General features: G+C 35.2%; 3 protein-coding genes across 6 annotated transcripts; 2 read left to right on the plus strand and 1 right to left on the minus strand.

Annotated features, from left to right (window-relative positions):
* The first annotated feature begins 3,936 nt into the window (after nucleotides 1–3,936).
* LOC149082977 (sprouty-related, EVH1 domain-containing protein 2-like) lies at nucleotides 3,937–73,880 on the plus strand. 4 transcript variants are annotated; one of them, XM_089236020.1, is made up of 6 exons: nucleotides 3,937–4,205; nucleotides 16,876–16,982; nucleotides 54,539–54,725; nucleotides 57,826–57,994; nucleotides 62,970–62,998; nucleotides 66,714–73,880. In XM_089236020.1, exons 1-6 carry the CDS (start codon nucleotides 4,140–4,142, stop codon nucleotides 67,629–67,631), a joined length of 1,476 nt encoding a protein of 491 aa, XP_089092146.1. In that variant the 5' UTR covers nucleotides 3,937–4,139; the 3' UTR covers nucleotides 67,632–73,880. The 4 variants fall into 4 exon arrangements, with proteins under 4 accessions (XP_089092146.1, XP_089092147.1, XP_089092145.1 ...); XM_089236021.1 differs by having other exon boundaries at nucleotides 62,973–62,998; XM_089236019.1 differs by having other exon boundaries at nucleotides 3,938–4,205; nucleotides 62,946–62,998.
* A 4,970-nt stretch (nucleotides 73,881–78,850) lies between these two features.
* PIG-L (phosphatidylinositol glycan anchor biosynthesis class L) lies at nucleotides 78,851–93,640 on the minus strand. Its single transcript, XM_089236023.1, has 7 exons — nucleotides 93,194–93,640; nucleotides 90,805–90,904; nucleotides 89,981–90,071; nucleotides 89,176–89,243; nucleotides 87,869–87,900; nucleotides 83,264–83,394; nucleotides 78,851–82,307 (listed from the first exon to the last, which is right to left on the minus strand). Exons 1-7 carry the CDS (start codon nucleotides 93,456–93,458, stop codon nucleotides 82,203–82,205), a joined length of 792 nt encoding a protein of 263 aa, XP_089092149.1. The 5' UTR covers nucleotides 93,459–93,640; the 3' UTR covers nucleotides 78,851–82,202.
* A 249-nt stretch (nucleotides 93,641–93,889) lies between these two features.
* LOC149082979 (WD repeat-containing protein 27-like) lies at nucleotides 93,890–110,138 on the plus strand. The gene is made up of 20 exons (XM_089236024.1): nucleotides 93,890–93,978; nucleotides 95,809–95,972; nucleotides 96,963–97,086; nucleotides 97,334–97,458; nucleotides 97,640–97,744; nucleotides 98,037–98,088; nucleotides 98,572–98,718; nucleotides 99,285–99,372; nucleotides 99,970–100,070; nucleotides 101,350–101,420; nucleotides 102,539–102,678; nucleotides 103,440–103,525; nucleotides 103,994–104,066; nucleotides 104,782–104,865; nucleotides 105,911–106,017; nucleotides 106,268–106,363; nucleotides 106,574–106,749; nucleotides 107,389–107,525; nucleotides 109,576–109,673; nucleotides 110,052–110,138. The coding sequence occupies exons 2-19, from the start codon at nucleotides 95,823–95,825 to the stop codon at nucleotides 109,622–109,624; spliced, it is 1,911 nt and encodes a 636-aa protein (XP_089092150.1). The 5' UTR covers nucleotides 93,890–93,978; nucleotides 95,809–95,822; the 3' UTR covers nucleotides 109,625–109,673; nucleotides 110,052–110,138.
* The last annotated feature ends 7,739 nt before the right edge of the window (nucleotides 110,139–117,877 follow it).

Consider the following 117,877-nt stretch of genomic DNA (forward strand, 5'->3'; position numbering starts at 1 on the left):
ACATCAGAAAAAATAATCTTAGTAAAAAGAGGGAAACGTGTGGGAGTTTCACCTCAGTAAAAATACTAATTTTGGTAAAAGTAAGCAATATATCTTAATTGCACTTTATTCAGTTACCTGTAGGAGGCCACAAATGAAACCAGATTCATCACGAAATAGTCAATGAAAATCTTTGAAAAGTATAGCTGATCAAATTATATCAATTATGGAGAACTATTCCCAATTACGAAGATTGATGCAATTAATTATAAAATTGTGATTTTTTTTCACCCCTATCATCATTCCCGCGATCATCGTTTTTTACACTTGTTTACTGGCGACGTGCATGAATAGACTATGCACCTGTCCATACATACAGGGTGTCCCGTAAGTGCTAGCACGGCTTTTATCTCATCAATCGTCCGTCGTAGAGGTATGAATCCAATTTAAAAAAAATACTCAACAGGCGTTCAAAAATTACCCTGTACCAGTTTTGAAAGTGGAAATACAGTGTGTAACAAAATAAAATAATCTAAATTTTTATGCGGTCCCCTGTGCTCCAACTTCCAATTATAAAATAGTTGCCCTTTCTCTTTGATGCCAACCAGTGGACTTGGGTAGAAGATGAAAACGCAATCTATTGGTGGTCGCCCCAGGCTCGGAAGGTTAAGAACTTTTCTGATGTTCTTCCCCGAATACGAGCCCGCATACCTTGACGGTAACCTTCATTGTGGAAGACGAGCACCTTACCACTCTGGCACACCCAAGTACACTGGTTGGAAATTTTCGTATGGCGCGTGGGGTGGGGGGGGCGGTCTCCATTTACAGTGCCTGAGTGGGGCTCAGTTTAGATGATCCTGTGGGTGTCTAAGTACACGTCTCTCTCTGCACGCACACACAATTCAAGAATCCTCACTTTTAGTGCATGAACAATTTCCAAAAAAATCTTTTTTTAATTGGATATTTTCGCGTTTAAAAAATTCACAGGATGGTAGTGTTCTAGGAATTCAAATGTTTCTAAGATGTTTTTTCCCCTTTATCTTTGAAAATAGGCGATTTTCAACATATAGAGTGATAAACGGGAACTCCCCCACCCCCCGGTGTTTCTTGTGTTTTTAACGCATGGCAAGAATCATAATACACAGTTATGTTTCTTATTTGATAGGTGGCAGCAGAGGTTCTAGTGAAATGATGTTTCTTACATGTAAAATATAAATACTCTCTCTGAACTGTATATTCTAGTCTCTATTTTCTTAAAAGGCATAGTTTTGCTGGTAAAATTTTGTTTTTACCCATTTCTTTCTTATGAACAAAAGAAACTAAGAATGTTACCATTTTCTCCTGATCAATAAGTTTACAGAACATCGACGGTTAGAGTCTGAGAATGACTTGGAATGCTACCTTGTAGATAGATATTTTTGATGCGCAGAAAAAAATTCCCCCACATTGTAAAAGGTAGCATTTTATTTTGTCATTCAGCACACATATCGAAATTCTGTGCGTAGCGATCCAACTTGCCTGTGCAGGTGAAATAAAAGAGAATGTAGCCCTTATCTTGAAAAACAAAGGATCCCTACTTTCCTGGTACCACTGCAATAAAATATTTTATTCAGCTCAACACAGGATTTTTTCAGCAGGCTGGTGTTTAGTATTTTTTTATATTTTATAGATGACAGCAGGGGTTCGAATGTAACGATATTATTCATTATTTACGTATTCAATATGTGAGAGAAAGCGTTGAAGTAAGGTTGAGAGTTTTGAAGTAGAGTTACACCAGAAATTTATAAAATGGGAAATGAGGACTCATGCGCACGCATCTTTAGCTACGTTCCTTATATTTGTTTACAACAGATGGTGTCACTATACCAACAATGAGCAATAGTTGTTTTCCCATCGAATCTGCTTTTAATATGCATGTTGCATGGAGGGTATTTGTGAATTATCAAGCATTGAGTGCTCTTTCACCCATTTTTTTTTGTTTCCGAAGAAGGAAGAGATTCTCTGATTGTGTAATAAACCACCCCAGGATCGTCTTGACACACGGGCCTACCAGGCATGGTCCGGGTGCGGGGCCTTCTCGAGTGCATATGGGCACAACACGAGCTACGATGCATAGTAGATGCCGCTTGGGTAATGCCTCATTTTTCCTCGCGGAAACTGGCAAAGGCCAAATAATTTTAGGGCCTTCCAATTAGGGCTTTATCCCCCCTCCCTCCCCAAGACGTGGATTGGTTGTTTGTCGCCTGCAGGATGTATAAATTCGACAAATTCTAACCCATTTTGCTTGACTACTCGTTCCTCTAAATTAGCTACCCTGGATTGTGGCCTACTTAGTACCCGCCCCCCCCCCTTCCCACATCGTAAATATGCCTCCGTGTCTTACTCTTTTGGTCGTTCACATGCTTTCACGCCCTCTAGGCCACTGTTTTCGTTCCTCGCTTACCTGCCAATCATTGTTTTGGTCACTCGCATACAAGTGCACTTTCTAGGTCAAAGTTTTTCGCGGAACCTTTGATAGTTATAAAGCTGTTCTGCGGAACCCTTGATGATAATAAGACTGTTCTACTAAACTCATACAAAGTTTTGAATATTTATCCAAAAGAGCGTCCTTGCTGCCAATCATAGCCCCAGAGCAAAATGAAAGAGGGCTTATGCCTCACCGCTTAATTAATATATTTATTATCATAAATCATTGCGCTAGATCTTATCGTGAACGCCCCTATGCAAATGAGCCCCCCCCCCCCGCCGTGCCGTGCCCAGGTGGGATTCGAAGATGACTCTGGGTGTCCCGTAAAGTGAACATAAATTCGGCAATTCAAGAATCCTCACTTCTAGTGGATGAAAAATTTCCGAAACAACATCGTTTTAACAATTAATAATTTCCTACTGAAATGTAAAATGAAATTTATGAGCTTCTGGTTCGAAGGAAAAATATAATACAGTATTACTATTGATAAGTTGGTTAGTCATCCTAGAGAGTGATTTGGATTTCTTTTAAACGACACTATCTCATAAAAATAAAGAACAGCTTGGCGAGTATCAGGAACAAAAGAATGAAAGTTATCATCTTTGAAAGAATTTCTCCAGATTTCGGGATTTTTAAAAGTTTGGTTGCATTTGATCCCGCGGAACCCGAAAAAGCTGTCACGGAACCACACGGTCCCTCGTTATAGCAGTTAGAAACCCATGCTCCATATAATCACAGAGAATTTTGAATTGGTTTATCCCCGTTCTATTTGACGGCCATACCTGACAGCGGAGCAAATCCAGTATTCCACATTATACGATTATTCCATTATCCCTACATTACGTATGTACGAGCTTTCATAAAATAAATGACGAACCAAAAATAGACACGTAATTTGTATACTTTCTGTAATTGAAAGTATATTTTTATCACCAACGGTTGAACAAATAAAGGGTGTATAATAGGATAATAAGGATGTGACTTTACAACTCTCTATTGCTGATAATACGACAATAACAAATTCAATTACAATTTTCTAAGAAATAACATTGAAAAAAAAAAGGATGAATGGACGATATTATACACAAGACAGATGATGCGTAGTACGTAGCAATCACATATCGTCACCGAATACAATAGCCGTGACGAAATATACAACTACATACAAGACTAATTCCGTATGTGAGCTGCCTGGATAAAAATATAAGTATAAAATGCATGAGAGTGTGTTTTTTATGTATAGCTGTACGTACTATCATCCCACGCAATTTCGTTCTGAATGGTGTGTTCTTGGGTCACCCTACCCTTTTCCGTTCATTTCATTCATGGATTTCGTAGTGTGTGGTGGGGGATGAGCCGATCAATGAAATGTAGGCGGGGCCTCGTGGAGATGTCCGCGCTGTCCCACCCGCAACCCACCACAGTGCTATAGCAACGACAGACCGGCACTGCTGCCGATTCATTCACTCATTCATTCGTTCGTGCCCTTCACTTACTCTACACTTACATCAGGCCAACACACAACCATCACCACACGCACACGACCCCCGGCACCACTTCATTCTAACATGCTCGATTCCTTCCCCCCCCCCCATACTCATCCATTACACCATCCCCTACCCCCTTTCGACTGTGAGCAAGCAGAGTAAGTACTGAGTGCAGGACAATGTTGTAAGAGACTTCCATTGACGAAATGGATCCAAAAGTACAATTCGGTGTTCTCTACAAATACGAAAACATCGGATTCCATCGGAACAACGTAAGTCACTTTATATATACAATATATCCCGAGAGTACATCAAAAAATTTTCTAATTTCAAATTTAAACCTAATATATTAATTCTATTAGAAAATTTTGGATCTACGATTAATAGAATTTTTTTCCCCACAAAGAAACCCCAAATCTAATTTATGTAATGTAGTAAAAGTTCAAATCCACAAATGCCTACTTTTTCTTAATTTTTTGTACCCTTAATTTAACCAAATAGGCTACGTCAGTATAAAACCATATTAAACCCAGTAAAATTTAAAATCAGTGGGAAATTATTGAATTCTTCCAACGTAAAATTTTAATTTTATCGAGACAAAGCTTTACTCATATAAATATTTACTTTTCAAATTATAAGAAAGCAATATTATACTCAAAAAAATTAAAAAATTAAACTTTGTGAAAAATAACTTAATTTAAAAATTATTTTTCTATTAGTTCAACAATAAAAATTTGACTTACGACCGCAATTTTTTATGTTACAGAAATGGAAAAATATAGATTTAAAATAAAATATTTTCAAAATAAATTTATCAATTTCATTTCACATTTTTTCCGCTTCAGTTTTGTTATAAGCATAACAAAAATATGTTCTCGGACTAATGATTCATTCTTATATATTAAGAAGACTATTCAAATAAAAATTCAATTGAATTTTTTTATCATATTACATGTTTGTACTCTCCACAAATTTTTTTAATTTCAAACTAAACTGTAATTCCACGGAAATATTTTATATCTACTATTAATACGATTCCTACCATAAAAAAAATCGTAAATTTATTTCATGTAATAAGGCAAAAATTCAAATCCATGAATACCAATTTTTTTTAATATTTTGTACTCTTAATATTTAACCAAATACTTCAGTATAAAACCATTCATGAAAAATAATATAAATTTTAAAAAAAAACGTAGACAAAAAACAATAGAAAAAAACAATGTTCAGAAAATATATATTCTCATAAAAAATTGTTCAAATTGAATTTTTATTTGAAGCCTTATCTTATGATAAATGAATGAATATAGTACGAGAAAAAAAGTTTTGATTATGTTAATAATGAAATAAATGAGCAAAAAATTAACAAAATAATATATTCATAATAAAAATATTTTATTTCAAATTTATATTTTTATCATTAAAAAATTTTGGTCATTAGAAATATTTTCTTCGTTGAATTAATAGTAAAATATTTTTTTCCACTAAGTAGTTTTAATAATTTCTCATATTTTTTTTAATTAATTTTTAATCAGTTAAAAAAATTATCGAATGCTTTCAACGTAAAATTTAATTCTATCAAAACAAATAATTTTTACTTTTATAAATATTTACCTTCAAAATCACAAAAATAAATATTAAACACCAAAAAACCAAAAATATATATATATTATTAAAAGTAATTTTATTTCTTTATTAATTCAACGAAGAAAATATGACTAATGACCATAATTTTTTGTATAGAAATATAAACTAAAAAATATATTTTTTATAAGGAATCTATTATTTTTGTTGAATTTTCTTTTTTTATTTGAAACTATATTGAAATTTTGTTTAAGCACTATAGTCTCATTCTTTTATTTCAAGATGAGGCTTCAAATAAAATTTAATTGAAACATTATTTTATGAGAATGTAATTTTTCGGAGAATAATTGAGTTAATTTCTATTTTTTTTTTGTAAATTTTTTTTTAACTTACACTATTTCATAGTTGTTTTATTGAAGTAAAATCTCAGCAATCATGACTAAATCAATATTATGAGTTTGATAAACTTTGTTATTTTTAAGAGAATTCAGAAAAATCAGTGACGATTTTGTTCTTTTTTTAATTGTGATAATATTCAGATGAGATTAAAATAATGAATTTAATGGAAAATACAAGAACAAAAGTTCACGTGTTAGTCTTCATTTAGGATTTTGCTTCTCTTCGAACGAAACATTTATTATTCTCTCGGAATATTGATAAAAGAGAGTATTTCAATAGCCATGACGTAATCGTTATTCTCTAGCCTGAAAGTCTGTTATTACTGTATTTAGTTTTCGTTACTTCCTGGAAATGGGATAACCAATAAAAAAGCTTGTAGGAAAAAGTAGCAGGAAAAATTACAAAAATAAAAAATGTCTTTCTCTTCCCTCTTATAATCCATTTTTCATTCATATTTCACATCTCTTACGGCGTACACGTGAAATGATGGTAAGTCATGTTGAAGCTCCGCAAATGGCCGTGAGGGGTTTCTCAATTTTGATTCTGTTTCTACGTATGTCATATTTAAGTTGTAGATAAAACTAAAGAATTTGTGATGGCTCTAAAGTAGCATCTATAAAGATATTCAACCACGTGTTGCACATACTTAATGTTTCCAGAAATAAATTTGGCTTTTTTTTCTTAATTCTCATTGAAAGAAAAATGTACTTATCAAAAACTATAGTTTTTTACGTATGTATAAAAAAAATACGGACTAGTGTTATTCATACGGAGTAATGTTAACCGAAAATATAATTTTGAAGAGTAATTTCATTCGTCTCCAAAATTTTAAGGGGTATTTTTTTCATCAGTGACAGATAACTGTATTAAAAAAAATTACCTGAAATTTTTAGTATTTTCACCCCTCAACAAGATTTGGAGGAGTAAAACTGAATTTTGATGTGTGAATTATGCATATAGATGCGTATTCGTGGAATTCTTGTTGTTTCCAATTAAGGAGAATTTGTTCAAAAGGGAGTATTTCCACATTTACTAAATTTAAAGTAAATCCTCTTCAAACTGAGCCAAAACTTCATTAAAAAATATATGATTGAATTATATATATATTGTGTATCGAAATGCTCTTAAAAAGCAAAAATAATAATTAATTAATTTTGATCGATGTTTTTATTACGACCATTTGGGTTACTTTCAAGTCTAAACTTGAAAAAAGATTTAACCATTTAAGACATAAACCATTTATGAAACCATTAAAAAATGAAGGTATACATATGTGTACCTCTGGAGTGAAGAGGGTATTCCACCGGAATGAACTGCTTCACAAAAGTGGAAACAGCCCAACGGGTGACATATACGACAGTAGAAGAATATTTAAATTCTATTGAAGTGGAAATTGAATGAAAAAATAAATTTCTATAAGTGAAATGTGAATTTTTAAAATGTAAAGAAATGTTCCCTTTCAAAATAAGCTCTTCTCATTTGTTTCCAAATTTTTTTATTAAATTTTTTTCTGAATTATTAAATTATTTTTTCTACGTTCTTTTCGATTTTGATAATGTTGATTTCGGTCTGTTCTGTTCTTATTTGAGTTGACTTCGAAGTATAAACTAATAACTCCCGTATATTTATTTGAAAATTGATTCACTTCAAAGCTTATGTTTTTTCATATTTCTGATACAGATAAAAGAGAATTACAAAATAGTTTTTCTCTTAAGTAGACAATATCAAGACACGTGTTGCATACTTTCTGCTTTCAGAAATAAATTTCACGATTTATCTCCATATTCCTATTCAAAAAACATGGTATTTCTCCGAAAATAAGAGCTTTCACATATGTAAAAAGATTATTTTGAATATGTGACACGTTTCTGTTGCTTCCAATTGTTTCCATTTATTTTCTATTGTTTTAAATTTTGATATCGATGTCATAGGATTTTGAAGTGAACTAGAAACTCTCAAATGTATTTGAAAATTGGTAAACTATTCATAATTTATTCGTATTACGTCGTTGTGAATAAAGAAATCATCAATTGTGCGCATGCGTGCGTAGATTTTCCCTTTCTGTTTTTTTTTTTTTTTGGTTTTTTTTATCTTTACATCGGTTCTTCTATGTCTTATTCTGTTGGTTTTTATCCATCATCTATCGTTTAGAAATAAATATGCAACCAATATACAGTATAAGCTCGAGTTCTCTCCCTAAATATTTCAGATTTTGTTATTACTGAATTATAAATGAAAAATATATCAAACATTTAATCAATAAACGTTATTACGTTGCATAATTACTAATTATCATTGAAGTCATGTTCGAAGTTTTCTTGTTATTTAAAAATTTATTTTAAAAAACAAATTATTATTTTTTTCTTCTTTTTTCTTTGTGAAGTTATTTAATAAAGTATTCAGACCGGATTTAAGTAAATTTGAAATGTGATTTTTTTTCTAAATTTTTTACATCGATATATTTATGCATTTTTAAATAACTATGAACCTTAACTCCAAAGTGTGAGAGTGGGGCAGCAGAGTAGAAAAATTTAAAGATAAATCAATCTATGAAAATAGAAAACATTGAATATTTTATTTTAACTTCAATTTCTTAACTGAGCGTTATTTTATCAGTTCTATTAATTTATTATCAAAATTATACATCTTAATACTATGCATATAAAATGCACACCAAACAACTAAATTTATTTTTCGCTTGTAAACCACGAAATGAATAAGCCCAAACGCAGCACAATATTCATCAAAGAATTTAGATTATGCATAAACAAAATATTTTAAAATCTTCATCGATTTATTTTGTGTTTTAACTGAAGAAATTAAATTTATTTGTTTTAATATAACTTGAAACTAAGAAATTTCATTTTATTTGGAAATAATTAAAAATTGTTTTAATAATTTTCTGAAGACTTTTATTTATCATTTTTGAACTCTGATCTCATTGGAAAATAATTGTTGAATTGAAGTTTCAAGTTTGAGGCCTTATAAATTTTATTTATTTAATTTTTTTTCTTGTTAGCACCAACAGCATTTATATAGTAAAAATGATGATTTATTAAAAATATGTTATAAAATTTAGAATTTAGTCGACGATAAACAACGATAAATCTAATAAATTTGCATCTTACTCATGATTTTTCTTTTCATTATTATTCGAGATAATTACATTATCGTTTATAATTATGAGTCACTTTGAAGCGCATGATTATGATTATAGTCATCACTTTCAATATTAACTGTATCTTTTTATTCTAATGTTAGAGATTCTAATAATCACATAATAATATGAAAAGTTTAAATATATGAGAGAAAAATTCAGTTGTAATTACATTTAAATATGAAGAGAATGTGTTGAATTCACATCGACACTTGATACGAAATAATTGAATTTATAATTGGATCCAAAATGATATTATAAATGGAATTAAATTTTTTTTTTAATTAAGTGCCTTCCCGGAAACTTCAGATCCGTAATTGAAATAGCTTCAAAAGTTTTAGATGAACTTCGGAAGCCGATAGATAAGTAATGGTAATGATAAGTGATAAATTGATATAAGATAGTGATAAGTTGGTAAACCCTTCACACAGGCATCATGTTTGTCTTCGATCAACTATAATCAGTTCACCTCCTCAAAAAAAAATGTTTAGACGCAAATTTTGCAAAACATAGACACGGTAAAATCATTTTATATGGAGATATAAAAGCAAGGAAAATTTTACCTATGTTTTGCTCATGGGATTGTCTCAACGAGTAGGGGGGTGGTTCGAGACCAAAATTTTCACTCGTGTGGGACATAGTTTCGGTGCCCTTTCAAATAAGCCACACCAATGGATTTCATCCAGAAAACTCGCAGATGTGTTTACCAGATATAGATAATATGCATAAAAAATAGTTTTCTCTGCGATCCTACCATCCACTACATTCGTAGTTCAAATTTTACAAACTAAACATTGTTAGTTCTGCAATGACTTTTTTCCTTTTTTTCTGATTTGGCACCCTTCCTATAGTGGCGTCCCGTGTGGCAGCATGGGTAGCACAGACCTAGATCCGCCCTTGGTTCAGAGGTCCAAACGTTTTCGGATCCCCCTTTTCCAACATCAGCGAAAAATTCATTTTTGCCGTGAAACAAATAATATTTCGGGGTTAGGGGAAGTTTGAATGGCCTTCACCTTTTTCTTTAAACATCTATTGCACAATTATAGACGTATAGTGATAGACGAGAGAAGTGATCGATCAAAAATCGCTGAGCATGAATTTCGAAAAGCTAGAGACGCTTCGATCAATCAATGATGGATTGTTTCATTGTCCTGCGTGTCATCTAAAGACAGAGGACAAAATGGATGTCTGGGGTAAGGGGGGGGGGAATAAAATTGAATAGGGGGTGGAGTACGACGATGCGGAAGTGACGTCATTGGTCAGATCAGATTTATGAATGGCTCTGAATCCGGCGGAAGTAACGACAGCGCAATCGATTGCCTCTATCTGTATGTGTGTGTGTTTTACCTGGTTACCTCTTTTCCTTTCAACAGATTGTTGTTGATACAACTGACATCAAAATCAGTCTAACCCATTTAGGCACCATAATAAGTAGTTACTTTACTACCTTTTGAATCGCTTTCCGTCTGTATCCATGGGACCGGGATGTTTACCTTCATCTGAATAAATATTCGAACACCATCCATAACGATAACGACATAATTTCAAAGAACTAGCTGTACACAAATACGCTCGTACACAACAAGAACAACCACTAACTCGGAAGCATAGGCGTAAACTTATATTAAGCTCATGGGCTCCCAATCTCTCCCAATGTTTGTCACCATCTATATAGTACAAAATATTGGGTACATGCCCCTCCCCTATCAAAGCTTTCCAATATTTTCAAAAACTTTTATGCCTGTGTTGCTCGAAAATTATTCAAATTTTATAAATTTCACTTTTCTTGGGAATCTCATAAACTAATCAATAACACTAGCTTTGTATGGCGCTCAACTTCTATTTTGATTCATGCATATACAGTAAACACCGCTTATTGAAATCACGAACAATGTTAACATTCGGGCATTATCACTTTTTCACAGAACGGAACCGACCAATATCATAACATGGGAAAAACTTCGTTTATAGTTTTCAGGACTTACGATAACTTCAGCAATTTCTTTTTCGTCGAAATTTTTCTTTTTTGCGAATTCTAAAGGTAAGGTTTAACGGAACTTATTTTTTCCCAGTAAGTAATTGTTATCAAGCTGCAAGGCTATACAGGGTGAAACTAAACTGATTGTTGGAACTGTAAGGGGGAAGTTGTTTAGAACTCGCCAAAACAACTTTCACCATACAATGTGAGGTTGGAAAGCAAGCGGCAAGAGGGCGCTTTGTCTACAGTTGTTGCCTTTCGTCGAACCCGAGAATCATAGTTGTACAGAAAGAACCAAAAGTTCGAAGACGAAAAATTCATAGAAATTGAACAGGTTGTCGTGGGGTTGTGTTTGCGATAAAGTTCATGTGATAAGTTCGGATTTTATTACGCAACAAAAATGTTGCTGGCAGGTAGCACTGGCTCTGTCATCTTCAGGTTAAATTTAAAAATGAAACAATAGTGAATAACTTCTTTCATGTTCACACAATATTTCATAAAATCAAGTTCCCCACCCAAGAAAGTAAAAGCCCACGAATTTATACAGTGTACTTGGCAAACAGGAGACATAGCATTTTACTAGAGAACCATTGATCTTAGAGGTATACTTTCAATTAGAAAAGATTTGCAAATAACGTGTAGTACTCAGATATGTCATTCATGTTTCAAGGGAGGTTGTACAGTTATTGAAAGAAAAAAAAATTAACTTCTCATACTCTCTTCCCGTGTGACCCAAAACCCAATTCGAAAGTTGCTACCCTGTCTCTCCTGATGCCAACAAAAAATAATTCACGTTTCTGAGTGCAACATTCGCTGAGATATTTGAATTCGAAAAATGGAGGAAAGTTGGGAAAAAACAGCTCTGCATGCGGAAAGTTTTGTTTATGAGCAACTGTTTTTAAAAGTACTTCTATCGCTCTTTCGAAGAAATATCCCTTATAGGTGGGAATTCTGAGCTATTTTTTTTATTGTGAATTGAAATCCGAATTCTTGATGAATTTTGCTACAAGCCGTAAGTAAAATCATATCCCGGCTTGACTAACGTCACTGATTCGTTCTTAGACTTACGACGTAAGTAGAAGTACATTTTTCATGTGGTATATTGTAGAAATAATGAAGCATCTAACAAGGAAATGGTCCAAAGGTGTCATCTTCAAAAAATTTAAGTCTATTCATCTTACCCAGAAACTCATAAAAACCAAAAATTAGCGGCGGAATGCAATTATTAAAGCTATCAAAGATTATTTAAAATGGCAACAGTTGGCTACTCATCATCTCTCGCGCTTTTTGGCGATATCTATAAAAAACTTCTTTTCCCTCTTTTCTCCAGCTTTTTCCCCCCTAGAAACTAGTTGTTTCTCTCTTTCTCTGTCGGTGCTGCATCTAATCTTGTGTTGTATGAATGGCGTCGCTTCTAGACTTAAGTGTTACGGTATTTTCAATTTCATTCTTAGCCTCTATTGAAGTTCAAGATATTAATATTTGCAATTTTTTTGTGTGATATTTTTGTGCATATTCAAATGAGTAGAACAAGTGGTATTTTTTTTTCGAAACTTTTGAGGACCAAACCTTTGGGCTCTTTCCTCTCTTGTAAGTTTCAAAATCTCTAATGACCATATTGCATTTAACGAAAAACATCATTATTCTTGACAAAAAATTCCCAATGCTAATGTGAAATATTATCGATTATGCTGATATTTCCAAAAAATTGTCTTTGAATGAGGGTATCCGAAAGTGAAATTTTGCAAATCTGCAGTGGATTAAAATTCATTTCACGAAAAACAAGAAAGGGTAAAACATGGAAAATATGTTATATAAATTTCTGTATCTATAGTCATAACATTAATACAATTTACAATCAACAAAATTACATTAAGCCACAAAAATTATTATTCATGTACGATAAGACTAACGCTTGCACGATTCGAGTTTTAGATTTATTTAGATTACGTTAACCTATTACTTACCATTGTCCCTTTTTTCTGGGAAGTTTGTTTTTATTTCTAATTCAAGCAGTGGAAGTTTTAGTTTTAATTGTACCTAAATTTTGAAGTGACACAGCTATAAACATTACAAACTCAATAAAAATATTCTAAACATTTTAATAAATAATAATTAATTAATAAATAATTAATAATTTTAATTTATTAAAACATTTTTTCTTTCACATTTCATTCATGTTATCACTTTTATGGGGTTTTTTTTTTTTTTTTTGAAGTTGAATAATAGAGGTTTGGCATATATATGATGGGTTAAGATTACGATTTCGAGTAAGCATCGTCGGAGAAATAGGAATGTCCCGTCAAATTATGGCCAAATCGTGACCCTGTTTTTTTATTTATTCTTCTCTGATGCGACTCTCGTGGGTAAACATTTATTTTCTTTGAACGTGATGTAAGAACCTTTCGTGCTTTGCTTAAATTGCTATCTAATTGAAGAGAAAAAGAATCATTTTTAGGACGTTTTAGGACGAGACGACGTAACTGCGGGGTAACTCAAGTCGGGGTTTTTCGGTACTCGTACGATTACTTGTTCAATTTTTATGAATTTTTAAAAAGTCTAGTAATTTTTGATTCAACCTATAAGTATATTTTTCGCTTGATGAGATAAGATAGCTGCCATAACAGTAACAAATATGCAAAAAATACGCAGCGTTAAACAAAAACACAAGAACGTTGTCCAAACAAAGACAACGCTTTCTCGGCCTTTATGAACAACCCAAGGACCAGTTAAAAGTCTGAAACATTTCGATGGACCACCATTTTATAGAATAAGTGGTGTGAACATATGGTCCGTGTTTTACGGGACGTTATTGCATTTTTGATTGGACCGACTTTTTTATCGCCCTCGTCCCGTTTTTCCAACAGAGCTTATTTGAATGTGTTATCTTCACTAAAATTGTAAAAAGATGATTTTTATAACTTATAAACTATGTGTTAGTAATCAAGAATATGACTATAAATATTCATCTTATATTTGATTGGTCATGTTGAACGTCTTTTTCCGGGAACTATTATTGGTGGCTTTTCAGCAATTTTAGCAATAACTGGTGACTTTGCCAACATATGGCAAAATTTTTTGATGACAAGTAGAGGTGTTTCTTGTTTGTTTTTTTTTTAATTCCAGTGATCTCAATGTTCCGTATTTTTCTCAATGAAATGTGACCATCCGGTTGCAAGATGTTTTTGTGAAATAAATTTTGTTTACTGTGATTTTCAATAGCCCTTAATTTCAGAAATTTCAGAAACAATAATAAATTTTATTGGGAATTGATCATATATCACGTATTTGGATCGCTTAAATACGCTCACCCGTTGTTATGAGGGTCCAACTTTTTATTTGAACCTAAAAAAGTTATAACTACTGCAGTATCAGTTTCACAATCAGATAGTTTTCCATTGAATTAGAATCGAATTATCAAGTTCGCCTTCGGACCAGCTGTTTCTATCGCCGCGAACTACAGGTTGAGAAGCGATAACATGTCAGCGTTTCTCAACCTATTGCCCGTGAAGATGGCATAGGTGGTCCGCAGGCAGACTTGATAATTCGATTCTAACTTAATGAAATATTGCCCAATTGTTGTAATTGATATTACTAATATCCATATGGGTTGAAGTAGAAATTGCAACTTCTTACTTAAGTTCATCATACTTTAACAAAGAAAAGCGAGAAATTGTGATCCTAAATATGGAATATCACTGATTGTAGCAAAAGATGTAATTTATGACAAAATTCCTGATTTCTGCGAAAATTGGTGAACGGTGGGGGAAATAAACGACTGCTACAATCGCAGTAAATAAAAATATATTCGACGAAAAACACATTCATATGAATAGAATAGACCATATTTCGTGTTGACCACATCGTGTTGTATGTCTGCCTGCTCTCTGTGGAGAGACTTTTTAAAACTCAAAAACTAAAAAGACTTTTAAAACCTTAACTTTATGGTGGCATTCACGCCATAAAGCTGGAAAACAGCAGACCAACTTCAGCCAACACCATTTATAGCACATGGCCTCCGCGCGAAGCTCGTGACGTCACTGAAGAAGGTCATCTCACCCATAGGCATCGGATATACCACAAAAAAAGAGTAAAGATGGCGCACAACTCGTCCTGCTATACCCAATGGCTATAGGTGAGATTACCTTCTTCACTGACGTCACGAGCTTCACGAAGAGGCCTGCTGCTATAGATGGTGTTGCTTCAGCCGAACATCCTTGTGCGTCAACGGGGTTCGAACCTGAATCCTCGTGATGAGAGTCTAGCACGATATCCACACGACCGAGCAGCTGCCCGGCCTATGTAATAAAAAAAAGTCACTGATAGGTGTGAATGATATATCCGAGAATATGATGGTTGAGTAAGCTAGATCGAAATTTTTTTCAGTTTAAAAAAATGAAAATGCTCATTATTTTCGACAATTGCACTGCTCATTCGCAAATAATAGATATTTCGATAAGCTATGCTTTCTTTTTTTTCATTCTAATTCCAGATCAATCAAAAACTGTATTGTACGAAGCCAAATCTCCTTGCTGTAATCAAATGAGTACAGTGGGTACAGATGGGTTAAGGCAGAGGCGCTGACAGGAAAGAAACAATTGGAGAGGGTTAAAAATTGCTGGTCGTCCCGTATATACGAGACTCTAGAGCAGTGACTCCCAACGTGGGCGTTAGCGACCCCTTGGGGGCGGTGGTAAGTTCTAGGGGGGGGGGCGGTAGAAGCTATGAGCATAACATGGGATCCTATGGATTATATTGCGTTGGGGGGCAATGTGAGAAAAAAAATTCCTGAAGAAGGGGGCGATGGGACAAAAAAGGTTGGGAACAGTGCTCTAGCGCGTACGCAGGAGAGGGAAGGGCGGGGTCAGCCCCCTTTTACAAAAGTCACAAAACTTATTGGGGAGGCTCAAATGACCTCAGGCCCTAGGTTTCGGCTCCTATGGGTTAAGGTAGGGTGGCCAGATGTCCCAGTTTTTCACTTCACGAAAAATTCTCTCGGGGAGCCTATTGGTCCCGGTTTGTCTTTGCGCAATCAAAGATCGAATCCTATATATGTGCATGTCTTTATTAAATAAAACATTCGGAAATTACGACAAATGCATTGCCAGTCGAGACTTATAGAAAACCTAGAGTTGGAGGCTTCAAGAGTCTAGACCTCTAGACTGTCTTCAGTACGTAAATTTAATTACTTTATTTTATTTTTGTTCTCTGAGAGCCAATATAGAGAGCGTTAGCATTTTCAATGAAAGTATAAACCTCAAAAATTCTGCACGAATGTTATAGCTTCATGAAATTATCTTTTGAAATTATAAAAAAAATGTCGCGCAAAAAAAATTATTCCTGTTTGTGCACTAATTAAAAGTTTTGGGTGAACCCCCTCCCCCTTTCCACGGTGTACGCCTTTCCATCCCGTATATACGAGACGTCTGACAGTCATAGCCTTATCCTGATGTTTTACCCATTTTGGCATCGTTGTGTAGAAGCAGTGCGGTAATACTTTCGTAGTACATTATAAGTTTGCAATTTTATATTGCAATGTCCCCCCCTCCCCCCCCCAAAGAAGGGTTTCTAAAATTTCCCGATTTTTATTAATGGATTCCGTGTTTTGTCCCGGTTTTCAATTAGGAATTCTCTTGATTTGTCTCGGTTTCTCTGGTACTTCATCTTGCAACCCTAGATTAAGAGTGTTTCACCCCCCCCCCCCGTCTACTTAAAAAAATAATTCAGTATTTATATAACACTAAATTATTATGTTATATTTTGTGTCGTAATTAATGCTTCTGTCTTTTTTGGTTTTACGCACGCATTCATTCAATTGGTTCAGTTGGTTTATCCGTCGGGTGCTGGAGCCGGATCCGGAAGCGACACTTCAACCAACGGTTGGGTCGAAGAGGAAATGGTGGGAATCATACCTCCGGGTGGTGATCCCAGGTAAGAAATGATTATTTATCTCACACGTGAATGGTAAACACGGTAATCGCTCAATTTTTTTTCTTCTATACTATATTTGAAATGATCAGAATTTTATTTCGCAAATACAGGTATCCCTCGTTTGACGTGATTAGTTAGTTACACAAAATGACCGCGTAAGACGAAATTACGTAGAGCGAGTTGAATTTAACATGGGTAGGATATCGATAGGTGGAGTTTCTTCACAAGGATAAACTCCCAGTGGGTGAATAATATTTTGTGCGTAATTTAACTTAATCATTATACACATAAATCTTGCCAATTTGCTCTTGATGAATGAATTTAATTGAAAAAAATTTACAGGGTGGTCATAAAATAACTTAGCCGATATCCGGGTCCCTAGGGGCCGCAAAAATAAACGAAATTTTAATGAAATTTGAGATAGGTGTTCCAGAATATGCGCTCAAGGATGTGAAAAAGGAAAACCCGATACCCTAGCAATTGCGGTTACGGTCGCAACGAAAAAATTTCGAAAAATTCGAATGGCAACACCCACTTGCAAAATGATCAGCGTATCAAACAAAAAAAAAAAAAAAATAGCATAAAAAATTTTATCCTGAATTAAACCCGACACTATATCATGCCCATGTGCATTTGCTACATTGTCATATGTTTATAATTTATTGAAATACTGTATAACTTTTTGACACCTTGTCATTTTTGACAGGTGTGACTCACTTGTGACAATCATAAAAAAATCCTTGAACAAAAAAAAGTGACAAAATTGATTTAATAAAAAAATGAAGTATTGATCCACAATATTTGATCGGACAAAAAATTGGTGTCATATTACACATAAAATTCAAGATATTATTACGCATATCCTTTTCTTTCTCTGAATTCCTAAGCAGTCATTAGAAATACAAAAAAAAGAGGAAGCAAAAGTCGCCAGCTGAGAAAAATTCGTAGAAATTGATGGCGTCATGGAGGATGTACTGTGTACACACATTTGATTGGTTGAGGGGTATTGGTGCACGATCTTGGCTTCCCTATGGGAAAAATTTCTTTCCTTTACGGAACATTTAAAAAATTTTCTATTCACTTTATTTATAGGCATTCTCAATTTATTTTTCTCAAATACAGTACTAAATATGGATATTTCTACACAATTTAACACGAACATTTAGGATTATATAATTGATCTTTATTTTTTCTTGAATTTTAACTTCAACAACATACAACTTTTTCGAAAATCAGCAAAATTTACCCATATTTTGTGTCATAAAAATTTTCCTAAATAATTTTAATGAAAAATCCTCGTGTTAAAGTTTGTAATACCATAGTATTGAGAGACACGAAGTTTCAAGACATTTGAATGAGTGGTGAACAAAAAAAAAATTCCTCATCTTTTTGTGACAAAAAAACTTGGTTTTGAGAGAAGAACATTTTAGTGAAAAACATTGGCACGTCTTTGGCGCTGCATGCCAGCAGTTTATATTGAAATATTTTTAAAATATTTCTAGTACAAAATAGAGCAAAAACTTGAACACGGGCGCAGAAAATTTTATAGTTCACTCTTTTGCGAAAAAAAAAAAAAAAAACACGAAGCATCCCTAAAAAAAAGTAATCCGATCATCTCGAAATTTCGCGTGCAAATTCCTTTATACTAAGCATATGCAAATAATTAAATTTTCAAGGCCCGTGAATGTTAACTTCGGTCATGGCGTGCGTTTCTACTGTGCAACTAGCATTGCATAAAACAGGTAACAATTGCGGAACGGTTTATCTTGTCAGCGCTGCAGTTCCCTGGAGAAACAACCAATAATGCTGTTACGACGTTGTCGAAGACCTTATAGTCAACCGGACGACTTCAAACGTGGTCGCATAGGCGGGTTGCATGAAGCTGGCTGGTCATACCGAGCAATGGGCCGCCATCTGCACCGTACGGACAAGGCTGCGCAAAGGCTGCTGTGCCGGCAGCAATGGTTGCTGTAAAGAACTCATATCGGTGGAATGAAGGCTCTGAAAGTCCAAAGTGTATGAATGCGAGGCAAGATTGATGATTGTGCTACAGTCTCGAACCGCCCCAAACGCATCATTATCCGCTATCCAACGTGTTACAGCCTCTTCCATACCATCGTTGTACCTTCCCCCATCTCACGGTGCTTGGCTGAAGCGGGATTTAAACTCACAGCGGCCTTTGAGACATCTGCCTTTAACCCCACAACATCGCAGAGTCGTCTAGAGCAGGGCCGTAACTAGAGAGGGGCAGAAGGGACAATTGCCCTGGGCGGCAAAATTTACAGGGCGGCAATTTTACGTGGAGACAAAGAAAACCATAATAAAACTATTGAATTTTAAAGTTGTAGGGGAGACAAAATCATGTTTGCCCCGGGTGGTTTCAGATGTGTATATGCCTTTACAATGGTTTGTCACTTCTTCAATGCTGCCAGTATATATGTATAATAGTTTATGCCTTTATAATGGCTTGCCACATTTTCAATCCTCCCAGTAATGAGGTTTTTTGGATAGACGTCATGAAATCATTATCGGCATCACTTTGAGGGTCAGGCAAAGGATGATCCACATAGAAATCAGTGTTAAAATTGCAGATTTTACTGTAGAAATTTAATGTGGGGTTTTCTGCCACATCTCAATAATTTAAAAAATTGTATTGAATTCCCGATTTTTGAAATACTGAGTTCGCTTAGAGATATACATACGAAGCCGAGAAAAAGAGAGAGAGAGAGAAAACTAAATAAGAAATAATGAGCCGGACCTACTTTTGAGTTTGATATCCATACAATAACATTGATTTCAACCGTTTATTTATATCTTTTGAAGTATGGAAATTAATGTCTCCATATTGTCTTCTAATAATCAATTGCATAAATTCATATAGTTTAGGATGTTTTAAAATTAATTATGGGCCCATAACAAGAAATTCGAAGCTTTAATTAAGCATTTTTTGAAGCAGAAACAGGCGGATGGATAATTTGAAGTTCGGGGGGAAATGAAATACTTAGCGCCCCTTAAAAAAGGAAAAAAGTATAGTGTATTTCAAAAACAATCACCCGATTTGAAATTCGTATATTACGAAAAATATTGAACAAACACACATAGACACTTAAGATTAATTTTATATTACATGGTTAATCATAAAGTTTCTGTACATACCAAGTTGAAGGTGATCAATACATCCACCTGGAGATGCACGGCAAATATATATACGGTAGTCAAATTCGTCCTAAACTTTTGCGAGCATGTTTGCATCCATTGCTTCCACGACTGCTGTTATGCGCATCTTCAGTTCGGCTAATGTAGTTGGAAGGGAAGGTACATAAACGCAGTCTTGTGTAAACCCCACAACAAGAAATCTCACACTGTGAGGTCCGGCGATCTTTGAGGCCAGTGATGTTTAACTGAATCGTCAGGTCCCGTTCGGCCGATCCATCGTTTAGGAATGCGATTGTTCACAAATTTTCGAACGTCCAAACTCCAGTGTGGTGGTGCCTCGTCCTACTGGAAAATGAAGTCATCCGAATCGGTTTCTAACTTTGGGAAAAGCTAATCTTGACAAACACGGAAGTGGCGACCGAAGGACGATCGTTAGCGCTACCTGTCGGCAACTGCGTGTGAAACTCGAGATTTCCCTCTTACTACCTATACAGTATTCCATCAAACTATCAAAACGGATTAAAAGCTGAATATAGTTATGATATTTTTTAAATCGGATGATTATTTTTGAAAACCTCCTGTATATTCATGCCTGCGTTTCTTTAAATCTAGATTTGTTTCTTTCATGAGTAGCTCAAGAAGGCGCCATATTGGTTAACCACGATATGTATGTCCCTCAAATAAAGAGGGGGGGGGGGGGCTCGACGAGAGTCGAGACAACCCTCTCCCTCTCGTGTCGTGGGCGGGGCTCGAAGAGAGCCAAAGATGGGGGGCTTTGGGTGCATTGCACCCCCCATCCCACCCTAGGAGCCAGGGCTGGTGGCCCCTGTCGCCGGAGGGCGAATATAAAGGGGCTACAGGTAACCCCTGTCGCCAAGGGCGAATATTGATATCCCACGTGATATCTCGTCGAGATATCACGTGATCCAAAACGCCTCATTGAAGAAACCCCGGGCAGCGTCGGGTATCATAGCTAGTTTCTTATAAAATGGTCTGGATCTATCTCTAGGACAGGGACTCAACCAATGGTCCATAGACCCCCCTACTGCCTGGTGATCCTTGAAAAGGTTTAGAACTTCTGCTCTACAATTTGACTCTATTTATGTAACCTTGACCCTGTTCAGTTTCAGTCGGGCCTTGTATCAACGTACCCACAAATTATTAATTTTCAAATTGTAACTTAAAACAAAATCAAAAGACTTTTTGAAGACGTCGTATCGGAAAATCACCAGAAAATTCAGTAAAATTCACAAATATGCGGATAAATATCGATGAAATTTTTATACAGAGCTATGGCAATTTTTTTACCTTCTCTTAGCAGGCGTATGTTACGGTGAATGTGATAAACCGAGTGGTTATACATAATTGCCGGTCATCGTGAATAATCACAGACCATTTTGAAAAAAATTTAAATTTTACGAACTTACCACATTCATCGGGGATTACATGCATAATCTCCAGCTCGTATTGGTAAATATTATAAACCGTCAATGAATAAAACTACACACTACTTTGACGTGACGTTGGTGGTGATTGTGTTTAAAAATACTGAAAAATGTGAAGAAAAAAATAGCTAACACATTACATTATTCATAATAATTTATGTCTTTATTTTTATATAATACTTATTTTCATTTTCTTTAATTCTGGCAAAATATGTGTAGTGCACCCATCACGTGCGGGATAAACTGATAAGTTGGTTCAACATGAGTGATATTTCCGCATGAGTTCTTCCATATTTATCAAAGTTACCAACTTCATTCGGGAATTATGCATAATCACTGTTAACCCATTAAAGACAACTTTGATTCTTGGAAAGAAAAAAAAAAACACTAAGTGGAACCACTCCCACCATTGGCGAAAAAAAATTTAAGTGTCGAATGTGGGAAAATTTTCTTTCCAACCGGCGTCAATGGGTTAAAAGTGATAAATGTACGAAAATATTTATCAAACTTACAGAGACGATTGGTGATTGTGTGAGGATAAATAACTTATATGCACATTTAACCGATATTATATACCGATTCCACCACAAGATTGAACGTAATACAAAAAAACCAGTGACGTAAATTGAATGTGACGTAGTGAAGTCTTTCTATGCTTTAAATACTGGCCCCGTCAGTACGCACAGTTTACATGCCACAGAAAGCCTCGTCGCTGCCACTGCTGCTGCGCTGGTGCCACTGTATTCTATCCATCAGACCTGACGAGAATAAATTAATCGATCTCACTCAATATTCGAGTTATAAACAACTATATCTCGGAGAAAACATCAGTCGAAAAACAGATTCATCTTTTTAAATCATTTCTAAGTTAATTTGATAGGATTTCTATCTTGATCATGGCGGAAACTATTGAGATGAAGGCCATCGAACCATCAATTCCTGACTGGTGAGTGTTTCTCAACCCCACTCGAATATTTTTCTATTTTTCCCCCATAAATGTTCCTATCCTCTACGATTTCGAGTGCTTCAGTTTGATTTCATTGGAATTGGATAACATGGCAAAAATGAGTGAAGTTTTCTTGAATTTCGGTTTATGAAATTTGATCTATGCTATCGGTATGAGTTGTCTTTTTTGAATAATAACTAGAAAACGGTTTTTTTTTTTTTTCCATTTATATTTTAGCGGTGATTTTTTTTCTTTTACTGGCCAGTAGGAGAGCAAAATTTACTCAGTATGCTTCCATTTGCGCATTTTAAAGTAGCTTCAAAACATGTGTTAACTCTTTAAGCGGCTTAGCGGAAATCGCAAAACTCCCCTATAAAGTGTCATATCTTTTTTTAATGAAGTAGGCATTCTTTCACTTCTCAGCAGATACAAAGTAAGGGTATGAGGAAAAGTGTTTCGTTGAAAAATCAACTTTACAAAATATCTAGGCTTGTCAATAATGAAATAAGAAGCTTTCAAGCAGGCGAGATATCTCGTCAATGCATCTTAAAAGATTAAATAGTGAAAAACCGGTCAGGAAATTAAGGGGTTTTTTTTTTCCATTTCCAGTTGCTGACAATTTACAGTACTACTTCACCAAACACCAAATCTGGCCATATCGCTGTACTGCAATTTACTGCCATTGATGAATGAGATGGGTTTTAAACGAAGGCGCTGTCTTGTCGGTGGTCGCCTCAAGCTACTGTAGTTAGGGAGAATATCTTTTCTATATCCGTCCTCGGGTTTGAACCTGGGACCCTGACAGCAACGTTCAGGGTGGTAGACGAGCATCTTACCAAAACGCCACTCGAGCGAAGTTCACAGTACTGTCTCAAATGAATTTTTATGTTTTAAAAGTGAAAATTATTACTGAATAAGAGTAAAATCTTGTTGCCGCTGTCAGGGCCGTCTTAAGAGTATCAGGGGGCCCCCGGGCCAAGTGGTTTTTCGGAGGCCCTACCTGGTAAATCCTAGAAAATTTCAACTTGATCTCATTTTTGTGAGGCCCCTCTTCTCTTGAGGCCCCCCCGGGCCGTGCCCGGTTGGGCCCATGCGTTAAGACGGCACTGGCCGCTGTGAGGTCGTGGGGTCATAGTGACGGAGGATCCAGTTTCGAACTCCGTTGGCAGCACAGTAGTGGTCTCCCAATTCAAAAAGGTTCTCCACAGAAAGCAGGCAGACCTTCAACATGTTTCCCACATAACATAAAAATTCAAGCATTTAACTAACTTCAAAATATGGAAAACAGATGGCAGCACCAGCAAGAAGAGAAACGAAACACAACTCTGACAACATAAATACGTCAGAGGCCACGCATACATTCAGAACACCCATTCCGGCATGTTATAATTCATTAGAAATTCCACAGAGAAGTGTGTACGAGGCGCATCTAAGGATAAGCAGCAGTAGTAGTAGAAGCGGAAAGCATTTGACCATTTCCCGGCTGTGCGCAGACACATTCTTTTTTCAAAGCTCAAAATAAATTTCCACAACCAATAGAATTGCCCATTCAGAAGTGAGATAAACTCAAAAACATCAAGCGGTTAATTGTCTGCAATCAAAAATCATAAGCTCCAATGATTAGCCGTTTTCGAAACCAATTAGCAGACTCGGGAATCGTTGAAGCTGAGATTATCTCCTTAATTAATACAAAGCAACCGCTCAGAGAACGCCATTAAACTCGGTGTTCTGGATACTAATCCTACTGAAGGATTTCCCGAGGGTCTTTTCATCGTTAGAGAGCCAAAGTTCTTAGCTACACCTTCATGGCAATATCAAATTGACAGATATTAGGATACTACAATTTATAATGGCACTAATTATTGATACTAGTGATGGTTAAAAAATTCCGTGTGAAATGAAGTCATTTATTGGTGGGTCAGACGCTCCGCGACGTTATCATTCTCATTAGCACATTCCGAACTACATATTTCTTTCCTATTTACAAATTACAGTGGAACCTCCCCGAACAGACACTTCCCGTTCAAGGGTACTTTTCTGATCCCCGGTTAAGTGGAATAGGGATTTAATGTATTTCACTCCCCGTTAGCGGACACTCTCGATAGCGGACAGTAAAATCTGACAAACTAATTTTTTTTCCAAACTTCTAATTTATTAATTTTTGGTCATAAGCCGAAAATTTATCATATTCAACTAATCCCTAGCTCGTATTGGTAAATATGGTGAGTCTTTAACTAATTACTTAATTAACTAAACATGTAACTGTGGTCCAGGATGGGAAATTCGAAGGGTAATGTTGGATTTGTTTATTGATACGTAAAGAAAGCCAACATTACAATTAGATTGGATTTCGGGTTTATTGGCGCAAGGATCCAACATTACAAGGCTGACAATCTTGTTAAGCTAGCATTCACTGCAAAAGTTTTAGAAATTTTTTTTTATAAAACTTGCAAAAAACAACCAATAAGCCTATTGGTTCCTATTGGTATACACTCTCTCGAATATAACCGTCCATACACTTATTGGTTGCATTTTTCAAGTTTTATAAAAGAACTTTTCTAAAACTTTTATAGTGTAATCCCGGCCTAACACAGAGAGAGAAAGCGAGAGAGAAAAACATATACATTTTAACATCAAAATGTATATTAACCAATTGCGATCGAAGTCAAACATGATATAAATATGAAAGTCGTATAAACTAGGTTTCACTGTATATCGTACCTCCCCATATGCAGACATTCCCCGTTAGCGAACCAAATTTATAGTCCCATGGGTGCCCGTTATTGAGAGGTTCTACTGTATATGCAGCCTACAGTCTATATCAGGGATCTGTCACTGGATGATCGTCTACCACCATGAAGAAAAAGTCTCGCCTAAAAACATAAATACGTTAGGGTCAAGCATACACTCAGAGCACACATTCCGATATGTGCCGATTCGTTAGAAATTCCGTAGAAGGATATGTATGAGGTGCATGTTTGGTTAAGTAGTAGTAGTAGTAGTATCACCATGAAGGTAGTAAATTGCTGTACGACGACATAACCGGAGTTGGTGTGCGGTACAGTACATAATAGTAGCTGGTGTGGGACTTTCAGTTTCTCTCTCCTTCACTTGTTTGAACCCACGCCTCTACGCTATCCACAGGGGCGGGTCTTGGGCCGTGACCCGTGCCGTGCTGCCGCATAGGGTACTATTCTAGAAAGAGTGCCAAATCCGAGTTGAAAAAAAAAAAGCTTTGTTGACCAGAAAACGTGGTCAGGGGGCACCAAAAATAGGTCCCGCATGGGTAAAGATATTTCCTCGAGCCACTACCGCCTATAGAAGGACCCTCCGGGGCTTGAACTGAAACTAGAAAAAAGAACTATTGAAGAAAGAACGAAAAAGACAATGTAGTGCAGGCAAGATCACGCTTTTCGTTGAATTCGCAGGCTTTCTAGTCTTCATATTCAAAACGGCACTCATTGAGTTCCAAAACACGTATCAGTGGTTTTTTATATTATTTGCCTTCTTTCTTAACCATTCCTCATTCGATCATTATACAGAGTTATTCAAAAGTCACGCAACTCAACATGAAATATTTTATTTTAAAACAACATTTAAAGATACAAAACAACATTTGCATTAAAATGTCACTAGATAATATTCGAAATGTAACTTTCTTTTATGACTACAAGAGCGAATTCTTATACCAGGTTTGTGGCCACTTTCCTGCGTCAGAGCATCCTTTTCAGTCTCCGATTGAATCGTCTTTTAAAATTTGAGCACTGAAATTTCCGGTGCACCAGAGATTCTGGTGTTTTGTCTATATTTACAACCCAGGTAATGTCATTAGAAATTCAAACTGGTGGGCCACTTTGAAAAAAATTCATCCAACAGTCATAATGATCGACAAAAAAGCAGCAGAGCATTGCCCACGAGTGAACATTTTTCTCTTTACTGGTGGGCCAAAAACCCCGCCAATTAACACGTTAAGAAATTGACACATCCTGTTAGGTTAAATCGTTTCATTTTTAAAACGCACAGAATCAATTTCCTCAATGCCATTTTCATTGATGAACGATCTTAGCAATTGGCAATATCTTGAATATTTAATTTAATCAAAAAAGTTTTCAATTTCTGAATAACACAAGCAAGATAAGTGTTCGACTTCAATTTCTTAAGGGATCTGCGAGTAGTCCCGTATGACAAATCCATCGGTAACACCAGCTTTTTTTTGCACTCTTTGAAGACGATTTCAAATTTTGTTCTTCCCTTCGCGCATTTTTTGCTGGTCTCATAGAGACGGACGCTAATTTTTCCTCCTGCCCCCAACGTTCTTTCGTCCACTGGAAGCGATAAACAAAGCGCACGAAGAGTTGTCTACTTTACCGCGCACCAACTCCGGTCATATATCGCCATACGGCAATTTCCAACCAATGTAGTTGAGGGGGAAATGAGTGCGTCATCTATCGGTGGTTGCCACAGGATCGGTAGGTAAAGAACCTGACTCGGATGTTCTTCGGCCGGACATAACGGAAGACAAGCATCTTCCCACTGTGGCACTCGGACGCTACACGCAGTTGTCTGTTTTCGCAAGACTGATCCCATTTCACAGAAAAGAGGACTGTCCAATAGAAACTGTTTTTTACTGTGACAGCAGTGGACGACCAACTAAATCCGAATCAAATGGGATCATACTCGTCGTGCCTTATCTTCGTAGGTGCAGTACGGTTGTGTAGTTTATTGCGCCTCCGTTTTTCCCCCCTTTCCCCCTCCCCGCGTGAACATGAAAGCTGAAATTTGATAATTACAGTTCATGGGTTGCGATGGTAAATGATAATCGATTGTAAATATATTATTATTCATTTATTCACAACACGAACACCTTCTCCGAGTTAGCGTCAGAGTATGGACTTAATAAATCCCTATCCTCTGGATGCATTTCTATAAAAATTTTAGGTTTTCAATAATTTCTCAAGATTATTAATGAACACGCTCGTCTGCACAGATTGCAGTCAATACGAATTCAGTAGCCTGTAAAGGCCACTTTCAGTGGACGGTGTCAAACGCACCCTAGTCGTCTGACTCTATGTCGGCTGTTGTCGTTCACGTGGCTTGCCGCGTATTGTCGCTTTCAGTGGACGACTGGCCTAAAGTTTCCTGAAACGGGATAGTAATCGGAATTTGTGATCTTGTTGAGGGAAGAAATATTAGAAAGTTCATTAATTCACTTTCATTTGGAGTCATTATTGAACACCTAAGTAATGACTACTAACAAATGAAAAAGTTTGAAAATATTGCTCGATCATAAACATTCTTTACTCCTGGGAGAAAACCATCTTGACCACACATCAGACTTAGAGCTACCGAGAGTATCAATGTGTATGGGGCAATGAAAAAAAAAATTTTTTTGGACAGTGAAATGCAGTTTTTCGTAAAGTAGGTGATATCGCCCCCTCCCGGTGCGATATTGTCTCCGAGTGAAATAGATAGGATCCTATGGGTTGACTTGAGTTAGGGGCAATGAGAGAACGAATTGAAGAATGGGGCAATAGAACAAGAAGTTTGGGAAAATTTACTACAGTGTTACCGTTCATCAAAAAAAAAATCGCATTTACAATCCTCAGAATTTTTAAAAATAAATATTTCATAAAGGGTTGCATGACTTTTGGATCACCTTGTAGTATCAAGAAGTTGCGAATGCGAACCAGTCCCCCATTTGATAAAATCTCTCCACAGAGAGCAGACAGACCTTCAACATGATACTCGCATAACAAAAATTCAATCATTTTCTATTTTCACTTCCAGCTATGGATGACAGATGGCAGCACTAACAAAAACACTAAAATATTATCACAAAAAATGAGTAACTTTGCCTGGTTTTAATTTATACAAAAATTGCCACGTTTTTAAGACAAATAAATTCAATTGGTCGAATGGTCAAATGATCTCTGCAACGTTTCAGGAATGCAATCTTGTTAAGAATCCGGAGTTTCTTGATACGGAGGGCACAAAAATGGTTGATCGAGTTCATATTGGCGAAGTCCCAGGAATCAACGGACGTAGTATGAAAAGAAAGCACACGTTGGGCTAAAATATTATCACAAAAAATGAGTAACTTTGCCTGGTTTTAATTTATACAAAAATTGCCACGTTTTTAAGACAAATAAATTCAATTGGTCGAATGGTCAAGACCATTCGACCAATTGAATTTATTTGTCTTAAAAACGTGGCAATTTTTGTATAAAAAAAAACACTAAACAAGCCCAACTCTTACAACTGCTCTATACACACACACACAACACGCTCCTACATATACCGATTTGTTAAAAAGCTCGCTGAGGCATGTGTACGAGGTGCATGTACAATTAAAAAGAAGTATTTTCGCGGTATAGGGAACGTTATATTCTGAATATTGTAACATAATCTTTCCGAATCACCTGTTAGCGAACGGGACGAGTGTCTACTGCAGATAAATTACAAACTTGTAGAAGTTTTTCCTCGGATAGATGACGCTTTTCTTCGTCGTCATTCCGTTCGATGTATGGACGAATTCCACCAACACAAGAGTTACCTATTGCTAGGATTGAAATAGAACTACAGTCGAAGCCGCTTATTAGAATCGTGGATTATGTCATCATTCGGATATTGTTACCAATTTTGCAAAGAACGGAATGGACTGATATCACAACATGGGAAGAAACTCGTTTATTGTTATCGGAACTTTGGATAATATGTTATCTTTTTCCCCGTCGAAAAATTATTTCCCTGCATTCTGAAAGCTAAGATGAAGCAAAGCAAAACTTATTTTTTCCCTCTGAGTTACCGTTATTAGGCTGCAAAACTATACAGGAGGCTAGAAAGTATTCTCTTCCTCCCCTCCCCCTTTGACAAACATTTTCATACTTTCATACTCACTCCGTAGTATTTTGCTGTGGCCCACGTACGAGTGAAGCACCTACAGTGAAGGCAAATATATAACGAAAAAAACCCTATCCTCTTCAGTTCTTGATCAGTTTCTTCCGGTTGACCACATTTAAAAGTTTCTTTTTCCGAGATACTTTCTCAAAGGATTGTCCATTGGAATTGTACATTGGAAAGAATATCGCAATTCTCGTGGTATACATTAGGCCATTGGTTCTCAACCAGTAAAAAATTATAAATAGTTTTAAATAATAAAAATAAAACAATAACTTTGAGGTATAAATAAAAAGCATAGGCCTGCGGTTCTCCGCCATAGAAATTATGAACCAGAAATGGTTCCGCGAGTCAAAACAAGTTGAGAACCGCTGCCTTAAACAGTTCCATTGTAATGCTTCTTAATGGCAGAATAACAAAAATGCAGGGAAAGAAGAACAGTTGTTCTGTTACATGTCATCAGTATGTGTTGCAGCTGCTGTGCGGTCGTGTGGGCATCAGGCAAGACTCGGATCCACGTTCGAACCCTCGTTGGCGACACAATGGTGGTCGGATGAAATTGGTTTTATGCAGTTTTCTAACTCCGACTCGGGCAAAGGGGTTTTTCTGAGCCCCCCCCCCTACTTTACCCCCTAAATGCCTAAAATAGGTATTGAAAAAAGGCATTCATAATTAAAGAAAAAAGGAAAAGGAACTAAAAGCTATGATATATTAATGGGTCTGAAAACTGGCTAAAAATTGATTGCACTCACTCAGGGCAGTCTTAAGAGCATCCCGGGCCAAGTGATTTTTCTGAGGCCCTACCCGGCAAATTGTCAAAAAATTCAATTACTTCTCATTTTTCTGAGGCCCCCTATATGGGTGGGCCCATGCGTTATGACGGCACTGCACTCACTGAACCTATTGTTTTAATGATAGATTATAATTAGCGTGGAAATAGAAAAAAGTATAGAGAAAGTGTATTTAGAAAATATATAGGAAAATAGTACAAATAGAAAGTCCATGCCAATGAAAATGGCACAGGAAATTTACAATTCGTAGTAGTTAGTTATAATCAAGAGCCGGAAGATAATACAAACAATACAGTTGATCTGGCTTATAACGTTTTTCAAAAAACCATCATGAAAAACATTGTAAGAGAAGAAACGTTTTAAACGAGAAATTTCAATGAGTATTGGTAAAATCTGGGACCACGAAAATAAGTCGTACTAAGCAGGAAAGCATACAGTGGGAACGTTATAAGCGGAATACACTGTATACAATGGCGTCAAAAGAAAAGCGGTGAGAAGTCTTTTTGGAAAATCATCCAACTAGTAATCAGTGCTTCTCGTCATTCCGAAAATATCAGCGTTAAGATTGGGAATATACAGTATCAGTGTTATCTGAAAATATAATTTTAAATAGTAATTTCACTCCCCTCTTCAAAATTTTAAGGAGTGTTTTTGTTAAACAAGGGGTATTTTTTTTTTTTCAGTGAACTCTATTAAAAAAATGTACCTAAAATATGAAAGGACGTTTTCACTCCTCAACGAAATTTTCAGGAGTGAAATTGAATTTAGATGAGTGAATCACGGATGAGTTTTGGCGACCACTGTACAGTATATTATATGTATGGAAAATTTTTGTATTGAAAGAGGGAGAAAAAAAACACATAATAGGCATATAAAAAAATGCCAGTCAAAATTTTACATGCCCTGGACATGTCCAGCCCTGTTTCCTACATTCAAATCATACTAAACACTAGAAATACATTACAATGGCATCAAGATTTTAACGTTATTTTAATAGTTCTGACTCATGAAAACAAAAGGAACGTAGTATTAACCGATTTTTCACAATATCGGATTATTTTATAAATGGGTAAAACTTATCAAAATGATCAAATATTCTGTAAATTATTGAGAAATTGATTTCTCAGATAAAAAAAAAAGCGATAAAATATGTGAAAAAAATATGGCCAAAATTTATGCATGTGAAATTAGAAAGTGATGTTTGAAGTCAAGGATAGATGACGCTGAAAAACGAAACTGATTTATTTAGGTACGCATGAAATCGAAACTTAAACTGATTCGAAAAGAAACAAAATTTGTTTATTGACCAAAATAAAAGTAAAAATTATATTAACCGATATTTGACTACATTAAATATCTCTATAATGAGTTTAACTTTAATAAATTTTATCACAGTAATAACTTGAAACGTAATTTTTTTTTCTGAGAAAAGAAATAAATGTATCATCAATTCAGAAATTAATGTTTTATGTCAGCAGCAGAGGACGCTAGTAAAAACAATTTTTTCTGGCTGATGAATCAATACATTTTGATCTTTCGATTTCTTAACCAAATAAACAACTAAGTTCTACAGAACATGGTCTCGAAAATTCTCGAATAAACATAAAACATATCGAAATAGGAATTTATACGGCAAGAAAAATTCAAAATTTGCATTTTTACAAAAAAAAGTTTGAAAATAGGCAAAAAAGGCATTTTACCTAAAATTTTGGACTCTAGTCATTAGCGTTGGGACTCGTCGTATCTAAACAATGAGATCCCCTTTATTTGTCTAAGCCAAGGAGAGATGTTCACATATGCTCATAAACATAATAATTATCACTACTTAACCATACAAACACCTCGTACACATTCCCTACATGCGGAATTTTTAACGAATCGGTACATGCCGGAATGTTTGTTCAGGGTTTAAGTATGGCCCTAATATATTTATGTTGCCAGATTTACGCATGTTTCATGTTTTGATGGTGCTGTCATCTGTCTACCATATCATATTTTGAACGGAAAATCCCTCAGGCACAATGACTGCCATACTTAATGCGTTTACCACTTTTTCTTTTATTCCTGGTAGTTGGTTGAAAAGGTGACAATCAGATATTTGCACGTTAGGATTTTATATACCTCCTGCGAATATATGATTCTTCTTTTTCCTCAAAATATTTATGCATGTGCTGATTATACGCAGAAAATTACGGTACATATTTCACACCTTGTTAAGCTAGTTCCCGCCATGATTTCGCTATGGTACCGTGCCACACGTCTGGTATCCACACATAAAGACATCAGACATCAGTGGGTATATCACTGGATTAATTTAACACTAAATGGAGGTATTGTGGGGTTACGGCCAACTTTTCAGAAATACGGCCAGTTTTGTCAGATAGCTGATTCATTCACGTGATGGTCGATTCAATACGTAAATAGATATGAATATTTTTATACAATTCATTCATTTTTTTATCTTTTTTTCTATCTGAGACACTCCTACCGTAGGAGAGTATGAGCTGCCACGTGAAAAATGCACAAGCTACCAGAGTTGGAGGCACGTGCCTACCTGCGAATATTACTATGACTGTCACTGGCGATTTCACGAGCACGCATCGATATTACAGATTCGCGTGACAATGGCCGACGACAACAACAAAAAACTCTATATATTACGGCCATACACACAGATATATTAAGGGTGGTGTGCATTTGTGCATGCGTGTGTGTGTCTTCGCACATCTGTTCTCGACTTGTTCCCCACGCAATTTCGGGGAATAGTAACCTTGATCCCACACACGTTAAATCCGTGACATCTTGCGTAGGTAGTAGAAGCCGTCTGTGTATATGTGTGTGTGTGTAGGAAAGGTAATGATGACGATGACGTACCCATTCGACCAAATCTGATTGGTTGGAAATCATTTTTTAAAGCAATGAAGTGATGACTTCTGTTGGCGCAGGATATTCCTGGAACTTAATCTGAAGGTTCTGTCACTTCCAGATTGCCCTAAAAATAAATCCGAGTATGCACCTACTTATGAGGACGTGTCGCGTGGGAGAGTTAACTGTCGGTGGTAATTGCGGACCTGCCCTGTTTATGTACGGTATCATGCTTTCACGTGACGAACACGTCACTTGCATTATTGAAAATCTCGTTCTATTAAGTGCTCTCATAGTCACGTGAATTTTCTCGGCGACTAGATCTGTCTGAGTAATGAGATTTATTGCCAGCTACGAATATAAAAGACCATTCAAGAGATTCGTTCGTAGTTGCAAAATATTTCATGTGCTCTCAATGCATGGCTGTCTATGCACATGCCACAGAATTCATGGACACCCTTCATCAAGATATGAATTAAAATGGCACCGACAGACGTGTATGGGTAAATAGGGATGATAATATTTTATTGAGACGAAAGATAGACAACAACAGCCAATTTGAGCATAAAAGTTCAAATGATCTGCCGTCACTTCGATTAATGCAAAATATCGCCAATTTAGGATAAATTAAATTAAACCTTCTACTCGGTGCTAATTGAAAACCAATAGCGATCATTGGAAAAGTTGGTTGAATATTTAGTTTTTTAAATCTTGTAGTAGGCAAGTAGGCTACTGGGTTGGTCCACGACAGGGGTGCACAACATCCGGCCCGCGGAAGTTATAAAAGTATCAATACTCACTACAAGATAAATAACTATTCAGACCATATTTTAATTATAGGAAAAGGGATATTATTGTCAAAGGCTAGTAAAGTTGCCAACTATCGCTAAAATTGCTAAAAAATCGCTAGTCGCTGAAAATGATGGGTAAGCAAGTCAAAAAGTAATTTACTAAAATAAAAATATATATTTGACAAAATATGTGAGGTGAATATAACTAAACAATTATATTTATAATATAATTATATTTATTTATTTATTTATCTAGACAAGACAAAATCAAAACATACAAGACAGAAAGACAAAAAGAAAACGACAAAACAAACACTATTTGACCCAAAGGGATATAATCCTTACAAGAGTCATAAACAGTAACACGAATGGGACAATCTTCTCGGCAACCTTGAAAGTGTACAAAAACAACAATAGTCAATAATATTACACAATATTCAATATCAAAATTAACTTTTTTTTATAGAATATTACTTAAATGTTTAAATGTTACCCCTCTAATTACAGTGATTAGTTAATTACCAAATAAAATGAACTGTTCAATATTCGTTATTTCAAATACGCAATTTATTATAGCTCTTTTAAACGTATTAAGTGAAAGCTGTTGTCTATTAATGCCATTAAACTCACTGCATAACCTTAGAGCAAGAAAGCATAAAGATTTTTTATAAATTGTTTTTCTTGGTAATGGTATACGGTATAGATTTTCAGTTCGCATAGTACTTCTTTGTGTAATTGCTCTGTTGTGATACCAGTTAGGATTTTTATACTCCAACAGCAATACTTTGTATAGATAAAGTTGACGTACATTAAAATGAATTAGTGATACATCGCATTGCGAGAAATTATTGTTAATGTGTAGAATATCTCATCGAAAAAAATCATATAAATGGCTTAAAGATGGAATAGAATTTTTGTATGTTCCTCCCCCAGACAGTTAATCCATATAGTATATGTGGGAATACCCATGCATAGAACACTTCTCTCAAACTGTTGTAGGAAATAACGGATTTTAGTTTAAACATCAAACTCATAATTGCTCTTAGTTTATTGACAATTAAAGTGTGTGATCGTTCCATTTCAAGTTGGACGAGATAACTCTAATCTAAGATATTTATAATTTATTACTCTTTCTATATAAGCACAATTACAAATAGTATAACGATGAAAATCATGAAACATTCGTGAAATTTAATTTCAGTTGTCTGTGTATTTAGATTCATTAAAAATAAAAATGCATCCATTTGGTTTTACTACTTGCGTTAAGCTGTAGTCGAAGGCTCTTAATTCTTTTATTTATGGTGTAAATGTCATTTTCTAAATTTTTTATCAAATCTTCAGTTGTGTCAGCAGTACAAATTAAGACACTATCATCTGCGAATGACACCAAATGACCAGAAATACAGTCGAATCCCGTTTTAACGAATATCGTTATAGCGAAAATCTCTCTCTCTAATCGCGTTTACATATGAACAATGCAAAAACCTGAAATTTCCTTATAACGCAATTTCGCTACAACGAAAAGGTTTCTCCAGTCTTCTGGAGTTCGTTATAACGGAACTCGAATACATTAACATTATGTATTTCATTTATATAAATTAAAAAAAATATTGGTCCCAAAACCGAAATATATAATCAATTATATATAAAACTGTAATTATATATATATAGCTATAAAATATTATTAAATATTATTTTATATATTATTAAATATTATTTTATATATTATTAAATATTATTTTATATATTATTAAATATTATTTTATATATTATTAAATATTATTTTATATATTATTAAATTACATTATTAAAATATTATTTTAAATCACACTTATATATTTTATATCGACTTTTTTTCAATAGATGGCGCTTTTAAATCATAATTGTGTTCTCGTGGATTTTCGTGTTGCGCTGTTTTAGAATAATCTTAAAATAAGAAATTATGACTTTTTTAGAAATAAAATTGAGAACACACACACAAAATTTTCACAATCATAGTCCAAACACTTTCTTTCGTTATCATAAAAAAGTAAGGGAACAGAGGGATTTCACACGATATAGCCAGGATTTTTCACTTTGCAGATCAATGTGGTGGTTGCTTTTCACTGCGGGAATTTTTTTTTATTTTTTAACCTCACGGAGTTAAGTCTTGACTTGAATTGTTGTGTGAGTTTTTAGTTAGAAATATGGGGTGAATATTAACTTTTTAGAGGCAGCAATTAAAGATGAACTTTCGGGGTGGGGGTTTAAGATGCCTTCCGGGAGATAGTACCTTCGAGCAGAGCCACAACTAGGTGCTTGGTCTCCTACTACTTCACCAAACACCAACACTGGCCATATCGCTATAGTGCAATTTACTGGCATTAGTGAGATGGGTTGGAAGTGAAGGCGCTGTCTATCGGTGGTCGCCTCGAGTTCGTGCTTGGTCTCCTGAGGGCAAGTGCACATTTTGGCACCCCCACCCGTCCAGCGCCCATGGCACGAGACCCGCCTGCTCCCCCCTCTAGTTGCGGCCCTGCCTTCGGGGAAAAGTGTGATTTAGGCTATTACATAAAATTTAGCAATGAAATTCCAGAAAAATATTGTATGTGGAGATCACAATATAAGTTGAGAAAATTTAAATGAAGTGAATTATTTCTTCACAAAAAAAAAGATAATAAATTTAAAAAATGAAAATTGCAAAAATTTATTTTTTGTAGCCATGGGTGGAGATACGGGGGGGGGGGGGGGTGGAAGGCATTGCCCCCCCCCCCAGCGTCAAAGGGGAGTCGACTGATCTAATGTATATATGTATACATGAACTGACATCATCATCATCTTGCCCCCCCCCTCAGACTTCCAAATCTATACAATACAATACAATATAATACAAATACAACGCGACAACAGGCAAAATGCCCAACGAGGTGGCTGAGAAAAAGATGCCCAACCGCCTATGTTTGTAGTTCCCCCCCCCCCCCTAGTCCGCTCAGTTCTCTGAGGCAGTGCCCCAGTTGCCCCAGCCTAGTTACGGACCTGTAGTAAATATCCTATGGCATAGAAACTAGACGACTTCAAAAAAAGTTGCATTAAGAATGAATTATTTCTCCCATATTAATTCTGAGTTTTTGTTGGAACTGGAATTACACCTTTTTCAATTATTTTAATTATATTCCAGACGAATATCGTTCTGAAATTTCGTTCATATATACCCTATATCAGTACTCTCGCACCATTTCCAGTGAAAATTTAGTCACACGTGCACAGGGCCGCAACTAGGGGGGGGGGGAACTGGCGGGTCTCGTGCCTAGGGCGCTGGACCAGAGGGGGCGCAAATTTTATTCTAAAACCTCTTCTTCAAAATTACGAGGGGTGCCAAAATGCGCATTTGCCCCGGGTGATGAGGCATCTAGTTGTGGCCCTGCTCGTGCATTTAGGGAACGGGCAAAAAACTGAATAAGAAAAAAGTGTTTTCGATCAACCCTGTATCAGGTAAAGCTGCAAATGAGTTTCAACTTTAAAAAAATATTGTTCTAACTTTTTGAAATATTTCTGTGTATTTTCGTGAGAACAGCATGCATAGGCCTAGTCATGAAAAAACATGAATGTTTTCTATAAAAATTTCAATTTTCATCGCATGTTTTTTGCTTATAACAGCGTTTCTCAACCTATGGTCCGCAGGCAGACTTGATAAAATTATTCATTCATTGTAATTGATATTAGTAGTATCCATATGGGTTCAAATAAAATTATGCCTTCATACCTAGGTTCACCATACATCATCGAGGAGAATGCAGGAAATGGTGATTCCTAAATACGGGATAACACTAAATTTTGTGAAAAATCGCAATTTTTTATTGTTCCAAATGCAATTTACTAACTACTACTGAAATTGCTGAAAGGTGTGGGAATAAAGGGCGACTATAAATTACAGTAAACAGAAATGTGTTTCACAGAAAAGAATATTCAAATGATCCGATTGCCATATTTCATCGAGAAAAATACGCTAAACTGGGATCTCAAATAACAATCCTTAAAATACGGGACATCGTCAATTATCATCAAAAAAATTGTCAGAAGTAGGCACAATCACCAATCTCGTAATTAAAATTTCAAAAAATTGTTGACAAAACGTTAAATCGTTGGAAAAACGAGACAAATGTATAAAAAACTCTAAACAACGAACATTACTGTAATGCCCCGTATTACGGGACACAAATGGTCCGTCACATTGTCAAAGGCATTTTACTGGTCCATGTTTTCAGAAATGTTGAGAAACACCGGCTTATTAAACGTTGTCGTTATTGTCGTCGACTAACAATGAACGATATCTCTGAGATGGGAAGCGGGGTGTGTCCGGTCTTCAAAGGTCAAAAGCTTATTAAACGTTTTCAATCAATTTTTAGAAAATTTACAGAAAAAATTACGCTATACATGAGACATATTGTGTAGAAATTAAAAATGTGACTAATTATTATTCAATGATATATGATTATTTTCAGTGACTGATTAGTGTTTGTGCATGCATAAAAAATATAAATTGTATTTTTCACAATTCAATTTATTCACCCATAGGTGGCGATAGACTTGAAAGTCTGGGAGGGGGCACGATGATTGCTGGGGGAGCCATGATGATGATGCCAATTCATGTATACGCAAATACATTAGATCAGTCGGCTTTACCTTTGATGATGCCCCTCCCCCGTATCTCCGCCCATGAATTCACCTTATTCAACTAAATATCATGAAAATTGACAAAGATATACGCAATATTGTGAGCTGTAATTTCGGAACTTGCTGAAAGTAACTGAATAATAAGGAATATTTCACAAATCGGTGTACGATTTGCTGTTATTTCATTTTTTACTTCAGTTTGTTTATTTCAACATCATACACGCGAGTTATGCTAAAACACTTCTCTTACATGGCATCAGACGTATAATGCTGTGGGTTTATTCTCGAAATAATCAAACAATAGACAATAATCGAAACCACTTTGTGGGAAAATCCATTATTATTCAGTTACTTTCAGCAAGTTTCGAAATTACAGCTCACAATCTCTCGTATATCTTTCTGAATTTTCATGACATTCAGTTAGAATTTTCATATCAGGTGCATTATATATCTCGAAATTGAATTGTGAAAAAATAAGGTTTATATTCTTTTTGTGCATGAACAATTAATAATCATTTACTAATTATACAATCGTACAATTAATTGAACAATTAATAATCATATAATACTCATATCTCATTGAATAATAATCTGTTATACTTTAAATTTCTATGCACTACGCCTCATGTATAGTGTCATTTCTTCTGTAAATTTTGTAAAAATTAATACGAAATTCCGCATGTTCTAAGCAGTGCCGTCTTAAGGCATGGGCCCACCCGGGCACGGCCCGGGGGCCTCAAGAGAAAAAGGGCCTCAAAAATGAGATCTGGTTGAGATTTTGGAGAATTTTCCTGGTAGGGCCTCAGAAAAATCATTTGGCCCGGGGGCCCATGATACTCTTAAGACGGCCCTGGTTCTAAGCATAAAGCATGCGATGAAAATTGGAATTTTTAGTTATATTATACGTGCTGTTCTTACGAAAATGTACTCAAGTATTGCACAAAGTTAATGAAATATTTTTTCAAAGTTGCAAGTTATTTGCAGATTTTCCTAATACATCGTTAATCAAATTTGAGAAAATGTCCAAACTCAGAAAATGCCAAAATAGCACAGATTTTTCGATTTATAGTGTATGTTGTTCGATAAGCTCATTGAAATGATAAAATTTGAGAAACGCCCTTTGGGGGTTACTTTTCTTACCCTTACGTGGTGGTAAAAGGGCGACAATATAAGCATAGAAAAAATATAGCTACCGCAGGGAGTCCCACATCATGGGGTTAGCGCACCAGTCTCTCGGCAACTATAAAAAAAAAGGCAAAATGTCGAACGCTGCTGTTCGGAATCGGCAATAAATTGGTTTAATTCATGTGCACAGGGTCGGACATTTTTCAGTGTAAGCAAATAATACCTGGGGGTAAAAAGGCGCCCCTCTCCTCCAGTTGACGCCTTCTGCGGTTAACTGAAGGGGGACGGCGTAGTTCGCAGGATTCTAGATCCGGCCCTGCGTGTGCAGAAAATAACCGTGTGGTGTAACAAAATATGACCAAATGACCACTTTGGCGTTTGTTTTGAATAAAAAAAACCCGTTCCCATAAATATCAGATTTCAAAAAAGGGGTGGGAGAACTGACCATTTCTTTTCTTCCGAAAAAAGATTTTATTCATTGAAAAAAAAAGAAAAAAAAACTGTGGCACTTTCTCTTTCCCGCACCCAAAAAGAAAAAGCTGGTTCCACTAGCAATCTACTGATTCATAAATAACATGGCCGTACGCCATCTGTCGGTCCGAACCGGTGCCATAATCCACATCATGAAGACATCGTGTGTAAAATGCGCCCTCTCGCACTTAAAATATTATGTATGGTGTCCATGTGTGCGTGCGTACGCGCGTGTGTTTACGCGCGCAGAAAAAAACAACTGGTTCCCCTACAAAACCAGTTTATACAAAGGTGAACCAGGTGGAAGTAGACGACTCTGCTGGATGATGAAGTGTAATAATAACGCTGGGTTTATATATTACGTAGGAGGAGGGGAGAGATGCCATCATACATCGGATATGAATGGATGCATTTGGCAGGGACGAGGCGAGGGGAAAAGATCGTTTTTCCATTATCTCCGTTTTTTCTTGCTGAATGCATGATTTTTGACACAGCTCCAAATGCTGCTATGTTGCGCAATTTATACGATGTACGTTAGTAAAAAGATTTATTTCATTAACTGTTTTCCTATCCAATAGCGTGGCGCATCCAGTACAGTGGCATATTTACAGTGGGTGGGGGGGGGGGCTACGCGCATGACCCCCACTAGGGCTGATAGGACTCCAGCCAGGGATAAATCTCATTTTTTTCTTTGCCACTATAAATTCTCTATAGAAGGGCCCGTGAAAGATCTCAGCCTAGGGGGACCGGTTGCAAGATGTAGGAGCCATGGCTAAGCGGAATGTAGCACAAGGCGGAAAGTTTGAAAGGGTGGCAAATTTAAGAAACACACTAGTAGTCAGGGACACCAAATTAGAACTGGAGAAAAGCGGCAAAGTCATATATCCGCCTCTGATCCTATATTGGAATCTATCCGAGCCGGGATCACTGTGGGTGCTCGAACAGTATCTTGTGGCACTTGCCCTAACAACTCCAGATTTAGTGTGACGGCTTTTTTGTCAGCCTAATGCATCAAGGAAATAGATGCCGAGGTGGACGAGGAAAAAAAAGTCATGTGGTCTCCGCTGGGAATCGGACCTAGGTCTTACAAACCGGGCAAGTGCACAACCATATAAACCATACATGCTCAATCCATGAACCACTGGCCGCATGTGGCTCTCGGAGTATTCCGAACTGGCCCGCAACCTCAAACTTGTGAAAATGAACTAAGTGGGCCATTTCCAGATCACACAAGTGGTACCACGGCATATTTACAGATCACTTTTGGGACCTGGGGCTCTGTTCCAGATCACTAAAGGGGCCTGTGACACATCCTCACTTCATTAAAGTGGTTCGCGGTATATTTCCCGATCACTTAAGTGACTCATGACACAGTTTCTGATCACTTATGTGGCTCGCGGGACATTTAGAAATCACTTATGTGGCTCGCGGGACATTTGGAGATCACTCAAGTGACTTGGAGCACATTTACTGATCACTTAAGTGACGTGGGGCGCTGTTAAGTGACTCGTGGCATATTCTAGATTAATTCAAGTGGCCGTGCACAGTTCTAGATCACTTAAGAAGCCTGCGGCACATTTGCAGATCCCTTAAGTAGTCCGCGGCAAGTTTTCAAACTCGCATCCTTCAAAAGGTTGAGCCTCCTCGATATACACCAGTATTTTCCAAAGTGGGCGATGGAATGCTCCGGGGGGGGGGGGAGCGATATAAGCTACGTGTATAACATAGGATCCTATGGGTTTGCTTGAGTCGATGAGAAAAAAAACACGAAGGGGGGCGATTGCACAAAAAGTTTGGGAAATTATGATATACACCATTTTTTTGGGGACACGACCCTACCTTTCTTATTTCACGCACTGTGCAGTGAAGGCCACCGTCTCCAATACATCAAGGAAATTTCTTTGATGTATTGGACTGAGAGCAGAAGCCGTTCCCCCCTCCCCACATCTGTCTACAATTCCACCTGGAGGTCATTTGCTGAAGTTAAGGGAGGCTCTACATCAGCACCTCACGCCACAGTGCTTGAAATAAGGAAGGCCAGGATCATGTCTCCAGTGGTGTATATGGTAGCGCACTTGCCCGGTTTGCAAGAGGACCAGTTGACTTCTCTTTCCGAGCCAACACCACCTATAGAACAAGGCCTCCGCACAAAACTTATGACGTTAATGAAGAAGGCCATTTTTCCTTTTGCCATTGGATATACTGCAAAAAAAGGTAAAGACATCGCATGCGTCGGCCTACTATATCCAATGGCAATAGATGAAATGCCCTTCTTCAGTGACGTCACAAGCTTCGTGCTGAGGCCTTGTTCTATAGGTATAGGTGGTGTTAGTTGACCTCGAGGCATAATATACAGGAAACGTCCGTTTCTTTAACCTCAGAATTAATTCAGAAATTTCGTTCATGCCTATAATCAAATCCTTTCAGCGATTTTTATTGTTTTTGATTATTTTTGCCAGTTTGTGAAATTTCACCATTTTATTTCAATGAGAAATGATTTTGAGAACTATCATCACAATGGCGTTTTTCTTCTTTTTATCGTCGATGTTTTCAAATTTTTCGCCAGATAAAATATTTGTTTCTGTATTTTAAAATAACTTGACAATTTTATTTTTTTGCATAATGTCGAAATCAGGGGAGCCAGAAGTTTTTGGAAATTGTGGGTGATCGTCTTGATCTTTACTTAGGAAATTTTGATTTCTGAATCAATTCAATCACACGCATGAAGAGGCGTGTGATTCACGCATCCTAATTCAATTTTACTCCTCCAAATTTCATTGAGAAGTGAAAATACTCCTTTAAATTTAAGGGATTTTTTTTAATAGAGTAATTTCTTACTGATAAAAAAAATACTCCTTAAAATTTTGGCGAGGAGTCAAATTGCTCTTCAAAATTCTTTTTTTGTATAACACTGTTAAGACCCATGCCATAAATTACCGTGGGTACCTATGCACCCACAGCACACCCGGCTGAGACGCCACTGGTTGTAATGCAAGGTGGTCCAGAAGTCCTGACATGATTTGAAAAAATGTTTAAAAAAAACTATTAAAGATAAAGACAAACGTCTTGAACTATGTAAAAGGGAAGGTTTCAAAGTTTTTTCTCTACTACAATATTTTTGAATGCTCATCTTAGTGGCACGGAGGACGTCAAGCCCATTGGCGTACGCAAAATGGGGGGGACGTTCAAATCTCCTGCCCCCTCAAGCCGAGATTACAGTGTTATTTTGCAGGAAACCCCCTAAATCCCCCCTTCAGAAGGAAAACATTTTCGATTATTTGTAGCATGGGTGTTACAAAGAATGGGAGTAAGAATGAAAGTAAAATGAATAAAAGTAAACAAAAAACTTTGAGACCTTCTCTTTTAAATTCTTTAAGCTGTTTGGCTTTATCTTGACCAGCTTTTTTCTTAATATTTTTTCAAAAACAGTTCAGGACTTCTGAACCACCTAAAATTTTATGCAAGTACAGATATGAAAAAAAAAATCCACAAATTCAATTAAAAGTTTAGTGGCAACAGTCCAACAGAAATAAAATCAATGAATTATTAAATAGGAAATTCTTTTACTTCCATTCTTTGTAACATCCATGTACCAAATAACAAGAAATACTATATATCAATGGCTCTAAAAATTTTGTCACCAGGGGATTCCTTGCTTAGTACATGGTTCATATGCGGCTCCCCATAATAGTTGAGTGGATATTTCGCTTATAAAAAAAACACTTCGAAGCATAGATAGACCCACACATGAATATCTTCAGCTCGCCGCGAAGCCCTTAACAAGGTTTGGTGACGCCCCTAGGAGCCCCGGGCACTGCTATCAGAGGCGTTGACATTGGAGGGGCTGAAAGTGGCTGGTCATCCCGTATTACTGGACTTCAGCGGGAACGTAGGAGGGGCAAGGTGCATTGCATAGTATACCCATTAATTATTGGAGGGCCCCAGCCCTCTCGCAAAATTTATTGGGGGGGGGGCCCAAATGGCCTCAGCCCCTAGGTTCCGGCGCTCATGGCTTGACATCCTCCACGTCACTAAAGGTGTGCAGTGTAGAAATTTTGTAGTAAATGGAAAAAACTTCGAAACCTTTTCTTTCAAATATTTCACGCCGTTTGTCGCTACGTTCAACAGTTTTTTTTAAACAATTTCTTTTTTTTTTAAATCATGTTAGGACATCTGGACCCCCCCCCCCCATATAATACGGATCGATTTCGGGGATAACAATCTAATTTGTAAATAAAAAACGTCGAAAATTTCAGTATCATTTAGAGAAAACGATTTCCTTTTCGGCCTTGAAACGTTTGTGATGAAACACTTCGAGAAATGACAAGATCAACGTCAACGATATATGCCAAGATACTTGAGATAACTCAGCAGAAGCAAGCTCTAACATTTTCATTGATAGGTTGAAAAAAAAAACTAGTGTTGGGAAACTAGAGTGATAGCATTCATTCATGAAAAAACTGAGAAGTGAGGAGGAGGAGGAAAGGGAAGAGAGAATGAGGCTTAAAACCGCCAAAGCTTCTCTTGGTGTTGAGAGTTTTTAGTTATACCATGTAAATGCATAGCGACTTTAAATTTTGCTTTCGATGGTTTTCGCTAATTTGTCAAATTTTACTATTTAAATGAGAAACTAATTTTGAACAATCATCAATGACTTTCTCTTTTCATCGCCAATATTCTTGCCAGATTTTTTTTTTCACCAGCTCAAATATTTCTTTTCGTATTTTCAATATGACTTAATAGGCACAGACATGATTTCTGTATTTTACAGACATATTTTTGGCATAATGTTGAAACATAATACCGATCAATTTCGGCCAAAATAAGAGCAATTTCTAAATAGAAAACATTGAAAATTTCAGTATCACATTTAGAAAAATAGAATTATTTTTCTTCTTTGAAACGTTTGCGACGAAACACTTCGAAAACTGGCAAGATCAACGTCAATATATGGTATATGTCAAGATCAGAGCTGCCCTTTAGGGGGAAGGGGGGTGTGCGGCAGATGCAGTCGCCCGCACTTATTATAACAATAATTTCTTTTATAAATTCTGAATTTTCATCAACTCTGGGATTCTGCATTTTCTTTTACAAAAAAATTATTCCGGAATTGTTTCTTTCAGAAATTTTGAATTTCCACCAATTCTGAAATTATTTTTTGCTTTTTTAATAAATATTAGAATTTTTATCCATCCTGGAATTCTGAACTTTCACCATTTTTAGAATTGTGAATTTTCATCAGTTCTGGAATTCTGAATTATTTAAATTGTTCAAATTATTTCTTTTTCTTTTATTCTGAATTTTAATCGAGTCTGAAATTATTCATTTCATTTATTCTGAAAATTTTCATTAATTTTGAAATTATTTCTTTCATTTATTCTGAATTTTCATCAGTTCTGGAAGTCTGAATTATTTAAAGTGTTCAAATTATTTTTTTTTCATTTATTCTGAATTTTCATCAGTTCTGGAAGTCTGAATTATTTAAAGTGTTCAAATTATTTTTTTTTTCATTTATTCTGAATTTTCATCAGTTCTGGAAGTCTGAATTATTTAAAGTGTTCAAATTATTTTTTTTTCATTTATTCTGAATTTTCATCAGTTCTGGAAGTCTGAATTATTTAAATTGTTCAAATTATTTCTTTCATTTATTTTGAATTTTCATAAGTTATGGAATTCTGAATTATTTAAATTGTTCAAATTATTTCTTTCATTTATTCTGAATTTTCATAGATTCTGAAATTATTTCTTTCATTTATTCTGAATTTTTGTCTTTGCTAGAATTATTCTTTCATTTGTTCTTTATTTTTCTGAATTTTTGATTCTCCTCCCCACAGAACACAATCGATCCCGCTTATAACTTTCCCACTTATAGCGCTTTCCAGCTAAATACGACTCATTTTCGTGGTTGCAACTGTATAATTCTTATAAACATTTCCCGTTTTTAAATCTTTCTCCCGCTCACAACATATTCCCCATGATAGTTTTATGAAAAACGTTATAAGCACACAGGATCCACCGTGAAAAAGGACGGCTCTAGCCCCCCGCTATTAATGTCTCACCGGGAGGGCCCTGCGTCTGGTAAGGGCTGCCCCGGTCAAGATGTACAACTCAGTAAAAGCAGGCTCGAACATTTCCATTGAAAAATTCAGTAGAAAACCAGTATGTTGGGAAACTAATAAACATTCATTCATGGAAAAAACCGAGAAAGGGAGGGGAAATATATATCAGGCTTTAAAACCTGCGAAGCTTTTCTTGGTGTTAAGAGTTTTTGGTTACACATTTTTCGAGACGAATTAAAAGTAATTGAACAAAAATAGACGGCGTAAAAAACTCTCTGACGTGGAAAAAAAAAAAAAAAAAAACTGACAGCAGGTTCTCAAACCATCATAGAGAGATACACACTTACACATACACACTCACGGCTTCTTCTCAAAGAACGTAAAAATGAGGTCTAAAAAAAGCTGTGAGAAGAAGAAATAACCTTGTGTCAGAGTAAAAAAAAAAAAAAAAGTAATAATAATAATAAAATAAAATAAAATAAAAAAATCGCGGTCTCATTCATGCTTTTTTAGCCCTGTAGAGAGAGCGTGCGGTAATTATCATAAAAAAACCTTCCGCGATTAATGTGATAGGTAATCGATATATATAAAATAAAGAAAACAACTAATATATGTAATTTTTATCGTTTTTGTAATTCATTATATCAAAATAAGATATTTTTGTATTTTGTAAACGTAAAGGAACTCGCGGATAGCTCGATGTTTCCGCGCACTATATCTTTGCGCGGATGGTTTCCAGCAGAGGAGGGTAGCGAGCCGGTCCATTTCCTGTGTTGCCGTCCGAAAATTTTCATGGTTGACTGCTGTTTTGATTGTGCTTCGGAAAGTTATGATAGGAAAATTTTGGATCTCGTTTGGTGTTCGGTTTAATATTGTTTCGACGTATTAAGATGTTCTCGAATGTTCTAGAAAATGATGGACGGTAGCACAGAAGAGTAAGTTCATTTTGTTGTAATATCGATTTTTATTTTATACACGGTGTGTGCGGGGTGTTTCTTTTTTTTTTTTTTTTCTACTACTTCGTTAAATGTTGGAAGAGAGGAAAAACGTTTCTCATTGAATCGCTTTTTTTCCGGATAGGCTTAAGTGTGTGTGTGAAAACGGATGCGTGTTGTTATTTTGTGATTTTTTTAAACGGGGAAGAATTAAAGTGTGGCTTTCATCCTGATTATATAATGTGTTTTGAGGAAAAAATAATAATAAATTTATAATTCTTTTCCCGATAGTGGATTTTATTCTGTGGCATCGAAGGTCGTCATGTTATTGAGGTCAACTTAGGTGTTTTTTTTTTTTTTTTTGTCAATGGACGAAGGCTTATGAATGAACCTAGTCCTTGGTTTTCACGCACTGTTAATATACTGTGCTCGGATAATCAAATATTTAATTTGATTTTATTTTAGAATTTATTTTTAGATACTTATTGAGAATTGTGTATTGAGAAACATTTTACCTGTGGCTCTTAAAATATTGGAAATTTTATGTTTTGCTAAATTATGTGGAATTTGAGTATGGTGTGTGTGTGTGGCCGAGATTACACTATTTTACAAGATTTGAAGAGGGGGGGGGGGAAATCAATCAATAAGCCTGTTGGTTACATTCGCTCGAATGTTTTGAATGTTTTCCGATATGCTCGTTGATTGCGTTTTTAAAGTTTTACAATGTAATGCAAGTCCAAGGAAACGTTTCTGTATTTATGTGAATCGCAGAGATTATAAAAATATTTGTTTGATGAACTGATCTTTGTCGAAAATACAAGTTTTGTTGTGTTTTGCCTGTAGCTGCTGTGGTGGCCGAGTGGTCGTAGTGATGGACTTGTATTGTGAGGATCTGGGTTCAGACCCCATCGCTAAAGTTGGTTTTCTGCGGTTACCAACTTCTAGGCGCGAGTGCGAGCCGATCTCCACGTTAAAAAGTCTCGCCGCAGAGAGCAACAGGTCTACAACGCTACAATTATTCATTCATTATACTTCACTCAATATGAGTTGAGAAAAACTCGTAGTTTAAAAAAAATTGATGGTGGCAGCACTACACATAACAAGCATTACGCAGGTGAAACTTCATGGAAGGTTCACCATACGTACACGCACATTCCAACGTGTACCAATTTGTTAGAAGTTCCGCAGAGGAATATGAACGAGGTGCATGTCTGATTTAGTAGTAGTGTTTTGCCTGTATAATAGCCACTATGCAATTGTGTGGTCATCATGCTGTACTCTCGTAACTCTTCCTGAAGATCCAGGTTTGAACCTTGTTCACAGCACTGGTGGTTGACCGAAGTTGGTTTTTTCGAGGCAAAAATGTAAGCGGGACTCCCATTCAAAAAATTTTCTCTGCAGAGAGCGGGCAAACCTACAACGTTCGCAAGTACCTGGGTTCAAACCCCATAATTGCCACAGTGACCATCGGCTGAAGTTGGTTTTCTGTGGTTCCCAACTTTGAGGTGCAAATGCGGGCTGATCTCTCTGTTAAAAACTCTTGTCACAGAGAGCAACAGGCCTACAATGATACAATTATTAATTCATTACACTTTGCTCATAGTTAGCAAAACTGGTGGCAGATGGTGGCACTACAAGTAACAAGCATTACAAAGAAACAAACTTATGTCAGGTTCACAACATGTACACAAACATTCCAGCATGTACCAATTCATTTGAAGTTCTTCAAAGAATTGTGTATGAAGTGCATGTCTGGTATAGTAATAGTAGACCTACAACGGGATGTAAAAATTTAACTACTTACCATCTTCACTTCAAAATATGAAAGATTGATGGCTGCACCAGTAAGAACACACACAAATACAAAAAGAAAAAAAGTGACTCTCAAAATGTTAATACGTTAAGGGTCACACATACACTCAGGACACACATTTCTGCATGTTTCAGTTCAATCAAAGTTCTGCTGACGAATGTGTATGAAGTACATGTATGGTTAAGGGTTAAGTAGTAGTGTTTTGTTTATGTACGCAATGAACAATCTAGTACAGGGCTGGATAAATCTATTTTTCGACATGTCCAGAACGTTTACATTTAAAATATTTTGACCAGGCATGTTTTTTTTCCTCAAGCACATGCCCGATGCTATCGAATAAAATACTGGGACCATGAAAATAAGTCGTACTAAACAGGGAAATGTTTCAAGGCATTGAAAACTTGATTTGAGCTTTAATTTGAGTGTGATGGAAGGAAAAGTTTCTGCATGTATGTGATATTTAGTAAAATTTCTGGACGTACCCATCCTTCTGGAACATTTTGATAGCTCTCTGAGATGTGAAGTGGGATGTGTCTGGTCCTTCAGTGTTGAATATGCGACAAAACCCTTCTTAGCGGGCAGCTTCCCTCTCTTAGTCAAATAATTTCCCCTTGTACAATAAAAGTATGTATTTCAAACCCCTGATTAATGGTCACCCTTATTTTACAGGCAGATTTTTTTATCCTACTGGTGTCGGCAAAAGAGCGGTTTTACTGTACTTATGTTAATTGTTGTTTTGAAGCTATTTTTGAATTGATCTTCCTCGAAAATGTGTCTTGAATTAAAGGCCCGTTTACATGAGGCAAGTGCTTTAGTTGGTAACTTAATTTTAAGTTGCCAAGTACGATACAATGTATGCAAACAATAAGGGCCGTTTACACGGCTTTAGGTGGCAAGGGCACAAGTGATGTAGTTGGTAAGTGAATACAAATGGTTCTATTTTTTCCGGTTAAGTAGACCTATGCGCATGCTCCAGTGGGCGTGACCTGCCACTCTTGGAGGGGTCTTTTTGTTCTCTCACTGAGGGGTTTATTTTGATCTCAAGCTTGAACCTGTTCATGCTCCGTCGTCTCCTAAAGTTTTGCTAGAATTCCGCTGAAATATTGGATGGTGAGGTGGCCAGAGGACACAACCTTCAAGTTTGTTGAAAAATATCTTCGCCATAAATGTTTATTGAACTATAGAAATGAAAATTACTTTAACAAACAAGCTAAAAATTATTCGATGGTGGAGAAAGCTATGGAATATTCTGACGACGTGATGTCAGGAGTTGAAAATTGAAGATTCAAATATATGTATCAGGTGTGGAGGATTTATATATTAAAAACTGGAGGGGCGGGGGTTTCGAATATTTCTCTCATCCAGAATGAATTTGCTGCCATCTGTTGTAAAAATACATGATCAAATACTGTATTTAACATAAAGATATCATCTCTATAGATTAAATTACAAAATAATAATAATAATTTTGAAAATTTGGAAATAATTTTTATGTTTAATGAATTTTTATTATTTAATTTTTAACCCTTAGAATTTCCTACGAATGCCAAGAATCTTCTCCCGTATTTTCGGCTTACATAATTCATCTCCTCTTTAACTTTGATTAAAATATCATATAATCGATATTTACAACTTAGAGGAGAAATAGAGAAATCTTATATTTCTTCTCGATGATTTACATATGTTGTGTATTCTTTTTTTTCCTCTTGGGTATCTTCATCCATCGTTACGAAAGCTATGAGCTTTAAAAAAAGCACTTCTCTGAATATTTTTAGTGCCTGAATTTCTGGGCTCTAATAATAATCCCTGTACTACGATATTTTTTATTGGGCCGCAGAATGACATTATATCAAGGTTTTACTGTATATACACTGCCTATAAAAAAGACTGGTTGTCTTATTCTAAATATGGATAACTTCGCAATTTATCCCACTATGTAGGCCTATATCATGGTTCTTTTTAGACATGTCAATTGTGTTAGTATTCACAACTCCCAGGAGTTAAACTATTCCATTTATTCACAACCATATTAGAGAATAACTCCCTGTCACACCACAAACTGAAATTGTCCCTTACTGAACTTACGATGCTAGTGTCCCCTTGTCGAAACAGTTGATTGACAATGAATTAATAACTTGTGGTCCATCCTATCCGTTCTGTTAAAAATTTTAAACACTTCAACCATGTCCCCTTACACAGAGTTCTTCAACCTTTTTCAAGTCGCGAACACCAGGGTCACAACTAGATGCTTGGTCAACTGGGGCAAGCACACATTTTGGCATCCCCCTTATAATATTGAAAGAATGGTTAAGGAGTGAAATGTGTGGCGCCCGAGGCACGATACCTTCCTGCTCCTCCCAGTTGCAGCTCTGGGGAGCAAGCACTGCCTGTACCCATCATCAAAAGAAGAGCACCCTTATAACAAGTTTGAAGTACAAATCCATGAAATCAAGATTGGTTTCAATCCTTGAATGCAATTTGTGCAAGGTATTTAATTGCACTTTTGACCAAGTGCTTGCAAGCACAAAATCGGACACAAGTATTGAGAGCACTGGATGCATCAGGGAGCACCATAGTGAGCAACGGGTTGAATATGCCTGCCATAACACCTGCGTTCTTTCAATATAAACATACTCAAGAAATCATATCTTTCTTCATAGCTCATGCCTCGTGTGTGCCAACAACAGCACACATAGCTCTTCTCTGCAACCCCTAATCATGTCCCTCTGCAGGTATGGTCTCCAAAACCTTATAGCTTACTCCAGTGCAGAACAAAACTAAGCCTAAGAAAAGTGAAAGGATCCTTTCGGGAGAATAACTCTGTGGGATTAAAAAAAGGGTAGCACCAGGGAACTGATCGTGTATGATTGATTCGGCAGTCGAGGGGTTAACTAACTTCATATTAATTGAAACAAATCTTGTCAATCATCAAGAATAGGCCTACATATTTTTCACCTGATTTCTCAAATTTAATTCAGCATTAATGTATAAACTTATGAACTACAAGCAAGAGATACAAACAAAAATCTGTACTTATGTAGTATGGAAGGTCGTTGAGCCTGAATTAACTTCGTGGATATTCTTGTAGAGTGTTTTTAGCTTTTATTTATGAAGGTTCCCACCCTTTAAAGTAAATTCCTGTTGGTGACTAAGTATCATGTAGGGTGCAGGTTTCTCAATTCACATTTATTTTGAACAAAAAAATATATGTTTTTTTCTTATAAAATATACAATTTGAATAAAGCATAGCATAGGTTAAATACTGAAAGGAAAACCATGGAATGATTTGACATTCCAAAATTTCTGCAACTGCTTATATATGAGCTTTGATATAAACCATCTGATGTACTCTTTTTACAGCAGATAAGTGTTTAAAAAAGTTTATTACATCATATATGTAATGATGATTTCTGTTATTAAATTATCTAGATAATCACTGAGATACATTGAAATATATTTAATATATTTAATTTGGAAATGCTAGCTTGTACTTGACGCTTAAGAAACTCCTGTAACTTATCCTTAGTCAAACCTAGTTATTCTTACTTCTGCACTATGATATGGTATATTTAATAGCATTTATAATGTGCAATGGTTTTCCAGTTGAAGCTGTATTTAATTTTAAATGTGCAAAAAAAGTGTTTTGGGTATCAAGTCCTATCAGCTCTTCTTTGGTTGAAAATACTCTTTAAAACTCTGTGAATTAATACACACTGAGCTCTAAGAAATTTTTAGATGAAAATAAATGTGTTTAATTAGTATATTATATAACAGATTCTGTGAGAGAATTTTTACATGGAATAAAATTTTAGACAGATCAGAAAATTTAAAGTATATCAAAATAGATTCTCGGTAATTATAATTCCGAATATAAAACCCTTTAACCTACATAAAAGCAAGTGTTTTTTTATTTAGTTAGACTAAGTTTTTTACTGTTTTAACACTGATTTTTAGTTTCTGAAGCAGGGGCAGAGGTAGGGGGGGGGGGTGAGGGGGCATTGCCCCCAGCGTCAAAGGTTGAGTCGACTGTTCTAATGTATATATGTATATAAGAATTGACATCATTGTGCCCCCCCCTCCCCAGCAGTAATGGCCGTGCCCCCCAGACTTCCAAGTCTATCTCCACCTATGTTCTGAAGTCAAACCTAACTCTGTGATACCCCTATCATGCATATTTTGAATAAGCAGCTGTATTCCACTTAGCAAATTGAACACGGGTAATCAGTAGCTTAGATAAAATGAACCACAAAACTATATTTTATATTTTCTAGACTTTTTGTTGAAAAATTCAAAATTGCAAATTATAATTAATATTTTGTTTTAATTATTGTAATAAATTAATGTTTAAAAATAAAACATTGTAATATACAAAAAAGTAAGGTTTTCATCATGTTATATTCCTATTGTGTTCAGAACATTATCAAAAGGCATTCATTTAGGTTTTTGACGGTTTTCGACAGTTTTTGACGCTTGTCATGTCAAAAACCCAATCCTGACTATAACTCTTGCAACTTTTGACTTTGGGAATACCCCCTAAATGTATGTTATGTGCAGTGATCGGATTGCAAACTTTGGTGAATTGAAAGCACATCCACATCATTAACATGACATAATCTGATCTGTTTTTAAACAAGCATTTTTGTATTTCCACCTCACATCCAGAACACATTGGACAGCATATTTAACATTTCTTGTGTAAGTTGTAGTTGTTTGTTTAAATGACTTCATATTTTTGTGATGTGTCCATGAATTATGAAATTGTGACATGCTAATTGCATTATCATTTTACTTTGACTGACTGAAAAGTTGCACGTCTGTCAGGTTTAATGATTCTCGTCAGTCGTCGTTGGTCCCATTCTTGCATGATCTTTTTCCGGCCGCAGCGATGTAGTAGATTTAATTTTTTACCGGATTCACGATACACTCGTGAAATGGTCGTACGTGAAAATCCAAATTTCATCACTACCTCGGAGATGCTATGCCCCATCTCTCGTACGCCGACTATATCACCACGTTCAAACTCACTTAAATCTCGATAACCTGACATTGTAGCAGCAGTAACCGATCTAACAACTATGCCAGACACTTGTTGTGTTATATAGGCGTTGCCGACCGCAGCGCCGTACTCTGATTGGTTCCATATCTCTTTATTTGCATACGCATGCCTGTACTAGTTTTTTTGGCTCTTCAGTTTATCTAATCCAGAGCTGGACAGACACCAGATTGAATGGCAAATAAAAAATCATTTTCAATGTATGATCATTAAATTTAGGTCTGAGGACAGCACTTAATTTGTTCAATTTATATCGGCGTAGCATGTCTATCAATATGGAATGAGGGCCACCAAGTCCCAAAAAAGTAAAAAAAATATTATTTCATACTTTTTTTTAAATTTAAATATGCTTATCGCCTAAATTTTTTTCAGCTTTGCAAAGCCCTGGAATAGATAGACTTGATTAGTCATTAAAGCTTTACCAGTGAAGAATTACTGTAATGTCCCAACCCTGTAACCAAGTGATTGACAAATCTTAATATATATATATATATATATATATATATATATATATATATATATATATATATATATTTTATTTTTTTCTTTTCAATAGTGGTAATTACCTGGTGCGGGTACGTGCCCAGGTAATGACCAGGGATGACTCAACTGGTGGTTGGGTTCCGATGGGCGCCGGTGGATTGAGTCACGTTTCTGTTTGTAAAACTTCATCATCTGTGTCTACCGAAGATGATGGCAAGAGTGAATATGTTATTTATGGCAAGAGGAATGCGGATCAAAGCGTAAGTCAATAATCAGATGTATGGTTTATAAATTTACAATATTTTATCTATTCTTTAAGTTCATTGTCTCAGAATTTCATACAGGAATGCGATATCAGCCTAGAATAGATGGAAAAGTAGATTTCAGCTCTATTTATCATTGAGATGATCATTAGTAACCATATGAATGGGAATGGTTTTTTTCCTTAACCTTTACCACAGTATTATTACTTTTCTCTCCCTTGCTACAGTTTTACAAGTACAAAAATTACAGTAGACTCACTAATCTTACACATTTTAGACCAGGGTGTGCCAGATTACTGAAAATCAATTAGAAAAGCCCAATTTACAGGCCTGGATTTTCTTGTAGGCTAGACAGGCTGTAGAGGGACTCAAAAATGTCAAACTGTTATTTTTTCCACAAATTGTCGAAATTCTGAAATTGCTCAAAGATCAAATTTTAACACTTTGTAGTAGGAAGCTTAGAATTGCATTACATTGCAATACAAGTGGTATGTATGCTAAATTATACAAACTTCTGCTAAAAGACATTCAGGGACGTGTTTTCCTCTTCTCTGCTCAACAAATGCCAGATTACTGGACGGGTAAGACTAGCTCGTGGTTGGATTATTGAGAGTCTACTGTGCATATATATTGTGACGTTTGTTACAACTGGGATAAAAAAAAAAATGAGCATCGCAAGCAAACACAAGAGTTTAGAATTGGAACTTTTAATTTTTAGATTTAATTTACATATAATTAAAATTTTGATTTAGAAATTTTGCAAATTTCGGCAAAAATTGAAATCACTAAGTCTTCGGTTCATCTTTCCGTTAACTGGGAGTCAGTTCATCTTAGCTGGATATAGAAGTCAACTTATCCATTCTTTTATCTCCGTAAGCCTTACATGATGCAGCGAAGCAGCCTTGCAGGAGTTCAGGAACATAGAGGACTACAGAGACATTCTAACTCCTTAGATGAAGTTAACCAGTGAGTGGTGAAGTATGGGTGAATTCAAGTGAATCAGAATTAAAAGTGCAAAGACACTATATCTTTCACATCGTTGCCTTTAAGAGAGAGAACTGAAAAGATTACAATCGTGCCATCGATCACATTGCTAACTTGTATATATTCTGGATTTCTTTCGTTACTGTGGAGTTGTGATGCAGTAGCAGCAGTGGGGATGGCATCACCTCACCACAAACGTCAGTTGAACGTCTCGAGAGCAATGTTTGCTGATTGCACCAGATCGATGTGCACCACAATGTCTGATGATCTTGGGCCGACACCAAATGACCTGATTTGTGATACTTAGGGGGAGAATTATTCAATAAATAACAATTTTTTTTTGAAGTACTTATTTAAATGATGTGGGTCCTCTCCACCCACTGTAAGGGTTCATACCCTTACAATACATAGGAAAAAGTGGCTTGGGTGGAAGAAAGGAAAACCTGCCGCCCTTATCTTTTCTCCATTCATTTATCAAATTTTTAAAATGGTGCAAGGTTTTGAGATTTAATCACTAGTACCTCAACAATCATGCCGTCCAAATTTGTTGCGAAATGCCTCTGTAAAAGGGTTAACACTTTCGGGTCTAAGCCCGAGCCTGACTCGGGATGTCGTTTTCGTTCAAGGGAACTAAGCCAGAGTCAGACTCTGACTCAACTTTCAACTCTAGCAGCTATAAAATGGCTGAATATATACGTTCCCAGTGTTTTTAAACATAATCTATAAATCTTTTAGTTCCAAAAAAATATATGTATATAGATGACAGCAGAGCCAACTGTTGTAGCTTTATGAAATGATGTAGTAGTAAGTATAGTTGAAACACATTTGTCTTCCTAGGTAAGGTAGCCATGTGTGTTGATGGCATGATGATTTTTTTAAATAGAAACTACTTTTAGATATGTGTACAACATTTATATAAGTTTTTATACAGAATTATTTGAAATTTTATGTTAAAAATTGTTTTCTTATGCTGAACTTTTTAAAACTCTAAAACATAATTTTTTAATTATTTCTCATTAAATATTAATCATTAGTACCTTTTAATAATTGCTATATATGAATTGCTATATTTTATGAAATTTTTAGCTAAAAAAACTGTTGAGATGTATATATTCTAATTATTTTTTAAAAAATCATGAAAAGTGCCAAAAACCCTCAGTCCACAGGAACAAACAGTCGAAATAGCTCAGACCCGAAAGTGTTAAGGGGTTTCATTTGTGGTTCCCAAAAATTTTCCTCTTGCCTTTTTGTAATTTATGAGTGTCTTTGTTTAATGCTTATGTAACCATTTGTAGACCACTATTAATAATACTTCTGGTAACTGAAAACCATGACATTAATGTGTATTACAGGGCTGGACAAATCCTAGGTGCCAGGTCGCCAAAGCGACTAGATAATTTGTATTGGCACTTCAATTTAGCAACCACATTTAGAAAATTTTTAGTAAATTTCTAAATTGGAGTCTAACGATGACACAAAATTTTCTGATTTCATTATGCTATTTTTTTAACATGGGAAAAGTAAGAGAAAACATTATTTAGGACCAACAGCTTTTTCTCAACCCAATGTATAAGGAAACATATTTTCTGGATATTATGTGAACTCTGGAAGGAAATATGTTTCCTTGATATATTAGGCTAAGGAAAAGTTGTCTCTCTCTACTGTACCACCTGAGGGCTATTTGCTGAAGTTAAAAGGGGCTACCAATGCCCCTTCTTCAGAGCCTCATGCCACAGTGCATGAAATAAGGAAGGCAAGATCATGTCTCCAGTGATGTAGATGGTTTAATGCTTGCCCAGTTTGCGAGAGGGCCTGGGTTTGAGTCACAGCAGATGACTTTTCTTTCTGAGTTCACCTCTGCATAATATTCAGAAAATATCTGCTTCCTTGATTATTCAGAATCATTTTTCTTGTGGAGAATGCCATACTTTACTCCTAAGAAATTTTGCAGGCACCTAAATATTTTTTTTTATTTGTCAAGCCCTGGTGTATTAGCCAGAGTGGGTAAAGCAATATTCGCCCACTTTGGGGAGTTATGAACATAATTTTTGTGTTAATAATAGTAATGAATAACCATTAGAATTTTTTTCCCCATTCTCTGAATATCTTCCAGGTTGTTTTGAGCTGTGCCATAAAAAAAGACTTTCACTACTACAAAGTGATGCCAACCTTTCATCATTGGAAAACGGGTGATAAAAAGTTTGGTCTGACTTTTCAGACTGCAGCAGATGCCAGAGCTTTCGATAAAGGGGTTAGGATGGCTATTGAAGACCTACTTGACGGTATGTTTGGAAGTCTTTATGTAATTTGCATTGGGAATTTTATTAGGTTAAAGTGTCATGAAAGTTCAAAGGTTTTGTCAGAAACATCTTCCATCAAATTTCCTCCTATGTCCAGAAGCAGAACATGCCAAAAATTGTGAGGTACATCACAGAATAGTGCCTGTACAAATTCTAAGAAAAAACTTGTCTGTGTGAAAAATGCTATCACAGGAATTTTTGCCACAGAAAATTCTCAGTCAGTTGAGAGCAAGTTTCAGAACAGTGACAAAGATCCTGCTTTAAGGCTTTTACAGACTTTGTGTGATAGTTTTTTTTTAATATCTTAGTGTAAAATAAGACACTAATATGAAATAGATAGTTTAAATTTCTGATTTGCCTTATACGCAAGTTTTTTTTTATAATTGATTACCACCGTACATATGAGAATATATTTTATTGTTGCACATTACATTGAATGTTTTGCATGCTAGATTTAATCAACCTCTTTAATTCTAGTTTTTGGTAAAGCCAAAAGCATTTAAGTTCATGTACAGTGAAACCTATTTAAGATAGGCATTGTGTGAGATGGAAACCTGTCTTGAAGGAAATTAAACATAGTGTATGTGGCAGGTGCTTTGATGTGCACCTTTATAAAACAGAAATCTGCCTAAAATAAAATATTATTTCCATCTCTTGACATTCTGTTCTTATAGATTTCACTGTGTGTGTGTGAGAGAGAGAGAGAGAGAGAACACCTTCCAGTTTCTCGCAAACATATTTGAAAGATAAGTGGCAGCACTTTGTGAACACGTGACCCTCAAACAGTCGCATTAAGAAAAAATACAACAGTTTCTCATGCGCACAGGTCCATATATATTTCAACTTCTGAAATTAATTTAAATATTTGTACTGTTTTACACCAATTATATACCAATAAAAATAACTCATTTGCATGCTCACCGGACCAGTTAAGTTAATGTGATGTGACCGAACTCACTTCTGTCATTAATCTGTCAATTGACCTTGTAAATATTCCACTAGGGAACTTCTAACAAATTGATCTGTGCCTGGAAATGTTCTATTTGCCCTAGCATATTTATGAGGTGCCCGAGTGGTGCCGTGGTAAGATTCTCGTCTTCCACTAATGAAGGTTACCATTAAGGTCCATGGGTTCGAATCCAGGCATACAACGTTAGAAGCAAGTTCATTACCTACAGAGACTGGGGTGACCACATATGGATGGAGCCTTCATTTCCCACTCAACTCCTCTGGTTGGAAATTGCGGTATGGTGATATATATAACCGGAGTTGGTGTGCGGTAAAGTAGCATATTTATGAAGTCAGGGTTATGTGTGTTTCATGTTCAAAAAGTGCTGCCATCTGGCTTCTGCAGTGGAAGTGAAAGGCGCAAATGCCTGAATTTTATTGTTAATTTGTCGTGTAATCAAATTTAGTACATGTTTTTTATGGCACAATTTATTCTGTGAATGTGTCCTTTGACAGCCTGTCACAGGCTTTGCTATGCCATTCTTGTAGTCAATTGTGTATTACCTAACGAGGCTCAAATCGAACAAAGGCCCTTAAACTATTGAAGCTTTTCATGAATACACATAATAGTCTATGCATACGATATAATTTTCAATTTAGTCTTTCATTAAAATAATGAAAAAATAACTCAAAAATGTTTCAACTTGTCCCCTCTCCCCCACCCCTCCCAACTTGGTAAGATGACCTTGCCGCAATTAGAAAAAGCAAATTGTTGGCTTTTCCGTTGTGATCCCATGATGCTCTATAGACAAGGTGAATACAAAAACTTCATAAATGCTAGTGCTCATCTAGGAGTCTTTGCTATAAATGTACTACTGTACTTATATTGAGAAAAATAAAAATGTTTCTTTTATCAAATCAAAATGTTGTTTTTTTTTTTTTTTTTTTTTTTTGCTTGTCTTGCAAAGCATTGCTTGTGAATCAAATCAAAAATTTGATCATCTTGCAAATTACTCATAAACCAAAGTTCCACTGTGCATACAGGGTGCTTATGAAGTCTATTTATCTTGGAATAACTCGCAAACAGTTGATCCTAGGAGCGTACTTCTAATTTGGAAAAGTATGCAAATAATGTGTGGACCTCAGATACATCATTCATATTGGAAGGGGTTTTATAGTTATTTAAATAAAAATAACTTTTATTACAGTCGCTGTCTCCTGAGCCCCCAAAAAATTTAATGTTTTTAAGTGTGGTATTTGTGTGTTGAGATATTTGAATTCGGAAATAGCTGTAAATGAAGATAAGAATCACATAAAATGACGGACAAGCTTATTCCTTGTTTCATATCCTGTTCATTCCTACATTTTACATGGAATTTTTTTTTTTTTTTTTTGGGCTCAGGAGAGACATAATACTTCTTTCTAATTGGGTTTTTTAGGACAGGGTAGCTAAATAAAAAGTTTTTACTTTAACCCCTTAATTGTGAAATATGTTTCGGAAGAATGCATGAACAATGGAAGTATTTTCCCCCATTTTGAACAGTGGATTATATAGATAAACTCAATATATTTGGTATTTAAGGTGAATAGAAAAACTAATTTTTCTCATCACGAAAGGAAAGAACCCAGTTCAAGCCACACATGTAATAATTGATAACTATGCATCCCCTTACAATATAAATGACTTATTTCAGGTCTGCATGTTTTTAGATACTTTCTCCAATTGGAAGTATGGTTCGCAAGTTATTCCAGGATAAAGCACTTTTTATTCACCATGCATGTCTAGTATAAAGGTTTATAAAGAGTTACACAGAGTGTGTAGGTACGTTTAAAACTACTTAATGTACATAATGGGATCTATTTTATTAAACTTCCATTATTTTTTTTCCATGCTGCTGTTTATTTTTACACATGGTGAGTTGTATTTCTAGAATTACAGTGTGTTTTTACTCAACTCAAAAAGTTTTCTGTAATGCATCCATACGTAAGCAAGTGCAGTGATACCTCGGGTTTACAAATTTTTTTGGCTAAGGAACATTTTCATTGATATAAATGCATGCACTAACAGTCGCGTCATGAGCTAAATTTTAGCGCCAATAATCATCAGAATTACTACCATTTGAGCCCTATTAACACATGTCCACCTCTGAATGTTTTTCCAGATGTAACTTCAATTCTCTTTCTGAGAGTATTTGATCTGCAAATGGAAAATTCAGCTAGTAGAAAATGAATTAAAAAAAGGAGTCTGTGTGTTTTCATAGCATGTTCTTTCAGTGCAAGACTCTTAGCATCAAACTAAATAGTCTGGACACATACTAAGAGCTTATCTTTTCCATCTGCATGTTTTAGACACAGAAACGGGCTGACCAAATCACAAATGGATGGGAACACTAACGAACTCAGCTGGGTTGTAGCAACAACAGCTTTGGTTGACTAAAATAAAGATATCTTCAGTATCTTGTTTTCCTGTAAATTCCTATTAATTCTATTTTCAAGTTCATTTTAGCCTTCAATCAGTTTGTCTTTTTTCTTGCACTACTTGGTTTTGTAAAAAAAACTTCTCTTCAAATTTTGACGATAAGGGCCACGTCTAGAATGTATTAAAAATTTTCTATAGAAAACTGAGAAATTATGTTTCCGCTAATGAACACATATGTGATTCCAGAACGAAACATCCTTGTTAGCCAAGGTATCACTGCACGAAACTATGTAAATCTGTATGCTGTAGGTAAAGGGCACCATGTCACAAGAAGAAAATTTTACGGGAGAGCCATGAAAGATTTTTTTCAGCATGTCTTTCTATGGAGTTTGTCTTTGAAAGTGAATATCTGTTATTTATTGAAATAGGACGTGGCATCTTAGTAGGACTTAGTAACTTCAAAGTACTGCAAATTCATAGCATTTTCCCCAATATTGACAAAAATGGACATTTTGTTCTTTATCTCCAGCATACAAGTTTTATCTTATTACTTAAAATTTAACAATGAAAAAAAAACGAATAAAATGTCAAATTTTTCTATATATATACTGTTATGCAGCAGGACTTGACAAATCAAAAAAAAATTCAGGAGTCAAGCACATTTTCTTTGGAGAAAATGTCCCAAAAATAATCTACTTTTAGACTTAGTTTAGACCCCCTTCACATGTTAGCAACCATATGTAGAAAGTTTTAGGTACCAATTCCAATTTTTTAGTCACCTTGGTGTGGCGCTGTGAGGTCATTTGGCCATTGTGCTAGAATCATGGGGATCTAGGTTCAAGCTGTGTTGGTAGCACAGTGGTGGTTTTCTAACTTTAAAGTGTGAATTCGACCCAGTCTTTCATTTGGAAAAGTCTCTCTGCAGAGAGCTTACAACATGATACTTTCATAACATGAAAAATCAAGCATTTACCATCTTTGGTTTAAAAATATGCAACACGGATGGCAGAACCATCAAGAACACGAAAGGAGCACAACTCTGACACTATAAATATGTTAAACCCACACAACACGTTCCTATGTGTTTGATTTGCTATAAATTTTGGAGAGGAAATGTGTATGGGGTGCATATGTACAGTCAAATGGTAGTCTCCGTGGTGTATAGGATTTGTCAAGTCCTGCAGTGCAGTAGTAATTGGTGCAAAAACCTGAGCATTTGCGATTGTCAAGAAAATTACCGTTTTTCATTTAAAATCAAGACTAATTTTTTTTTTTAATTTAAAAAAAAATAGCATTTTCATAATTTTGTTTCAAACATCTGATAGAAGACAGAAGGAAGTCATCAATATATATATATATATATATTTATTTATTTATTTATATTTATGAAAAAGGCCCTAATTAATATTGTACGCTTAATTCATGTAACAGTTTCTTCAGTTTTAAAATATTCTGCTGGTTTTGTTTTAGAGAATTTTAATTTTCTGAATTTTTATAGTTGTGCAATATATCAATATTTTTAATATAAGTTATTTTTAATATATCAATTATTTTGTAATTTTATAGGCACTGGTGATTTACCGTGCATAGCAGATCTTGGCGATGATGATGTATTTATGGTAAGCTTGCAACATTATGCTTTTGTGTAACCACATATCTGTTTTACAGTTTATTATTCATTGTTTTTTTTTTATTTTAAAAAATTTCCAATGATAAAGTCACAGCTCTAAAAGTTGGGCTCTTGCGGCTAATTCAAAGTCAATAACTTTTTCTCTGGTATTTTTATTAATCAGTTACAATTAGCTAAATGGACTCTTAACCATCTCAGTCATTGAGAAGATATTTCACTTTCTTTCAAAAGCCCTTAATTTTAGCAATGAAAATCCAGACACTATGTAGAGCTGATTTCTCCATGGAACACATTTTTCTACCCCCCCCCCCCCCTCCCACTTTACAAAAATCTGAAGAAAGCCTGCTTCAAGAAAAAAGAAATGGCATATTACAGGAGGTTTCAGGATTTCTGCTATGCCAGTTAAAGGCTTAATTAACTCTTAGGTCGGGATTACACTATAAATACCGCCGCTGTGGTGGTCGAGTGGTTATAGTGACAGACTTGCGATGCGAGGATCCGGGTTTGAACCCCACAGTGGTGGTCGGCTGAAGTTGGTTTTCTGTGGTTCCCAACTTCAAGGCGCAAATGCAAGCCAATCTCCCCGTTAAAAAGTCTCGCCACAGAGAGCAACAGTCCTACAACGATAAATCATTCAATCATAACACTTCACTCATAGTTAGAAAAAAAAACTGGTGGCAGATGGCAGCACTACACATAACAAGCATTGCAGAGAAACAAAAAACTTCACGTCAGGTTTCACTACGCGTACACACACATTCCCGCATGTACCAATTCGTTGGGGGTTCCGCAGGGGGGGTGGGCGGGGTGCATGTGTGGTGTAGCAGGTAGGTAGGGCCTCCAAAAAATGGCTCAGGGATCCATGATGTTCTTAAGTCAGCCACCTCGTTGGGCAATTTACCTGTTGTGGCGTTGTATTTGTATAAAAGTTTTGGAAAGTTTTTTTTAATAAAACATAACCAATAAGCATATAAGTTACATTTGAGCGAATATAACCTATTGCTTATTGGTTTTTTTTCCCTTCAAGTTTTGTAATCGATCTTCTATCAATCTTCTATAGTATAATCCCTGCCTCATGAGTATTTTTTGTTGAAGTAAAACTTCTATAGCGACATAACAGTGAAAGCGACACAAGAATGAATTTCAGTGTGAGGGAAAAGAAACCATCACAAAAGTAAAACTTTCTTTTTCCTCTAATTGTGTCAGTGGTTCCCAACTGTGCATACCTCCTGGGATACGTGAGAGACTGTTAGGGAGCACACTAAAAGAAAATGGTAATGGTGGCCACCCATCTAAAAAATAATTACAAAACATGTAAAAACATCTAATTTTTAAAATTGTTTTTATAATATTGTCAGTAGTAATATATTGGCGCCCTACAAAAAATTATAACAGAGGGGTTGCATCTACTGAAAGGATCGGCCTTCTCTCCTCCTGCCATGCCCAATGATCTGGATCCTATGATCTGGATTCACAAGCTAATTTTTTTTCAGCGTTTTAGACTTGATTGTTGATGCATGTTAGGCTGTGCATAAAAACAAAGAATTAATTAATTTGTACTGTGTTTAACTTTGTGGGTGTTTGTATTGAAGTGTGTGTGCATGCATGTTATTCCCACAATTTTTTATGTCAACTTTTCTACCAAGCACCTACTTACTCACATGATTTATGCTATAGATAAATGGCTAAAAACTGGATCTGTGCAGAAGTTGACTGAAACACTTAAATGAAGTACTGTGCACCTGTAAACATAAAAACATTTTGAATCTGCCAAAAGTGATCCTGTCAAAGTTACCGAGGCTGCGTACTACATTAGCTATCGTATTGCGAGACAAGGAAAAAATCACACCATTGGTGAAAATTTAATTTCGCTGTGCATCAAAGATGCTTATAAAGGAAAGTGCTCATATAATGAATTTAATACCTCTGTCAAATAATACGGTGCCCTGAAGAATACATGACATGTCAGACGATGTTGAGAGCACAGTCATAAGTCACGTCAAAGGTTGTGTATTTGTTTCTATCCAAGTCAACGAAAGTACTGACATTGCGCAATAGCCTGTGCTACTTATAATTGCTAAATACTTGAAAGAGAATTCAAGGAAAATATTTTTATTCGTCACCTATTGAAAGGGTCGTACGACTGTTAATGGTTTATTTGAAGCAATTGATCATTATTTCGTTGAAAAGGGAATTCAATTGTCAAAATGCATTCCGCTCACTACAGATGGAGGAAAAGCCACGGAAGGTTGCTACTCATGCCTTCCAATGCACATGTTGCAGAAGTTGCCCCCAAAATGAAATTGATTCGCTCGTATATTCTCAGACAGAGCCCTGCATCGAAACATTGGCCTCCAAATTTGTAAAACTCCAAATTTTCTTGCTGAAGCTGCCAGAGTTATCAACTTTAGCAATGTGAATCCTATCAACTACAAATTGTTTAAATTTTCGTATGAAGACATGGACAGCCTACGCTACGCTTTGCGTGTGCACATCAAAGTTGGGTGGTTGTTCCAGGATTAAGTCCTGATGTGGCTGTTCGAACTTTGGCACGAACTTTGACAAAGACAAATTATTATTTTTCCCTACCCCCTGTGATGCTGCACTCTATCCCCGGCCACACAAGAGTATATTTCGTTTATAATAATCACAAATTGTAAAAAATTTGTGAATCCAGTCAAACCATCCATGACAAACCTAGAGGTTGCGATAACATAAACAAGCTAATAATTGCTCTTCCCCACCCCACCACTAGAAAATTGACACTGCCCATCACTTTTATTTCCCCCACTATGATACAAAAATCCCTGCTATGACGTGTGTGGCTTTCTAGGAAGAGAAATTTTTTTTGGAAAAAAATATTTTTGTATTTATACTGAATGTATATATATATATATATATATATATATATATTTTTTTTTTTTTGCGCTCTTCTCATCTAACCTTGCTCAAGAGCTGAATGAATGAAAGCCAGAACTTTGCCACTGGGCTTATCTTATTGTCGAGATCTCTTTCAGCCCAGCTTCGAGGCAAAGTCTGGAACACTTTATTTTGTGTCAAAAAAAACCACAAAATTTTTACAACATATTTGGGTCAACACGATCGGGTACTATCGCGATTAACAAATTCTTTGGTGATTACAGACAAGATGGGGTTGGGAGTTGGAGAAAAGTTTTCGGGTTTCATTAATATGGATGAATGTACACATATTAGGATTGCACAAGAGCTGACTCCGCCCACTGGCAGTTTATAGGAGGGGAGTGGAAAACATGTTTTGCTGTAAAAACAACTTCATGTTTTTAGATGACTAAATATTTCAGGGTGGCTGAAATAAAAAGTCGATTAAGTTTGACGAGATATCTCAGGATTTTGCTGCTGAAAGAGGTTAAGAATCTGAGATATTTCGGGATTGCCATTGTAAGTGAAAAAAAAATTAAACTGGAAAATATTTATTTCTATTCCAAGGGGCAGCAAATAATATATCAGTGGTCCCTTATCCACACCAAGGAATTTTGTTTAAAATGATAACTTTGGAGCGCATAGAGTGAAACACTGTTATATCAAAGAATTTTTTTTTTTTTTTTGTGGATAAGATTTTAAAAAATGAATGACCGAGAAATTAGTAATAAGCATTGAATTGTGGCGTTACCTTATTTGTTGTTGAGCTGATCCATACCTTTTGTATTTTCATCTTTTTTTTGTAGACTCTCGAGCTTCCTGTAGATTCAAGATCATCATCAACATCCAGCACATTTAGCGGCAGTGGAGGGTCCATGAGGCCTGGCATGGCAACTCCTTCAACACACTCAGATCTTGGATCGTCACCATACTCTCACCCTCATGCCAATCACCATCATCTTCATTGCATGAACTTCACTAGGCCATATCGTCTGCCAAGCAGCAATCCTGGTAACAATAGCGGTCATTGCCCTCCTGGCTATTCTGTGCCAAAGAGCAAGAATGAAGATGTCTGGAAGAAAGATTCGTCTGTAGCTCCCAGAGAATGCAGGAGAGACTGCTTTTTAGACATCGATAAGATTGATGTCAGTAGTGAGTTGAACTCATACGTGCAGCTATCGCGAGACAAAGCCAATAACCGATCCGAACACAGCTACTCTTACCCCATGGTAGAGAGCTACAAGCCTGATATGCTCAGCTTAAAGAAACCACCTCAACCGTTTAACACTTTTGGATGTCAGCCAGTTCCGCGTCTCCCCATGAAGGGCAAGAAGAAAAAGAACTGGAGGAGAAGTGGGAGAAGCGCAGTCTCTGCCCCGGCTCGCATGCAGTGTCAGCACTGTCTTGAGACTTTCACTAAAGCCAGTAATCACCGCGGCAGCTGCAAAGATGCACCTGATAAAGTGCTGAACTGCATCAATGTAGCCACCTGCATTTCTTGTGCTCAGTGCATGGAATACCATTGTATGTCGGACAGCGAAGGGGAGTTCAACGAACATCCCTGTTCTTGTGACAACTCCGATCACCACTGCACAAAGAGGTGGTGCGCGCTCGCTTTGTTATCATTGTTTGTGCCATGTCTCTGGTGCTACATACCTTGTCGCGCATGCCACAAATGTGGGGTCGAATGTGGAGTATGTGGTGGCAGGCACGAACCTGCTTGATGTCATTACTTAAAAAAAAGCTTGACTTGAGTATTCATCTTCCATGAAATATATCTGTACGTTTTTTATGTATCTCTGAAGAAGAAAAAAAATATCCGTGCATGAAATGCTTGTTGTGAGAAAATATGTTGTGATAGTCATCTCATGTTGTCTTTTTGGCACCACCTTTCCCTCCCTCTACTCCTCTCCCCATATGATGTAATATGCTTTCAGTATTGTATTGAGTAGCTTACATTTTTTTTACTGGCTTCGGGTGTTTTCAGTGTATTGATTACACTATATATACATATATATATAAATGCCAAAGTCTGTTGACAACTGCTATATGTATTCAAATCAAATTTTTAGGGAGGGAATGCTTTTTCAGTTTTCACGTGGGATTCTGTCGGGATTGTGTGGGGATCATCATATGACACGAACATGATTCAAATTCTCAGAGAGACAATCATTTCTTGATTTTTGTTTCATTTGTGGGATAAAATTGGTTTTTTTTCCAATGTAAAAAGTATCTTATCTTCCCCCTTCCCCTTAAATTATAAATTGATTTTGTTATAATTGGTAAGGTTTTCACTGCTGTTGTTGATTGGAAGAGTGGCTCTCTAGCAAGGATGGCAAAAGACTGTCTTCTGTATGGGTTAGTTTTCTCAGTGGTTCTCCGACACCAGTAGTTGGCATCATCTGGACAGTTCTATGAAAACTGCAGATGACCCCAACTTTACGCACTGGGGTTATCCCAAGCTACCAGGATAACTTTTTCCCTCTTGCTTTTCATCCACCATCATTATCTTTCATGGTGTATAATTTTAGTGAAGTAAAAGCTCCAGCTGTATCACGAAAAACATTAAGACATCCAGGTCATAGCCATCAACGAGACAACTGATCAAATTGCTTGGCATCTCCTGTCCAATCACATTCTTTCATACATAAAACAACACTTGAGAGGACATCAGTGTAAAATTCACAATGGCCAGGACAGGCAGAAAAAGCATAAGTACACAACTGAATAGTGATAATTGGTTAACTGTTGAAAAGTGTCTGACTTGTGGATAGGAACGAATCTTTGAATTTAGTGCCCATTAACACAACTTAGACACTGCTTAATGATGCCAGCTACTGTTGAGAGAACATTTAGAAAATCAATTCATACCAATGACAGCCTCTTGTCCCGGGAATCTCTTTTCCAATTCTGTTATGTTGAATGCTTGTTGACAATAAAACAAAAGTTTGTTATGAATCACACAATTTTTCACTGCATCGTTTCTTGAAGGTCTAGGGATATCAGACCATTGTGGTCAAGCAATTTTTTTTTCCTTTCCATTCATACAAGTAACAGTATCTCCCAATGATGCTGTGGAATTAGGAAATTATTGTCTTCTCTTTATGTGTGAATGGAATGTGGAGGCAAAAAAACTTGATCACACGATGGTCTAATGTCCCTAATAATATGATGTATTGTTCCTTAAAATTTTGTTGTGTTTATTTTGAAGGCTGTCTGCTGTTTAGTGCAGTGGTTCTCAAGTGTTTGGCATTCATGGTTACCTTGCTATAATTATGACTTGACTTCATAGTTATGGTGGCTCCTTTGCCATTATACTATCTTAGTTATTTGGTCATTTAGCTTCCCTTCTTCTGATGATTCATATGCCTGTTGCTCTTTTTCCTTAACAGTCATACATTCATGAGGTTCTCTTTGCAGTTATATTTGTGTGGATATTTGACTAAATAAGTTTAATTCCCACTAATTGCCAGGTAGGCACAAATAAATATTCTTGACTCAGTATGATTCTTATTTAGCAGCGCTTTGAGAACCAGTGGAAAAGGCAGTAAGAAATTTGCTATTAAATGAGGGGTTGAGAATCAAAATGGTCTAAATCACTGGAGTGAAACTTTGCATAACAAAGCGTTCTTTCTCAAAAGCTCCCAAAAAAATCAGTTTTCCTTGAAATATTTTTTTTGCTTATAAAATACGGCAGTCTAAAGCAGAGGGTGCACAGCTTACTCTGTCTGTGGGCCAGATATGCTGTATTTCTCACTCATGGGCCAGACACTTGCATATACAGGGTGCATAGCTGGTTTTTTTTTCACTTAATCCCGTTTATTCCCGACTTTCTTTCGTTTTTCGAATTTGAATGTCTCACTTACAAATAAGTTTTTTTTTTTTTGGCATCAGGAAAGACAGTGTAACAACATTTTAATTGGGTTTTTTTTTGGCACACTGGGACTATAAAAGTTTATTCTTTTATTTTAATAACTTAAAAGCCCTTTGAAACATGAATGATGTATCTGAGTTATACTTATTATTTTGATAGTTTTTCTAATTGGAAGTATGCCTCTAGGATCAGTGGTTCAGCAGTAAAATGTTGCATGTGTTTTTACCTATGTACTCTGTATATATATCCGTGTGACCCTATTTTAGGAGGCATTTGCACGCATATAATTTTGGTTGTCCCAACTTCTTTCATAAAACATCCCATTTCTCCGTTACTTCTTTCATCAAGGCTTACTTGAACTTTTGAAAATTATTTTCATGACTTGTAAATTAAACGCCTTTGAATTTTTTTTTTTTTTTTTTTTTTTTTTTTGCTATAATCAGCAATTTTACTTGTATTTGGTATTTTCCGTTGACAATTTTTTTTTTTTTTTTGGTTTTAATTGGCAACTTTATTTATTATCTTCATGAAGGAAATGTGGTGAGCCTATGTATTTATTGTTTTGCGTACGTTGGTATTTTTCTACCAGAACATTTTTCACGTGCTGGATGGAACCTCTTGGCAAGCCACATTGGGTCTGTGGGAGCAGATGTTGTGCACCACTTGGTCTTTTATAAAGTGTTTTATAAGCGAAAAATCATTTCAAAGGAAAGTTGATTTTTTTTTTAGGGGGTGGGCTTTCAGGAAAGTAATACTTAGTTTTGCGAAGTTGTGCACTCCATTGACACTTTGATTGTCGACCCTCCAAATATAATTCCCTTCTCCCTTTCCCGATTTAAATGTGTGAATAAATATAAGTTGAAGATGTTTCTCCTGCACTGGAATTGAAAGATCCGTGTTTGTATAAGATGACTTGCTGTTCTGGAGATTTTGCTTATTCTGATGAGTGCCTTCGAGAGATTATGTATCGAAATTACATCATTTCAAAAGTGAAAAATTATGGAATGAAATTATTATTGTTGAAGTTTCCTGTTGTTCACGGGTTACCGGGGCTTGACAAATGCCAGGTTTGCTGTGGGAGACTGAAAAATTTACATTTGTCACCTAAGATTTTCTGTTTGTGGTTATTAAATTGGTGTCTGAGGACATGAAATATCTATAAATTGTGTCTAGCAACCTGGTGAAGGGTTGTAAAGTCCGGAAAAAGTGAAAAAAAACATGAGTAATTAATTGAGCAGCTGCCTAATTTGTCTGCCCTGGTGGTTAACCGATGTATTAAGTTTCTTTTAATTCCATAAATTAATCTGATTTTTGATATTTTAACCACGTTTGCTAATCATTTGGATCAATTTTTGTCTTACTTCATACCTATACAGATTTTACTTTCTTCTATCTTATTCTTCAAGAAATGTATACATTGATAAAACGTAATGCAGGCATATAATTTCTCCATATTTTCAGAGGTTTATCAATTCTAATATCAAAATTATGGTGTTTACTGGAAATATGTATGTACTACAGAAGTCTTTGTTCCGAGCAGAATTTGATTTGGTAAAATACTTGGATACAAATATTCAAATGTTTTCTCTAATTTTGACAAAAAAAAATCCAATTGCAAGATATTTTTTTGTATCGATTTTCATCTATTAGATATCGGGAAATTTATAGTAACGAGCGTATTCTCTATCGTATAAACTAGTCACTTTTTTTATCATTTCAATTTTTTTGTATATAAATTTATCGCTTAAAAGTTTGAATAAGCTGACTTTTGTTTGAGTGTCTGTATATGTATGTGGGATGCGCGTGTGTGTGTTACTTTGTAGCGAATCTTTGGGAAGATGTGTTTGATAACTGCTTTGTAATTTTCCATTTGATGTATAGTTGTGTATTTATAGTTGTTTAACCGATCTGAAATAAGAAAAAAAATGATTTCAAACTGGTAAATGTAGGTTTTCCTTTCTGATCCAGAATCAGTATTTTTGAAATCGCTTGCGAAATTTTGTATTTTTTGAAGGTCTATAACCCCGTATTTCTCTGGTTTCAATTGCTATTTTCTTTTTTTTTTCTTTTGTAAATTTTTTTTGGCATTTTGTAGGTTTTCAGATTCCCGCTTTTTTGAAAAAGTTCCCCCATCGTATCTTGCTTCGAGCATATACACCCGTGTTTAAAATTAAGGTTGATGGCTCTAATTAGTCATGGGTAATGATGTTTTCTCAAGACATGGGGTAAGCGTATATCATAAGATAATAGAATATTCCAAAATCTGTAGTACGTCCCAGAACAATCAATGCAACTGCAGAACAATCTGGGTGAATTTTAAGAAATGTGTGTGTAAAAAACACTATTATAGGAATTTTCACCACAAAACATTTTTTCAGTCAGCCAAGGGCTCATAGCCGAACAATGCAAAACATTCTGCTTTGGTGAAATCATCTAGCTCACAGTAGGTGCCATGAGCTGCTGTGGTGGTCGAGTGGTCACAGTGACGGACTCGCATCATGTGAGGATCTGGGTTCGAACCCCACTGGCACTACAGTGCTAATTGGCTGGAGTTGGTTTTCTGTGTTCCCAACTTTGATGCGTGAATGTGAGCCAATCTGCTCATTGAAAAAGTCTGGCCATGAACATCAGACCTACAACTGTCCAAATGTTAGATCGTTATTGTTGTTCATTCACGATTTTAAATGTAGATGGCAGCACTGAAAATTACATAACACTAGATATGCACTCAGCCTGTTAGGTGCGCAAACTTTGTTCCAGACTCGAAGCTGGGCTGAAAGAGATCTCAGCAACTAAGTAAGTCTGATTGCAGCATTCTGCCGTTCATTCATTCGGGAGTTTTTGTGACCCATGTTATGTGTTGCATAATACCAAAAAATAGTTTGCAAATTGCTTGTTCAGGCAAAAAAAATCAGTCCAGGCCATCTTAAGAGCATCATAGGGCCTCAGACCAAATTTTTTTGCGGCCCCTTACTTGGCTAGAAATTCCCACCTGTGAATTTTCATACTTACTCCTGAAAATTATATCCAGATCTCATTGTCACGAGGCCCCTAATGCAGTGCCCAGGTATGCCCCATATGTTAAGCCCTGACTGTATATAACCAGTGGCGTGTTAAAAGCATCTTTTTCCAAAATCCCCTATATCTGGCTAGAAATATCTGCCAACCAGTTTACATACTTTTGCTGAAAGTGTAATTATGATCTCATTATATATTGAGTCATCTGGGTGGGCCCACGAGTAAGGACAGCAATGTATACCATAGATCTTGTTTGAGAAGTCTCTACTTAAAATGTTTTCCCATTTAAGAATCCTATTTTTATTTATTTTTAACTTCACGTCTGCCTGAAAGCGATGATTTTAATGCACAGAGGCTTCTGTCATTTTTTTTTACCTGATGCATCTTTTTCAAACGTTTAATGAATACCAAATACATCACTCTGTTCCTTATATGAATGATCTCTTATAAATGACATCTATTCTGAATTATTGTGAAATATCACTTTAATTTTGGACACCAGTGTATGTCTCGAATTGACCTAAAATAACATTGATTACATGTCTTTTTCTATGCATTGTGGAATGCAAAATATTAAAAATGAAACTTTTTATCAATGTGATGAAATCTGGATACTCATGTTGAATGTGTATCTTGCACATTGCATAAAAATTCAGTTAAAAAGGGGGGGGGTTACTGTTCATTGTTTACTATTCTAGCCGTTTAAAATATGTTGTCATTTTTACCTATCCGCTTCAAGTGCTGATATTTATATATTAAAGGTATTGCATACTGCGTGGCTTCGGAGAAGGTTCTCTGTAATTTGTGTTCGAGCATCAGTTTAAACGAAATGATCATTTATGTCAAAAGCATTTCCTATAAGTTGATGAAAACTAAATGTTTGTTATGTCATTGCAGTAGAGTATCAATGATTCAAGGTGAATGGATGCCAGAAAACAGCTTTAAATTATTTAAAAATGGAATTATCTTAGAAAAAAAAGGGATTGTGTGGTAAGATGTCTGTTTTACTCCAAAGGACCAGAGACCCATTACAAAGCAATAGAAACATAAGGCCAATTTAAAAAAAAAAAAAAAAACTTGGAATGAAGACCCGCGGTCAGTATAACTTCTCATTTTCTTATCCAACTTTAGTGGTTGGCATCATCATTAGAGTTATGTTAATTAATTAAAATATTCATTAGATAGCTCGGTATTCCAAAGCAGAATGTTTTATATTGTTCTTCAATGAGTCCTGAAAATGTTCTGCAGTAAAAATTCCTTTATAGTGTTTTCCAGGATTTGAAAATCTGGAAATGAGAGCCTGAGATCCAGTCAATTATAAAGTACAGCTAGCTGAGCTGAAAAAGTTAATTGTGGGAGGCATGTTAAGGGCATCATGGGCTAAGTGATTTTCTGAGGTCCTATCAGGTAAATTTACATTCTTACTTTCAAAAATTTCAACCAGATCTCAATTTTGTGAGGGCCCCGCCCTCTACTCATGAAGTTTCCAAGTGGGCCATGCGTTAAGACGGCAGTGGGGGTCTTGTTGGCAATCTGTAATAACCTTCAGAAGATGTTCGCCATAGCTGCGGGTGAAATGTTAGAGGTTAAAAGAAGACCATGTCCAAACAGCTTGGTAACCTATTTTTCAACAACCACTAATTGGAGAAGGTAGTAAGCTCTCACACACTAAACATATACATAACTCATATTAACCATTTTCACAAAGTTTGTGATAGAAAAAGGAAAGTTATTCGATAAAATAATTCTTCAGATCTTTGTACTCGATCTTATCTGTTTTGCTCCAATTTTTCCATTTCAATTTATTTGAGAATGGAGCTGTCAAGTCCTTTTCAAACCAACATTACTCAAAGTTCATGAAACAAGTTGCGTTCTGGATAAGGAAACAGGACCCAAATTACCTGGACTCTTCAGACTCGGATTTTTGAGACTCCACTGCAATTGATAAACAACAGAATTCTGATGTAAATAATGCTGTTGAAAATTTTCAAGCTTAGCCAAAGTGCAGCAATATCAACTACAATCAAGAGAAAACCAGGATATCCTGAAAACATTTAAAAGTTTGTCGCATTATGTTGCGAGGGGGAACACAAACATTGTTAATATAAAGTTTGTGTAAGAGTTAATTTTTTTTCCTTCCCTAATATAACTTTGAACCTGTTTTCAAAAAGAATGACCTACTCTTGTTCGGATCAAATATCGCAGCATAAGGTCTCATCGTGATCTGTATTACATTAGTGTGGTTTTTTTTCCCATAATCGAGATATTTATTGTACAACCGTGAAACACAAAAAAAAACCTGTTAATCATTGGCATTTGTTATGCATTGATTCTTGTTACGCAAAAGAGGCATGTAAATATGTACGAGAGTGTATGATGCGCTGACTATTTGCATTTGGTGAACTCGCATTCTCTTCATAATGAGCTTACACGTGACTTCAGTTTCAATTACTGGATTATATAACAAAAATAATAATTCCCATTTCGACTTAGTATTACGTGTTTAACAGAAACTTTTTGTGCTTCGTTTTTTATTCTTTTTTTTTGATGGTGGTTAATGTTCTACATTAGGTTCAGTTTTTATCGAATTTAACAATTTTAAACGTGATGAGCTGCTAGTTTTTATTTCGGGTTCTTTTTTTTTTTTCTCGCCCCTGTAACTATTTGCTCACTAGGGAAATAAATATATTGAAGTTGATAATGCGGAAAAAAATCATTTGAGTGAGAAGATATATTACAGTGTGTAAAAAAGAAAGAAGTAATATTGCAGCAGAAAATTAATACATTGAATTCTGCAATTTATTCTTGTAACTAGATATCTATGTTGTTAAAAAAAGAAATGATGAACCTATCTTTTTCTATTGGAATAGTAAATCAGATAAAATATTGTCTCAAATTCATATACAACAAAAGAAAAAATATTTGGAAACAGCTCATGTGGGAAAATGGATGTAAATAAAAAAAACAATTTTTTTCGAAATAATGCTCGTTTTTATTTGCTGTATAGTGTTTTTTTTTTTTTGGTTGATCAATATGCTAGGGGTCGCCAACATCTGGCTGATGGGCCACAAGGTAAAAGTATGCGCTGCATAATAAATATAGTTCTTACCCTAATGAGATAAATTATGACTTTGCATATTTTAATATTTGTGAATAAACTCTGAAAATATGTGCATGTACCCAGCGGGGTTGAAGCTACGATTGCACGTTTTGCAAAATGCAAAAGAAGTAGTAACCACTTTAGCAAAAATGCATACCGGAGGTACAAAACGAGTAGACCTCCATCAATCATTAGCATTTTGCTAAAGCTTTTTTTTTTCCATTTTTTCTTTTTTGCTAAAGGAATTTTTTTATCTAGCTTAAACCTTGTTACTCAGACTCTAAATGCCCATATTTTGTAAACTTATTCACCATGAAAAAAAAAATCACTTTTCTTAGTTACTTTTGTCCACAACCGATCAATAAACTAGTCAAAATAATTTCATCAGCAAAAATATACTATCTGGAAAATATCACCAGGGTATATTATATTAAATGGAAGAAAAACATCATGGAACTCAGAAAAATCCCTGCTGCCACCTATCAAATGAAAAACACAACTGTTATAATTTTTCTATTGAAATTAGTGACAGGTTTTTCATTGGTGTGCGGAATAAAAATATGTGACTTTACTAAATATTTTACAAGCAATAATATTTATTGAATTATGTTTGCCTCAAAATTTTAACAGTTGCTGCTTCGGCACAGTAAAATAATAAAAATTTGCAAATTCCAAGTCTGTTGGGTTTTCATAATTGTGAAAAAGGAAGATTCGGGAAAACAATTTAATTCTGGTCTGAATCCTTTTTTGATCACAATTACTAAATGTTAAGGAGGCAGCAGGGATTTCAGCTCAATGATGTTTCTTACATTTAATATTACTCAATTATCAGTTGTAGACAAAAGTAACTAAGTAAGGCACTATTTTTTCATGGTGAATAAGTTTATAAAATGTGTTTCAGAGCCGAAGAATGACTGAGTTTAGCTGTTCAGAAAAAAATTCCCCATATTGTATGGGGTAGCATGTTATTTTGCCATTTCCCATATATATATCAAAATTCTGTGCACAGAGAAACAGGTCTGTGCATGTGAAATAAGAGAATGTGGGAAAACCTTTGGAAAAAAGGGATCCTTGTTTACCACTGAAATAAAATTAGTTAAACCAGCAGAACATCTTAAGCACAGGCTGATGTTTAGTATTTTTATATTTCATAGATGGCTGCAGGGGTTCGAATGTAAGGATATTATTTACAAACTCAATATGGGGGAGAGTTGAAGTAGGGTGGCACATAAATTTCGAAACTTTGGCATGAGGACGCATGGCCACACATCTTTGTCTATAATCCTTGCATGTTTACAACAGATGGTGCCACTACACAGTATTTTCCAGCCAAAACAGAACCACTTTTGATATGTATACATTTTTATAAGCACTGCGGGGTATGTATTCTTTAATGAACTGTCCCATCTTAATGTATGGGCCTGCTAAGTACGATTCACTGGGCCTTCTTGGATATATGAAGCATTTCATGACAATGGGATCAGGTGCCACTTAGGCAAATGCCTTATTTTTCTGCACGAAAATTCAAGCAATTGACAAGGGCCTTCCAATGAGGGCTTTGCCCAGGGAAAATTTAGTTTTGCCTCCTCCACTCAATCTAGTCTAGTTTTCTTGACTACTTATCCTCCCAGATTAGCTGCTCCCTCTAGCACCATAAATATGCCAGTGTCTCTAAAACTTTCTCTTTCACATACTTACACACCTTCTAGGTTAGTTTTCTTACCTCGTTCATTCTTTTGGTCACTCACATACTTGCACAGGTTAGTCATCCAAGTGGTCTGAATTTTTTTAACGACACATTAAAACTATCTCGTTAAAATTCAAAACAAAGAACAGCTTTGCGAGTATTAGTAACAAGAAAGTTTTCTTTGAAAGTTCTCCAGGTTTCAGGAATTTTAAGGGCCTCATCTTACGACTGATAGACAGAGGATCGAACACATCCATAGAAAGATATCTCTATAGAGCTCCTTACATATCCAAAGTGACAGTCACTGGTGACTTGCTAGATGAAAGAAACATTTGCAGTGTGACCCCTAGTATTTCTTCATATTTTCGTCAGTGTAAGTTGTACAATGGAGTGACCACTCATTGGATTTAACTTGTATTTTTGCTCCGTTATGCAGCCTCCCCATAATCTCCCTTGACTGGAATGCATATTAAATATTGGTCATGCATAGAATATAGCAAAAACTCCATACCCCCTCCAAGATAAACAGAGCTCCTATTTTTTCTGTCGGTATAGTAACAAAGTTATCTGCTCTTACCAAAATAAAGCTACTTCATCTTGTAGAACTACCACTCGCACAAAATAATGGATATTTAACTATGTGCATTTGAAACCTTTAGGTAATCACTTGCTCATCAGGGTGAGTATCCCCCATGTCAGGAGGCCCTAAGGATTCTGCAGGACACCAATTTGAAAATCCATGGGATAGAGATGGTTTTTTCTCAGCCAATCACACATCAAGGAAAGAGACTTTCCGGATATTAATGGTAAGACGATCTTTGGAAAGAAAAGTTAGAATAGTTGTCACCATCAAGAACTGAACCTGGTCCATTTTTTTTTTAGCGAGGCTGCAATATATGCTCTACTCAGCATATCAGGCTATTATGCATGCTATAAGGAAAGTTGTCTTTGTTGTATTGATAGCATGGTGTGACCGAGTTGCAAGATTTGTCTTGCCATTAATATCCAGAAAGTCTCTCTTTGATATTTAAATGAAGTCAACATGTATCGATATACAAATGTCACAACAGACAAAAAGTCCAACAAGGTGGCTGGAAAAACAGTACACTGAATAGACAAGAACCAAGTCACTATGCATTGCACTGTAATTTCCTGTGTATTATTTGGAATTTGCAAGCAGTGTATTGGCCTTTTTCTTGCATTTTAAAAGTTTACAAAAAAGCAATGTTCCTTTAAAAAAATGAAACTTTTAAATCAATTCATACGATAAACTTTCATTAAATTTATTCATCTTTGGCTTTAATGTAAAATTACATCACATAGACTTGAACATATATAGATATTGGAAGATGGAGAAGAAAGTATTGCACAGGCTCTATTTTACTATAAAAAAAGAACTTTCACTAGACCAAAAGGGGTTCTTAACCTTCTGTGTTCTATGAACCCCTTACGCAAATAAGGCCACAGACTTTACAGAAAAATACTTAAGTATGCATAATTTTTGTTCGACATTACTTTGGAGCAGTGTTTCTCACAGCCTGTGACTCCCTTTAGACCATATTTTCTTTTCGTGCCCCCCCCCCCCCAGTTTTATCCAAGGGGCTCCCTACCCTCACCTGAGACTTTTTCTAATTAAATTGAGTCAAAACTAGATTTATAATGAACAAAATTTTATAAATACGGCCGATCTCTGGAACCCTAAACCAATCATGGATCCCACTTTTCATCCCACCCAATAGATGAATTATATGGGAAAATAGGCCTCAGAATGATCCAATGAACCTATGCAATAAATCAATATTTCTGATGGGTCCTCACCATGGATCTGTGAATATCTTGGGCTAGATTTCAGTGAGCTTCCTTCATGTGTGTGGAGGGGGGTCTATGCATGGCAGTCTCAAGATCATGGGTCCCTATATTTAGTTGGGAAACAGCTTGTATATTTGCGAACTTACACTCAAAAATCATAGCACCAGATCTCATGTATGCCTTATGGACATGAAGCCCCGGGCTATTAACATCACATGAGTTAAGGTTGCCCTGGGGCTGTACTATCTGGCCATGCTTATTCTCATCCCACAAGAATTATAAGCATGACTTGAAGAATAATCCGAAAAACGATACCAAGGAATTATTCTTAGGTTCACTCCTTAACATCACGTGACGCAAAAGAAATCTCTTTCCACACAGGGAAAAGTGATTTTTCTTTTTGGCCGATCGACCACTAACCACAATCAAAATTAAGCTTGGGATAAACAACTACTAATATACATTTAATGAATTTTTTGTTCAGCAAAGGTGGCAAAGCAAATTATTTTTTGATGCACGTGCAGAACATTTGTTGTTGTTTTTTTCACATTCTTTAACGTTAAAAATGGAAGGTGTTAGCAGGGCTGTTGGATAGAATTCCCCCCCCCCCTTTTTCCTTAATGGGGAAGATGGAAAACAGAGGGAGTACATGAAGAGTTATTTTTATAATCAAATATATTTTTCAGCATGTAAATGTTATTCACGAGGATGTTTCAGCATTATAATTATTTTATTGAAGTTCTTTAAGCCATACATAAGGAACTACCAAAATCACATTGGAATGAAAATGTATTGTTGTCCTTCACTGCCTATTTTGATTGACGTGGGTGATTATTACTTTTGCTCCATTTATTTTATTTACATAATATAATTTTAGAATAATAATTATATCATTGAGAAATACACAATGAAATCTCAATATAATAGCTTACTCTGCGGACCAAAAAAATATTGTTTTAGAGATTATTGTTATACCGAGAGGCAGCAGTTAGAGTATAAGCATTTTCAAACAAGATTCAAAAAAATATAGAGGGATTTATCATTGTAGCAAGATTTCACTGTACAAACTACACTTGGTAATGAGTAGATTTTTAACTGAATCCAATCATTTGTAAAAGGCCGACGAAATTGCATAGTTTTCTTCCAAGGAAAAACATCACTTAAGTCATTGTAATAAATTTTCAAATCAGACAAAGAAATAAATTTTTCACTAAACCGGCACCATTGTGAGTAAAAAGTATGATCATCTGATGCTAAGGAGTGGGTCTCCCCCATCCTAAATTTTCCTTGAAATATTCAGAAAAAAGCTATGCTTGTTTTCAGAGGGGGGAATGCCAATAGTACAAAAAATTTCCCTTTTATGCTTATATTGTCATAATCAGTGCAGCTACGGATCGGATTCCTGAATCTGATTATCCAATTGGATTATCAGGATAAGCATGAGTAGGTAGCACAGCCCCTGGTACCATGGACAGCTCTTCTAGATTCTGAAAGAGGTCACATTTTTGCCCACCATATTTCATTTGCCTTATTTCTTCACAGTTCCTCAGGCTCCCCCAACATCCCAGGACCACAAGAGAGGGCATATGGCCCGTGGTTGAAAAACACTGCTTTAAAGGAATGTTTATGAGATTTGCAGCTTAGCATACAGTCGGACCCCGATATAATAAACTTTGATTCAGCAAATTTCTCAATTTAACATTTCTTCCAAAATTCTGACAAAAATAATGTCACATCCACTTTGGTAAGAAAAGTTAGTTGTCTCTACCAGAGGAAATTGAACCAGGTCCACTTTTTTTGAGCAAGGCTGCAATGTTCTCTACCCAGGATATTATGCATGTTATAAGGAAGGTAAAGATGTGTCTCTTTGTTGTATTGGTAGCATGGTGTGACCAGATTGCAAGATTTGTCTTGCCATTAATATCCAGAAAGTCTCTATTTGACTACCCAGGTCTCTTTCTTTAGCGATAAACAAAAAAAGTGAGAGTAGGAATCTGTTCCTTTGTGTAAAGAAGGCAATAAAGCCATATAGAGTATGGGAAGGTTTCAGTGCCAATCGGTGTCCACCAATATCCTAAAATGTTGAGCTATTGGCATGTTTGATTTCAATAGAGAAATAAAGTTACCTCAAGTTTATGTTCTGTCTTGACAAGCAAAGAATGGCTAGTCATCTGAAGAGAAAGCACTGTATTTTGATTAGAGAAAAATGGCAATTTTGACAGAATTTGATTAAACTGTTGATGTACCAAATTTCTATCAAACAATTTTTTCATGCATCCTGACTTTATTCTCAAGTTTATACATACACACATATATATATATATATATGTATATATTTTTTCTCAATTGTTACCACCACCAGAACATGGTCCTGGCTTTGTCTCCCCATCAATTATTGTCAGAAATAAGTTGTAACAGCAACTCGAAAGCAAGTAGCATTTAAAATTTACCACTCTGAATGTGTTACACATCCTCATATATTTGACTCAGTTTTAACAATTTCCTTAATTTGTTGGAATAAAATTGTTGGTTCCTTCCGATTTGTTAAATCAGGGCTTAAGTGTATAACTGTTTTCCCATCTGAACTCACTGAACACCCCCCCCCCACCCCTCATAATCTCTCCAAGAATCTCTGAATTAAATAAATATTGTGTTGAAGACAAAAACATATTTAACAGATAAGATAAAAATGGAATCATTTACAACAAAACTGAAACTAAAGTATCACACAAATTTTCCCACGTCAAAAGCATTGCCATCATGTGTATACATTTAGATTGTCTCGAATAATCTCTGCATAGAAGACTTCACACTGTTAGTTCTTTATATGTATTGATGTAAACGTATCTTGAAAAGCACATGTACAGCTTCCTGAACCAAACAAATTGAGTCTTGTGGGCTCTCATGGCTTTCTGCAATTTTTAAAAAAATCAATTTTAAAGAAGAATTCAGATATTGTTACAACACATTATAACTACAGTCAAATCTTGATTAGTAAAATGCACAGTGCCAAACGATAAACTTGGGGTTACAATTAGTTCAACTCATTGAACTATCCCATCACGAAGGTACCAGGGTCTATTCACAGTAAACTTCAATTTAAACAGATATTCAACTAATCCTGAATTGACTCCAATTACTTATTCATTTGTTCCTTACTAACACCAATTTTTCCCATCATTGTAAGCTCTCTTGCTATAACAGAATTTTTACTATGATTGTTAGATAGATTCGCCTCTGCCTAGGTAGGAACTAGGTCAATGAATGACCAAACGAGTGACCTATAGAGTTTGTAAACATGTGAGTGGACAAAAGAGTGTGCAGGCACGAGTGACCTAGAGTGTGTGCAAGCATGTGACTGACCAAAAAATGATCCAGAGAGCAAAGGATCAGACGAGAGAGTGTGGGAGTGCGAGAGCAATAAAAAGAGGAACCTAGAGCGTGTGTGAGCATTGGAGTAACCAATCGGCAAATTTGTTTAGCCCACAAGCAGCAAAATCATAAATGTGCCTCTGCATATGCCTCACAAATGTAGTATTAGAAATAATCATAATATTTAAGCAAATACTTTTTTTAGAAGAAATAGTAAGAACAGAAAATTGAATAGTACTCGAATACAAGAACAAACAGAGAAAGTCTTTGAATTTTTTGTATATATTGAATGATCACCATTTAAATTAACTTGGCAGAAAATAATGTTCATCACAATTTTTCAAGACTTCAAATGCTTTAGAATGTAAAAATAAAAAATATATACATTGAACATTGAAGGACCAGTCACACCTCGCTTCCCATCTCAAGGAGATATCGAAGCTTTCCCGAGAGATGGGTGCATCCGGAAAAAAAAAATATATACAGTATTACAAACCTGGATGACAGCAACATCTTCATAAGTAGAAACGTAAGTCAGATCACCAGCTATGTAGCTGCTTGGAACATCCATAAAACTTGAATACTTCCGTATGACATTAACAGTTTCCAATATGTATATTTTGCAATCTAAAATAAAATTTAAAAACAGTTAATAATCCTTTCATTGCACACAAGGAAAACAAATTTGTTGGCCAAACAACCTGAAAACTTTTAAATTTAATTCTAAAAATGAAACTGTTTCACTATTATTACATCTCTCAATATTAAGAATATCCTGCCCATAAAAATATGGTGGTTTATCCCTTGCTAATTTGGACCACACCAACTCCGAATGATGATGCAGGCCATACAGAATTTTGAGCTTAAATGAAGTAAATACAGCCATAAGTGATGGGAATTGAATTTCAATGCAATAAAAAGATCAAATAATAAGTACAATATAATGAGAATGTAAATGCAGCTACACATGCTCATATATACCATAACAAAAGTACAATGGTATTTGATATGTTTACAATTTATAATATTTTATTTATGCAATATTGTTGGCCTTTCAAAGGCCTATACAAGAGGACGCAGTGGATTTACACATACATGTTTTGTATCATTTGACAAGAAATTGGGAGATAGTGGGGGGGGGGGGATTAACAATAAAGAAGGGGAGCTTGTTCCATTCAACTATGGTATTAGGAAAGAAATTGTATTTAAAACAGTCTATAAAGGCACAAATAGGTTTTAAATTTTTTGGGTGGTCAAGTCTACTGGAAACATAAGAAGGATTAGTCAGAATACTGGATGTATACAATTTAGATGATCATGAGTAATCTTATAAAGCATGACTAAGCAGGAGATAAGTCGTGGGTAGAGATTAAGTTCGAGTTTGAAATTGGAAATGGCACTAAAAGAGGATAGCAGTCATGAATAAAGCGGGCAGATTCGTGTTTTTTGATATTATCAGAGGTGTAGGGGGTCCCAGACTTCAGCTGTGTAAGAAAGAATGGGAGAAGTTTGATAGCAGAGAAGTTGGATGTCACGAGTAGAATATTTGAGGTTACAGTGCAGGAAGAAAAGTTTATTTACACATTTCTGGTATACATAATCGATATGATTATTCCAACGTAGGTCAGCTGAGATTATGAAACCCAGATATTTAAATTGAGAAACATGGGATATGGTTACATTTATTAATTGAGTATAACAATTCGAGGGGAACAGTTTTACAAGAAGCTCTCATGAAAGCTGTTTTAGATAGGTTTATAGGCATGGGCCAAAACGAGCACCAGTCTGAGGCAGAAGCAAGATTACGTTGAAGAATTTCTTGGTGATCAATTACACAGTAGATTACAGTCATCAGCAAAAAATCTAGTTGTGCAGTTGAAGGTTTCGGGGAGATCGTTTATATATATTAATATATATGTATTGTATATGTACTGCTTCGAAAAATAGTCTTTTAATGTCTTCTGTAATTGAGCCCTCTTAAATGTTTCATAGAGCAGGGCTGGATGAATCGCAAAAAAAAAAAAAAAATTGGGCCCCAGAATAATTTTTTAGTAAAAATTCAAAGAAAATTGTCACCTGAAGAAAAAGATCCAAACTAATGCTTTTTTTCAGGGCATAGTGAACCTCTTTCATGTTGGCAGATGTGCTGCTATAAATTCCAAACATTTTATGCTATCCCCAGCCTGCAATTTAGTAACTACACTGAGAAAATGTTAGGCATCAGCACCAATTTTCGTAGTTGACCTAGCACCTGGAATTTGTCCAGCCCTTTCATAGAGCATCACATTGCTTGTGAGTAACAAGTTCAAGATGTTCTCCATTTGTTGATGCTCCTCACTGACTCCCTTTTTTTCCCTCAGAAAAAAGATTTAACTTTTCCTCCGGTTAAGGGAATCAATAAAATCCCATATTGAATATGCAGCCTCTACCACCCCTGTCTTCATTCGTTCAACTGTCCCATATTCAAGGAGTGATATTGCCTATTTCAGAAACACTGAACTAAAAAGTTCTTGTTATGTGCTGAGGCATTCAGTGGACCTGCTTGTCATGACACATAAAAGACATTTTACGGCACCAAGGTTTTTTAATGAATTCATGATAAGTGCCTCGGATGACCCAAAACTTGGTTGATTGGGATAATACAATAATTTGGTTTGCACACACACAAGCGTAATTTGTTCTAGGAACACAATCCTAATTTAAAAGCACAATTTATATCTAAGCACATTTCTCCATAGAAAATAATGAGAACTCAAATTATTAATTCTGCGACAGTGCTTTCACACCAGCCATGATTCTTTTTAGTGCAGATTAAGTTGTTTTATAATTCCTGTATTATACTTCAATTTATATTTTATACTGAAAAAAGCTTGTGGAATTTTTGGAATGACTCAGGGCAGAGCTTCACTTTGAAATAAATCCTTACCTGCATAGCACATAATGAGAACGTTGTCTCTATAAGGTCTGATTGATACACACTATATTCAAATGAAAAAAACGGTAATACAGTCAACGCTTGTTGTAATGACCCCATGTTATAGCAACCATTCCATTACAATGACCGGTAGCATAGATCCAAAATGTTTTCATAGAATGACTACCATATATGTCTTATTTACAACATAACGACTCTCCCAATATAACGTCTGTTTTCATCGGGATGAAGGGGGGGGGGTCATTATATAAAGTGCCTACTGTACTTTGGAAAATCTGAAAATAGAATGACTATTTTTCTGGAAACTGCAATTGTACAAAGTGTCAACAGAGACATATTTACAAGGAGAGCTAAGCAGTCTACAGCCTAGGGTATCAAGTTTGGATAGCTAGAAGAATTTCGGAAAATGGTAGTCAATAAAATTAGGCCACAACACGAGGAGCATAGGTGATAACATTCTCCTCGTATTATAACACATGGGGGGGGGGGGAATTGACAAAACCATTGCAATTTGATAAACAGAGTGATATATTTTGAGGCTAATAAATTATAGTGCGAAGACTCTCATATTAAAATGCATTTATTGACAAGACTAAGATATTCTTTACAGCATGATACTTATTATTACAGGCTGGGGAAACTGGGCACTGCTCAAGTTCCCCAAGCCAAATGGGAGGCCCAACAAAAAATTTACAATCATTTTGCATTACCCCTTTCAAGAGGGACCTCCAAAAAAAAGTCTGGCTCCAGGGACTCGAGAAGACACGGTAAGGTCCTGTATTATTATGATATATGCCAGTCTATAGCATTGGCGGGGAGATACTCCCTAGCATTAATGACGGAACTGTCTTTTTTCATATATAGGGTGATTATAATTAAAGTTCCCATGCTTTGAGTAGTTTTCCTCAAAAACTAGTTATTATAATACAACCAAATTTTTAGGGTATCTTATTGAGACCATGGAAGAAAGATTTATGAAAAAAACAATTGTTCAATTTTCGACCACCAGGTGGCGCCTTTTACTGCATTTTACCATGGTCTATATAACATATATACCAGGTTTCAATGGAATACATCTACCAGAACAATCGCTACATAGTTCTGAGTAGTTTCAGTACATTCACAATGCTCAGATCAATGTAGCGTCCGTTCTGGAGGATGTATTCCATTGATACTTGGTCTGTGGGAAAATGTGAGATGCAATAAAAAATCATCACTTTTTCACCTGGTGGTAGAAAATTGAACTTTCTCAATTACTTCATAATTCATAAATCTGTCTCCCATGGTCTCATTAAATTATTCTAAAAATTTGGTTGCATTCGGATAAGCAGTTTTTGAGAAAAATTACTGAGAGTATTGTATACTGTAAACTTGTATTACACTCTGTATACAAAAGACCAAGAGGAAAAGAAATTACAGGGGTTGCAACAAAGCTTCGTGATGATGAGGAGAAAGGAAAGAAACAGAGACAACTTGTTTGAATTTATTCCACTAGCGTTTGGATGCAATATTACGTTCTTGATCATAAAGTGGTTAAAGGAAGAGAACTACGAGTTAAGGGAAAATTTTAACACTAAAATACAAAAAAAGTTCTGGGGCTGAGGGAAAACTTCGACTTCAAAACAGATGTTTGAGTTATCACAAATTGACTGTACTGCATCATATAAATAGACGGGTAATCTATAATTAAAACCAATATGTTCTGAGCTGTGTACAGCCTTAACTATCCATCACACAGCTACGAAACATTTGGAATATACGCGAATTGTAGTGAATGCTATTTGTTTGTGGTTTTTTTTTTTTTGCAAACATGTGACTAAACTGCTCAGGCATCATGGTAAAATATCTACATGCATTTTCAACCAAACCATTTTTATTTCTTCACTAGAAAATATAACATCACTTTAAAAGAATGTGTTTCGCTGGTGAAAAACTTATGGATACTGTGATTCCACACCAAAATTGTTATGTGAAAGTTTTTGTACCTTGAAAAGCACTTAAAAATTCTCTCCTATTCTCTCATTAAGACCACCTTAATAATTTCAATATTTTCTTATGAGTAGTTAAAGCTGTAAAAAGTGTACAGTACACTAACTTTAAGACACCCTATATATCGTTAGTTTGAATTTTCACTCAGAGTTAAACATAATATCAAATCAGAAGTACCTTTGGCTATTTGACCTTTCTTCATCAAGTGCCTGAAAAGATGTAAATAATTGAAATTTCGGGTTAAACTTTTTCAAGTCTGTATACATTCAATAAAAATGCAGTTCTATGTATAAAATTTTTATCATAAGCTGCAACATTCATCATTCAGCATGTTCATACAGAATAATCTCTTCAGTCATTCCCCAATACAATTATTGTGCAAAAAAAAAACAAACACATTCTCTAATAGTCAAGTTTGCTTATAACATACCCTCTTTGTTATAATTGACGTACATGGTATAAGCAAGGTCTTAAAATTAGCTTATATAGCAGTTGTATGTATTCGTAAAGTAGATTATTGAGATTGCTTCAGACAAAATAAACATATGCAGTACGTAATTAATCAAATTTAATATGAAATATAGTTTTTGGTTGATCTCTCTCAAGGAATTTCGAAAATTTATTGGAGCTGTGAAATACATGCAGGGCATTACATATCCTAGAAGTACATACAGAATCTATAGAACATGCGCACATACATTTCTTTTTGATTTATTTCATTGATATTATTTGAGTTCATGCTAATGATTTTTACTCAATAAATCATTAAAAAAATACAACAGATGTTCATGAGTTTTACTTGTTATCAATCACCATGCTTTTGCAAAGTCTTTCAATAGATAGAGATTTTTGATGCTGTTAAAACAGTGCAGATTTCTGCTTTTACCAATCACAGCATTCATTCATAACTGCCATCTACCAAGTGATCCAGAAGTTACAAAAAAGTAAGCATTCAGTAATTTGAAGAGCACATTCCATGTGTGCAGCTTTCACAGAAATGCATAGAAAGACAGAAATTTTCTTTTAAATAACACATAATTTTACAGTTAGAATAGCAGGTGCACACTTTCTAGGTGTAGACTATTACAGTGCCAATGTAATTTTTTCGACAATAAATTTATTATTATTATAAAAATTTCCACTGCTCTCTGTGGGAAAAAAGCATGAAGATATGACCTGCATGCAATACATGCTGCATAAATAAGTTTTTTCAGCTTCATTTTTACAGGTTTTGTTGGCAGTATATGTTATATCTGAATTATTTTCTAGGTTAGGAGAGTGTTTCAAGTATTTTATATCCACACTATGTGTTTTAAGCAGGGATATGTAAAATAACAGAGGTAAAAATATATGGAAATGAATGGGCTGAAAATCAAGGATAAAAACCGTATTTTATATCCATATAGTGTGTTATATATATCCAGGGTATGTTATAAATGTACTCAACTGTAGTTTAATGATGAAGAAATTTTGGTAAGCTGTACCTTAAGGCATTGTGAATAGAAACGTGATTGGAATGACCACTGACACCATATGAGTCGAAAGACAGCACCTAAAAATAAAACATCAACATCACGTGAACTGTTGATTAATACGTGATTCATAAAAAATTATGTGATCGTTCTCTCAAAATTTAGTTAATAGAGTGTGCTTTGGATAAATGAGGCTCAACTTTATTTTGTGTGTGTGTTATGTTTCTTCTTATGTACCTCAACAAAATGTCATATGTAATTATTTTATTGTATTTTTATACTTTGCTCCTTTTTATTTTCAAAATTATAGGTGTGCTTATTGATTTGATAACAGCTAAAAATTCATAAATTCCAAACATCATTTAGCTACATACTGTTAACATAACCTATTTTGTCAAAATTTGGTAAGGACAAAATATTTCTGATGCATTTTCAATTTTATATTTGCGTTCCAATCACAGGTTTATACAGGTAGAATGGGGGACATGGGGGAACATGTGCTTCTGCCTTAAGAGACTATTAAAAATTAAAAATATTTCAAAACATTTTAATAAAAAAATTAACATATTTACAATGAAAAGAATATTTAATCAATTTCTGTGGATTAACATTTAATTTCTTTTTTATGTGAAGGTCAGGAACTTTCAAAATTTTTCTGAAAGAGATTCCTTGTCTCTCTTCAAAAACTGATCTTGGTTTTCAACAGTACTTTTCCCCCTTTTTAAAAAAAACATGAAAACAGTGGCTCTAATTTCATTTTTATAAATTTGACATGAAATAATAATGTGTACATGAACAAAATCCAAAAGATGCTCACAAGATCTGCAGTAAGACTTCTGATGTATTTCAGTAGTAAGCCACCAACCAATACCTTGTTCCAAGATATACTTGGGTTGTCCGGCAAACCACTAAGAGACACAAATTAGAAATGCACATTATGATCGATTTCTTATAATACAACACATGGGGGAAAAGATATTGACAAAACAAGTAAGAACAAAAAAACCAATGCAAAACACAGTAAAATGGGGGGAATAAACAAGAAAAAACTACCATGTTTCTCGAGAACAAGATACAGTCTTATATAAATTTTTTGAGCAAAAATTGATATAAGACTCCAAAAGTTGATAGAATATATGCTTTAAGGCCTATATTCAGATGATGTCTCTTTTTTTCCCAAACAGAAAAGATTTTCCATAGGAAACCTATGGGAAATCACGTTTCAGCTAACAAACATGATTCTGTAATGAAGTATTTCATTAAAAATACAAATACAACGACACAACAGGCAAAATGCCCAACGAATAAGCTGAGAAAAAGATGCCCATAACAAATATGGATGTCATATATTTCAAAAATACAGCAACCCAATTAAAAACACAATCACAAAAATTATAAACAATTAGTCAGTATGTCACTGTAAACATTGACATAATTTCCGATAATTTTGTGTTGTGACTTTGATTCAGTTATCATAAATAAAAAAGTCAGGCACCATTATCATTTTTTTAGTTACCAAAAATACTAATAACTGTTACCTTCTTAACAAATACACAACATAACTACCAAATAAAGAATCAAACAAGTAATTGATGAAATAAATATTGACCACAAATTTCAAACATCAATGATGTAAAATACCTGTGATGAACAGTAATGACATTCCCAAGAGAAATACCAAGGATTTTGCAGCTTTCTCTGAGCTCGTCTTTTCTTTTGTGACCAAGCTTCTCATAATCCCCTTGTGTCGTAAAAAAAAGATGGCAAAAATGTACAAGTAATCAGAAATAAATATCAGTTAAATAACAAAAGTGAAATAAAATGAGAAAAATTTACGCCCCAATCAACATAACTAGGTCTCTTTCTTTTAGAGATACGTCACTCAAATGGATATCTCGACTTGGGAAAGCAATCTAAGTCACTGGGAAAACTTTTCACCACCAGATTCATTAATTGCCAAGCAGCTGATTAAGGTCTCACTACACGCAATCAAGAACGTAAAAAAAAAAAAGCGGGAACAAAATTTTTGCTCATATTCTGGGCTGGCTCCAGTACACTCATTAACGCCAGAGTAGAGCGGTGGTTAGATGCTCGTCCACCACCATGAACATTGCTGTCACGGTCTCAGGTTTTAACCCAGGGAAGAATATATATATATAGGATATTTTCCCCTAACAAGCTTGAGGCAACCACATCTAGATGGCGCCTTCATTTCCAACCCATCTCATTAATTTTAGTAAATTGCAATATAGCGATATGGATAGAGTTCGTGTTAGGTGAAGTAGCACACACTCATTAATACTTTCGCACAGTTTGTAGCCACACATTATGAAAATGATACTTCACTCACTCTAATGATCAGACTTTTGTCACACCCGCAGGCTTCTTTTAATGATTCTAAAAATGATAGTGGTTAATATTTGGTTCTGTTCTGGACATAAAGAATAATGTAACCACCAGATGTCAGCAATACTGTAACCACACATACACAGAAAATGTTTTCGCTATAAAAGACTTTTCACAAACCTCGTGCCCATCACCAAATGCGGCCTGGGAATGAGTTCCATCCAACCCATGAAAGGTAATTTGTAAAAAAGTATTGATACATACATCATGCTAGATACCTCTCCACCATGCCCTAGCAATGCTCTCAACCTCTGCCCTATAGCAATGTACCCCTTTTAATTTTTTTTTTTTGTCCCTACACGGGTTCCTTTCTTTCTTTGCACTGTTTGACGAAATAACAAGATTCTGCCATATGAGGCAATGATGTCTATTGAAGAGTTAGCTGTATATACAGTGAAACCAGGGTCGCAAATAGGAGGGAGCAGGTGGGTCCAGTGTTGTTCATATTACTGTAGTTTGAAGTAACGGCAGAGGCATATTTATAGGGGGCTTAGTGGCCTATATCTCAAAGTAACAAATTTGGGGAATGATTGGTTAAGAAAATTAGTAGAATGGGAGAAGGGAGGCAAAACGTGTTTTGCTCACAGGTGGTAAAAGCATAAATTAGCCTCTGCCTAAGTCAAGGGAGAAATTAAATCAGCGAGTGACAAAAAGTGGGACCTAGAGAGCAAGGGGACCAGGTCAGCGTGAGAAAAAAAGAGTAACCAAGATAATGTGTGAGCATAGAAGTGACAAGAAATAGCACAAAAGCATGTGAATGACTAAAACAATGTGCACGCATGCAAGTGATCAAAACAATGTGCAAGCATGTGAGTGACCTACAGAGCTAGGGACTGGTTCTGTGAGCAACCAAAAGAGCTACAGACTGGGTCTGTGAGTGACCAAACATGACCTACAGAGATAGCGACCTAAGTCTGAGAGTGACCTACAGAGATAGGGGACCGGGTCTGTGAGCAACCAAGATAGTGTGTGAGCATGGAAGTGAAAATAAATAGTTTGTAAGCATGGAAGTGACAAAAAAACAGTGTGTGAACATAGAAGTGACACAAATCAGTGTGCAAGCACAAAATGACCAAAACAGTGGGTAAGCATGTGAGCAACCAAAAGCGTAACCTACAGAGCTAGGGACCAGGTCTGTGAGTGACCAAGATAGCGTGTGAGAATGGAAGTGGAAAGAAACTGTGTGAGCTTTGAAGTGATCATGGCCCACATGAGGGTGTAGCCTGACATGATTCTCATCTTTTTGTTTTTTCACACTATAAATTTAGTATAGAAGGGCCTATGAAAAGTGGAGTCTGACAAGGGCCCTAAAACGTGGAGGCCATGAAAGTAACAGTGACATGAAAAGAAACAGTGTGTGAGCACATGAGTGGCCAAAACAGTGACCTAAAAACAGTTGCATGGGAGTGACCAAAAAGTATTCAAGCATGTAAATGACTAAGAGAGTGACTTAGAGACAGAGGCATGTTGGATTTATAATGGTGGGCAAACTGGCTATAGCACAGAGTGGAAAATTTGACAAATGGTCAAGAAAATTAGAATGAAAGAAAAAGAAAACAAGAATCTCATATATTGCAATACTGTATAACTAACACACAAGCATTTTTCAAAATTTTCATCGCACCTGTGGATAAACAGAGGATGTAAATGCAATAACCACTGCGCGCGAGATTCACGATACTCGGTCCAAAAAACATGCATTCGTCGTCGGGATGTGCGATGATGAACAGCGCGACGAGTTCACGCGTCGACGAGTCTTTTCTAGAATAACCGAACATTCGCTTGTAAAACACGATGAGCATGTAGAGCAGGTAAAAAGAAAGGATCAAAGAAACACACAGGGACGTCGACACGAACAGCCCCAACGTATACATGTATTCCGGTAACATCGGTTCTCAAATCAACAACGCAAAATCTCGGTTACCAAAACACCATCAGTTCACCTCATCAATTAAACATATATTATAATTCTTTTCATCGCTGTTACCACAACGATGCGTCGCATTTCATTCTTTGTGCGTGAATGACATTCTCAAATCGTCTGACAACCTTTTTGTTTACAAATACGAATATTTCAAAACTTTCTGATAACGTACATAACTACTATTATGACTTGATTCCATTTAAAATAAGATTTTCAGATGACTTGTCGTCTGATATTTTGATTTTTCACTAACAGCATTAGAAAAATATTAATTTTTTGCTGTTCGACGACGGCTGGGGCTCAATTACTGATCGAATGAAATATATAAAAACTCTAATTGTGGTCTTTTTTTTTAAATATGGATGCTAGTTAAAGCCGTCCAGAAGCAGTTGCCATGGTAATTGTAAATAAAAGAGCTTTTTATTAAACACGCCGATTCATATTCAATGTTGATGAGTAAATACTGACGGACCTCACAAGAAAAGGTAAATTAGACTAATTTGCATGCAATCTCATTGCTTTACAACTGTTATTGCATGTGAAATTCCGATATTTTTAAGCGTTTTGAAATGAAATGGCCTACCTGAAAAATCCCCCAGAAATAAAATCATCAGTATGAAATAAAATGTCATTGTCTTTGAGAGTGTTGAATAACAACAATATCTATTAATAAAGTTTTGCAGTTATATCAATTTTCTACAAAATGAAACTGAACTGTTGGGCTGTCTCAACACTCATCCATCTCAACACGTTCAGAGGTCTGGGCCATCTCAGCACATTGGGCCCACCCGGACCTCTAGGGCAGAGGCGGAGATAGACATGAAAGTCGGGGGCACGATGATGATGCCAGTTCATATATATATAAGCATATGCATTAGATCAGTTGCCTCCGCCTTCAAGGGGGTAGGGGGTTGCTCCCCCACAGATCTCCTCCCATGGGCAATGGGGGTGCTCTCACGATAATGAGATCTCTTCCAAGATTAAGCTTGTAAATTTGTGGGCATGCATGATGACAAAAAGCATGGAGACTAAAAAATTGGTATTTGTGCCTAAAATTTTCTTTTTGTTGATAGTTACTAAATTGCAGGATAAGAGCGGCACAAAATGTTTGAAATTTATAGCAGCATATTTTTTTCTGGCTCTTGGATTTTTGTGAAATTTGTCCATCCCTGGTGCTACTCTTTCTCCCCTCATAAAATATTTGTTTGTTTGTTATCAGCTCTGTTCATGTTCCACTTGAACCAGGGGGGGTGGGGGTGGCCAATCCATGTCACGCATGCCACCATGGTAAAAGAAGTGGCACACAAACACTTTTAAAAATTAAATAAATTCTATTCCGTTATTCAAACTAAAGCAATTTCCTTCAACTCTTTTCTGATGACCTTGTAGGCTGCCAAACCTATATTTAGTATGGTAATCACTCTTAAATTAACAACTATGGAATGACTTTCTATCCAATGCATTTCTGTTTGGCTTTTCATCTTTGGGAATAATTGCTGAATGCCCCATGTGCAGGGCGCTTATGCAGGATTGACCTTTGGAGGGGTTACAAAAGGCTTAAGGGGGAACAAAAATTAACTTCCAGAGAAATTTTGAGTAACTGCCCTTGAAAAAGCATTTAAATTAACAGAAATTGTGGTTGACATAGCATATAAAAGGGTTTTTTTTAATTTTAATTTTTCTTCCTAATTTTTGATCGGCTTGGAGGAGGGCACAGGCTTACCTGCCCCTCCCTGCATATGCCTCTGCTCATTTGTAGAAGATTCATTACCATCCACATGGGAGAGGCCATGCATTGTTCATCCATAAACTCTGGGTTGAGACTAAGTGCTGTTACAACATTTACTGGGGGGGGGGGGGGCAAGCACTCTGAGGTTCAGGTGTCTATATGCAACATGATGCAAGTAATATGAACTTTTCTACTTATATACGTGCTTCCACAATCTGCATTGTGATGACTCAAAAATTAAACAATTTAGAACTCAAAAGAGTGACAAACTGAAATTTTTTTAAGAAAATGAGGACAGCTGAACAACATTTTTCAAGAACGAAAAAAATGCCTGTGTCCCATAAAAGTGATATGTATGGTTTATGCCTTTAAAATTGGTAGAGTGGTATGCGCATCAAAAATAATCTTAATTTCGGCACAGCTTGGAAAAAGGTTGGCCACTCCTGGCTTAAGCCATCCATCTTGACTGAAAAACTGAAATAATTTCTGTTCATATATTTCCCATTTATTATTTTCTTTGCTTCAAAAATTCATCATGTAAAGCTGCATCACCCTGAATCTGATGTGATATCTTTGATCTCAACAGTGAGAGAAAGAATAATGTTGGAGGTTCGAGAAATAATTCAACTGCTCTCTACTGGTGCACCTTTGCTGAGCACCATAATTATGTCAGACTATTATATCATTTGTCCCACCAAACACGAAGGAAACTTGGTTGTGTGGCTCATAAATAAACCAGACATGTCTGAGGTAACTTCATTTATTGACATAATTATATTCTTCTATTCTTCATTCTGCATTTGTTGTTTTGTTATCAGTTGTAGTGAGTGGATCAAACATTTTGTGCAATTTTCAGCTAATTTAAAGCTGAATGTGATATACAAAAATTAGTTTAAAAAAATTAAACTATTTAATTAAGAAATTTTCTATTTTGAGAAAGTAAAATTGATAAATACAGTGAAACCTGTGCATAACGATACTGTCTATAATGATAAAACCTGCCTATAACAATATTTTCTTTGATCCCAGCGGAATTCTTATTGAATAGGAAATAACACAAGTGTTCAAACTGTTAACAATGATAACTTGTGTATAACAATATTTTTTCTAGGTCCCTACAGTATCATTATAGATAGGTTTCACTGTACAAGATGATTTTAATTCATTTGTACTCTTTGCATCTTTAGCAATGGTTTGCTATCATGTCTGGGATTGTATTGACAATTACTTCATGATTTACCTATATTTTCAACTATTATTTGACTCCAGAAATCTAAACACACATGCACAGAATATTAAAAATATACAGATTAGTAAAAATATTATCCCAATGTTTTCTTTTATCATCAAGATATTTCATGCAGACATGGAGAATTTGGACTAGCATGCATTCATCCAAATATGAGCAGTGTGCCTATTAAACACCCTTGTGTATAAAGAATTTTCAAAAATAATTACTGTTTTCAAGTGCCATACTTGCTAAAATGAGGTACCCTCTATCTCCTTCATACTTCACTTTTGTATATTCCCTGATGAAAAAGGGTTCATTTTAGCAAACCCTACTACCTCTAAAAGTTTGTACCATGAGTTCAGAATCACAGTGTGCAGTTGAATGGAAATTGAAATTTCTTTTTCTATATTCATGGAGTTTTCATTTTATATATATAGTTGCTTACAGCTGTTATTTTATGTTTCTCAATATATTTAAGTTGAATTTCTTTTGATTTCTTATGTAATTAGCCTGCAGTGTTATCTGGTCATCATTTTCCGGTCAGTGCGATGGCAATCTCAACCGCGCCAGGGGACTACCTTTGTTCTTGTTCTTCTGATCACATCATATTCTGGAACTTGGCTGAAATAGATGGTACAATAATTCTTTTGTACACTTTGTATATGCATTTGTGTTTTTTAATTTTTATTTCCTACTGCATTAAAAATTGTTAGAATAAAAAACTAATTTAAAAATTTTCTAATTTCCTACATCTGTGCAATGAAACTGTTCTATTAATTATGTCTTATGGCCTTATACTAATTGATTAATCTATTTCAACACAATTTTTTTTTCATTCATTTATCTCTTTCGACTCATTTGTGAAGCTTTATTTTTCTAGGCCATTCCTGCAGAGGAAAAATTTTACTTTCTAGTGCTAAGGAGCCTTTCAGCTGCAGCTTCAGCAATGATAACTCTAACCTTTTTATTGGGTGTGGTTGTGAAGTTATTGTCTTCATGTTGCCAGTGAGATCTCTCTTGTTGTTTTTTTCAAATTTCATGAAGTATATAATCGTAAATTATATAAATGTTTGATTTTTTCAAAATGTGTAAGGTGTTTTAGCATGAATTCTTATTTTGTTGCTCTAAAACAAATTTTATGAAGCATTTTGAACTGATGATAATATTCATTTGGCTTAAAAAACAGTCTTACAGGTGCTCTTTGCTTCTGAAGAATTCTCATAATATCATCCATATGAAATGTTATGATGCTTCTTCCATTATTACCTGTGATGACCGCTCTTGTTGCAAGGTTAGGAAACCGACATCAGTTTTTTTTTCCTTGTCCAATCTCACTTATACATACTATTCTCAAAAACTATTCACGCTTACAGCATGGTTTTTTAAAAAAAATCAAATTTCATCTGTGTATTGGATTTCCAAAGCTTAATCAAATTATTGGATTAACCAAATCATGTTATCATGTTAAGAAGTTGTTCAACTAGTATCATCTTCTAGTAGGCCTTATATTATTACTATCCGTATGAAATCACATTAATTTTCATGCAAATTGTTTCTCTAATTATCAAATGATTTTGTTTCAGGTGTGGGACATAATTAGTAGCCAAACAGTTAAAGTTGCTGTGATTTCTCTAGGTGAGGTTCAGCAGACATGATTCAAGTAATTTCTAATATTTTCAGTATCAAAAGAGTAAATTGATATTATAAGAAGTTACTTGATCTAGTGATATAATATTGAGTTAGTAGTATGTTTTCACAATCTTTAATTACTATTATTATTTTTAAGTTAATCTCAGAAGGAATTAGGCAACACAAATAGGACAAAAATCTGTTATTAAAAATATATTTTAATGTTAGAATATGAATGTATTTCGCCTTTTGTGTGTGTGCAAGTGATGACTTGTTTGGATCCTTTCATTGCACCAAAAAAGAAATATTGTGCCTTAAAAAAATATTGCACACCAATTTTATTATTTGTGTTGTGAATGCACTGAAGTAAATTAAGTCACAGAAATTTGTACAAATACACAATTCTACCTTTTCTGAAATTGACATTACATCATATAAGTATCACCTATTTGAATGCAGTTATTTAAATCTTTGTCAATTTCGTTTCAGGTTCGGTATCCTCAATTTGTGTGGATACTTCAGGTGAACTGATCGCTGCTGGTACAGAAAATGGTGATTTCCTGATTTATGGTAAAAAGTTGAACCTTATACGGCAGAAAAAGATCTGGGAAATTCTTCATTCATTTGGATATTTAGGTGTGCGATAGATGTTTCTTCTAATTTTATATGAAAATTTGTGTTTGCCTTATCCGTGAATCCCAAACAATTGTTCATATTTGTGGTCACAAAATTTTAATCTGTACTAAGCGAGCTAAGAGTTTTCCACTCGTTTTCTCTCTACTGCTACATCATATATCAATTCATTCAAAATCAAATTTACTTTTAGTTCAATTTGTGTAATTAAAATTATTTTAAGTTGCGAGGAATAATTTCAAAGGCTAAACTGAAATTTAGAACTGTTGGGATGAGGAAAAGTTCAGATTAATAAACTATTTAAATTCAGGATGTATAGGAGTCCAATAGTTATAACATTTCTATAGTATTAGAACAATATAATTTAAATGTTTTTTGTAGATAAAACCTAAGAGTAAAGGCAAGAAGTTTTATTTTGCCTGATCATGCCTAATTCTGATTTTATGCATGCGAATTATGTTGAAATATTTCCTTTTTTTTAGTCAACAAAACTTATCATATTCGATATAATGTATAACTATGCTAAGCATTGCCCTAAAAATTTAAAATTTAAATAAATGTATTTTCAGGAGTTGGGATTGATCCTGAAACTGACATCACTCCAGTATTTGAGCTGCACTTGTTCAAAGCGCCTTCAAAAATGTCAGACATAGATATGTAAGATTTGCATATAATTTCATTTTCCATTGTTGACATCAAATATGTTTACATGTGCTCACTTTATTTAGAAATATTTGTCACGATCATGATGCAGTTTTTTTTTTCATAGAATTTTATGAAAAACATTGAAAAACTGATCTCCCTCTTGTATACTTCAATTAATGCATCCTGTAACATGGTTTTTAGCATTGTAAGTCACAGAATTTCCATAATTCTAATAAAACACAATTTTATACTCATTTCAATCATAAATGTATGTCATAGCCCATATGCTTCAAATCTGAAATAAAGATTGTTTCCAATAGTGTGTTTCATGCAGATACTGTATTGCTTGCATTATAATAAGTACTAAGTGTAGGTTAAGTATGCTTTTTCTGTGTATGACGTTTTGCATTTTAAAAATCAATCATTTTAAAGTTCGTTTGTTCTCCTGCTCTTTTTTTGCTGCTGAGTAATACATAAAATGATGCCTCCTCTGCATTAAATATTGCAGCTAATTACATCTTCTCGGTCTTCAGTAGCTGATTGTTTTGTTTTTAGATTTATTATATTTTTCTTCTTCTTCTGAAACCACTTAATTTGTTTTTTTTTTAGGCATATTCCAGAAACTTCATGTTTGCTGGTTTTAATGAGCAGTTACCTTTTTGTTTATGACATCAACAGGGATTCTGTTTTGCATTTTTGGGATATCATGGGTATATTTTAACTGTTTTTATACACTTTCTCAATAGCTTCATGATATATGTGCATGATGTTTTATATTAAATCATATTTTAATATAAATTGATATTCTTTGCATAGAAACAAACACTATTAAATTGTAATTTCATGCTATCAATTTTTCAGCTTCCTTACATGTTATTGGTACATCTCAAATATCTCACAACAAATATATAACTTGCATTCGAATATTTAGTGATTTTGTTTTTTTTTTAACTTATCACTAAAGCTCTGATTTCTATGAACTATATATCTTAAAAAATATGCAAGCATTTATGACTTATAAGACATAAAATATGAGCTTAAAATGCAAAAATATGAAATCTTCCCATTATTTCACCTTTTTTTTCAGTTATTGCTTCTTACGTTAAAAAATTCATCAATTCACCTTTTTAATTGAAATTTTCTCTAACTGATACCTGGTATGGTCACAATTAGGAGAGGACAGAGAGGTCTGGTGCTCCAGATGCTGGACCAGCAAGAATGTCAAGTTTGTTTTTTGTTTGTTCAAAACTAGTAGGAGAGGGAGGGGTTCTTCAAAATGGGTACTTGCTCTGTCTTAATTTCTGTTTTTGGTTGATACCCGAATTGTAGGATCTGTTTCAAGACTTTTTAATGAGCAGATCGACTCACGTTTGCGCCTGAAGCTGGAAAACGATAGAAAGCCAACTACCTTAATGCCACCAGTGATATTCGAACCCAGATCCTCATGATGTGAATCTCTCAAGATACCCACATGACCACACAGGGGCTACCATCGGTGCTGAAAATATTCTCTCCAAAAAGTCATGGAAATAAACTCCTTAACATTTTACTCTGAGCACTCAAATTTAGGCAGGGCCAAATTTTCGATGATAAATGACAAAAAAAAATTATCTATTACTTGAAAATTCTGAAAATATGACCAATAACTCGAAAATGACCAAAATATGATGTGTCATAAAAAATATGGCACATCATGAAAAACTGTGCTTTACTTATCACATTATTAAATTGTTTGTTAATGTTGTTATGTTGTGTACATGTGTTACTGAAAATATCATGAATTTCTTTCCCAGTTCTTAGTTTTAAGTACTGTATATATCATGGAATACTTAATCATAAATGTGTATTTTCTATTTGTCAGTCTCATATGTTTTTGCAATTTTAATGACTTAGATAGTTAATTTTGCTTATTTCTCTTTAAATTCATTAATATTGTTGTTCTTATTAATACTGTTTTTTTCATATATTTAATTTTTTTTATGTACATAGGTAATTCTGAGGAGACACTTAGTCTTGGTTTAATCCGAGGGGCTGCTGTGACTGAAAAATCTGCGACAGAAGTAATTACTATATCAATATTACTTTTTCCATAGGGTACTTTACATTCTTTCTGTTCAAAATAGAGTTATAGTGAGGGAATAGTGAGGGTAACCATGAGTATATATAGTTCTGATGTTTGCTGGATCTCGTTTCTTCATGCATTTGGCTGATTATTTTTTTTCTGGGTTTGATTGTGTAGCTTGGTCATAATATTTGATATAAGAAAATAAGAAAAATTTGCAGTTCTATTTTCTAAATGCACTTGTTACATTATTATCATTTTCTGTTATCATGTTTTAGAAGAATTTGAAATATCACAATTTTTTTAGGTAATTCTGGTTAAATTGTTTTAAAATAAAATAAAAATTCCCATTAAATTGAAAGTTATGAAATTTGAAAGGCTATATATAATGCTCATAAATATTTTTTAAAAAATGGTATATTTTAGTAGAGTAGTTCCAGCAAGTATATTTAAAAAATGGTTTTTTTTTTAGTTTAACTGATAATATGACATGGATGTCGCTCTTCACTTGTTAATACAAGATATACGGAAGACTAAGTGTTGTGAAGATATTTATTATTTGAGATGTTAATTTTTTTTTAAGGAAGGAAAAACTCATCTCTGCCTCTACTGGGAGTCGAACCCGGGTCCCTCGATTGCCGGACGAGTGCTCTGACCACTAAGCTACAGAGGAGATAGAGATTTTCCTTCGCTAGAGCGTATATATGTGCCGAACGGAAACGTGCAATGGATGGTGAACCGATCAGCCAATAGCTCATGGACGACAAGCCACTAGATGGCTATATATATGACATGAATGTCGCTCTTCACTTGTTAATACAAGATATACGGAAAACTAGATGTTGTGAAGATATTTATTATTTGAGATGTTAATTTTTTTTTTTTAAGGAAGGAAAAAACATATATACGCTCTAGCGAAGGAAAATCTCTATCTCCTCTGTAGCTTAGTGGTCAGAGCACTCGTCCGGCAATCGAGGGACCCGGGTTCGACTCCCGGTAGAGGCAGAGATGAGTTTTTCCTTCCTTAAAAAAAAATTAACATCTCAAATAATAAATATCTTCACAATATCTAGTCTTCAGTATATCTTGTATTAACTGAATTATATTGCTCTGTAGATTTCTATAGCAGCTCTGCCTCTTTTGAGTAACACTGTTTCTCTAGTCAAGATGGTCGTGCAAACTCCACCCAATGAACAGCCAGTTTTGAACGACAATGCATCAGATGAGAGTAATGAAGACTTATCATTTTTATGCAGGTTTGTGAGAATTTATTTAATTTTCATTTCTTTGTTTCTGTAGTTGAATTTACTTATTCTTCAATGAAAAATATATAACTAAGATTATTGTTATGTAATCTAGCAATGGAGCAAGTGGGGCTTCAAATTTCGGGACTTGCAATTCCTCATTCGATTACCTTTGGACAGTACAATGCATATGTATGATACTGAGTTTTTCCTGCAGTTTGATGGTTTCTTAATTTAGCATTAGTTCAGTAGTGAATTAATGTTAAGATGCAAGACGTCATACACTCAAATTATACCTGTAAAAGCATGAATTGGAAAGAATTTTTGGACTTTAGTTAGATTTACCAATCTTTAGACTTATGCGGTATAGATTTACCAATCTTTAGACTTATGCAGTAGCATATGCAATCAAACTATATATGGTCATAGACTATACAGCTGTTTTTTCCTGCATGGAATACTGGTGGAAACCCCCAATTGAAAGGTACCATTTGTTTAGAAGAATTTTAGCACTGCCACAAGTTTGGAGCATGGGCGAAGATACGGGAGCGTGGAGGACATTGACCCCCCCAGCGTCAAAGGTGGAGTTGACTGATCTAATGTATATATGAATTGACATCATCATCATCGTGCACCCCAAATCAAATTGGGTTGACATTGAATCAGAATTTGACTGGGTTTATATAACTTTTATAAATTAATGCTGCACATATTTGTGTGCCTTTTAAATTTTATTTTATGTTTATTGAATTGATGATTAAGAATTTTTTTAGGAAAATGGAAGACACCAGTTTGTTGAAATGCAACATGAAGCCATCATCATCAGGGAAAGCAAAGAGTGGTGGTAGTGCAAAAAAAAGTAATACTTATAGCTATCATCATATTTTAAGTCTTCTCAAATCTATGTAGAATAAGTACCCATTCTTTAAGTTTTTAACGTGTGCATATACTGCATGAGTGCACAAACTCTGGCCCACAGGTCAATTGTCCCTTTCAAATATTTTATCTGGCCTGCAAAAGGATTCTAAAAATATTACCTTAAAATATGATACAAGACGGTGAGTTCCATGTGATTGTGTATGCAAATTGATAATAATTTTACAGAAAAGACCTCTGCAGTAATCAAATGAGTGACGTCTTCAGCGTTTTTGATTCATGTTTTGCCCTAGAAGAAGTAATTCAGCTCTTATACAGCCTGCAAGAATAATCCTGGTCCTCAAGTGGGAAAATTGGTGCACCCATGTCGATAACTGCATTATCTTATATATTTACTTCAGCCATCTTTTGTGTTATGATAAAAATTTTCGAAATGTTCAAATTTTTATAGGTAGCTCGAATCTGTTTCAACCACTGACATTTCATTCCAACATTAAATCCTCTGGATATGGAAAAACACACAGGTATTATAATAATATTCAATGCACTAAACTTATTAATGTCTATAAATTGGAGATTGTATTTGCATTTCTTTCTTGACTTAATTTCATAGATATTAAAAAAAAATTAAATGGCAATTAAATGTAATCAAAGGTAGGCTATCTACACTTACAATAAATGTCTTCTAACACTTATTTACTTTCACTACAGCTGCTTGTATATTATATCAACTTTTCTATCTTGAATATGATTTAGTAGTTATAATAATAATTATTATATTTATTTTTTAATTCAAAACTTATACTCAATCATATTCAAGTTATATAAGCCCTTTTTAATACTTACATCTAATTTAGAGAAGAAGGGGGTAAAAATAAGGATTGGACAAAGTCTCCAAAAATTTAAATAACCCATAAACTTAAAATTACACATGCCCGAATCAATATTTCATATTTTGTCATCGCATGTAGTTGAAGAAAATACATGTCTGGTATCATTCATTTCAAAATTTTTATATGCCCCTGGCATGTCAAGTAATTGATTTATTCAGCCATGGTAGAAATAAATATTTAAAAAATTTCTAGGACATATACATGCATCTGTTTTGCTTTAGAACAGAAATGTAAAAATGTATTGTTTCTAATAAAGCACTTCAATAAGAACTTGGAAGAATAAGAATAAGTATGGATTGATATTTGTATTTGAACTAATAATATTCAGTTTTGTTTTGCTCACTAGTTCACAAATGTTTAAGCCACCAAAGAGCGAAAGCCTGGAAGCTATCAATCCCACAAGCACACAGGTCAAAAACAAGCTCTCGTCGTGAGTCATTCAAGCTATAATTATTTTAATTTCTAACATGATTTAAAACATTGCAAACTTGTATAGATATTCTATATTTTCAATGAATATAAAATTTATATACATAGTTTTCAGTAGATTTTTGTTAGATACTTGCGTGAATCTGAGTTATTGTTCTTGAAGAAAAAAGTTCATTCCATTAAATTGTGTTTTAAGTGAGTTTTGTAACAGTGGATTTATACATAATATTGATTATTTGATTTTGTTGTATCAATTGTCATTTCTATAATTTTTTTAAGGTGATAAAGGCTGTATTATAAGTCCATTTTTTTTATTCATCATAATTGATTGTATATCATAAGAATAGTGCACATACTCATTTCTCCTGATTTGAAATGGTTTTGTAATTTATTTTGTAGTCCTTCTATAAGAACACTATGTTTTTTATCAACGTGGGTGAAACTTTGTAGTTGAAATTATATAATTAGATAGCTTTTAAGTATGAAGCCGCTGTGGTGGTCGAGTGGTTATAGTGACGGACTCGCGATGCGAGGATCCGGGTTCGAACCCCACAGTGGTGGTCGGCTGAAGTTGGTTTTCTGTGGTTCCCAACTTCAAGGCGCAAATGCGAGCCAATCTCCCCGTTAAAAAGTCTCGCCACAGAGAGCAACAGTCCCACAATGATAAATCATTCAATCATAACACTTCACTCATAGTTAGAAAAACTGGTGGCAGATGGCAGCACTACACATAACAAGCATTGCAGAGAAACAAAAAAAAAAGAAAAAAAAACTTCACGTCAGGTTTCACTACACATACGCGCACATTCCCTCATGTACCGATTCGTTGGGGGTTCCGCGGGAAGGGGGTGTGGGCGGGGTGCATGTGTGGTGTAGCAGTAGTAGGTATAGGACCTCCGAAAAATGGCTCGGGGATCCATGATGTTCTTAAGTCAGCCACCTCGTTGGGCAATTTGCCTGTTGTGGCGTTGTATTTATTTGTATAAAGTGTTTAAATTTATATGTTTTCTGATAAAAAAAAAGTTTTATTTTTCATAATTTTCAAGATGCAAGTCTGAGTCTGATGGAACATCATTGTTCAGCCAAGAACCTAATATTTCAAATGAACTCTCTCTGTTGAGCAACACAAGCATTTTGTTGACAAAATTCTCAAGTGAGTATCAAGTTTTTTTCCAAAATGTATTTATTATTGGATTCTATTTCCTTCATAATTTTGTGGTAAAAATTTCAGTAATAACTCAAACATTAACAATCAATCTGAATACTCATTTATAAATTCAAGACAATTTCAATCTGTATGCTATAGACAAAGACATGATTGCAAATAGATATATATCTTCATTTGTAAATGCAATATAACAAAATTTTTATTTATTTTTTGGCTCTCATTTATCATTACTTAGGTGATGGTCGTTATGCTTTATGTGCTGCAAATAGTGGTGTTGTGGAAGCCTTACAAGTCAATGACAAAAGTTTATGCTGCTACAAATCAATTAGTTGTATATAGTACTTATTATTAATTTCACTTTTTTAATCATCTACTAATTCTATTTCTCGTAGGAATATTGATTGAATCTCTTGGACAAAAAAGATTACATTTACGTTATTTTTATTTATATATGCTTTTCTTTTACTCACCATATTTTCCATTTTTGTGGATAGTTTTTTTATAAATTTGTAAGTGTGATTTTATTTCTTTTAAATGCAAGGTCATAAAGGCTCAATTTCCAGTATTAACTGGAGCCATTCCAAGCATTTATGGTTATCAAGTGCTCAAGATAGGAAAGCATCACTGTGGAGCATTAAAAGTCAGAAGCAAGATCCCATCCTTAGTTTCTTTCCCCCATCATCGACAAATGAAATTTCACAAAGAGCCATGAAAAACGTAAGATATTGTTTTTCCCCCATTGAAATTATGGTTATTTTCTATTGAAATAATTTAAGATCTTTTTGAGAGTACTGTTACCACTTATTTAACCATACATTCATGCACCTCGTATACATTCCTCTGCATATTTGCTTTTTCGAGAATTACCGAATGCTGAAGTAAAATTTTGTATTAATTTTTATGATTTTTGTGCAGTTTTTAAAAAGAAAATTTCTAATTCTTTTTTTATGAATCATTGCGGATAATTAGGTTTTGAATGAGAAGAATATATTTTATGGTGAATAGCTCTAAAGAAAACTACTGTTTTTTCAATGTTAATTATTTATAATTGGTTATAATCATTCTATTATACTTTATGGTACAACATAATTTATATTAATTATAATTTGATGCAAATTATATCTCTTCAGCGCCAAGGTATTGAAGTAATAAATCAGTTTTAATCATAAAAATTGTTGAAACTCATGTTCTGTAGATGTAACAGTTATTAGTTAGTAATTAGTAATCATGATGCATGGTATTATTTAATACAAATATCATTCAATTTATCCAGAAACAATACTTTCATTGTGTTTTCAGATTGAAATAAATTTGAATTTTTCAAGTATTCATTAATTCATTTCCATTTTTTTTTAGGCTGAACAAACAAGATTCAGTGGTGATGTTGTGCAGATCCAGTTCTACTACCTTGATCAATTTGTTGTGCTCTGCTCAAAAAATCTTATGTACCTCTACAGCTACCAGATTGGTCAAAAAACTTCTGGTATTGGCAGGTATAATAATTTACTATCCTCTTTTCTATTTATGCTAATTTTTCTTGTGACTTTGTTTGCTATTTTTTCATAACTCTGATATTATTATAAAAAAAACATTCAATGTGTTTATTTACAAATAAAGTTAAGAGCTTTTCAATGACCAAGTTTTAGTTCTTTCTACGGATTAGGTGTATATGTACTTATGGTACAGTATGACAATTTAATCACACACATTATTCTGTGTGTTGCATTATTATTGTTTGCATAGGGATACACTCTTTCCCATGCAAAGTGCTATCCATCTGCATCACTCATAAGCCTTTACTTTTTTTATCTTTCTTTCATGTGTATTTCTTCAATCTGAAAATATTCTGTAGAATAGACAAAAGATGAAATAAATTTTATCCTAACTGTGTATGAAATCAGATAAGAAATATTGTATAACCTCTTGCTTCTATGTTATCTACGTTTTAGGCCCATTAATACCAGTAGTTGTGAGATTGTTGCCACTTTACCCATGGATTACAAGCAAATAACTGCAATGTCTGCAGTTAATCAGTACTTCTCCAATATCCTTTTTCTCTTTTTCTTTATCTCTTACATTATTCACAAGAAACTCATTCAAAGGAATTTATAGCTGAATTGCAAATGCAATAGCATGTGTATGAAGAGAATTTCTTTTCCATATAATATACAATACAGTATTTACCTGATCTCTCTGCTTACCATATTTACCTAATTTTCATACAACATTCTTTTTCTCCATTCTTTGCAATGATAAATATATATCACCAGTCTTTTGGATTATCAGACGTATGGATAATACCCATCCAAATATGTTACATGCGATCAGTATCATAATTACCGTTTTTCTTCTCATGTAAGATGACTCTCTTATTTTAAAGATGAAGATTCACTGTAAAAATCTTTTTCTAAAGTCAGGTTAATACAATAATTACCTAATCCCCATATAATTATATAGTAAATTACATTTTATAATTTATTTATTTATGCAGGGTTAGCATAAATGAATGACCTAATTTTAAAAATGTATATTTTACTGAAAGAACTTATACAGAACTATTACACATAATGTAATATCAGTGATACATAAAAATAAAGAAAAACACTCCGAGTTTTTTTACTGCTACAAATGTTTAGATGTGTGAACCTTTCGTAACATTACAAACATCTAATCTGTAGTCAAGTTCATTCCACACAAGTCGATCCGTTAGATTGGAGCAAATGCAACCAATCAATTTATTAGTTGCATTTTTCAAGTTTTATAAATGAACTTTTATGGAACTTTTATAGTGTAATCCCGACTTTAGTTATTTTGTGTAAAAATATTTATGGCATGCATTTGTTTGTTTATTTTTTCCACATGATACTTCTGCTTAGTGTTAAGAAGAACCAATATTATCTTTGACTTGATAACAGGTCTTGTGATTTGTGCCGGTTCATCAAAATGTCTTGATGCCATTGACATGAACAAAGCAAAATCAGTGTGGCATGTTGAGACTGCAGCTTCCAAACCAATTTATCTAGTGGGACTTAATGAAGTAAATTTTCTACTCTTTTATCCACTACTGATATTTTAAACTTTTACAGTGATATGACAAACATCTAGTCTGCAATCAAGCTCGTTCCACACATTTTGCAGTTTTACATGGTCAAAGGTTCTTAATGCAGCACTGATGCGTTCTTTAGGTTCTTTGCTTATAAACCACCATTGCCAAAAACACTTAACTTAAAGAAGGCATCAGAACCATTTACAGTTGAGAAACAAAAAAATTGAGAACCTTAATTTTTTTGTTTACTCTTAATTTTTACAATTTTCTGTAATAATGAATTTAATCTCTACAATCGAAATATATTTGAATATTTATCTTTTGTGTACAATAAGAGATAAATCATATTGAGTATGCATGAGAAAACAATCCATCAAAAATTACCATCTCTCTCTATTTGTGTTTGGAAAACTGGAGTCTTATACCTGGATTACCTTTAAGTTAATTTCTGAGATTCCTTTTATTGGTCATAATGATTTTTTTCTTTTTGTTTTCAGGGTTCATCTTGGTATCAGCAGTCATCATGCATGTATAACATATTTCTAACTACTGCACTTGGAGATGGCATCACATTATGGGATCTAAGAGAAAAACGGTAATTACTGTTTCTCTCACTTTGTTTCATTATAGGTATTTAATTAACTAAAAAGGGAGAGGGGCTTTTCATTTTGAATTCAATTTAACAAAACGTCAAGAGTTATCATAAAAGAGAGAATTCTAGTACATGAAAACTAGTATCTAAAGAATTAAGTCAGACTAAAAGCTCTAAATGGGTATCAAGTTTTGCCTACATCATTACATTAAAAATCAAATTTTATATATTTTGTGCTCTCCATTCTCCATACATACAGAAGTTAGCCATCAAAATAGGAATAACATCTAAGAAGCTATCCATTCAATCCTATGTATTTTTTCATTGTGAATGTTTAGAAAAATAATGTATTATACTGCCAAAATTTTTCTTTTTCATCAGATCAATTTTGAACTACAATGAGCACAAATGCCGATCTGTTCACTGTGAAGCTTCATTTTCTTCTTGTGGAAAGTTTATAGTCACTGGTAGTGAAGATAAATCTGTAAGTTACATTTTACTCTAAATTTCCTATATAAGTTATTTCTTCCTTTCTGTATGACATGAATTTTCATATATTTTATGCTATGCAGTTTTTAATATAATTTTTTTTTTCCGTTTTGAAGGTGTATGTTTATGATTTGAGGTCATTATCGAGTCTTTATAAGATACCAATACCATCTGACATTGTGACAAGTGCATCAATATCTCCTTCAAATAAACAAGTAATGCCAATTTTTATTCAAGTTTTATTTCCTTTTATTTATTAACTTATTTTTATTATGTGCCTTTTTAAGATCCATATCAGAGCTTAACTTATGTAATATTTTTCTAGATAAAATATTATGTACATATTGTGCGGTAATTACTGAGGTAATTACTATTATAATTTAATACTACTTTAACGCTATAGTAATACTATATTCAATATTTGTTTTTACAGCTTCTGGTATCGTCATTAGATGGCCGCTTGTTTTTATTCAGCAACTGATTGTTGATGTGAAATGACTCTTCTTTTATATAACACAAGGTCGTCTTTTAAAAGCTATGCTTTCCAAAGAGTGCAAATCATTCATTTCTTCTAAGTTAAATTTTTTTCTTGTTGTTTCTTTGTGAATATGCAAAGTTTCTTTTGTAAGTAAAGTTCATTCTCATCATTTCCTTAATGCTTGGGTGTTTTTATTTTTATGTTTATTGTGTGTTTTTATAACCTAACATTGCGAAAAATATATAATTATAATAATTTATGAATGCAAGTAACATCTTTAAGCTGTACCTTACCAGCTTATTAAGGCACTGATGTGAATGGGCATTTTATTAGGTAAGAAAAATGAACAACTGAAATTTCCTCAACCAATATCTTTGCGGCCACTGGAGTGAATCTGGAGAGTAAAGAAATATGACTTTTTTTGGAAAAGCCTTTTTCCCTCTTCAAAATAATACAAGAATGAAAATCCTTAGAATTCGCCTTAATTACAATCGACTGGTGTACCGAATTAAAAGGGGAAAGCCCTTATATGTATCTTTCTATTCTCAAAAAAATTGATTTCAATGCCTTCTGAAAGGTAAAAAAAAACTTCTACAGCATTTGTCTGGTGATTCAAAAGTTAGTAAAAACTTCAATAATTGGTGAACAAATTATTTATTATTATGAGTGATTTTGAATTGGCCAGCGTTTCCAATGTTTCAAGCCGCGTGGCACCATTGATAGAATACTGCTCTACAGAGCCGAAACAAACATATGCAAAACTTTACAGTTTTTGATACAGCATAACACTCCCTCTTCCGCCCCCCCCCCCTCAAAAAAAAACTATGCTAATTGGAAAATAATGGTCTAACCTGGTTTTTTTCCAACTTTTTTCAGCTGCAACTGGCTTCAGAAGGGTTCTCGCTACTCTGTCCGCCCTTTATTTACCAAGGCTACGCTAAATGAAAGCTAATCACAGAGTTTCAAATTCTTTTTCCAGAAAACTTCCAAGAAGTTCCAGGGAGGAATTATCTTTTAACGTTTTCTTGTATGGCCAGAGCCAGATTTTAACTAGAAGGGGGAATCCCAGGCAAAGAGGGTATGGGGAAGCCTTTCCACTAGGATAAAAAATGTTCGTTTAGTCGAAGATATGTTGTTCAAATTTAGGTGCCCGTTGAATAGTAGGCAGTGGCGGCGGAGCCGGGGGTGCTGTGGGTGCTCGAGCACCCACGGAAGTTTGTAGAGCGGGTTCGAGCACCCACAGAATTGATTCAAAAATCGAAATTTCCTATATGAATCTCAAGACGGGCACCCACAGGTTCGAAACAGTTCCGACGCCCCTGATAGTAGGAGCCCTCAGCAAGTATTTTACTTTCAGAAATTAGGCCAGGTATTTCCCCCATGGTTCGTGTTGGTTTTTTTTTTTTTTTTTGGCTCCAACTCTCATTACCAGAAGGGCTGCAAATAAAAATGAAAATTTACTCTGTGACCCCGAAGCCAGTGTCTCTTTTGGTACTTCGTTCCCGTAATTTGAAACAGAAAAATAGGTAAGTCGGCGGCATCAGACCCACCCTAGTTGCAGCCTCGTTCACCAGGGCGCCTCATGGGCATAACCTTTTCTACTTATCAGTTTGATTTTTGAATAAATTCACAGCATAGTTTTGCAAACAAATTGCATATGTAAGGGTGGACTGGTGAACCCTTGAACCCCCAATTGTCCGCCAGTCTCCCACTTGTGGGATTCCTATGGGTATAATATACTTATGGGGACAGGGGCGTAGCCAGAAATTTCGTTCGTGGGGGACCACTTTCATTTCGGGGATTGGACCAAAGTGATAGAACAATAGATTTGGCCATCTTTTTCCCTTTTTTCGGTCATTTTCTCACATTTCGGGGAGGGGGGCCAGACTAATACCTTCTAAAGCAGAAGGTGCTCTAGAAGGTGTTGGGCAGACCCCCAAGTCCCCCCCCCCCCCGCTACGCCCTTGAATGGGGTACAATGTCGTTTTACTCAAAATAAGAACAGAACAGCAGCGCGTTTCGGAACTGTATGAAGTTCCTTCTTCAGTAGCCAAGAAAAATTGAAAGATAGCGAAAAGGCAAATACTCCATTTTACGGGAGTTACTCACTGTCCAAAACAAAGAGTCAAAATGAAATTTTCGTCAAATTGAAAAAAAAAAGAAGTTCATTTCGACTCTTAGTCTTGAACAGCGAGTAACTCCCACTATATGGAGTATTTGCCTTTTCGCTATCTTTCAGTTTTTCTTGGCTACCGAAGAAGAAACTTCATACAATTCCGAAACGCGTCTTTGTTGTTCTCTTCTTATTTCGGGTTAAATGACGTTGTTTCCACTAGTATTTTGTCTCACCCAAAAGGTAATCTATATATATAAAATTGATTTTCTGTCTGTCTGTCTGTCTGTGTGTGAGTATGTTCTCTATACAAATCTACAATTTTAGATCGATCGTCACCAAATTTTGCATACACACCAAATGGGACCCGACTTGAACGATAGGCTACTTTAAAATTTCGTCAGACCAGGGCAAGTGCCCCAAATGCGCAAAAAACTGTCGGGCAACAATGGTTTTTGGGCCTCAACAATCACTTCCCGAACGTTTGCTTTGGTTACCATGGTTCCCTAGCAATGCGTTTCATACGTGTATATGCCTTTATAACGGTTTGTTACTTCTTTAATGCTGCCAGTAATGTGTAATAGTCTATGCCTTTATAATGGTTTGCCACATTTTCAATACTCGTAGTAATGAGGCTTTTTGAATAGACGTCATAATCATCACCAGCATCGCTTTGAGGGTCAGGAAAAGGATGATCCTCATAGAAATCAGTGTTATAATTGCCGATTCTATTGTATAAATGCGGAAATTTGGTGGGGTTTTCTGTCACATCAATAATTTTAAAAATTGTATTGAATTCTCGATTTTTGAAATATTGAGGTCGCTTAGAGATATACGAAGCCCAGAAAAATTAAATATGAAGTAATTAATTAGCCGGACCTGCTTTTGAGTTGGACATTCATGCAATAACATTGATTTCAACTTTTTATTTACATCTTCTCAAGCATGAAAATTAATGTCTCCGTATTGTCTTTTGATATTCAACTGCATAAATCCATGTAGGTTAGGATATTTTAAAATTAATTATGGGCCCGTAGAAAGTACATAAAAAAAACTCCACAGCTTTAATTAAGCATTTTTGGAAGCTGAAACAGGCAGATGGGTAGCTTGAAGTTCAGGGGGAGGGAATCGAAATACCTAGCGCCCATCAACAGAAGGGGGGGGGGACTATTCATTCCCACGTTTCTTTAAATTTAGATTTGCTTATTTCATGAGTTGCGCAGGAAGTCGCCATATTGGTTAACTTGGTTTACACGCCATATTGGTTAATTGGTAGACACGGTTTGCATGTCCCTCAAAGAAAGAGGGAGATATCACGTGATCCATAAAGCCTCATTGAAGAAAATCCGGGCAACGCCGGGTATTATAGCTAGTTTATTTCTATTCCTATGGGTTGTTTTACTAGATTCTAAAACAATTCCCGCTTTTTCTCGCTATATTTTTCTTAAATGCTTCACATTTGTGCTTTTTCATAGGTCTCTAAGGCCCTCTTAATCACCTGCCACGACTTTACTTCTACTTGGTTTTCATCAGTGTCTCCCTTAGAATATCCCAAGACCACAGGGGAATCCAGTATAGACCATAGTGTTTGAAATGTATTGGTTCTACTATCTCCTTTAAAAAAATTGTCTGTGTTTTCCTTTCTAGAAAGCTAAGCCGTATACAAGATATATATTTTACTCTCTCTACTACTGCTTTCTTTCAAACCGAACACAACTCGAATCTATCGCCATGAAGCAATTTAGTACCAAATGAGTTGTGGTGTCGGATACATGTGTACCGAACAAACTGAGTGCATATCTGGTGTTGTGCTTCAGCGTTCCCTTCCAAGCCGCTGTGGTGGTCGAGTGGTCATAGTGACGGACTCGCATCGCGGGGACCCGGGTTTGAGTCCACCGTCACCACAGTGGTGGTCGGCTGAAGTTGATTTTCTGTGGTTCCCAACTTCGAGGCGCAAATGCGAGTCGATCTCCCCGTTAAAAAGTCTCGCCACAGAGAGCAACAGGCCTACAAACAGTACAAATATTCAGTCACTACACATCACTCACTTCACTTCTGAGATATAGATGGCAGCACTGAAAAATCATACACAACACTAGATACGCACTCAAACTGTTAGGTACACACACAGTTACACCTCCGGCTCAACTCAATAGGTAGTAAATCGCCCATAAATTGTGATAGACCTGAGTTGTGCTCGGTTTGAAATAAAGAAAGAAAAGAAAGCGTTCCCTTCCATTTTTAAAATTATGAGTGAAGTATAATGATTGAATATTTGTACTGTCTCGTAGGCCTGCTGCCGCCCGTGGAGAGACGTTTTGAAGGAGAGATCGGCTCGCTTTCGCAACTCGAAGGTGGGAGCCACAGAAAACTAACTTCAATCGACCATCCCCTGCGCCACTGATGGGACACGAACCCGGGTTCTTAGTCCTCCTGTCCGGAAAATTCATTGCCAGCAATTCACGGCTGCAAAATTCGCCGACCAACAATTCACTGAATGGAAAATTCATAGCTTAGAAAATTCACCGACAAACAATTCGCAGACCTCAGTTTCACATGAACGAATAAGCAAGTGAATGAGTGGTTTAATGAGCGATTGAGTGAATATGTGTGTGAACGAGCGAAACCGACCTGTCACTAAAGCTAGCTCACTCAATCACCCGGGCCTGTGTCACTTAAAATGTCACTCTCTCAGTAGGTCGATCGTTCACTTGATATTTCCAGGTCTCTCACTTACTTCCTAGGTCACTCATCAACTCGTTCACTTTAGCATTCACTGACCAGGTCACTTATCCTATAATCAACTCATTAGGTTGCTCACTCTGTTACACACTCTCAATCACCTGATCGCTCACTCACTAGGTTTCTCTCTTTGTTACACGCTACTTCACCAACTCTGGCCATATCGCAATTTACTGCTATTAATGAGATGGGTTGGAAATGAAGGCGCTGTCTACTGGCGGTCGCCTCAAGTTCGTTAGGGAAAACATCTTATCTATATCCTCCCTCGGGTTCGAACCCGGGACCGTGACAGCAACCTTCACGGTGGTAGACGAGCATCTTACCACCACACCAGTCGCTCACTCACTAGGTTGCTCACTCTGTTACACACTCAGTCATTTTCGTCATTGTAAACGATGGTGGGGAAGGGTTTAAATTTCTCAAGCATATTATATTTGAGTAACCAGTAATCATATACAAAAAGTATGTGCGATTTGGAAAGAGAGATGAACAGATTGATATGTATGCCAGAAAAATATTTTTACTAGCGTCATCTACCGTTGATTATAAAACATTAATTTCTGAATTGATTCTTTTTAACAATATGTTTGTCTCTTTTCTTCTCTTTTTTGGAAAAATTCACATTGTTAGTTATTATTTCGACGAAAATTTATAATAATTAAGTTTAATTAAAGTGAAATTTAATACAGTCAAATATCGGTTAAAATAATGTTTATCTATTTTGTTCTTGTGGACTTCAATAATTGAAATCACTGTATTACCGTCCGTTTTAAGTTTCGATTTCGATGTTTACGCGTTCCAATCAAAATTAGTTTCGGTTTCTCTGAGTCCAGAGGCATCTATTGTTAATTATAGATGACATTTTCTGATTTTATGTTTATGTGAAAAAACACGATACATTCTTTTTATTTACTTCTGAAAAACATTTAAAAATATATGTATTGTAATTTATCATTTCTACAGTATTTAAGAAACTTGAGCCCACTTACAGCAAAATCGGATATACCGAAATGTCAATTAATACGATTTTCTTCTTTCAACTGAACCTGAAGCCGTGAAATGTGCTAAGATGAATTATATTACGTTTTGAGTGTTATTACATTATTAGGTACTGTAGTTTGATTTTTCAGAGTCATCTATCTTTGACTTTAAATGAATTTTTTTGATTTTATACGAATGAATTTCGGTAATATGTTTTTTTTTCACTTTCTATTTTATTTTCTACCCGAAAAAGTAATTTCTCCAAAATTTGCAGAATACACGATTATTTTGATAAGTCACGCTTACTTATAAAATAATCTGATACATTGAAACATTGGTTAATATGATTGTTCTGCCTTCATGAACCTAAGGCCATTGAAATAACGTTTAATAACTTTGATGTCTGTTGCAATGCATTCGTACTGCTTATTTATTATGTTTTGAATCTAGGGACCAGGGCTGGAAGAATCTTTTACCGTCCGACATGCCCAGGGCAAGTAAAAATTTTGACCGGACATACATTTATTTTATATGCCTATACGTTCACTTCGTTCGATACGTAAATTTTCCGTATACAGTAAAACCTCTCTTTTGCGGTCACCGGCAGGGAACAAAAAAATTCGTCTGTAAAAGAGGGGTGACCGTTGATCAGGGGTTTGAAATGCATACTTTTATCACACAAGGGGAAATTATTATTTGGCCATAAAAGAGGGGTGGCCGCATCTGAGGGGTGTCTGTTGATAGGGATTTCACTGTATTATTTGGCCTTAAAAAAACGGTGACCGTATTTTAGGGGTGTCTGTTAAGAGGGATTTTACCATACTGTACATTCCGAATCTTTAACGTTGATATTTACCTTGACCCAAAATTTACTGACAAAAGTATAACGCAGTGAAAATCAGAGTCTTCTTAACAGCAGAGTATGGGTTTTCGGGTAAAGTCATATCCCCCCCCCCCCACTTCAGCTAAAAGCTCCTGTTTATAGATTTCTATGCTCTCTTTCGAAAACCATAGCACGAGGTCTCTTATGCACTTGTGGCCCCAAGCCAAGTACATTTTCTGAGGGCCGAACTGCAAAAAATTCTTGCCAACAAATTTACACGTTCATTCTCGAAAATTTCAATCAGATCTCATTTTTGTAAGTCCCCCTCCCACTCCTTTTCTATTGAGGTACCTGGACCGTACCCAGTAGGGCCCATTCATAAAGGCGACACTGGTGAAAATCCTATGTAAATATATTATTCTCAGGCCACTGTGCACTTTTCATAGTGGTAATATATGTATCCGCCTATATAATTTCTCATCTATAACGATAAGTTATGAAAAATTATTTCAATATTTCATTTCAATAAAGAATAGAAATTGAAGTTGGCTTCGTTAAAAATATGAGGAAAAAAACAAAAT

Source organism: Pholcus phalangioides, unplaced genomic scaffold (genome assembly GCF_987345545.1).
Source record: "Pholcus phalangioides strain wild (caught in Gottingen) unplaced genomic scaffold, Ppha-v1.0 ptg000009l_1, whole genome shotgun sequence".
Lineage (NCBI taxonomy): Eukaryota > Metazoa > Arthropoda > Arachnida > Araneae > Pholcidae > Pholcus > Pholcus phalangioides.

Coding starts and splice junctions, on each gene's coding strand:
- LOC149082977 (XM_089236019.1), top strand. CDS start 4,140: ATGGATCCAAAAGTACAATTCGGTGTTCTCTACAAATACGAAAACATC. Junction 54,726..57,825: donor AGAGGAATGCGGATCAAAGC/GTAAGTCAATAA, acceptor AATATCTTCCAG/GTTGTTTTGAGCTGTGCCAT. Junction 57,995..62,945: donor TATTGAAGACCTACTTGACG/GTATGTTTGGAA, acceptor GTAATTTTATAG/GCACTGGTGATTTACCGTGC.
- PIG-L (XM_089236023.1), bottom strand. CDS start 93,458: ATGTTACCGGAATACATGTATACGTTGGGGCTGTTCGTGTCGACGTCC. Junction 90,072..90,804: donor GTCATTACTGTTCATCACAG/GTATTTTACATC, acceptor TGTGTCTCTTAG/TGGTTTGCCGGACAACCCAA. Junction 83,395..87,868: donor GAAAGGTCAAATAGCCAAAG/GTACTTCTGATT, acceptor ATTTTATTTTAG/ATTGCAAAATATACATATTG.
- LOC149082979 (XM_089236024.1), top strand. CDS start 95,823: ATGTTGGAGGTTCGAGAAATAATTCAACTGCTCTCTACTGGTGCACCT. Junction 102,679..103,439: donor GACTTATCATTTTTATGCAG/GTTTGTGAGAAT, acceptor GAATTTTTTTAG/GAAAATGGAAGACACCAGTT. Junction 106,750..107,388: donor CACAAAGAGCCATGAAAAAC/GTAAGATATTGT, acceptor ATTTTTTTTTAG/GCTGAACAAACAAGATTCAG.